This window comes from Manis javanica, chromosome 5, assembly GCF_040802235.1.
Source record: "Manis javanica isolate MJ-LG chromosome 5, MJ_LKY, whole genome shotgun sequence".
Lineage (NCBI taxonomy): Eukaryota > Metazoa > Chordata > Mammalia > Pholidota > Manidae > Manis > Manis javanica.
In genome coordinates, this window is record NC_133160.1 from 3,966,540 (window position 1) to 4,107,487 (window position 140,948).

The 140,948-nt window shown below is 51.1% G+C and overlaps 2 protein-coding genes and 3 long non-coding RNA genes across 15 annotated transcripts; 2 read left to right on the forward strand and 3 right to left on the reverse strand.

Annotated features, from left to right (window-relative positions):
• Positions 1-810: 810 nt before the first annotated feature.
• On the reverse strand, positions 811-9,936 carry LOC108406173 (uncharacterized). Of its 4 annotated transcripts, none has more exons than XR_012131235.1 (6): positions 8,921-9,936; positions 6,873-8,155; positions 6,482-6,626; positions 3,999-5,898; positions 3,241-3,892; positions 811-2,964 (listed from the first exon to the last, which is right to left on the reverse strand). It is a non-coding gene; the product is annotated as an uncharacterized lncRNA (long non-coding RNA). The 4 variants fall into 4 exon arrangements; XR_012131233.1 differs by having other exon boundaries at positions 812-3,892; positions 3,999-4,754; positions 5,238-5,898; XR_012131232.1 differs by having other exon boundaries at positions 811-3,892.
• Positions 9,937-13,821: 3,885 nt separating this feature from the next.
• LOC108406178 (uncharacterized) lies at positions 13,822-14,665 on the forward strand. The gene is made up of 2 exons (XR_012131236.1): positions 13,822-14,019; positions 14,180-14,665. It is a non-coding gene; the product is annotated as an uncharacterized lncRNA (long non-coding RNA).
• A 29,455-nt stretch (positions 14,666-44,120) lies between these two features.
• Positions 44,121-48,742, forward strand: LOC108408159 (uncharacterized). The gene is made up of 3 exons (XR_001855926.3): positions 44,121-44,206; positions 46,510-46,863; positions 47,262-48,742. It is a non-coding gene; the product is annotated as an uncharacterized lncRNA (long non-coding RNA).
• Positions 48,743-58,767: 10,025 nt separating this feature from the next.
• NPEPL1 (aminopeptidase like 1) lies at positions 58,768-81,506 on the reverse strand. 2 transcript variants are annotated; one of them, XM_037006357.2, is made up of 13 exons: positions 81,267-81,506; positions 80,588-80,773; positions 79,888-80,058; positions 76,357-76,446; positions 75,817-75,898; positions 74,001-74,143; positions 67,719-67,796; positions 63,832-63,932; positions 62,860-62,983; positions 62,460-62,636; positions 61,877-61,987; positions 61,136-61,386; positions 58,768-59,243 (listed from the first exon to the last, which is right to left on the reverse strand). In XM_037006357.2, exons 1-12 carry the CDS (start codon positions 81,414-81,416, stop codon positions 61,228-61,230), a joined length of 1,572 nt encoding a protein of 523 aa, XP_036862252.1. In that variant the 5' UTR covers positions 81,417-81,506; the 3' UTR covers positions 58,768-59,243; positions 61,136-61,227. The 2 variants fall into 2 exon arrangements, with proteins under 2 accessions (XP_036862252.1, XP_036862251.1); XM_037006356.2 differs by having other exon boundaries at positions 60,337-61,386.
• A 6,826-nt stretch (positions 81,507-88,332) lies between these two features.
• STX16 (syntaxin 16) lies at positions 88,333-116,301 on the reverse strand. 7 transcript variants are annotated; one of them, XR_012131238.1, is made up of 9 exons: positions 115,427-116,299; positions 101,142-101,249; positions 100,589-100,729; positions 99,507-99,672; positions 98,356-98,447; positions 97,637-97,780; positions 96,312-96,392; positions 93,587-93,878; positions 88,333-89,003 (listed from the first exon to the last, which is right to left on the reverse strand). XR_012131238.1 is itself a non-coding variant. In XM_073236400.1 (9 exons), exons 3-9 carry the CDS (start codon positions 101,232-101,234, stop codon positions 93,774-93,776), a joined length of 822 nt encoding a protein of 273 aa, XP_073092501.1. In that variant the 5' UTR covers positions 101,235-101,249; positions 108,010-111,770; positions 115,478-116,297; the 3' UTR covers positions 90,915-93,773. The 7 variants fall into 7 exon arrangements, 3 of the variants coding, with proteins under 3 accessions (XP_073092501.1, XP_017533449.1, XP_017533451.1); XM_073236400.1 differs by lacking the exon at positions 88,333-89,003 and adding an exon at positions 108,010-111,770 and having other exon boundaries at positions 90,915-93,878; positions 115,478-116,297; XR_012131242.1 differs by lacking the exon at positions 88,333-89,003 and adding an exon at positions 96,498-96,761 and having other exon boundaries at positions 93,842-93,878; positions 115,427-116,301.
• Positions 116,302-140,948: the final 24,647 nt, after the last annotated feature.

The window sequence follows — 140,948 nt, forward strand, 5'->3', positions numbered from 1 at the left end:
CTCCTCCCTAGTTGGAGGACTGAACTTAGGAGAGGCCTTGCTACGCCCACTGATACATTGCCCATCACATCTGTGCCGCCACCCCCCATTGGGAAGCCACACACACCCTCCCAGTACCCCCCTGGGGCCACCACAGCCAGGCCGACAGCAAGTGGCGCAGGAGCTAGACCAGAGCAAGTGAGCAGCCGCCTCAGGACCCGAGGGATAGGGAGGAGGCCCAAGGACTCTCCTATCTCCTCCTAAAAGCCACCACCAGATTGGGCACATCCCTGGTGCCCCAGCAGGTGCCAAGGCAGGGCCTGGCATCAGAGAGCTGCCGGGACCTCCCACACTCCTCTCCCAGGAAGCGCCAAGCACTTGCGCGAGCTGCATGGCGCACCGGCAGCCCCTTCCTCCTGCCTCAAGGGGCCCTCCCAGCAGGAAAGACCACTTCTGTGCTCGTCTCTGGCAGCTGTGAGGCAGGACACCCTGGGGCTGAGGGCCCAGCTGGACTGAATCATCAGAGAGATGACCACGCTGGTAGATGCCAGCCTTTATTCCTTCTCTGGCAACTGTCTTCTTAAAAATCCCCACCAGCGCAGGCTCCTTCCAAATTATTCATGTCTCGTGAGGACAGCAGTCAGGTCCTCCTCATTCTAAAGGAGGCCCCTGGCTGCAGCAGAAATGGGGAGGCGGTGCCTGGTGCAAGGAGGGGAGCCCACCAGGGAGCCCCCCGGGGCTTGAACCAGGGGTTGGTGCACTTCCGCCTGCCAGCTAAGAATGGTTTTCACACTTTTAAAAGGGAAAAATCAAAAGAAGAATATTTTTCTTGACATATGGAAATTATTTATGGGAACTGAAATTTGAATTTCTTGTAATGTTTTATTGGCACACACCCGTGCCCGTTTGTATATGTACCGTATATAGCCGCTTTTGCTGAAGATATTTGCCATCTGGCACCTTGCAGAAAAAGTTGGCTGGGTCCTGATCTAAACCCATGGGTGGACTTTCGGAGGGATCCGTCCCTGGGATTGTTTGCAGAGTGGGGCCTGGTCTCTCTTCCAGAAGAAGGCCCGCATTTCTCATCAAGCCCTCAAAAGGGCCCAGATCTTCAAAGCACAGGGCTGCCACCAGAGTTAGCAACGCAGATGCAGGACACCCAGTTACATCAGAATTTCGAATAAACAACAAATATGTTTTCAGTACAAGCGTGCCCCACCTTTCCACCTTGGTACATTAGATGTACCTCATTCTCTTTAACTGCTGCGTACTACTCACTGGTGGCTGCTCCAGCATTTAAAAATGACCCACAGATGAACCTGACATAATCCATTCCGATATCCCTGCCTCTCAGAGTCTGTTACTATGATTATTGAATTAAGGAAATCTAGTATTGTTCTAACTTTTTCTTTTTAACGAAGTAATGTATGTAAATTTAAGGCCACAGATTTCTGAATGCTCAGCCTGAAAAAGCTGTCCTTTGTCCTGCTCTCGGGTCCGTTTGCCCGACCCCTGGGCCCCCACCGTCTGCTCTTTGGTCCTTGCTTCATGCAGTGTAACACGCATGCTTCTGTGGCTCTGTCCGACTTTCCTGTCTGGGACACTATCCACTGAATTCCTGATGCGTCTGTGCTCACACCGCACCCCTCTCTCCCTCCCTCGGGGAATTCTCCCACCTCCTGGTCCTAGGGATTCAGCCTCAGGGCTGCCCCTGCACTCCTGTCCCCCCACCCGCCCCAGGCCGCACAGCCGGCAGCTGGCCCATCCGCCTGCTCCACGTCAGTAAAGCCACATAAATCCACCCGTTTGATATCACAACTGCCGTCGAGGTGAGGACAGTGCTGAAGGGACTCACAGGTAACACCCAGTCCATAAGGGGTGGTAGAGGGGGCTCCAGGATGCCCGCCTCTCGCCCACGTGCCACGTCACTTCACACAGAGCGTACATGTCACGCTGAACGGACTAGTGCTGGTAATGCGGATCCACCATGTAATTCTACCACCTGCAGGGGGCAGATTCTCCCCATTTGACAGGCAAGGAAACTGAGGCTCAGGGATGTCAGGATGTGAGGGGGCACCTAGGGCACGTAGAGCCTGTTGGCCCTTTGGGGAGAGGCGAGGTTGTGGAGGGTAGGGGGACGGCACCAGGCAGGTCACCCCTGCAGGTGGGCGCTGCTCTCCCCTCAGGTTCAGCGGTGAGGGCAGAAGGAATGTCATGCTCCTCCTGGCTCCAGATGTTGGGTGGGCCCCATGGGCTTTATCATCTTCAGGCTGAGCCACAAGCTGGTGAGGCCTCCTGCTACCACAGTGTTGTGGGCCTCGAGGAATGAGAAGGAGGGAGAGGTGGGGAGGGTGGAGGTGGGCCGGGCCCCAGGAGGCGTGTGGGACCCGAAATGTGCAATAGGCTGGGTGGCGTTCACAGGGTATGAGGGACAAGGAGAAGAGCTCAAGATTGAAAAGGGCAGATCCTGCAGGCCTGGTCCGAACCTCGGTAAGGCTGATCAGCCTCAGGACCCTACCTGGCAGGAGAATGTGGCTCCTGCAGACAGCAGTTTTATCTGTATGTGTTTGTGTCCCCAGCACCTAAACAATACCAAGCCTGTAATAGCTACTCAATAAATATAGTGGGAGAAAACTGTCTACTAAAATGCAGGGCTGGGCACGGGGTAGCGGGGGAGCTCTGGTGGCTCCCCATAGCTGGCAATGCCCTCTCCCAGGGACACGGTGGCTAGAGCTGGGGGCTGGGGAAGGACCCTCCTCTGGCTCCTGCAGCTGCCCACACACCCCCATGCCAGTACCTGAGTTTCCAACATTCATGTGTTCAGTGGAGATGTGCACAAGCACGCCCATTTCCCTGAGGCACCCAGGAAGGGATCTTTCAGGACTGATGATGGAAGGAAGACTTGCTCTCTCTGGGCACCAGCCTGTGCAGCGGCCGCCACCAGCTACATGCGGCTTTTGAGCACTTGAAACGTGGCTCACGTGACTGAGGAGCAGATGTTTCATTTTACTTAATTAAAATGAAAATTCAAAACTAACACTTGACTCAGTTATTGGAAAACTTTAAAGTTTGTTTGGAACAACTGGGATGCGTGGATCTGGTTTCCACTTCAATTTCATGAAGTCTAAATATAGACCCAAGTACTTCCAACAAAAATTTAGCATCCAATTTCCATATGCCATGAGAGGAAAACGCAGCCGATTTTGAAAACCTGCTATGGCCGATGGACAGACGCAGCTGCGACATGTTTTCATCTCTTACCTGTTGACGTAATGTGTGGGGTCTGACAAACAGACCAACCGCATCCCGAGTGTTGAGCAGAGCCAGGATTTGAGGAGGGGGTTCCCATCCAATGGTCCAGAGACATCAGAGGCAGGGTTTTCTGGGGCCAAGCCTCAGTTTGGAAGAGCCTGCCTGTGGCCTCTCTTCCTGGTCTCTTTTCTAGGAACCGAGTCATCCCGTAGGTGGGATTCTGTGGATGGCTGGGGATTTGCACGCCGTGTTTTCCTCCCAAAATGGGAAGAGATGGAGGCACCTCCCACGAGGTCACCAGGCACAAGTGAAGACCTGAAGCTGCACCTTGTGCAGCGGGCCTCAGGCAGCGATCAGGGCCAAGTCAGACACTCTCGGAGGTGTGCCACAGCGACCGTGCGCTTCCTTTTCAAAACAGCATCCTGATAATATTCGCCCCGAAAGAAGTGACCTTATTGAGGGCTTCCTGTGTCAGGGCTATTTGAAGGACTTTACACTGTCTCAGTCCTCATTCTATAGACCAGGCAACCGAGGCAGAGGGGAGTGCCCCTCACGCAGGTCATGCTCTCCTCAGGGGGGAGAAGCAGGGTTCCAGCCCGAGCAGTTGACATGGGAAGACAGCATGTTCTGTTGTCCCCTTAGCAGGAGGGAGGTGGGAAGCCTGCCATAAAAATGCGCCAGTGTGGAGTTAAACCACGAGGAAAATCCACTACAGCACCCTAGCCTGTCCACTCCTGGCACCCCACGAGCGCTGAGCCGACGCTCACTTGGTGGATGGGGCTTGTCCAGGGAAGCTGAGCCAGGGGCCAGCCCCTCTGCACAGGGCGAGGTCCGACGCCCTTGATCATCAATCGCTCTGTTGGGTCGGAGTATGGAAGTGCAGGCGTGGCAGATGCACCAGGGCCTGGGCAGCAGGCACTTCTCATCTGCAGATGGAGATGCAGCTCTCAGAAGCAAATGACTTACCCTAGGGCACATAGTGGCCTTCCCAGGGCCCTGCTGAGAAGCTGTGGGTCTTGGAAGAAATCGTCTGTGTGAGTAATTGCCCAGCCACTCTCCCCAGGGCAGTCATGCCCTCTCCTAGGCGACCAGCCCATCTTCTCTCCTGCGTGTTTCTCTGCACAGCCCCGTGCCAGCACCCGAGGTAAGCAGGGGATGGATTTGCAGTATGGGAGGAAGGAAATGCACACGCAGCCGTCTCTGCTGCCCCAAGAGAGGGCACGCTGCAGATGTGGCTCTCCCAGGGGTCCCCGGCTGCGCCCCGCTGCCTGCCGCCCCTCCACCCAGCACCTTCCTGAGTTCCTCTGCTCCGTGTAGAGACTGTCCCTTTGGACTCAGTGACACATAGCTCCGTAATGGCCTTGGAGTCCCCCTGCATCTGTTCGCAAGTCCAGGAGGAGCACCAGGACGGCCTCTTGGACTCTTTCCTCTTCCTGCAGTGGCTGACCTGGGGCTCCGGACATGGGGTGGATTTAATACCGGGTTGCTAAGAGTGCATCCCAGTTTTAATTCTGCTGATAGCTCTAGGAGGAGAGAGAACAGAGGATGTAATTAATATACTATAGACAAACTCAACCAGTTTTTTCCCACCAAGCCAAGCTAGGATGAAACTGCCTTAGACCTGTCTCGGAGTACCACCCGGGAAGGAAAAGTTCAAAGATAGAATCTGCTGGATTAGTTAAAAAGAAAAAAACAAGGAACAGTCACACCTGTTTGTCCATGACTTGAGGCAGCTTCGCAGAAGCTTCCTCTCTGCACAGGGGCCAGGAAGCTGAGCCCCACCTCCCCTGATGGACATGGGGCCCCTCTCCCTCCCACTGGGCCGCCCCTCACATCAGAACCACTGATGAACTGGGGGCTGCGCCTTCCTGTCCAACGGGCTCAGGAGCCTCCCGCCAGCGCATCCCGAAGGTGACATATGCCCACACTTTACTTCCTGGCAGACAGACAGAGCCCTTATTCCTCAGCCTGGTAACAAGCCGAGGTCGTTCATCACCCACTTGCACCTTTTTGAAATACACCAAGCAGCGGGTGTCTCTTTGAAGTCCTGCACGTAATGCATTTTAAAGAGCGTTTCTGCACAGATCCATTGGCTTGACCTCGGCTCTAAGCAAGAGATAGAAAGGTGTTTAGCAAGCACCTCCCGCTGCCTGTTTGGAATGCACACACTGAGATGCCCATGCAGCTCTGCTCCCCCAGGGCTGGCACGGGAGGCTGTCCTTAACACCTGGGCTGAGTGGTGGCTCCAGGCAAGGCCCCGGTGGGCATGGGGTGGGGGTGGCGGCGGTGGAGGCTACAGAGACCACAGGGCTGGTTTTCTGTCCTCCAGAAACTACCGTCTGGGGAGGGGGCTCAGGCATGGGTGTGTATGGCTGGTGTGCAGGGCGAGGGGAGGCAGAGTTGGAACCCCTTCCGGGGGCTCCTGCTGGCCTTCGTCTTGGAAGGCGGTGGCTGGGTGTCTCTGGGCTTCACTTCACTGCTTCAGTTAGGGAGGTGAGTGACAGCTGGATCATCCCACAAGGCTTCTTGGAGGAAGAGCTTTTGGAGGACAGGGCAGGTCTCTGTGGAGTGATGTGAGGTGGCGGCAGGTGCATTCCTGGCCGAGGAAGGGCCCGGGTGAAGCGTGTGTATTCACTGTGCAATGAGTCACCCTCGGCATGTCAGGAGCTGCAGTTAAGGGGGGAAAGGTGCTGCTGTGCTAAGGGCCCTCAGACCTCCCCTGCTCCTAACCGTGCCCCCCAACCCCGCCTTCCTGAGCGCCCTCTCTCCGTGAATGGGTCTCCATCCAACCGAACCCGGCAAGTACATTGTCTCCCTCCCCTAACGCCATACCTGACACACCATGTGGATCTTTTACATTGTCCTAAATTTCTCTGGAAACACCCATGCCCTCTTCACCTCACCACCCCGCAGCACACTGCCTGGCTCTCCCTGGACCTCTGTGATGATGCCCCTGCTCTGCCCACCCACCCAGTGCCCCGTCTACTTCCTGATTGGCATCTAGAGACATTCTTTCCAGTAAATCTGGCCTTCCCCTGTGGCAGCCTAGAACCTTCAGTGGCTCCCCATCATGCTTAGGACAAAAACCACCAGGCCGGCTCCAGGGCCATCCCTGACCTTCCTGTCTCTAGGCCCCAGCTTCCCTCCTCAGCCCCACAGAGAGCTGTCAGGCTCAGTTGCTCCCCTCGACCCAGGCCCCACTGCTCCGTCCTCCGGCCCAGCACCCGCCTCCTCCGGAAGCTGCCCTGACCTGGCCGGCTGCTGTGCTTCTCTGGGGAAGGCTCTGAACCCAGTGCACTTTCACATTGGCGTGTGTGTGGCCCTCTAACGATGCAGTGTGGATGCAGAACAGGGCGTGTTGTATTCACTGCAGCGTGCAAGCCACATCCTGGGTTCTGGAGTGACAGACACACGAGACTTTGAAGCAGCCAGGGAGTTTGAATACAGGGAGTTTAAATACGGTGTGCAGACCCTGGAGGTCCCCAAATGCTGCCGAGCCAGTGTGGAGGGGTGTGCTGCGGGGGAGGGGAATTATACTGCAGACACCCTAGGATTATTTTTCCAAAAGCCAGTGAGGAACAGGTGAGATAGGAGGCCAGACGGGGGAGGCAGCAAGGGCAGCCCAGAGGCCATGGCCATACCTGCAGGGAGGTGAAGTCCGGGGTGCTGGCAGGAGGGCCAGGGAAACACGGCAGGAGCACTTGGGGTCTGGAGCAGCCTCTTTAGGAACCAGGCCTCGGATTGGAGCACCACCCCCACCTCCCTTGGAGTTTCACACGGCTTCTGTGCCAGAACGTTCATGGAAAACACCCTCCACGCTGGTGTCCGCAGCCTCTGGGTCTCATCTCAGGCGCCCTGAGAGGGCCATGGAGCCTGTGGCTCTAGGCCTCCTGGACCCGAGCCTCTAAGTGGCCGCCGTCCTTTGCTAGGCCACAGCTTTCCCAGGTGGGAGCTGCCAGGCCTCCCCTCTGTGAGGTGAGGAGCATGGAGGGGGAAGTGGGCACCCCTCAAGCCTTTCAGCTCCTCTGCTTTGGAGAAGAGTAAGCATTCCCAGCCAGGAGCCCCCCACACCGGGGTGATGGCCTGCAAACCCCAAACTGGCCCAATCCTGAGAATTGTAGCATGAAACCTCTTAATTGCCAAGATAAAAATAGGAGCAGAAGGGCACACACGAGTCTGCCAGGGCGGAGGTCAGTGGGGCTGCTCTGAGCACCCACCACCCCAGGAGGGGGCCAGTCGTCCCAGTCAAAGGGTTTAGACTGTGGCTGGGTGCATGTGGGGAGGCCTGGCAGCTCCCCAGAGGAGCTATTACCCCCACGCTCTTGTGGAGAACGTGCTTTGGGCAAGAAAAATGTGGATGGGGAGTGTGAAGTTCATGGGCTTCTGTCGCTGTCCAGCCAGTTTTAGGTTCTGAATAACAGCGAGAATGATAATTTTTTTTATGTCCTGGAGCCTTTGAAATGTGCGCCATCTCATTCCATTGTGCCGAGAGTGAAACAAACCTCGTAAAGGGTAGGACCATGTGCTGCTGATTTTACTGAGGTGGGGATAGGAGATCCCAGCACGTAAGGCCCCGGCGTGTGGGCACCATGTCTGGCTGAGCGAGGTTTCTCTGCTTTCGCGTGATCGGTGTTTAGGGTGCGCTCCTCTTTGTTGGGAGCTGTATGCACGGCACGATGCTGAGCAGCATCTCTGTCCTCCCACTAGATGCCAGGGTCACCCCCACCTCTAGGTGTCACAGCCAGAAATGTCTCCAGACACTGCCAAAGGTCCCCTGGGGGCAAACCCCCTAGGCTGAGAATTGCTGAGCTAGACTTTTCTTTTTCCAAGAGAGGCTGTGCTGACCGGAAGATGCCAGGGTAGGTGGATAGGTGGGTGGGGGGCATCCACATTCCTGACCCTCCAACGCCATCCTCACCTCCTGCTGAGAAAGAGGCGTGAGATTCTGAATGGCACAGACATGCCCCATATCACTGGCTGTCTTACTGGGCTCTCCAGTGATTTCTGGGGACCACTGCTGTCTAAACTATGTTTTAACTCCTTGGAGGGCAGAGCTACATCCCGAGTGGTCCCCACGATGCCCAGCACAGGCTGGACATACAGAGGGCCCCTCCCGGTGTCTGCCTGAATGATGGAACAGCCCGGACAACTTAGAGGCAATTCCCAAAGCTGCCCTGGGCTCCTACTGCCGGGACTTCTGTCTCATCCATTTATTCTGGAAATCTACCAAGGACCTTCCAAAGGCCTCCGTGAGGCTCCAAGATTAGCCACTCACAGCTGCTTCTTGGCTCAAGAGTGTTGGCAGGAGGTGCCATGGGGGCCGCGGAGAGGCTCAGGGAAGACTCAAAGGATGCACTTCTTGTTCTGAGGGAAGGTGTGGGTGGGTGGCAGGGCAGAGGCCGCACACGCTTCTCTTTTCTGGGCCCCTGCTGCCTGGCCCTGCGTAGCTCACCCTGCCTGGCTGCCATGCCACCTCCTGGTCCTCCCCAAGTTTGCCATAGGCTCCACATGTCCCAGACTGGTTCCTCCCCAGCCAGGATCTCAAACCCTACCCACCGCTATGTCTCCACCTGGGTGCCCAGGTAGGGCCACATCTCTTCCTGTCTTGGGAGCCCATCAGGGGCCCAGGGGTAGGCCGCAGCTGAACCCCCTACTCTAGGGGGCCCTGTGTGCATTAGTCTTCACTCACCTTCAGATTCCTCTGCAGGATGGGGAGGGGTGGGCAGCATACCCCTCTGCTCTGGTACCCCATGAGCTCCGAGGGGCAGGTGCACCCTAGCACGGCGTGGATGCCCCTTGGCTGCCGCCCAATTCCCCTTCCACTGAGCTGCTGTGGCCTATGTGCCCAGGACGATGGGGCCTCAGAAAGAAACAGACACCTGTTTCCACTCCTGGCCCCAGTGACAGGATGGAAACTCATGATTCATGTCCTGGGGAGGCTGTGGGCAAGCAATAAGCGTATCATTTGTTTTCCACTGCAGAGTCTCTAAGCACTTCTATTTTGGTGGCTGCTCCAGCAGGTCCTGAAGAGGCAGATGTTGGCAGAGGTGAAGGAAGAGGCTTAGAAGGAAGAATTGGGGGAAGCGAGCTGTTGAGTTCCCTGGATGACCTGCCCGCTGCCCTAGTAGCTTCACGGGACGTTTATGTGTGGATTTTGAAGTTAACCATTCTTCTCAGAATCCTAGAGTCCCTGGGACCCTGCTCCTGGCTTGCCTCCATCCAGCCTCCCCGTAGCTCTCAAAGGACACACGGCAGTGGTTGCAGGTGCCCAGGTCACTGTCAGAAGCTCAGGGCAGGACCCAAAGACAGCGGATCATCCAGGGAGGCACCCAGTGCTGGGCTTTGGGTCTCGAGTTCCCTGGCTGTGGGCAGGATCCTAGCCGCAGCGCCCGTCCTGAGAAGAGACATTCCCCTGGGGGCGGGGCGAGCAGGTGACTTGGGGGAAGCCCTCTGAACCCTGGTGCTTCTGCGAGTCCAGTGTCCCACCCCTGGCTGTACCCCCTCCCTAGCCATTGGGCAGGGCCACAGGGTGGTGGGGTGTCTCCAGCTAGCCTTAGATGCCTGCAGGCCAGCTCCTTTGGCACCCACATCCCCTGCAGCCCCCTTCCTCCTGCCTGTGAGAGAAATCCAACCTGCTGGCCCTGCCAGCTCCTATGGAAAGAGAACATGGTAGAAACCAAAGAAGTGAGCACTGCGGCTGGTTGTCCCAAGAACTGGCAGTCTGTAGGTGCTAGGGGGAGTTAGGGAGGCAGCAGTCAGGAGAGCCAGGCAGGCGGCCCGGCCCGACCCCTCCCCAGCCCGCCCTTCCTCCGGCAGGGCCCAGCACCGTCCTGAGGGCCACTCTGGGCTCCTTCCGCAAGGCTCTCCTGGGGAAGCGCTGGGTCTACATCTGCAGCGCCAGGTTTCTAGTCAGCTTCAGTGGTAAGGTGGCAGCAGGCAAACTCATCCACGTCTTTCTCTTCCTGACAGCAGCACAGAGGGAAGGGGAGAGGGAGGCCGGGGGCAGCAACAAGCTGCAGGGCAACATGGGGCCGATCTGGGATCTTGGTCAACTTCACATAGCAGCGCCTGGGGACCAGAGGGAAGGCGAGGCCCAGGACCCTGGGGTCCTTCTCACCCTGGCAGCCTGGCTGCCTGAGCACCTGAGCCTTTGCATTCCAGCATTCCCGTCAGACAGGGCCTGGAAAAATGCAGACCTAGGCGGGCCCAGGGGACTGGACTTGCAGGGCCGGCCCCCACGCCTCCTCCACCCCTGTCTGCTTCCCAGGAGGCCTCTTGGTGGCAAGTACAGAGGCTGTCACAGCGACAGACGACTCTGGTGGCTAGACAGCCAGTCCCCAGGCCCACTTGCACTCACATAGCCTGACCCAGAACCAGGCGTATCAACACTTTGCTTCCGGTAACCCGGCAGTTCTGACCCACAGGTAAGGAGAGATGGTGGCCCAGTACCACCCACAGTGCTGAACAGTTGGAACCCCCATTCCAGCGGCTTCCAGCTCTCCAGGCGGTACACTTCCCACGCTCTGCAGGGCTCCCAGCGGAAGGCACGCACCCCTGACCACACTTGCTGTCTCATAAAAGCTTGCTCAGATCGTTGTATAAAATGACCATGGGCTCCAGCCAGCAAAGATTTCTGTTGGAAAAATGATTTTTCATGGGGAGTTCTTACTTACAAACTCTCTCCTGGCCTGTCCAGTGGCAGCCGGCTCCCACCCTGGCTGGCGCTGGTGCCAATCCATTCCTTGAATCAGGGATATGTCTGAGTTGTGGATCCAGATACCTTAATTCATGGAAAAGGATCCTGAAGTGTTTTCGGATGGTCACGGTCTCTCATTTATCCTGGTCCATGTCGCTCTCTACACGTAACCAGTTTCAAATCATTGCTGGATTTTTCTTTCCAAGCCTGGGCTGTCTGAAGATGGGCAAGAATTTGGCTTCTGAAGCTGGTGGCTGGTAGCTCCTGCAGTTCAATTTACTGAAAGGCCCAGTCCTGCCATAATTCCTGGCTTCTGGGATTGAGAGCAGACGTGGCATCAGGTGGGAAGCAGCTAGTGGCTTCCCGGGTGGAAACCTGCAGGGGAGACGGAGCCCTGGTTCCCCAGGACACGTTTGCTAAAGGAGCTGCGCACAGAGGCCCCGGCGGGGCCCTGAGAAGCTGGCTGGCTCAGGCCGTAGGCCAGAGAATGTTCAGGAAGCATCCTCTTCTGGTTGGTTCTGTGACCTCTGGGCACCTCTGCCAAGCCCCCTTCTCCTCCAGATCTGTGGAGATGTCCTGCTAGCTCCAGGCTTCAAGGTCAGAGCCCCAAGTCCAGGCAGAGGGAACTCATCCAGGCTCTTCTGCCAGACCACTTCTGCTCTCGGGAGGCTGAACCCATGGACTTGAAATCCCAGGCATCCTTACCTCCACCTTGGGAAGCACCAGGCTCTTGAAACGCTGTCTGCAGCCAGCTCCCCTCCATTTCAGCTGCGAGTCAGCGTTTATGCCAAGAGCACGTGTCTAGGTAGTTCCAAGCACTGGGCCTCTTCAGGTCGCATGAGCCCCCTGGGCCCCAGAGACTCCCTAGCCAGGCCGTTTGCTTTCAGAGGCCACTCTTAGGCCCCTCATAATCAATTGCCTTTTGGTGACCAGTAGAAAGGGCTGTGGGCCCTCTTAAGGAAGGTATCTTTGTCAGGTGGGGTCCGGGTAGGCACCTGCTCCTCACCCCCAAAGGTCTCTCCCCTCTCACCTGTTCCAGGTTAGGGGAGGTGGGCCTGGAGCTTCCAGCAACTTGGCGCTGTCTGCCAGGATTCTGCTGCCTGACTGGAGGCATGCCCTCTTCACCTTCATTACTTTAATGAGGACTTTCTGAAGACCACCAGCCTTCATAATATTCCCATTAAATGGAAGGGCACATCTGACAGGTCTTAATGTCCCCATGGTAGCATTTGGAAATACTGCTAATTGATGAGACCAGCTGAGATGGGCTCAGCTCAGGGCCTGGGAATCATTACTTCCCATCTGCTGAGTCATCCTTTTGTATGTGTTCTCTTGAAGTTGGTGGGGCAAGTTAGGCCCTGCGTGTCTTTGCAGGGTCAGCAGCCTGGATGGGGGGCCTCTCATTGCCCACCGGCTGCCTCAGGTTGCAGAAACATGCCAGTGCCCTGTGGAGCTGGCACTTCGTTTTTGCTGAGATTCCTTGAACGGGATCTGCGAGCTGCCCACGTGCAGAGCAGTTGCTTACAGGATGTTGTGTATGCCTAATGATTTGTCTTATTTTTGTTTTACCACTCTGTACTCTAAATTAAGATGCTGGCTTTGAAACTTGGCTTTTAAAGGTTTACTAATTTTTAGACTGAGTCACTCATATGTTAAAATATTTCGCAGAATTCTTATTTTAAAAGGTGGTATGTTGCCAAAGCAATTCATTTTCTTACTAAGAAAATGAAATGGGAGGCTGCGGTCTCCTTAAGGCCCAAATCGGTTTGGGGATCAAACTGTGCAACACGCCTCACATGTTTCATGAAAAAGTACACAGAGTGCCACAGCTCGGTTGTCTTGCTCCCCAGGGGTTGTATAATATTTTTTGTCAACATCATGTGGTTTGGTTTGGGTTTTTACTAAGCTTTGTTTGTATCCAAGGTGGGATCTGAAAGCCCTAAAGAAACAGGGAAGAGGGTGGTGAGCCCACAGGCCCCTCGGGAGCTGGGAAGCCACAGCCCGGAGCAGCTTTGGCTCTTTCCCCAGCTCTCCAGTCCCCAGAATGATGTGTTCAGAGACGAGGAGAACCAAATGCCTCCCTGCTGCAGGGGGGAGAGAAAACGTGAGGAGAATTGTTCTCTTCTGAGGCCACCGGGGCCCCACCCCCTGGGGTCAGCTCCTGGATTGGTGTGAAGGGGCGAAGGTTTCCAGAGACGCCTGGCGGTGTTTGGGGACTGGGTTACCATGGTAACACAACCTGAGCACCAGCCCCCACTGCACTTCCAACATCAGCGCCCTGAGATCCCTCTGTCTCCCCCGGCAACACGAAACCAACTCGCAGATGTGTGCATCTCTTCCTCAAAACGCCTCCCAGGAGGGGCTCTGCTCCGAGCGCCCCGGCCTTGTGCCAGGTGTACCAGCCAGGCCGCACCTTGCTCAGCCTCCGTGTTCCCTTGCATTCGAGTGTTAATCTCATTCTTTAGAAAATTCCAGCCAAGAACGAATGCCCATCGCTAGGGGCTGCCTGCACAAATGATGGGGTGTCTGAGCGGCCTGATGCACTGCACCCAGGGAGAAGGATGAGGCAGCTTCGTGCACACCGATATGGATGAGCCTCAAGACAGATTGCAGAGTAAGAAAGCCAGGTGCAGACACTGTGGATAGAATATTCCTCCATTAGTTTAAGAAGATACATGTATACACGTGCTCAGACATACAAAGCATATCTCTGGAAGAATGCAGAAGAAACCTGTAGCACTGCTTGTCGTCTCTGGGGAGGGAGACAGACGTACCCTTTCGTACCTTTGGAATTATTTTTTAACTAGATGCTTGTATTGCCCAGTCAGCTTAATAAATGGATAAACTATTAAAAATCAATTAGAGAGCTTGCTGTTTAAGTAAATGTAATGGAAAACAAATACTTTTATAAACAGAGGAGGCTCTCTCCCTCTCTCCTTCAGGCTCAAAGTCATACTTTGGAAACTTCAGAAGAGGTAAGAACCAAATAGTGAAGGAAAATGCATTCTTCCAGCCTGATTTCTGGAGTCACTTGTGCCCTGAGAATGTGAGGACAGCATAAATGTGATTCCCGACCGTGCAGAACGAATCAGGTCAGACAGATGCTTTTCCCGATGACTGAGTTCTTGACTCGGTCCCCTACCCACATTTCCTCGTGGCTCGGACCCATTTCACTTTTGGGCTTCGCTGCAGCAGGCCAGCAAGGTGGCACCTGACCCCTTACGTGCCGGGCACTCTTCCTTTTCTTTTCAGCTGAGAACCCAGTGGGGAGAAGGGGGCAGCTCGGAACTTCACGGACAAAGCGCGAAGTGCTGTGTCGGATGAACGGGAAGCTGGGGTGGAGGGCACCGACCGGGGGATGCCGCTTGCCGAAAGAAGTCCTGCACGACAGCGTGGGGGATTGCTCTCTGCTGTTGTCGAGGATCCTGGGCGTTCAGGCAAACAGTTGATTCCTTTAAAACAAATCCACCTGATTCCCTGACTCAACACAGCCTCCGCATGCTTTCCTTCATTTTATTTTGGGGGAAATGCAAAGTGTTGCAGGTGTCTTCCCCTACCCTCTACCTTGATCTGGCCTGGGCAGTTATGGCTTTATTCCCGTGCCAGACGGGGAGCCAGTTCATTGCAGTTGGATTTGCAGATCCAGAATTCCATGACAGCTCTGATAGCAGCCGGGTTCACAGTCGGGGTGCCCTTATACTTGCATAGTTTGTGAATTAAAACTGACAGTGGTTCGTGGAGTCTGTTCTGCTTCCTCGGGGAGCCAACTGCCTACAAGTCATTCAGGACTGCGCGGGGCATTGGTTCAGCCTGTGGTTGGGATCGAAATAAGAAATGTAGGACAGTACGCTGCCTGACATATTCCGAGTGCTTAATACAGGCTGATTTCTTTCATTTTAACAAATTATAATCTCTCTCAAGTATTTAGAACAGCAAATGTAGAAAGACTTCTTTTGGGCTGTACTTATTTGGGGAAAACAGTTTGTTTTTCATTCATTCATGCTCCCATTGTTGAGTATTTGATGAGTGCCTTTTACATGCCAGACATGGTACTAAGCATTGAGGAGATAAGGAGAAATTTTGGTGTCTCTTTCCTCAAAGAACTCACAGTCTAGAGTAGGGGTCAGCAAACCATGGGTCAAATCCAGTCCTCTAGTTTTTGTAGATAAATCTACACCTATCTACACACTGCCTGTTCATGCGTCAAGAGTAGAGTCATGTGGCAGGGATCATATGCTCTGCCAACTTTAACGTATTTACTATGCGGTCCTTTTGAGCAAGAGCCTGCCAACCCCTGGTCGAGAGAGGGAAACAGGAGTATTAACAGAGATTTTGAACTTGAGGAGAGCTCTGTTGGGACAGAGGACAATGCAGACAACTTTGGGAGCAGAGGAGGGGATGTGTGAACACAGGGACAGAGGGGTCTTGGTATGAGTAGTTAGTGTTATTGGAAAACTGCATTCTTAAAAAAGAAATCACCCTAGTTTTCTCTGCTGTGTTCTGGCTTCCTCTTAAACACAGAGGTCTTCACATGGCTTTAAAGAAGAAACTAGACCCTGTGGAGTCTCCAGGCACAGCCGGTTACACCCTGCGTTCCCCCCAGAAGAGGGAGCGAGTGACTGGGACCCAGCAGTTGACAAGCAAACCACTGGTTTTCTGTAGCTTCTAGAAATGGTTAATGGAACTCGAGTGTTCCGAGGCTATGTTCTGGAAATACATGTTTGTGTAAGCTTGTGTGCCCTGTAGTTGCAGGAAGGAGGTTGGTCTCTTCAGATGGACCAGGTGCTGCCATGTTTGGGAGACTCACAGGCAGGTGTTGAGACCTTTTTCTCTTTGCTCTGCACAGTGTTGACTTACTGAAGGCCCAATGGGTGTATTTTCAACACCCACTCCCCACCCAGTTTGAAATGCTCTGATCACAGGCAGGGAATGAAAGCAGGTGAAGGCACCCAGACTGCACTTTCCTTAGGCCTCTGCGCCGATTTCCCTGCTGCCCATTCGCTAGGTGGTGGCCCTGCCTGGTCCCACCCTGAGCCATTGCATCCTGCATTTCCGCTGTTGGGCCTGTGTGTCAGTGGCCCACAGAATGAGGGGCCAACTGAAGCACGCTGCGTCCTCCGCCTGCTGCAGAGCGCATGGAGGAGGGCTCTGTTCCAAGCTGGAGCTTCTCCCAGCCACACAGGAGCACCTGGCCAAAGGCACAGAGAGGTCTCTGTCTCCTCGCTTGTGGCCTCATGGAGAACTCCTCTAGGGAGAATTGTTGGCTGAACTATAAAGCACCACCATCAGGGAAAAACCATCTAGTGCAAAGCTCTGCCATTTCAAGGATGAGAAAGCTGTGGGCAGGTAGGGAGGGGCGTGAAGGGCTCGGCTTAGATCCCCATTTCATCCACATATTCACTCAACAAATGCTAACAGAGGGCCCGCTCTATGCCAGGTGGTGTGTTGGGGGTGGGCGCACAGGACACCCTGCTGATGAGATTCCAAGGGACAGACAGACAGACACGTGCCCATACATAGAGGCCCTGCAATCGGGAGGGGGCTGCCTCTGAGTGAGCGAGTGGAAACAGCCCGGCGGCGGGGAGCGGAGGGGCAGGGGATGGGCAGGGGCCTGGGGCTCCAGCAGGAGGGGGAATCGTGAGTGCATGGTTCCCTGCGGGCCAGGATCATGGAGGCCTGGCCCCTCTCTGGCTCCAGCCTGCATGTCCAGGTGGGACTGGCGGCCTGGGGGACCCCACGGGGTGAGGGAAGCAGAGGAAGCTTGAGGAGCCTGCCCTGCTCTCAGCAGGGAGAAAGACAGGCCGTGGGCCTCCAGGACTCACCAAGAGTAATCAAGTACTGCAAAGGTCCTTCTGTAAAAGACAGATGGGGAAACTGAGGTGCTGAGGCCTGCCTGGGGTCTCTCAGCCAGAGGAACCCTGCAGCCTGAGTCACGCCTGGGGTCCACAGGTGGGGCAGACACCCCCCCACGTACTCTGCAGTCTTTTCTGTCTCCACTAAAGGGGCAAGGAAATCAAACACACCTTCTGGCCAAGCTCGCCCAAAGGTCAGCCCTCCACCTGCACCTGTGGACCCAGCCGAGGGGCGAGAGCTTGGAGAAAACGATGGCAGGGTGCTGCTTGTCTCGCTGCGGCTGAAATAGTGGCCAGGATTAGTGGGCCCAGACGGATGGGAGTGTCAGAAAAAGGCCAGCCTCGAAACCCGAGTGCCAAGAGGACCCTCCAGGACGAGGGGCCCGGCCGGGGCCTGGCACACACAGACACCCACTCAGTGGGCTCAGCCTCCCCTTCCCTTCCCTGGGAACATTACATTAAGTAATTGCTTCAGTGGCCAAGTTATATATTACCGAGAATGAACCTGGCTCTGACTTATCATTCACTTTTACTGTTTTGCCTAGAGAGGTTTCCGTGGCAGCTTAGAAAGCCAGGAATGAATAAGGACAGAGGTGACATTAAAGGCAGGCTGTTAGCAGAAGTGAAAATTAAACAACTCAGCCCAAATCGAAGCCTGGGAGTGCCTTGCCTGTCTGAGGGGGCAGATTAATTGCCACCTTTCTGGAACTCCATCCAAAGAACTTGGAGTTTGTGGGGGATTCTCTCTCGTCGTCTTACACTTTTGGCTCAATCTTATGGCTTAAGTGTTGTAGTCCCATTTTCCAGAGGAGGCTACTGAGGCTCAGAGAGATGGAATAACTTGTCCAAGGTCATGTGGAGGAGGCATGGCAGGGCCAGAATGAGACCCCGTCTTGGAGTCACCACCAGGCTGGTGGAAAATTCATCTTCCAGGTCCCATCTGAGGAGCCCGATGCGGAGAGGATCCCACCCGAAGCCCAAGAGAAGGTAGCGAAGGCAGTGGCCACACATGCCACCCTCACTCCAGCAGCGTGTACGTGCCCAGGCCTTGGTCTAGGGGAAAGAGGAATTAAGCAGCAAATAAAAGGAGGCTCAAGTCCCTGGCTAAGCACGTAGGGAGCCGAAAACCTCTAGTGCGAGGAGTCAGGGTGGTGATGGCACAAAGCTGTTGATTTGTGTGTGCCCCGAACTCCTTCCCCTGGCGTCGTCCTGGGCTGATCCTGCATTGCTCGCTGAATTCTCCCTCTGGCCCTACAGTAAGGACACATCTCAGAGGGGTCTGTGAGACTGAGGGGCTCTGGTCACTCACCCCAGTCACGCAGGAAGAGGCTGACCAGACCGTGTCAGCCCTGTTCTAGAGGGTGTTCTCACGAGATTAAGTGGAACACGGGGCGGTGAGCTCCGTGACCGGTCGGACTGCCACCCAGCAGGCAAAGGAAGGCTGACCTCACTCATCAAGGAACAGCTACGTGTGTTCAATACACACTGTTAAGAAGGCAGGGAAGAGCAGGATCCTTTTTTTTTTCTTTTTAAACAAGTCACCCAAGGAGATTAGCAACAAGACTCCACAGGGCTCCAGGGGACAAATGGTCTCTCTTCTGAGTCACCGCGGGCAGCCCCATTCATTTCCTGGGAGTTCTGGAGAGCTGGGCTTTCATTGTAAGACATTTTATTTTAAGAAGAATCAGCCTCCATTTGTTACCACTCAACTCTAGACCTTACCCCCAGAAACTTATGGAAAAGGACTAGCCAGCCATCCAAATCTCAAACAGAAGTCCCATTTAGTCTCTATTTCCTGATTGGGTGAGAGGATGCACAGAAGGTCTCTGTGCAGCCCCGGGAGGCTGGGCTGAACAGAGAATCTCTGTGAGGCTCATGAAAAGCGGAGCAGCGTCCCACAGCATCTGCACTGAACAGGAACGGCCCACGGCTGTCCAGAGCGCCGAACACGCCTCGCTCTTCATCTCAGATACTTGGTTAGTCTCTTGCAAGTGCCCAGAGCTGAAGCACACAGGGTATGCTTATGGCTAAACATGATCTAATCAGGCAATCCTTTCATTTCAGTGCCATATAATCAATAGTGAAAATACAGCACATCTATAACCAACAATTTGGCCTTCACTGCATGTTTCCCCGTTGCTCAGCTAACACCCTCTGTAAACCTGTGTCCCGGATCCCAGCGGTTCTCACTTTATCCATCAAGTCTTCCTGGGTGCAGGAACTGTTGTGGAGCAGGGCTGTGGTGTTTAAAAAGAAACCATCCCACAAAGGATAATTTTTAGATTCCCACATCCTGCATCAAGATGGAGTTCAGCATCAACTGGCAGCATTAGCAAGAGCCGGCGGCTTAGAAGGGAGGCGCTCGTGAAAGGGTGTGTCGGTGTACATCGTGTGTTATAAAGTAATATAATCAAGGAAAGTAAGTGAACTCATTATGATTGGCTTTTTATTCCCAGTTTGTCAGGAGTCATAACTATATGAAGCATTCCCCACCTTGATCAATCGGAAAATCAATACCTCAGTGTTTGCGGAAAGCATCTCTGACAGGAAGAAATGAGAGGACATGTCCGGGAAACATGGGAGACACCATTCAGTCCTCCTGACGTCATGCTTCCTCCTAAAAGCTGGCGCTGAAACAAGCGTTTTCCCTTCAGAGAGGGCAGACTGGCAGAGGCAAAGGGTTTCGCCACCCAAACTGCAATATTCTTGGAGAGCAGAGGTGACAATTCATCAACGATGGGTTTTTAAAGTCTCGAGACTTGAGGTGACATCCTGCAAATGCTTCCACTTACTAGATTGTTGCTCTTTTTTTAACAGAGAAAATATCGAACGCATACAAAAGTAGAGAGAATGGGGTTATAAAGTACCAAGTATATCCCCCACCACCTTCTGCAACTGTCCACGTGGACAGTCTTGTGTTTACCCGCCCCCGCACTGCCTCCGCTGCCCATGGGTTATTTGGGAGAAAATACCCCACGTGAACATCTCCACATACGTCTCTAAAAGGCACTAATCCTTCCAACAGCTTAAAAAGGCTGTCATCATCGCACCTAAAAAATGAACTCCTCCTCAAAATCAAATCCCCAATCTCTCTCCAGATTTTCCTGATTGGCTCCTAACTTTAAAAGAAAATCTATTCAATTCAGTATTCAAATAAGGTCCATGTGTTGTAGCTGGTTGCTTGGCTGATACATCCTTTAAACTCTTAATCTGTAGATTTCTCTTTCTATCCCTGCAGTTCATTGGTTGCAGGGACCTGTTCAAATGCTGTGCAAGTTTTCCCAGTCTAGATTTTGCATCGCCTCCGTTTCTCTTTGAAGGGTGACTTTATAGGTGTAGCACGTTGCTTCCATTTATTAGCCTAACTTTTTGATGAGAAATAGTCCTTCATCAATGATTCAACTCCCCTGACCGTTCTTATTTAAACAAGGGTGGGGGAGGGGCGAAGAAAAATGCTTGATGTTTCAAAATAGGAAGGAGGCTTTGTAGGACCCTCCTGAGGTACCTGGTGAGTTTTCAGTGTTTCAATTCATTGCAGCCGTCATCTTAGTGATGCTCCAAGTGCCCCGCCTTTGGCTGGTGGGAACCTCTCGGTTTCTTTTAAAGTCTCTGGGCCGCAGAGATCCCCGTGGAGCCGCCGCGCTCGCCAGCGTCCCGGCCTCCTCGCCGCCCGGGGCCGACAGGCTCTGCTTTGTTTTCTCCCCGACAGACTTTAACAAGTTGGGTCTTGGGACTCATGCAGTTTGTTAACGCAGCAAATGGGTGCAATGAATTTCTGGGTATGAGGGTGCTTTGTAAAAGCAACAGGGTGAAAACAGACTAAAGAACACAACTCTGCCCACCCCAAACCCCAAGGCGCTGGTCCCAGGACCCAGACGGCATTCCCGCCCCACAGGGCTCACGCGCTGATGTTCACGGAGGTTCCTCCACCATCTTTCGTCCTGCATTTCGGCCATGTTGCGTGGCGCTTTTGACAGCCTTCGGTCCTTCAGGATATTTTCTGTGTCTCGGGCTGCCCCCTGCTTTCTGCCAGACCACCTGCCCGCCCACCGGACTCCCGGGGAGAAACGCTGAGGTGTGCCAAACGCTGGCTTTGCTCTAGACCTGTGGGGGCTGCAGGCAGGGGAGTGAGAGTTCCCGGGGCCTCATGGCTTTTTATAGGGGAATTGCAAGGCCTCGGAAGAGACATGGCTCGACGCCTGCGTATCGTGTCCTAGGGGACAGTCGGCTGCTACTGGTGCAGCCCGAGAACAGTCAGACCCCACCGGGCGAAGCCAGGCTCGCCTTGAGAGGAGGTCAGTCCAGCTCTGCCCTAAAAGCAGGTTAAAATGAGAAGAGCAGGAGATCGGGGCCCCTTCCCCTCGGCGCACCCCTCTGGCTTCTTTTCCTCGCGGCAGCGCTCTTCAGCTGAGCTACTGCTGCGGCCCCTGTGCAGATGGGGAAACGGGCTGGTGTGAAAGGCACGGCCGCTCCCAGGTGCGGCCCAGGCCCAAAGAGGGCGCGGTCTGCGGGCTGGGCCAGTGGTCTTTTCCTGGGATCTCTTGTCCCAGCACAGCAAAGACTCAGAAGTCTTGCCCCAGATCACATTTAAGACCTCTGTGCTCGGGTGCTGTGTCCCCAGCACACGTGAATTGTGCCCACTTAGGAGTTTCCCTCCGGACACAAGCGCTGCCCTCATCCTGTCTTCCCTGTGGTCTCCATGTCCCTCCTTCCCTGGATCCGGCCCCTTCCTTCTCTCGCTCTCTGCCCTGGGCCTTTCCTCTCTCCGTCTCTCCTTCCTTCCTCTGCGACTCCCCTCCTGCTGCCTGCCTTCTCCTCCTTGCATGCACTTCGACCCCCCAACTCCTGTCTCTGCTCCCCCTTTTCCTCCTGGGCTGATGCTGAGGCCTCCCCGCCTCCCACACTTCCCCCTGCCCACAGCCTTGCCAGCCCAGCCCCACCCGCCATCCCAGAGCAGAGAGTGCCCCTGGGCCTGCCACCCACCATCCCAGGGACCACCTGGCCCCTGTGCTGGAGGCAGGCTGGGCCGCTGCCTCTGCGAAGCCCCCCAGACTCTGCGGACCCGTCAGGCTTCCCCACACAGGTCAGCTCTCCCGGGCTGGGAGCAGTCCTGGTCATCATTCCCGCAAAAACAGCCTTCCCTTGCCACTGAAATCACATCCGACATCTCAGTCATTCATAGCGCATAGACTCAATGATCTTTAGGAAAATAATGGAGACAAAAAGAAAATCACTCCCTCCTTATGGATTACCCCGTGGAGAACCCCAGGCCCAGAAATACATTCCCGTCTCATTAGCGGTTTCTGTCCCAGACTTGGTCAAGACCTGGACGCAGATCCGCGGCTCTGTGAGTGCGGGTGTCTGAGCGCCTCTCCGCTTCGGGAGCCCCGAGTCAGGCAGGCGAGTGGGAAGCCAGGACATGCCAAGTGCTTATTTCGGGCGTCTTTCTTCCTGATGTGCTTTCTGATATTTCTCCATTTCATTTTCTCGTAATCACCCAGACACTACTCCGCGAAGAAATGCAGTCACCAGGTTCCATGGTCTCAGTCTAATTAAAAAATGCTTGCATGGGAGAGAAGAGAGAATTGGAATTCACGAGCATCACTGCTGGGGCGGCGGGTGTAGGACTTTGAATAGGTGATTTAAAATCTGGAGATTTAGTTAAATACTAAATTAAAAGTGGGTGGCTGATTTGCAAATAAGATTTCCAAATGTCTCAGATAAAGGCCTTTCAAAATTTGGATTACGTAAATTAGCACTTCCCATCCAGAGGTGAGTACTCTGTTCTTTGAGGGGCGGCCCTTCCCAGGTATAGACAGATAAAGATGTAGTTGTAGATACAGATAGAGAATATCCGTCTTCTTGAAAACAGGCTGAGTTGTATATGAGAAGATGCTAGTGTAAACTGGAAATGGTCAAATTTGTCATTACTTTCCTCCACCTCCTATCTTTTCCCTGAACTTTGTCCACGCAAAGGCCACGTTTTCAGTCATCCGTCCTCGCATCCAGTGCTGACATACTCACACTGCCGCCCTTCACCGTACAATCCGGAGTCCCACCAGGTCCCACGTGGAGCAACAAGCAGCTCTCCCTGCCTGTTGGTCTGGATGCTCACTGAGCGGGGCAGGGGCTGGAGGAAGCTCAGCCTGCTTGGTGACCTTGCAGGGTTCCTGGCGACTGCTGGAAACTCACAGGCCACCATTCTTGTCTGACCTCCCCACCGCACAGAGCTGGGGAAGCTCCCACGTGACGCGAGAGGATGAACGGGGCCCTGAGCACACAGCCTTGCTCCACCCAGGGCCCCCCGTGCCTGGGGGCTCCGTGTGGTGTGAATGCCCCTGAGATTAATGTTTAGGTGCCATGACCTCGGGCCAGGGCATCCACTGCCAGGAGTCACCACCCTTATGGTTATAGTTGATTCCCTGCCTCTCTTTTGGCCTTGAGGCCATGGCTAGTGTGCGGCCCGACAAGAGAGCATTGGTGGCAGGGTGGGCAGGGGATCGGCCTAGAGCGAAGGCCTGGCCCAGCACAGCCCTGTCCCCAGCTTCACGTGTAACCGGTCAGATCTGAGATCCTGGTCCAAAGCCCTCTCATAGGTTGGCAGCCTTCACTCCCTCTTGGTGTTGGGGCCCAAGCATTGCTTCCTTTGGAGAATAAATTACTGTGATTTCTTTTTTTGATTACAAATTTTAATTGACGTAGAGTTTACATGCAGTGAAACATTCAGATCTTGATTATCACATTCAGTTTTGTGGGTGCATATCAAGGCACGGAGCACTTCCATCTTCCCGGAAATCCCCCTCATTCCTTGTCCCAGTCAATCTCCCCGGCAACCATCTGCCTGATTTCTGCATCATAGATTAGATTCACCTATTCTAGAATTCCATCAAATGGAATTGTATGGTGTATACTTTCCTGTGTCTGGCTTCCTTTGTTCACAGTAATATTTTTTAAATCCACGCATTTTGTAGTATGTTTCAATAGACTGTTCCTTTTTATTGCAGAGTGTATTCCATGGTATGACTAATCCACATTTTATTATCCATTCATGAGTTGATAAATGACTAGGTTTTTCCCAGCTTGGAGCTAATATGAATAAAGCTTCCATCAACATTTTTACCCAGGTTTTCTTGATGGACATATGGTTTCATTTCTCTGGATAAATACCTAGGAGTGGAATTGCTGGTCATGGGGTAAATGCACATTTAGTGTTTTAAGAAACTACCAGTTTTCCAAAGTAGTTGTCCCACCTTCTATGACTTTTTGAATTCCTCCCTTCCTAGTCAGTCATGCTGACTGGGCCCCACCATATGCTTCCCACTCATTCTTGCATTAAAAAGTATTTATTATTATTATTTTGAACACCTGTTATGCACCAGGCATTGTATAAGCCATCAGGAATTGAACAGGCAAAAAGATTCCTGCCCTTATCCCAGCAGGCTCTTTTTTCTTTGTGTTATTTAAATAAATTGGCAGATTTAAGTGGACAAGCAAAGAACCTAGAATATCCAAAAACAATTTTGAAAAAAGAAGAACAGAATAGGAGGACGAATACTACGTGATTTCAAGACTTGCTGTTAAACTATCAGCGAGATTGTGTGTGTGCTATTGGTGAAAGTCTAGACGTCTAGATCAATGGACCAGGTAGTCCAGAAAGGACAGCCTTGTCACCAAATGGGGAACATTTTTGGATATGTCCCTAAAACCCTAAAGCACACAAAAAACTTTGTCCATACTTCATATCATACAAAAATTAACTTGCAATGTATCGTAGACCTAAATGTAAAATGTAGCAGACCAGAACTATAAGACTTGTATTAGAAAAATAGGAGAAATTCTTTGTGACCTTGGGCTGGAGAACGGTTTCTTAGATAGGACACAAAAAGTGTGAGCCATAATAGAAAAAAGTTGACAAACTGGACTTTATCAAAATATAAAAACTTCTGTTTTTCAAAAGACACTTAAAATCATTGAAAAGATAAGCCACAGACTGGGAGAAAAGAATTGCAAAACACACATCTGATAAAGGACTTGTATCCAGGATATATAAAGAACTTTTATAGCTCAATAAGAAGAAAACAATGCAGTTTTCAAAATGGGCAAAAGATCCGAACAATCAAAAAAGATAGGATTATAAGCATATTTTTAAGAGATGCTCAACATCATTAGTCATTAGGGAAATCCAAATTAAAGATTAAAATGAATTGCCATTCTACACTTATAGGCTAAGATTTAAAAAGCCAAAACATCGAACCCTTAACAATAACAAGTGTGGGAAAGAATGCAGAGCAGCAAGAACTCTTACCCATTCCTGGTGGGAATGCAGAATGGCATGCCACCCCGGAAGACAGTGTGGCGGTTTCTCACAGTGTTACAGGTACACTTACCATATGACCCAGCCATACTAGTATGTATCCAAGTAAAACAGAAACTTAGTTCCACACAAAAACCTGCACATGAAGGTTTATGGCAGCTCTCCTTATAATTGCTGAAAACTGGAAGCAACCCAAATGCCCATGAACTCATCGGTGGTACACCCATACAACAGGCTATCACCCAGCAGTGAAGAGGTGTCATCTCTTGACGTGTGTGAAACGTGGATGACTTTCAAAACCATTATGCCAGACATAAAAGGTGACACACTGGTGCCACTTACATGATGTTTTGGAAAAGACAAAACTATAGGGACAGAAAACAGATCCACAGGTCGGGGCAGGGACTGGCTACAAAGGGCACAGGGAGCTTTGAGGATGAAGGAAGTATTCTGTGTCTTGATTATGGTGGTGGTTACAGGACTATACGCATTTGTGAAAACTCAAAGGTGGAATTTTCCTGGATGCAAGTTGCACCTCGATAAGCCTGACTTTGCAAAAGACCCCAACCCCGTGGAGCTCCCAGCGCAGGGGCACGACACAAGGCTCTGAGGGTCCCTGCTCGTTTCTCTCCCCGCCCCTCTGTTATACGTGCCCTTCTTTTAGAGATGACCAGTGGGAGAGATGTGAGTGCCTCACTGACAAGTAGCATCATGTCTGCTTTTTAGTTACCTCTTCAGTGTAACGGGTCCTGGTGGGTGGAAGGTGTTTTGGTGTCATTTCTGGTCTGTGCTTTACCTGGTGTTTCTTGCGAGAATGACTCGAACTGATGTGCTGGGGGCCAGGTCCCGGGTGGCCTCTGGATATTCACGCTGCACAGAAGCCGCCTCCTCCTGGAGCCCATCGAGTTCATACTCCCTGTATTGGACCGCCAGGCACCTGCTCAGTGGTGGTGGCTGCTGTGAAGACTTTCCTGTTGGTATAGGATAGTCGTTCTTTCAAGGCTGTTCTTTGTTTTCCTGGCCTGACTGTCTTAATACCCTAAAAAAGGTACTGCCAAAACCAACACTTGTCTTAAAAGGCCTTTTTCAAAGATATGTTTACCAAAGGTGGAAAAATGTGAAATGCCCCTCCTTTGTCAGGCATGATGCTGTCTCTGCCCCTGGAGTAACTTTTGATGTTGCGGGGGGTCTGAACTTAGAGGAAGTCAGGAGTAAGAGGAAGGAGGCGCGGTAGAAAGCATCCTTCATGATCTGGCTGGCAACCGGAGGCGATACCCAGTGGGTCTGGCGCTTGTTCATGGCACTAGAACGTGCCCCATTAGCCCGGTGTATTTCAAAGTTACATTTGAATAATACAGAGCAAAGTGGATTGATCCAGCAATCGGAAGGCTAGGGAAGTCATGGTCTGAAAACTGGAGGGGCCTCAGGAGATTACCAGGTATTGGGAAGACCTAAGTTTTCCACATGAGAGACGGAGACAGGGAAGTAGGAGCCCAGCCAGTAGCATCCGCTCGTTCAGGAGACACTGGACCCACTTCCAGACTACTGGCTCTGGTTCTTTGATCTACTTTGCCCCTCCCACAACTTCCAGCTCAGCTACATGTTAGAACACCACTCAGCATGACGGAATCATTCGTCGGAGGTCTTAAAGCCTCACGTCATCATTCAGAATACTGGCCCTCATTGGCCTGAAACTTCTGGGAGATTGCCTGTCAAATAAACTAGCTTTTACTGTAATGGCAACATTCGTATTACCCATTTGTCTTATTCCATCTCTGTGGGTGGAGATACCACCGTGTCCTTTAGCAGTAATGCATCTTCCTCCTCCCAATGGCCAATAGGTCTTCTTTACAAAAATCCCAGCACATGAGAGAGGGGACGAGTCTTTAGAGCTGACCTGGTGGCTTTGCAGGTGGGCACTGAGGGCAGGAGAGAAGGCGATGACCTGCTCGTGGCCACACAGGTTCAGACCCTCAGCCCGTACTGACCTGGAAGATCCTTTCATGGCCTTGGGGTGAGGCTGTCCTGTCCTTGGGGAGGAACACGATATCTTTGGCTGAAGAGCCCAGGGCTGCGCTTCTTGGTGGCAGCACCCTTGAGTTTACAGCTATGGAGACAGATGGGAGCTGATGCCGGTTAGCGAGGCTGAGCTGGGGGGTGTCGCAGACACAGGGTGTGGTGAGTCTTTTCCATGCTCTCCTCCACGCAGGTCAGTGCGTGTGCTCCCTGGAGGCACTACTTGTCTCCCTCTGCCGGCTGGTCCATGGGTTCCGCATGCATGGCACATCATGAGGGTTCCAGAACATTCACCAGCTCAGCACAGACACGGACTGTGCCGATCTATGCAGAGCCGGTACATAGACCATATGTGTCATTAAGAAAATAAGTTCAAACGCACAGAAAAGTTGAAAGAATAGTACAGTTTTGTCTATATTGGTGTGTTTGCATGTATTTTTGTGAAATCTCTGGAAAGAAAGAGGCAGTCACTAAGACATTCTCCTACATACCATGTTATCTATCATTAGCACACCCTAAGGGAATTGACTGATTGCCCAGTATCATCTGATACAGTCTACATTCTAATGCCCGCAGTTGTTCCTAAATTGTTGATGGCAGCTTTATTGTTATTATTATTTGGACTCAGGAGCCAATCAAAGTTCGTGTGTTCATTTGTTTTCCCGCCCTGCTCTTCTCAGGGACATAGAGGAAAGCCCCAGCAGGAATTGGGAGACATCCATTCTCTCCAGGGAAGACCCGGAACCAGATGAAAAGGAGAGACAGAGAATGAGACATCAGACTTGGCCGGGAGACCCAGTGTCAGATCCAGGGCAGCGGTGCCCTCCAGCCATGGCCTCTGGGCCCTGGGCAGAGTCCCATCCTGTTCCAACAGCCCTTCCGTGGAGTTGGCGAAACTCCAGCCACACCACTAATCCCTGAGCTTCTGGCCTGTTTGGAGAGGGAGGAGCCCTGGCTTCTGCCTGACTGCGGCTCTAACTGCCTTCCTTTTATGAATGAAGGAAAAGGAGAAATGTGTTTATTTTAACTCTCATCTCTGAGTGACATCCTGGCTTAAGCTCTCACTCGGTTTGTGAAGAAAATAGGTGAGGACACACCTCTCATCTGCCATAGTCAAGTCCGGAGCTCTGGGGCTTAGTGCTATGGCTCCAGGGAACAAGTTTCTGAGCACCCCAGCCTGGGGCCGAGAGGAGACGGAAGGTTCTCCAGCCCCGTGGATTCCCTGCCCCGCCCCTGTCAGTCAGCTCCGGTGTTTACCCCAAGGGGAAGGCCAGGCGTTTTTCAGCATGAGTCACCTCCAGGAACCAGGAAAGGGGGTGAGCAAAGACTCCAGGGAGCAGCAGTCAGAGGCCTCATCTCCTTGTTCCTAGAAAACCACCATTTTGGCAAGAAGGGGAGCAAAGAACAGAAGAGCCCCAAAGGGTCCTGAGCGGGGTTTGCCCGAGTGACACCAGGCTCTTCCTGTCCCGAGAGGCGGCCTCGCAGGCGTTGACTTTGAGACCCCTGGTTTCTCCCACCTTCCATGTAGCCATCCCTGGGGACAAACCCTGTGTCCCCCAAAAAGGAAGCAGGGACCTTTAGGGACACCGTGTGTTTTGCTTTTCTGCTAATCCAGTGACGGATCTTCCTGAGACGTTGCCATCTTTATGTTGTAGCTGATCTGGAGGCCTCCACAGCCTCGCGCCCGGGTGCCCGGAAACCCAGGGTAAAGACATCCCATTAAGGGGCTCAGATGGACACGAAGGAAGCTTTTGTCAAAGGATCAGCGTCCTTTAGAAGTCACAGAAACCTCAGACCACCTCATCTCACCCCTATCCCACACGGAGGAAGAGCTGAGGCTCAGAGTGGGTCACCTGCCTCTTTTAAATGTCTGCTTAGCCAGTAATGTGCCTGACAGTCCCTGCTGGTGATCTTCATCTGATACTAAACTGGCCATTTAGTAGCCCTGGGTCTGTTTTCCTCCTTTGATGGAAGCAGCAGTCTAGAGGGGAATCTCATGCTGCATTCTAACGCCGTGCCAAAGGGAAGGGGCAGATTCCCTTTGAGCAAACCGTCCTAAATCTTAACAGCTTCTCACCCTGAAGCCGGACCCAAGCGCAGCCCGTGTTCAGGCACATTGTAAGCATCCAGTCCCATGTGACGTTCCCACGGTTCACTGAGTGTTCTGTCCTTGATACGTTGGAAGTTGGTCCTTATGCTCTGGAGATTTATTCTCTTTGGGAAGAAAGGACAAAAGGATTCCTTTTGATCAGTCAGCTAGACTTGTCTTGTTATACGAATGATTGATAGAATTCATCTTGAATTCAGGTGCAAAAACTGATAGTGACATTTTACCAACAGAAGCCACAAAGATATTGACCAAAACTAAGATCCCGAAGTTGATCTTATTTTGCACGCCCAGGGTTCTGAGTTGCTGGAACCATCTTTAAGCCAGGCATTGGCGTGCCGTGGCGCTGAGCGGGCCTGACCAGTCACCGTGGCACAGGCAGGCTTCTCCTTTTCCTCCTGGAAGCATGGTCCTTCCAAAGGGTCGGCCATCTTCGTATTGCTCGTTCCTTTCTTTGACAGAGACTTCCCCCTTTTCTTTCTTTCTCTTATTTTTGAATTTTACCCAGAGGAAGAGCCTGCATTAGACTGGAGATTAGCCCGTGTTAGGAGTGCAGTGCACTAATGAGCTCAAATGTGGGTCAATCAGTGGATGAAGATGGCAGCAATCGCAGACTGATTCTTCTAACTCAGAAAACAAAGGCAGGGCTCTTGAGTGTGATGGGAACATGAATTTCCCCTGGGACAGCCCATCACCTAATGCAGTCTTACATAAGGAGGTGATGCTTTGAGCCTTTAAAGGCCCAGACTCTGCTTTGGCTAAACTCTCTGTCCCCGCAAAGGCCATTGGCTTTCCTGGTCTGAGCCTCGGCTGAAGCTGTCCCTTGCTGGGAGGGGCTACCCACTGCTCCGCTTGGCCATGTCAGGCTCCTCCTTCACTGCTCTGTGATGCACACAGCCCAGTGGTACACAGTGTGTGGGGGCCGTCAGGCACACTGGCCAAAAACACATGAATATATTTTCCACTTAAAAGTCACACTATGTATCTTCATGCATTTTAGGGGGGAAGATGTTTAGTCCATCTAGTCAGTGACTTCAAGGATATTATGGCTTAGGATGAAGCTAAGTTTAAAAAGTGAATTGACTTTAACCAACTTTAAAAATTGAATAATAGTAGAGAAACCGTGGCACCCACAGGACTGCAGCTGGGGAGCCTTCTCTGGATTCCCAGACTTTCTAAAGCATGCCCCGTCCCCTGGAGCAGAGCAGGCTGGCCCTCCTATCCTCGGCGTCACCCCATGCCTGCCCTGCCCGCATGGGTGCACGAGATGTTGGCTGCTGGGCGCGTGGTGCTAATGCAGCCCCCTTACAGCTGAGGGAATCGGGAGTGGCAGCCTGCGCTCCTCGTCCTCTGCCTTGGGTTTAGGAAAAAAGGCAAACATGGAAACTAGCAAAATGGAGGGGCGCTTTGACAGGTGGAGGAGAAAATGACTTTCTCTGTCTTTCTGCCCAGAGTGTGAGCCGTGAGAAAGGCCTGCGCCAAAGGTGAGCTCAGGTCACACGGGCACATGGGTGTGACCTGCCCCCAGGGGCCTCGAAACAGGGACATTAAACGAATGCCCTCCCCCCAGCCCCTGCACCAGCCAACAGGAGGATGGATTTCTTCCTTCAGAACTGGGGTGTAATGGAAATGCTTTTTGTCTGAGGCGTCTGAAGAGGTGAGATTTGGAATTGTGCTTTGGAGGTGGTATTCTGAATCCAGCTGAAGTCAAAGAAAGGACCTCTCCTCGTTTACAAAATAACCCCCAGCGCCCCATGTCCAGAAGTGTTTTTTCTGATCAGCCCTTGGCTCTCTGGAAATCTGTGAATTACTTAAATAACATGTTCTGCCTTTTGGGGTTTTTTGAGATTTTTTTCAGAGAACATGATTTCCCCAAAGGGCCAGGTGGCTAAAGAAGAAAGGAGTTTCATTTTTTACTGGTCACGAAATAAATACAGTATCTTTCGAAAGTTGTTACTTTTAAATTGGACTGGGTTTTCTTTTTTCTTTCTGTTGCACAAGTTGAAGAAAATAATGTCATCCCTTGGCTACAAACCACTAAGATGATTCTGTTTTATCTGGCAATTTATATGCAGTGTGATATATGGTTTAACCTTCCTAATTGGGGGACACAGTTTCTGAATTAGTGACAAGACTGAATTATGGTGCTTTTAAGAGAAGATATTCCATTTTTAGTTCTCTCAAGTTCATGAAACCATAAGAACTGTTCTCCCCAAATACTGCCGGTGAAGCCTCCCTGGGAATTTCTTCAAAGCAGAGAAAAGTAGAGCTTGCTGGCTTACATGCCAGGCAGGCTTGCACACACTTGAAAACAGCGTATTAAGTTGTTTAAACATTTCCTTTTCAGGTTGTATTTGCATGAATTAGTTTGTCCAGATGAATAATTTTGCAGAGTGGGGGGTGGGGTGGGGCAGGTAGTAGATACATGTGTGGATTCTAGCTTCTTCAGCACAAAAGAACATTTTACTCCAGTCTTTTCTGCAGTGACCATAGCCTGGTCCAGGGTGTGAGAGCCAACCGATTCGGGGTTTTGTCTTCATTCTGATGATCTCAGTATGATGGAAAATGAAGAAGAGAAAAAAATGGAGGCACCCTTGGGGGAAGCATTCTCCCAGTAAACTGGGCAGCGTTGACGGCGGCCAGGAGCACAGCCCTTCACGAGACCAGCTACTGGGGGCTCGTCGGGCCAGGTGGCTCTCCTCAGGGCCAGAGCTCCCTACAGTGGGCCCATTCTCTAGAATATGCGTGTCATTTCACACAGGGATGTGGCGAAGAGGCAGGCAGACGGCTCACACTTGCCACCCCATCAGCAGCGTCAGAAACAAATGGCCGTGTGTGCACCCTTTGGGACAGTGGGGCAGCAGGGCCTCTCCGTCTACCAGGGGCAGCACGGGGCCCCACCTGGGTGACGTGTGCACAGCGGCTCTGAGCATCTGCAGCCGAGGCAGCCTGGGTTGGCGACTCTGTGGCTAACGAGGTAGATTGATGGTAAAGGGAATTGGAAACCCACAGGGGTCTAATGTGAAATATCAATACTGGTACATAATTTAAGTCCAGTTAGGGAAAAAGCTAAACCTGTCCTGACAGCACTCACTCCTGCTGCAGAATGTGCCAGAAAGGAGGAATCCTCATGCTTAAAATAACTAGCCTGCTGGGTCATCGAGACAGCAGACATGTGCCAGGTGGGGCAGGACTGGTGAGGTCAGGGGGGCAAAGCAGCAGGAGGACGTGTGCCCAAGGCTTCGTGTGACGTGTTTCCCAGTGAGCTGGGATGGCAGCGATAGCCTCTGACCGGCAGTGGGGACGCAGTGGGGCACAAGTAGGAGGCGGGGCGGAAACGAAGACACGGGGCCTGTGCCCACAGCAGCCTTCCAGGGAGCATTCTTTTTTTTTTTTTTTTTTTTTTAAGATAAGTATTTTTTATTGAAGGGTAGTTGACACACAGTATTACATTAGTTTCAGGTGTACAACACAGTGATTGAACATTTATATACATGATAATTCTAGGTACCAGCTATCACCATACCAAATTGTTACAATATTTTGACTATATTCCTTATGCTATACATTACATCCCGGTTACTTATTTATTTTACAATTGGAAGTGTGTACTTTTTTTTTTTTTTTTGTGAGGGCATTTCTCATATTTATTGAACGATGGTTGTTAACCACAATAAAATTCTGTATAGGGGGGTCAATGCTCAACGCACAATCATTAATCCACCCCAAGCCTAATTCTCGTCAGTCTCCAATCTTCTGAAGCATAATGAACAAGTTCTTAAATGGAGAACGAATTCTTACATAGTGAATAAGTTACATGGTGAACAGTACAAGGGCAGTCATCACAGAGGCTTTTGGTTTTGATCATGCATTATGAACTATAAACAGTCGGTTCAAATATGAATATTCATTTGATTTTTATACTTGATTTATATGTGGATACCACATTTCTCTCTTTATCATTATTATTTTTAATAAAATGCTGAAGTGGTAGGTAGATACAAGATAAAAGTAGAAAACATAGTTTAGTGCAGGTAACATTCTTTTGAACTGGACGGTAAAGTCAATGCCACAGACGCTGACTGTGGTATGCTCCACGCCAGCTGGGACACGTGTGCACTGTAGACATGAGTGGGTCCACACGCTGTAAGCCAGACTTCTCAGAACAAGAAGCAGAGAACTTAACTTCAGCAAGTTTAGTTGGGTTCCTCTGGGGAACTTCTAATTACAAAGAGGACTGTGGCTTCCAGGACCCATCAGCGGGTGCTCGGTGCTTGGGTATTTGTGGTCAGGGTTAGGGTTCTGAGGATGCCTTCCCTGCTAAGGGGGCGCCCTTCTGACTCTTCAGGAAAAGGGGTGGAATCGTGAGGAAGCAGGTCAACTAGTCTTTTTGGTATAAATTACTCCTAGTGTCATGGGTACATACCAAGCCCAGCGGAGAGCACAGGGGCGCTTGTCTGGAGATGTGACCATCTTTGGGAGTATTTCAGACAAAACGATACATTATTTTAAGAAGTGTTTTAATCCTATTTTCCACTACACCTATGTATGTGTGTCTCTGCTGCATTCTTATTTTTTAGGGTTTTTTTCTTAACTGTGCATTTTAGTTGAAAGTAATTACTCAGAAAAATATTGAAGGAAGGGAAAAAGAATCCCATCTTTTACTTATTCCTGGCTCCTGTCTGAAAGGATCCATTTTTCATGTTTTTTGTTCTATTTTGTTTTTTGTTTCTGGCAAAGCCAGAACTACTTAAATCAGACACAAGAAGGGCTGTCACCCCGATTCACCCCTTATACCAAACAGCACTGACTTTTCCAGGAATAAGGAGAGAGATCATCTAGCGAAATTCCATTCAGGGTTGACTTTGATGCTCCGATGTCTAGATGCAACTTTAAACATCTTTTAAATCACAAACCACTCCTAAGAACCTTTTCTCTTCTAAAAGGAAATGACTTGGAACAAATATGACATCGATTTTCCATCTCCCTTGATCAGTCTCATTTGGTATGATTTTTATTATTTAAGGTTTACCAACAAGGAGAATATACAGTTAGCAATGGTTCTAATTAGATTTTGTGACCTTTGAGGAAGAAAAGGTGGATCTGGGCCTGACGATGCCTGAAACTGGCAGAGAACAGACTGGGTTTATGGCTGTCTCCCTGTGACTCGCAGGTGATGCTGGGCCCCAAGTCTGCTCTCGGGATGAGGAGGCAGGGTGCAGGAGGGCTAGGGAGAGACATGCAGAAGGAGAAGGGGTCCCAGTCGTGCCACCGGGGAGGTGCTGTCATTGGCAAAGTGGGATTTGTGCCGTAACTTTGATCGACAGGTAGTCAACAACCAGGAAATACTGGCTTCAAACAGTTCTGGCTGTGACTGGGTCCACTGACAACAAGCGAACTGTGCAGGAAAGATGAGGTCATGGGTCCATAGAGGAAGCATAGGGGGTCTTTTATACATGCTGATGAAGCGGGGGGCATTATGGAGATGTCCACACCGCTTGGACAATGGGATGTCTGCTGAAGAGCCAACTTGTTAGTCTGCGATATTGGGGGAGAATATGAATTTTTCCAAGTTTTCTATAATGGCTTGAGCCTTGGAATATATTGACTAGACCCAGAGAGAGATAAATACATGGTCTGTCGAGGGCCCAATCTTTCCTCAGTAAGGCATTTGTTGGAGGTAAGCCCTGGACCCGGACAAATAGTAGACAGGAGCCAATACAAATCTGTGAGGTTTTACTCTTTAGATAGATCTGCTTTTCCTAGCATCTGTGACAAAATCAGGTGATTTGACATTAATGCCTGTAGTGTACCAGTGACCCCCAGAAAGTGCCCACAACATTATGTATGCTTAAGGTGGACCATAATTTCTATGGCCCCATCAACACAGACACCCCTACTGGGATGTTAACGAACATTTACAAAAATGTACATCGAGAACAGACAGGAATTTCCAGCGGTTGTCTATTTTGTTTTTCTCTGGTGTGATTTGGGAGGTGAGAGTCTGGCACCTCAGGAGGCCAAAGTTGAGCCCAGAGCAGAGAATTCAATGAACCTGTCCTGCCATGTCTGAAACAAAAAAACTGCAGAAGAGAAGACATGTTACTGAATCAGTACAGACATCTGACAAGCTCACTCCGGGATGAAACCAGGTAGCTGGAGCTCAGATGTGGAAACAAAGTAAAACCCGACCCTAATAAGAAGCTGCAGGACATGCCAAAGGCGTGGAGTTGTATGTCTGCAGCATTATCAGAGGAGCTGTAGGAAAGGGGCTCCAGCAGTTCCCAGCCGGACCAGAGGTAGATTTCAGAAGCTGGTTGGACGCTGAGCCCCTCAGGTGCTTCTCCCACCTGGAACTTGTGAGTGAGAGGGCTGAGCACACCTGGACCCATGTGCTTGGGCAGGATAGGAACACACTCAGCCCGGTAGCTGGTGCTCATTAAGCATTGCAGTGTGCCGGGCACAGTCCAGACTGGGCAGAGATGGTGATGGAGAGGCTGGGGAACTTGCTCAAGGCCCCTCAGCTGGAAGGGGCCAGGGCCAGGAACAGGGTCTACCTCGGCACAAAGCCGGTCCTCCCAACACACTGCCCTTCTTCTAGCTCTGACCTGTTCGTCTGCAGGGTCTTCCTCGGCTGTGATCTCGAAGGACCCTTCCTGCAGAGCAAGCTTGGGCAGCCTGGGGTCAGATCCATTTCCGCCCTCACTAGCTGGTGTAATCTTGGGCTTCCTACTTAACTCTCCGGGCCTCAGTGGCTCCGTCTGCAAAAGGAAGCTTGTAAGAGAACCTAAGTGACAGGACTGCTGTGAGATTAAAGGATCACCGCACAGGACACCCCAGCGCGTGGCGGAGTAAGTGCCCCATGCACAGGGGCCCTGCATAATGCAGCCGTCGGTGCCCACCCTCTCCCTGTGGGATGGAGGGCTGGCGGGTGCCTAAGGGCACTCAGTGACAGGAGGGTCTTGCTCACTCCCCTGCTGCCCGTCAGCTCACCCTGTAGTTCCGCTTGGGTGCGGACCCGTGACGTCTGGAGAAATGCTTCCCGGCACAGGGGCCTCCGGACAAATCTCGGTACTCAGTGACCTGGACGGATTTTATTTTTTTTGTCTCCAAGAGGCAAGTTAACAAAAAGAATTGATGGTCTTGGTGGGGTTTCATCAGTTATTTGTCACTGATTCACCCAGGCCAGTTGGCTCCACCTCCAGTGCTGGAAAGCCACCGAGGTGCTCCCTCGGATTGCTCCCCTGCCCTGGCAGAGAGCACGGCCCAGAGGCTGAACACCACGGCCCAGTTCTTGGGCTGCTGGGGAGTTACTAAGGCCCTGGGCGCGTGGAGCTGCGCATGCCAGTGTCACGGGGCCTTGCGGGTGGGGCCATGTGCGGTCGCAAGCTGTCAGCATGGTGGGCTTTGCAATGGAGACGTGGCTTTCTCTTTCAATATCAATTTCTTTTAATTATTCCATTCCAATGACTTTGAAAGTCACTCCTGAGGCTGATAGATGATTTATGCTTTACATTAGCTCCTGGGGATGACTGCCGAAGGCCTCCAGGGCTGCCCCCCAGGTGCCCCTGCTACATGCCCTCCGTGTGTGTTCAGACCGGAGCCTGTGGCCGCATTCCTGGAGGAGGATGCCAGCGGGGGATGGAGCCTGCGCCCCATCAGTTCCCTGTAAGGGCAAGTAGACTTTACTGGCTTCCCCCCTCCTTTTCTCATTTGTTTCTCTTCTTTTTTTTTCCCTTAGTATAATGAAGATCTGAAATTTCTCAGTAGGGTAAAAAGGCCACCACAGAGAACATTCTGAGATACTGCCATTCCCCTAGCGTGAGACCCCACAAGCAGCCCCATCCAGGAAGGAAGACGGGCAGGAGGGGCATCCGGGTAGCCAAGGGTTACGTGGGTCTCAGCAGCTGCTCTGGGAAGGCGTCCAGTTGTCTGGTGACCTGGAAAAAGAAAGGGCCACAGAAAACCAATGTAGAAACCCAGGCTGCGGCCCCTGGGGGGAGCTGCTGAAGGATCCCTGATGGTGGGAACAGGCTGCTCTCAGCCCCAAGGAGCCTCCCAGAGCCCTGGCCCCTCAGGAAGCACCGCAGGTGAAAAGGGCCCCTGTGAAATGTCTCTCTGAAGGTCAAGACTGTGTTTTGCGGCCGAAGGACATTTATAGAGCTGTAAAAGGGGTCATTTTTGTTAATGTCACAAAATTATACTCTGAGTCAAATAACAGTGGCCCACGCCAGGTACGGAAGTAATTTTCCTTAAATGCAAAATCTGGCTTTTAGTGGAGTTGGAGGCGGCTTTAGTTGATGTTGGTGGGGCCCCTTTTTTGTGCACTTTGAGAGGTCCAAACGGGAGTTGTGACTTTGTGAACATGCCCCTTTAAGAGTCACCGGGTGGGTGCCGAATGGAGGGGCAGCCTGCGGTGTGATGGGGGGATGGGCACGTGGAAGGTCATTCCAGTCAGGGGAGGAACAGTGGCCTTTTCAGAGCAGTCACCACCTGCTGGGCTGGTCCTCAGTATTTCTGCATAGACTAACTCCTTTCACCCCAAGAACCCTGGGGGGAAGGGAATCATATTATCCCCATTGGACACAAGAGGAAACCAAGGCTAGGCAGACTTGTGGCTTGCCCAAGGTCACACTATAATCTGCTGCCTCAATGCCACAGCAGGTGTGGATGTCCAGGGGCTGTGGACCCCATCCTGATCCACCCTGACCCCAAGCAGGCCGCCATCTGGGGCCGAGGACTGCTGGGAAGGTGCATATCCACTGGTGACTGCCACCGCTGTCCCTTTCAGGGCCCAGGGCTTCATCAGGACACCTTCTTGGCTGTCCAGGACACCTGCCCAGCCCAACCTGAGCCCTTACTCAGCCTCCAGCTGCCCCAGCTTCCCGGCAACGTGCCTCTTCTCTCCCATCCCATCCCTGCCCCAGGTCAGCCTCCAGACCCGTTCATCCCAGGAGCAGCGATTTCTATGCTGCAGCACAGCCCTCCCTCCTGGCTTGGCTTTGCTCGGTCCTGCCTGCTCCCTTTCCCGTCCCTCTTGGCTCTGCTTTCCTGTCCTCCAGTCCCTTTAGTGTCCAGCAGGCTGGGGTCACCCTGGGTCTCCAGAAGTCACACCCTCCGCCCCCTCTTCTCTCCACCACCAAACTTCTCGAAAGAGCAACTGGAGCCTCATGCTTCGCCCCTGCAAGGACCACTCCTGACCGTGCACCCCGGGCTTCTCACGGGGGCCCTCTGCCTGATTCAGACCCACTATGTGGCTGCTCCTCGCTGTGCCCCCTGGATCCCTGCACCCCTTCCTCTTGGGTCTTCCTGAGTGTCAGTCAGGCCAGGGTTTCTACCTGCTTAGGAACCACCCCTCACCTTGCAGAAATCGAGCTCATTATTTCTCTCTCCCTGTGAACTGGTTTCCTGTACTCCCAACATGGTCTCTGCTGGGAAAAGTCCTGTTCAAATGCGGAAACACTTCCCAGCACCCAGCACCTGGTGTCGAGTTCCTGAATAGTTGCCAGCTCCTCTCTTTTCCCACCCGTCATGCCTGAGGAGGGGAGCACACTGCACCCTGTGGACTCTGTTTTGGAAATGTCTCCAGATCCCACCTGCATCCCTCCCATCTGTGCCCACTGCCTTGAATCAGATCTTTCTTATCTCTCATGTGATCTACCAGCAGGCCCTCCCCGCTGCCAGTTCCTCATCTGATGTGCTCTCTGCATCAACCCCAACTCCTCCCCAGCCTTCCCTCAGCACCCCCTTTCTTAGCACTTCAACAGCTTTCCTCTCTCTTGTGAAATGAACTCCAAGCCCTCAGCCCAGCTTCCGTGCCTTTCATGATCTGACAGGCTATTTAGTCCCTGAGTTCAGTGTTCTCTGAATTGCATGTGATACATAACCTGTACCCAGAATGTCCATTGTCCAGGCCTCTCTGCCTGGAGGGCTTTCCATTCATCCTTCAAGACCAACGCAGACTCCCCTCTGGGAAGCCCTGCTTCCCCGTCATCTTCTGAAGCTCCGTGCCACCTCTGAAGGGGCTCCCATCCAGACCCCGGGCCCTACGCCTGTGCTTGTCATCGGGAGTCCTCTGCTCCTTGCAACCTGCGCCCTGAGGACGGGAGCCTGCTGTGTACATTTGATGCCTCTGCGGTGCAGTTCAAGGTCTAGAACACAGCAGCGTTTCAGTGCTGGCTGATAGACGTGTTAAACAAAGCAATGCAGTCTCCGTTGCTAATACAAGAATAAATCTCTGACCGTCCTAAGGGATCACAAATTCTGGGTGAGAGGAGTCTGGAATCATAATTCAGGAGGCTTTTAAAAAAATTTAGAATGCTCTTTGATGCAAATGTGATCGATTGGTCATCAAAGGTTTTTAAAAAATGATGTCTTTGGGGTCCAGAGAGATGGTAATGCACAGTTTCTGGGGGTCAGCTGGGAAGGGGGAAAGGCACCAGCAGGAAATGAGGAGGACCCTACCCTGCAGGATGTCCCTTGCAGACAGTGGGCCAGCAAGTCCGAGAGTGATCCCCCAGCCCCCGGTAGCTGACCACCTTCCTGTCATAACCCAACTTTCAGAGAACCAGAAAGACTAGAAGTTCCAGCAAAAAAAAAAAAACACCTTTCAGGATGTTACCAGCTAGTGATTTATAACTTAAAAGGCAAGAATTATCGGTCAGCTGAGTCAGGAACCAGCCCATTTTTCTTGTTGAATGCAGAGCCCAAACTGCTGTGCTTGGGTTAGCAACTTAAGCTAAAAGGTGTGATGCCAGATGTCTTAGGAGGCAAAGCAAGTGGTTCTTTCAACTTGATTACTTGTTTGAAAATACTTTACTCGATAGAGAAATTGGGAGCAATCGAGTTATTTTGCAAATCACATATATTTTTTAAATGCATCTGCAGAGTGCCTGTTAAATAGAAAATTCTGTGGCTGAGTGCTCTGGGAAAGTGAAAAACTGCTCCCCGGACAGAGCCGGGAAAATGGAGTTACATTCACCAATTGGTTTTCCTTATGATGGGGCCAGGCCTGCGCTGCAGGGGCTGTGAGCCTGTCTCCCCAGAGGCGTGCCAGGGTCTCTTCCTCCCTTCAGGACGCCCCAGAGCAGTGCGCTGGAGCAGTCAGACAGGTTTTCATAGGAGCCTGCCTCACCCGGGGAAGCTGATCTGCGCCCTGTCCCGGGCGGTGTGTCCAAGCCTGAGATGCCATGTTCCTGTGATGTTTCTGAACCACACGCTCTGGGCTTTGTCCTCCCGTGCTTCTCCCGACCTTGTCTGTCTTGTGGGCCACACTTCCAGTCCCAAGGCCCTCCACGCAGCTTCGGAAGGCAGTGATCTCTCACACACAGGTGTGTGCCAAGGGGAGGCCCTCCTCACAGACCCACCAAGCTCTTGCCGACAGATGAGGCACCCCACCAACTTCCACCCCAACTACGCCGCACACTCCTGCCGTAACCTGCCAGCAACACAGGCTAGAACCCAGGGGTGATGCGGTGGGGGCCAAAGACGAGAGCCTCTAATGTCCCCTCCTCCTGTACTCCCCTATGAGTGCATCTTTATATTTCAAGAACCACATGAAGTGATTAATGGGTGCTCCCACAGCACCTTGCACACAGTAGGTGCATGGTAAACATTTGTGGATTTATCCCAGTGGGTCCTGGCAATAAATGTTTCTATCATTTTAATTTAATTTTTTGGCATCTTGGACATAATTTGCCACTAGCTCTTACTCTCTGGTGCACTTTTTAACCCAGATGCAATGTTTGTACACTTGAAGACAACCTGTCCATGAAATTAATTAGACCCAAAGTTAAGTCTCAGTCCTTAGGTTGTTTCTCCTATTGCATTATTTTGATCAGCCCGTCTGAATGAATGATTGTTTCCTGACCCCTGAGAGTCCTGGGCAGGGAGAGAGGGGAGCCTCCGGGGTCTGGGTCCCCTTCCTCAGAGTCACTGAAACACCGTGTGGGAAGAGCAATGAGCCTTGGCTGTGCCCAGCCAGGCCCCTCAGGCTCCGGTGTCCTAGCCCTATGTGAGCAAGGAAGAAAGACTTGTGTTAAAAAGAAAATCAATACACACCATTAGAAAGAATATTTTAATCCACTGGAAGAAATAGGCTTTTAAAAGTCCATGCTGAGTATTTTTGTATCTAAGTAGATCCGCCTAATACAGATGAAACATCTGTTTTGATTCACTGCTTACAGCTAAGCCCAATAAAATTCAATTTCCCTAAAAGGATTCCTATGCTTTTGACTTTTAATTAATGCTGCCTCTCACTTGAAGGGCTTGGTCTGGATGACCTACCTGGTTCCATCTCCCTTCACACCCTTTGCCCCTTGAGGGTCTCTGAATAGGATGTTCAGAAGGTAAGCCAGGCCTTGTCCTCGGCCCTAGACAGGGGACACCAGGCCTAGAACAACATGCCCAAGGTCACTGATGGGCCCACATCTCCTACCTCCTTGATTACTGACATTTGCTCTGTACTGGAAAGGGCAGCAGGCCTCCACACGCCTGGTCCACCCAGGCCCTCTTCCCCACGAGGCCTCAGCACAGCCTCAGAGTCCCCCTCACCTCCACTAACCTGACGTGGTTCTCAGGGGAAATCCCCCCCCCATTCTTGCCCCAGGCCTTCGAAGCTCCAGCTACTACTTGCAGGACACCGCTTTCTACACCACCACATTTGGGGCACTTTATGAACACAGAATCACAGACACCAGCACCTAAACTTGCCCCTGTGATGCGCTGTCGGCTTTTCCTTGGCAGAGAGATGGCCGTGGCCACTGCATTAGTGCCCTCGCCGCGGCGCTGATTTCCTTCTCCAGTCAGAGTGACCGGCAAAACATGTTTCTCAGTTTAAAGAATCACAGAGGGTCACATTGGAAAGAGCCTCAGAGGCCATCCAGACCAACCCTGATATTTCACAGAGAAGGGAGCACAGCACATACATTTGGTTATTGGTGACATACAGGGAATCCCATGGATGCACAGAGGGTGGCAGGCAGGGGGATGGGTGGGTGGGTGGATGAGAAGAAGGAAGATGGCAGGAGGGTGGCTGGGAAAATGCAGAGATGCTTAGATGGATGAATGACTGGACAGACGGACAGGAGAAACCAAAGTAGGAATTGACAAAGGCTTTGACAGAAGCAAGGAAAACCACTGCATCTCCTGAAGTTTTGTAGAGGACCAGTGTGAGGGGAAGGCTGGGTGCCTCAGAACCGTGGACACGAGTCTGTGCTCTGACTCCCACGGCATGGCCTTCCCACAGCCGGCGTCTAGCTCCCCCTGCAGGCTCTGGTCTCCCACCGAAGGACAGTGGCCCCCAGGAACTACGGGCCCTGCTTTTCATGCCAGTCTGCCTGGGCTCACGGGATTTGTGGGTGAGGAAGGGCGAACGGCCCACCCGGTCAGCTTCCTCTAGGACTCTGCCCCCGGCTGCTCCTGAATGAACTCCTCTAATCATCTTTTAGCGACCAGCTTCCTAGTGGTCGGTGCCGCTGCTCCCACCGTGGTCCCCAGTCACCTTCTAAGGACCAGCTTCCCGGCTCCCTCCGCAGCTCCTCCAGGGCCCTCCTGCTGAGTTGCTTTTGTCTGAATGGGAACTTCCTGAGGAGGCTCCATCTCTTCCTGGATCCTGGGTCTTGGGGACCCCCTGGCAGGATACAATGATACAGGCCTCCCCCTTGACTTGTTCTTCCAGAAGCTATTTTAGCTGGGACCACCCTGCCCCCAACCCCCAGGCTGGGAGGGAGGGAACTGGCACCATGTGGCTTCTGCCAGTGTCTGGCCTCAGGCCAGGACCTTGCTCTGTTGTGACCCCTGATCCCAAGGGGCCAGGTCTGGACCCCAGGCGGGAGAGAGGAAAGCTTGGTGGGGTGGGGAAGTGTCAGGGAGGCTTGGGTGCTGGGTGAGAAGGAAGTGTGTGGTGGGCCTGGGAACAGTGACCAACAGACACTCTCCCACTAGGGGTGCAGGGACCCCAGTGGCCGGCACTTTCCCAGCCTCTGCAGCTAGGTTGAAATTATTGAGGGTTCCTCCTTGGGCCAGACTTCGGTGGGTGGGGCCCAGGGCCAGGGGGTGCCTCCTACCTCTGCTTCCCACTGCCGACCACTCCCTCCAGTGGCCCAACAGGCTGCCTATCTCTGGGGGCGCCACCCCCTGGGTTTTCCCCTCTTCCTCCTGCTACTCTCCTTCCCGTTGCAATGAGCCTGGTCAGAGAGCAGCTGGTCCCACAGCCCCAGGTTCTGGAAGGATGAGGCAGGCAGGGGGGGAGTTCCGACCCACTCCACCACCACCCCTGCCACCGTGGCTGCCCACAACCCCCAGCTGCCCAAAAGCCACTGGAGGCTGGGGGGCGGGAGGGGCACAGGGGCATGGGCAGAGGGAATGGGGGAAGGGCCAGGAAAGAGTGGGCCTGCCTCTCTTCCAGCTGTGGGTGGGGGTGAGGTGCAGCCCCAAGGCCCTGACTCCCTGGCTGAGGCAGAACTCGCATGAGCGGGCCCAGCGCGCAGTCCTGGGCCCAGCAGCTGCCTCTGCTCTGGCCACCCACTGGGCCAACGATGGCTTAGTCTCATGGTCAGCCAAGGCACCAGCAGCCCACAGTGGGCCACAGGAGGGTCACTGGGATGTGAAAGGGGCCTGGGACAAGCAGGGCCACCCTCCACTCCTGCCTTCGAGATTGGCCACCCAGCCCTGGGACCTGACACCGGGATTCCTGCAGCCGGGAGCAGAGGCTTAGCCGTGCCGGGGCTGTGGTCCCTTCGCGCAGAGGGGCTGGCAAGGGGGGCCTGGGGAGAGCAAGATGACAAGACGGAGGGGGATCCCGTGGGGAGGGGACACATCTCCCACTGCTTCCAAAAAGGAGGATGCACAGCTTTCTGTGGAACCGGCTGGTCTCTGAGTCCTGTCCACTCAGTGTCCGGCAGCCTTCCATGCGGAGGAAGCAGCCAAGGAGAACGAAGGAAGTCCGGGGCGGGAAGATGGAGGAGAGGCTTCCAGGAAGGGCAGGAAAGGTGAGGGGGCGATGGCTGTGCCGCGTGGGACAGAGGGAAGAGCCCGGGAAGGAAGTGAGGGGCTCTGAGGCCAGCAGGGGCAGGGGCCGGGGTGGGAGACGGCTGCGCGGGCAAGGACACTTCAGGGGCTGGGCTCCACGCAAGTGAGCTGCTTCGGGATGCAGCCGGCTCAGCCCTGGGGGTTTACCAGGGAGCAGGAGCGGCCCAGACCAGGGGATTCAAACCTTCGCTGAAAAGCAAACATACTCCAGCAGGGGACAAGCTGCAGAGCCACAGGGCCTGGACAGCGCATCCGGCTCTCTCTCTGCTTCTGGGCTGATCCCCAGGGCAGGGAACAGCTCCAGCAGCACCAAGCCTCAGTTTCCCCATCTGCGGTGCCTTCAGTTACTAGCAAACCATGACTCGTGGAGAGTGAAGCGAAGGGTCACAGCCCCTTCTCTGCAGTGGGCGTACCCCACGGGGCGGAGGGGGAGCAGAACCAGCCTCTGCGGTGGTGGGGGGGGGCGCGGCACAGGACCCCACTGCCCTTCCTTTCAAGCCCAGCTGTGTTTGGCAGAGTAAATGGCTTTTCCCAGCTATGCCAGCATGTCATTTTGTAGCCCAGGAAAGTGATCCAACCTGCAGAGAATATTTGCCAACAACGGTGGCCTAAAATAGGCAGGAGAAAGAGAGAGACCAAGTCATTGCAAATGGCCTAACGAAAATGCACACGCATCCCCCTAAAGCAAGTGAAAGAATGGAAAGAAACTCGGTATATGCCGGCAGGCCTCGCAGATGTAGGGCCTCTCCTGGTCATCAGCAGAGAGGCCAGAGATTAAAAGGAGATAAAAGCACAGAACCCACCGTGAATGTATGAGGGGGATGCATGTGACATCACTGAAGGCTGGTCAACCTAGTTTAGTTTCTTGGGGCTATTCTTTCCTTTCCAACTTCTCCTGACATTTGCTGCCTGCTATGTCAAGCTGATGCATGGCAGGCATATTAAGAAGGCTCTCCCAGCCTGTCCCCACTCCCTGGCAAGTTGTGGGTTAGGGATTTTAAGATATTGTCTTTTTATGCTAGAAATGCTCAAAAATGGCTTTGCTTCCTTTAGTGAGAGGAAAAGGTCACCTGCAGCTGCCATCCTTTTAAGGCTGCTAGATTTTCAAGCCTCAGGGAGAGAAGCAGGTGCCCCCAGCCAGGAACATGAGTGGCATACATGTGATGTCACACAGCTTCTTTAATGCTTCTGCTCCACAAACTTCTAAAAGAACAAATTCTTCGTAAACAGCCTAGTACCTAGAGGAGGAAATGGAGAGGCACCCCAGTGCCCTGGGAGTAGGCAGAGGGCAGCCACCACATATCTATCCTCAATGATCACTGGCAGCCAGGAGCAGAACTGCAGATGGAGATCCCCAATCTGATGGGCTCTCATCTTAAATTCTGCCTTGGACCCAATGCCCTGTGGATCCATTGCCCAGGAAACACACGCTCTGCGTCATCCTAGGTCTCTGCCCCACTTCCGACCCTTCTTCCTGCAGGGTGTCAGCACGAGGTATCTTTGCTGTCCTGTCAGCCTGCCTTATTCCCTTGTCCCCCAAAAGAAAGAAAAAATCCACCTGCCAGGGAAGCATCTTACGATCCCAGGGAGCTGAGGAGACAGGCCCAGTGGCTGGTGTGTCTGCGCAGCCCCTCAGCAGCCTGGTCGATAAGGCCAAAGAATGTTTCTCAGGCCTCGTGCATTTCCCGGGGCCAGGATTCCCCAGGGCCACCAAGCCAAGGCCGAGCTGCACTTTCGCTTTGTCCCTACAAAACAGGCCTGGCGGGGAGACTGCGAGGTGTTGGGGTCCCGGCTGAGAAACCGTGGGGGTATGCAAGGTGGCATTGACCTGCCGCCCCCACACTGGGACTCCGAGCCCAGGTTTAGAATGGCAGCAACACAAAACCTCCCTGGTGGGTGTATCGCAGGGCCTCACCCCAAACTTCTCTCCGGGAAGAGAGATTTGCAGCAACTTTGCTGGGGGCTCATTTCGCCCTGGTCTGCCCGGAAGGGTGTCGGGAGCTTCCTGCGGCCCGTCTGGAGGTCTCCATGGGCCCAGAGAAGGTAAGGCTCACGGCGCTCATCCATCAGCCTGCAGCTGCAAGGGGCAGGCCCTCAGCACCTGCAGCTGTGGCTTTGGCCTCCTTTGTCAGAATAGAAGAGGGAGAGGAAAACCCTCCCTCCCCGGGCGAGCAGAGGGAGTGCAGGTGTCTCCAGAGGCCACCCGCAAGTCAAATCGCTTGGGGAAAGGCAGCACGGTTTGCGCTCTTCCTTTCTCCCCCAGCTGACGATTGTTCTGGAGATCGAAGCCGCTGTTTCCCCTCGGCTTCCGGGAGCCCACGGGGCTGGCGAGCTCCTGAAAGGCCCGACACAGCTGAGCTCAGAGCCCCTCTCCCGTGTCCCGGGGGAGGCCCAGTGATGGCGGCGAGTACCAGCTTCCTGGGCATTGGCAGCAGGTTTCATCTCAGCCACGCGGCCCAGCCCTGGGACCTGGTGGACCGCATCTCTCTCCGCCTGCCCACCTCCAGCCAGACTGGGTCCTTGGCAATACCCTGGAGCCTGAACTTCAGCCTCGTCAGCCGCAGCTTGTTCGCAGGGTGAACGGACCGCTTCAGATGCATCTGGCTGGGGTCGGTGGGTAAGGCCGGGCCACGGCGGGAGGGGACGGGTCCGCTTCTGATCCCCTCCCCCACCGCATTCCAACTCGCCCCCACGGGACTCCTTTTTCTCTGCCTCCAAATGCTTTGGTTCCCCAAGTAGGGGCAGATGCTGAACCGGGGTGCAGAGCACGCTGGGGCGGAGGTGGGGGCGTGCGTGAGGTCAGCAGCGAGGATGCTTTGGGAAATGGGAGGGGACTGGAGTGCACAGGCCCTCAGCTCTCGCCCCACCTGCTGCCATCCTGCCCTTCGCCCCTCTCTGCCTGGCGCCTGCTGTCTGGGAGTGTCTCCAGCCGCCCTGGCCCCTCCACAGAGCTGTCCAGCCTTGGCCTGCCTGCCCTCTTCTGCAGAAATTCCCTTTCTCTCATTATGCCCCCAGCCACCATGCAGTCCCTGGCAAACTACAGGCCAGAAAACATTGTTTTTGCCAAGATCAAAAGTCATGCCAGTCTGCTTCGGCGTGTCAGCTCCACCAGCTGAGAGACATGGTCAAGGAACTAGCCCATGCCACCTCCATCTACATGCCATCTTCTGGACCATTTGGAAGTAATCTGGCATCATCTAAACCCACAGCCCAGCCCTAACTCCCCAGCTGTTTGTGGGATCTACAGGTAAACCTTAGGGAGTTCTGAGCCCATGTTTCAAAAATAATCATTAACGACTGGCCTTGACTGAGGACCATGCAGGGGACAGGCCCTGTGTCTGCCTGCCCTTCCCTCCCTGCTTCTCTTCTCCTCTCTGTCTTCATTTCTCTGTGTCTTTTGAAAAGTTATTTCTATTTTGGATTTATCCACCATTTGCCAACATTTTACTATAGCTAAAATTTTAGAGTTGTTTTTAATTCTATACAAGTATAGTAAGAAAGATTGCGTGCATGTATATCCATGCTTATATAACATAAGGGCAAAGTCTGATGAATTTTCACAAACCATACACACATGTGAATTCCTTAAAAACACAGCGCCCAGATCAAGAACACCTTCCCCGTCCCTTCCGAAGCCCCCGACGCTCTCCTGTTGCTACCGCTGGGGAAGGAAGGCTAGTGCTACCTTGACTTCTAACAGCACACAGAGGTTTGCCTGTGGTTGTTTTTTTAAATATGTCACTGTGTTTTGCTTTATTTTGTGAGAGACACCAGAACCAAATAAATACCATTTGTTTTATTTCTAATTATATGGTTAGGAAGAACGTATTTTTAAAATGGACTTTCTGAGGGACAAACAATATGTTACTTGTCCCCAAAATATTTTGGCATTATGTTAGTAGACTTTTTGTTTATTATTTTTTTGGTTCATGATCTATTTTGTGTTCTCTTGTGGATTTTTTGAGGGATGAATGTGGAACACTAAATGGGGTATATGAAGGCATAATGGTGCCTAAGGTTGGACACTGATATGTATATGTGATGACATTTTTATTGAGGCAAAATTTACATAAAATAAATTCACAGATAAGTGTACAATTCGATGAGTTCTGAGGAATGCAAATACTCATGTAATCAACCACCCCAGTCAAGACCAAATGGTTCCAGAAAGTTCCCTCATGTCCCTTCCAGTTAGTTCATGCCCACTGCAACCACGGTTCTAATTTTGATCACCACAGACCAATTCTCCCTGCTTCATGAGCTTCGCATATGTGTAATGATAGAATATGTGCTCATTTCTACAACAAAAAGCTTTTGAGAGTCATCTTTATTGTTGCATGTATCAGTTTTTATTCTTTTCTATACTGAGTTTATATCATTGTATGACTATAGATAACAATTTATTCATTCTATTAATAAATGTATGGGTTGTGCCCATTTTTTTTGCCATACATTCTCTTTTCTCTTGAGTAAACACCTCGGAGTGGAATTGTTTCTTAGTGGGGTGGTTGTCTAAAGTTTTAAGAAACTTAGAACCAGTTTCCAAGTATGTGTACCATCTTGCATTCCCACCAGCAATGTGTAAGAAGTTCCAGTTACTCCACATCTTTACAATAGGCAACATCCATCTGGGGCAGTTTGACCATTCTGATGGGTGTGAGTGGTCACTGTGCTTTTAATTTGTGTTTCCCTGATGACTAATGATAGTGAGTAACTTTACACCTGCTTATTGTCCATTTGTCCATTTTCTTTTGTGAAGTGTCTATTCAGGTCTTGTTCTGTTTGGGTTTATTATTGAATTGTAGGGATTCTTTCAATATTCTAGATATAAGTACTTTGTTGGATATATGTATTGCAAATATTTTCTCCCAATCTGTGACCTGCCTTTCCATATTCTCAGTGTTGATTTTTGATGAGCAGAGTTTTTTAATTTGTAAGAACTGCAGTTTGTCGATGTTTCTTCTGTGGTTAGTATTTTTTGGGACTCTCCTGGATACGCAGGTGTTTACATCACAGGTAAACATAAGATTCCATTTCTCTGGATGAATGCCCAAGAACGCAATTGCTGGGTCATGCTACATGTGTAATTTCACAAGACACTGCCAAATTATTGTCTATATTGGCTGAAGCATTTTACATTCCCACTATCAATGTATGAGTGATATAGTTTCTCTATATTCTTGCCAGCATTTGATAGTATCACTCTTTTTCATTTTAGTCATTCTGATAGATGTACGGTGATAGTTCATTGTGGTTTTAATTTGCTTTTCCCTCCCAGCTGATAATGCTGAACAACTTTTCATGTGCTTATTCACTATATGTATATCCTTTCCAGTGAAATATCTGTTCATGTCTTTTGCCCATATACTAATTGGATGGTTCGGGGATTGCTTTCTAATTGTTGGTTTTGAGAATTCCTTATGCATTCTAGATCTAGGTCTTTGGTTTGCTATGTGATTTGCAAATATTTTCTCAGAGTTTGTAGCTTATGTTTTCATCCTCTTAACATGGTCTTTTGTTGAGGAAAGTTTAAACAATTTGTCAGTTGTTCCTTTTATGGATCACGCTTTTGGTATCAAATCTAAGAACTCGGCCTAGCTCTAGACCCTTAAGTTTATCCCTGATTTATTTTTCTAAATATTTCTAGTTTTAGGTTAGTTCCATAATTTGTTTGAGTTAATTTTTGCAGATAGTATAGTATTTAGCTTAATGTTTATTTTTTTGGCCTATGGATATCTAATCGTTCCTCCGGAACAGTTTGTTGAAAAGGTTGTACTTCCTCTGTTGAGTGGCTTTTTCACCTTTGTTAAAAACCAGTTGGACAAATTTCTATGGGTCTATTTCTGGGTTCTCTATTCTACCCCTTTGTTTATCCATTCACCAGCACCACACTGTCTTGATTACTGTCACTAAATAGTAAGCCTCAGTATCAAGTTAAGTAATTCCTCACACTTCACTTTTCTTCACTATTTTAACTCACTTTTCTAGGGTTGATGTCTTTCTATAAATTTTAGAATATGGTTGTTTATGTCTATTTAAAAAAACTTGCTTGGATTTTGATAGGAATTGCATTAAGCCTATAGATCAATTTAGGGTGAGTTGACATCTTTATTATATATTGAATCTTCCAATCCATGAATATGGCATGTCTCTTCATTTAGTTAGGGCTTTGATTTATTTCCTCAGCACTTTACAGTTCTCAGCATACAGGTCCTACACGTGTTAAGTTTTTATTAAGTATTTTGTTTTGCTTGGAACAAATTGAAGAGACTATTGTATCATTTTTTTCTTGATAGACTTAATTTTTTTTTAGAGCAGCTTTAAGTTCACAGCAAAATGGAACGGTTGGTACAAAGATGTCCCATCTAACTCCTGGCCACATAACCTCCCCCATTATCAACATGCCCCACAAAAATGGCACATTTCTTATGACTGATAAACCTACGTGGCCATGTCATCATCACCCAGAGTCCGTAGCTCACATCAGGGCTCACTCTTTGCATTGTACAATCTATGGGTTTAGACAAACGGAGAATGACATGCATCCACCATTAAAGTGTCATACAGAATATTTTCACTGCCCTAAAAATGCCCTGTGCCCTGCCTGTTCACCCTCCCGTCCCCTCTAACCCCTAGCGAATACTGATCTTTTTAACTGTCTCTATAGTTTCGCCTTTTCTGGAATTTCATATAGTTGGAATCATGTAGTTGGATGTAGCCAGTTTTCAAACTGGCTTCTTTCACCTCATGATATGCACGTAAGTTTCTTCCATATCTCTTCACGGTTTAATAGCTCATGTCCTCTTAGTGCTGAATAATATTTCAGTGTCTTGATGTGCCACCATTTCTTTATCCATTTGTCTGCTGAAAGACATCTTGGTTGCTTCCAAGTTTGGGCAGTTATGATAAAACTGCTGCAAATATCCATGGGCAAGCTTTGTGTGGACATAAGCTTTCAGCTCTTTTGGGTGTATACCAAGGAATGTGATTGCTGGATCATACAATTAAGAGTGTGTTTGGTTTTATAAGAAACTGCCGCATGGCCTGAGCATTTGATGTCGTTAGTATTCTGGATTTTGGCTGTTCTAAAAAGTGCGTTGTGGTGTCTTGTTGTTTTAATTTGCATTTCCCAGATGACATGATTTGGAGTTTATTTTCATGGGGCATAGATTACGGCACTTAGGGGTCACTGCCTTATCTGTTGCATGTTCTTTGTTTCATTGGTTTCTGCCTTTATCTTTATTATTTCCTTTATTCTCTTACTTGAGCTTAATTTTCTCTTTTTTCCCTAGCTTCTTAATGGTAATTTATATCATTGATCTTTAAACATTTCTTGCTTTTCTAATACAAATTAGAATCTATAAAGGTCCCTGTAAGCACTGCTTCAAGTGCATCTGACAAACTTTGATAGGTTGAGTTTTCATTATCATTCAGTTTGAGGTATTTAAGAATTTTCTTTGTGATTTCATCTTTGATCCAGGGGTTCTTTAAACATGTGTTTCTTAACTGCCAAATATTCGGGAGCTTCTCTGTATTTCTTTTTAATTGATTTCTAATTTAATTCCATTGTGCTCATAGAAAGAAAAACCTCTAAGTTTTCAATCTTCTGAAATTTATTGAGACATTTTATGGCTCCCATATGGTCTGCCTTGATGCATATCCCATGTTTATGCAAAAGACTGTATATTCTGGCATTGCTGGGCATGGTGTTTTATAAATGTCAGTAAGGAAAGGTGGTTGATAATGTTGGAATCTTTTATATGTTTATTGATATTTTTTTTTGGTCAATTTAACTATTAAATTTAGAGAGAAAACATAAAAGTCCATCTAGGATTGTGGATTTTTCTACCCCTTTGGTTCTATCGAGTTTTTATTCCACACTTTTTAAAACTTTGGTATTAGATGCATATACATTTATGGCTATGTTTTCCTGATGGATTGTGAAATGTTTACATTATCATTATGAAATGTTCCCTTTTCATCTCTGGTAATATTTCTCTTCTTATACTCTGTGTGATATTCATGTAACAATACCAATTGTGCTTACCATTTTCATAATGTATTTTTTTAAATATTTAAACCAATTCAATTGTGCTTACCATTTTCATAATGTCTATTTTTTCTATATTTACTTTTAACCCATGTCTTTGTTTCTTATAGGGTACATGTAGTTGCATCTTGCATTTAAAAATCTAACTGGACAATATTTGCCTTTTAATTGGAGTGTTTAATCCAATTAAATATATATATGTATTTTAATATAGTGATCAATAAGGTCGAGGTTAAGCCTTACCATTGAGCTGTTTGCTTTTAATATGTCTTTTTTTTTCTTTCTCAGTTCAACAGAAAATTTTTAGTATTTTTAATATTCCATTTTAATTCCTTGTTTTCTTTTAAAATATACATCTTTATGATTTGTTTTTAATGTTTGTTCCAAGGATTACAATATACATCTTTTCCCTCAATTTTTTTATTGTGGTAAAATACACAAACATAAAGTTTACAACCTAGTCATTTTTAAGCGTACGGTTCAGTGGTATTAAATCCCCTCATAGTGCACTGCCACACCACCGTCCATCTCCAGAGCTCTTCATCTCGTAAAACTGAAACTCTGTCCCCATTAAACATTACCCACCATTTCCCCTTTATCCCCCACCCCTGGTACCCACTACTCTACTTTCTATATGATTTTGACAGAGTACCTCATATATAACTGAAATCATACAGTATATCTTTTTGTGACTAGCTTATTTCATTCGGCATGACGTCAAGATCCATCCATATTGTAGCATGTGTCAGAATTCCCTTCTTTTTTAAAGCAGAATAATATTCCATCCTATGTATATATCACATTTTGCTTATCTGTTCATCTATCAATGGACACTTGATTTGCTTCCACATTTTGTGAATGCTGCTGCTATGAACATGGGTTTGCAAATATTTCTTTGAGACCCTGTTTTCAATTTATTTTGGGAAGTGGAATTGCTATATCACATGGTTATCCTGTTTTAAACTTCTTTAGGAGCTGCCACACTGTTCTCCGCAGAGGCTCCACCATTTTCCATGGTCACCAGCAGTGCATGAAAGTTGTAATTTCTCTGCATTTGTACCAACAGTTTGACTTTCTGTTCTTCCTGGTAGAAGCCATCCTAATGGGCGTGAGGTGGTGTCCCACTGTGGTTTTGATTTGCATTTCCCAAATGACTAAGAATGTTATTAAGCATTTTTTATGTGCTTATTAACTATTTGTGTATCGTCTTTGGAGAAATATCTGTGCAAGTCCTTTGCTCATTTGGGGGTCAGATTGTTTGTTTCTTTTGTTGTCGAGCTCGCTCACCGCTGGTGGAGTGGTTTGTAAGTGTCAGCTGGGTCAAGGTGACAGTGTCTGTCAGGTCTCCCATATCCTTGCTGACTTTCTGCCTACTTATTCCATTGCTCAGAGAAAGAAGTGGGGAGGTCAAGGAGCGTAATTGTGGGCGTGTCAGTCTCCTTCCAGCTCCACCAGTCATGGCTCCTGTAGTTTGTGCTCTGTCAGTGGGGAAATCCGTGTTTGGGATTGTTATGTCTTCTCGGTGAATTGATTATTTTATCATTATGTAATGGTATTGCTTACACCTAGTAGTTTTCTCTGATCTGAAGAAAATTTGTCTGATAGTAATGGGGCCTCTCCTTGCTTTATTTTGATCACTGTTAATTTGGTATATCTTTTCCATATTTGTCTTTGTAATCTGCCAATATGATGAACCAGCAAACTTTTTCTACAAAAAGGGCCAGTGAGTAAATATTCTAGGTTTTGTGGCCACATACGGTCTCTGCCTCTTTCCCTTCTTCTTTTCCTCTTCCTCACAACCCTTACAAATTGTAAAGACCATTCTTTAGAACAGGTCATGGGCTGGGCTGGGCCTGTGGGCCACCTTGCTGGTCCCTGAACAATTACATTTTAGGTACATTTCTGATGGACGGCACACCTAACTGGGCCCTTTTCTTTTCCTTTTATCCATTGGGGTTAATATCTGTTTTTAATTGCTGTTTTTAGACCATTTAGATTTAATGCCGTTATTGCTGTAATTGAATGTAGGTCTACACTCTTATTGTTTTTCTGTCTTTCTCAGTTTTTTCCTCTGTTCCTTTTCTGCCTTCTTTTGAATTATTTGAATATTGTTAGTATTCCATTGATTTTTGTCTATTGGCTTTTTGGCTTTATTTCTTGGTTGCTTTTTAGTTGTTGATGGTGAGGGTGTCATGGTGTCACTTCACGCCAAACATATCAATTACCCATAATCTACAAGTTAAATTGTAATTGTTTAAATAATTTACTGTGATAGATTATAAATCTGTAATTTAATGCATTGAATATCCGTAGCTTTTTGTATGCCAATCGTGCCTCAATAAAGAAGTTTAAAATATTTTTCTGCACCGATCTCTCCCCTTAGGGATTTCCAGGACCGGAGTGGCAGGCCTGTCAATGTTGTCTAACAAGTTTCTGAGGCGCCCATTTTCCTGAGATCCGTTCTTCAGATTAGATCATTCCCATTGACCTATTCTCTAGTTGACTGACCTTTCCTCTGTCATCTTCATTCTGCTGTTGGCCCATCCAGTGAAGTTTTGATATCATATACTTTCTCAGATTTTGGATTTTGATTTGATTCTAAGAGAAGTTTTTCTTTTATAAAATTTTATATTAACAGAAAGGCTGCCAAGATCACATGGGGTGTTTCCTCCAAATACCCCTCACACAGTCATCCCTGATGGTAACCTCCCACCCAGACCGGTTGCTGGCAGTGAGACAACGCTGCGAGCCCGAACCCCGACTGCATTCAGGTCTCCCCCGTGTTTACGCAGACGTCCTTTTTGTCTGAGGATTCCATCCAGGGTACCACATCGCGTTAAGCGCCTTTTGTTAGGTTTCTCTTTCTTTGCCCAAACTTCTATTTTTCCATTCATTTCCAATTGTTCAGCTTTACCTAGTGAAAGATGATTAGAACAGCTGCTTTGGAATCTTTGAGTGACAATTCCAACATCTGGGGTCCTCTCGGGTTGTCTGATTGCCTCCCCTGGAGATGCGGCCGACGTCCCTGGTTCTGGGTATGCCTTATGATGGTGGATTTTTATCCTGCACGTTCGGTTTGTTTTTGTTGTGTGAGAAGACTGGACCCTGTTAAAAGCCCTCTGCAGAACGGCGGTTTTCTTCTGCTCACCCTGGCCCTTGTCCTGTCTCGCCAGAGGCCTGTCCCACTGGGTACAGCCCACCAGCTCCTTCTCCGCCTCCGTGGGCAGTGGCTCCAGCCAAGCTGCTAGTGCCCGGCCAGAGCACGTCCCGCTCCAGGGCCCATGGGCTGCTTGGGTGCACGCGGTGGCTCAGCCCTCAGCCTGTCCGTGCCTGCCCTCTGCTCACCGCGGTGTGCCCACTGTGCCCTCTGCTCCTGCTCACCCGCGTGTGCTCAGCCGGACACAGCGGAAGAGCCGCAGGGGGCCTCTGCAGAGCTCTGGACTGCTCGCACGCCAGGCAGCTCTCCTGCCAACTCTGTGCCTGGCCTCCCCGAATCCCCAGCACTGCCCCTCCAGCTCAGGAAGACCACTGGCCCTGATGGGCCCTCCTCCCTGGGTGCACTCAGCTGTGGCCTCCGCTTCCTCGCGCTCAGGCCTAACTCTCCAGTGCCTTGTGCACGTCTGCCTGGTTTTCCCACTTGGTTAAGGCACTAGGGCCATCCGCCCCCTGCCCGACTGCCATCACGGCTGGGAACAGAGCTCGGTGGGACCAAGGCTGACAGGGTGTGAGCCACGTGCTGCCTGCCCTCTCCCTGCCCTCCCCCTGCACTCCCCCATCTCCACGACCTTCAGCCCCTCGGCAGCCCTGAATTCCGCCCTCTCACATTCAGGCGGGGAGCACCGAGGCTTCCTGTTGGGGGCCCAGCTCCCTGGTGCTCAGGACTGGGGGCGTCCTCAGGGACAAAGTCGTGTACATGCAGACCTGTCTTGGGGTGTCCCTTCCTTCAAGGCTTGCTGCTTGTCAGTTGCTGGTATCTTCACATAGCTGTTTTCTGTATTTCTTAAGAGCTTATCCTTTTCCCAGGACCACTGCCGCTCTGCTTGCTGGCCCTCACAGCCTCCTGGGAGAGGGACACTAGCGCCGTGTTTTTACTCCTCTTTACTGATGAGGTGGAGTGATCAGGTCACACGCCAGGCAAGGCCGGGCTCAGGCCAGAAGGCAGAGCCATGCCTCCCCTGCGCCCTGGGAGGGGACTGAGTCTACTACCACAGGCATGGGGCTCGGCTGTCAGGCCCAGGCTCCTGGAAATCGTCGTCCCTAAGGTATTTGCTCGCACTGGCCCTCTTTGGAACCTTGGGCCTTCCCTGGAACTGGAATTTATTCCAGCTGCAACCAAGTGCTGGCGTGGGCTCCCGCAGGTTGGTGACAGAGGGGGCGGCTTTTGGTGAACTGCAATCAGGGGCTGTCTTCAAGGTGTGAGTTCAGCCTGCCTCGTGTCTGCTTAAAATTTCCCCAATGGCTCCCATTGCTTAGACTAAAAACTCACCTCCCTCCTATGGCCTGTAAGGCTTTATGCCCTGGGCCTGTCCATCACACCCACCTCCCCTCACCCACCTCTCTTCTTTCCAGACACACTGGCCTCCTGTCTACTCCTTTAGCTTATCATGGCCTCTCCCACCCCAGGGCCTTTGCACAAGGGGTTCCCTCTTTCTGAAATTATTTCTTCTGTCCTCTGCACCACTTACTATTCCCTCATCCTTGGAATCTCAGCTCAGATACCATCCCCTTGAAGGATCTTTCCCCACTGGCTCTCTCCCCAGGCCCTCTCTGGCTGCGCTGGCCCCTCTGCTACAACTGCTGTGGGCTGTTTATTTACAGCACGTTTTCTTACCAGAGCCGGGGAGGAAATGGAACCGCCTTGTCTTCTGTCCACAGGAGGAAACAGCGCCTTCCTCTGGGGGGTGGGGAGGCCCAGCAGGCTGTGCTCACCAGACCCTTCCCACCCCAGGCGCACTACCCTCAGGGCATCTGCTTGGTCTCTGAAAATCTCAACAGAAAACAAACCAAACCCCAAAGCAAAAGCACCTTCTCAGGTGAAGGAGGGGTGGCAGAGCCCTTGTCGGCCCTCAGAACCTTCCCAAGGTTCGCCAGGAGGCTGGCGGCTGGAGAGTATAGGGCTCATGGTGCTTGTCTTCCCGCCCTGGGAGTGAGAGGTGGGCAGCCTGTGGCTCATCAGAGTCCTGCCTCTGTGCTCGGCTGGGCTCCGTGGAAAGTGGCCACATCCTGCCAGCAGAACCCCACGTTTCCAAACGCCTGCTGTGCCTCTGCCTGGGCTGTGGACCACGTGTCAGCCTCGCCCTTCCCCTGGCACAGCGGACCTGGCAGGTGTGTGCAGGCCTCCCACCCAGGCCGGGGGCCCAGGCCACTGTCCCTCCTCCATGCTGGGCACCCTGTGCCAGGTGCAGCCCCTCGGCCGGTGTGCCACTTCCAGGACTCTGGGCTGAGGAAGCTGGAGCCAAGCACAGTGTGCGTGTTCCTGGGTGGAAACAATTGGCCCTGCAGGAGGCAGGCTGCTCATGGAATGTCAGCTATTCTAGGGGTTGCTAATCACATCCCCACAATTGGCACAAGAAAGTAAGCATTTGAGGTGGGCCTGGGGGTACCCTCTGGCATATGTGTCTCACTCAGCCCAACTCCCCTGGGCACTTCCAGATTCCCTCAGGGCAGCTCTGGCTCCCCCTTCAAGGCCTCTGGAAACCTCCTGGACCAGAGCCTGGGTTCCAAACGCTGTAGTATGCCAGAGCAGTCATATAAAGTGGCATCTAATAAATGCTACTGGCTGAAGAAGCTGCCTTCAGGCCATCACGCCCTTGATTAAGCATGCTTGTGGATGCCACTGAAACCCACCCAGCTGAGAGGTCGCAGTTACGGAGCAGGCGGAAGCTTCTAGCACTGCAGGGAGGTCCGGCTGCATGCAGTCTCCCACATAGACCGTCAGGGTCCAGTTTCAGCTGAAGGCTGCCTTGTGTTCCACTTACGTTGATGATGAATGTAAACCAGGCCTCAGAGCTTTACAGTTTGGGTCTTTTAAATTTATTTTGTGTCGTGATTGAAGAATACTCCCTGGACCATGGTGGGGAGCAAGAACAGCCCAGCAGTTGGAAGTCAGCAAGGACCTGTGTCACCCTTTGAGCTTGCTTCCTGGGTGCCCCACCTGTACATCTCTGCCCTCTGGCCCCCAAACAGTGCTGCCAGAGACCAGAAACCTCAGGCTTTACAGGGGGGCAGGCCTAAGCTTTGGGGGCCCAGCTGGCAGGAGGAGGGCCTGAAGGCAGCCCTCTCCCTTGGCCCTGTGCAAGGGCCCCCACCTAGGCCAGGGTTCTCCGGGAGCTGAACCCGGCTCAGGGTGCGGTGTTGAGCAAGCTTGCGTGACGACGGTGGATCACATGTGAGGGGGGCCCGGTACTTTTCCAAGGGCTTTTAAATGCATTATCTTTTTGGAGGCTCATTTGAGGCAAGGACTCAAAGCAGACTAGAAAACAACTAATTTACTGAATCCTGAATGCAGAGGAAGCTGAATGCAGTGCATGTTTTTGCTGAATCTCAAACCAAAACAACCTTCTGTTAAAGAACAAACAAGTAAACAAAAATGCTGAACATCAATTCACCGGGGAACATGGTCTGAATGGAAGCTCTAGACAGAGACTCACTCAGCAAAGTCAAAGTCAACAAGCATGTGTTGGGCTAGAGGTTGCTGGGGGTCGCATATGTGATCGGGAGGGGCCCCCAGCCTTTAGAGGTCATGCACCAGGGGACAAGTTTCATTCTAGGCAGTCCCCACAATATCATCCGGCATCAACCTGGCTGTGGCCAAGTTCGTCCCCAAGCACTCCGTCCGAGCTGCCTGCTCCATCACATACACGCTGCACGAGGCGGACGATGCGCTCCGACATCTTCGTGGGCCGCGAGCTGGAGCAGCAGCTCGCTGCCAACTTCATCTTCCTTCCCTGCTCATCGGAAACCATGGTCAAGTAGACCCATCCGTGCCTACCTGCCCCCACCGCCGGCCACCCCCCAACCCTGCTGCCAGGGCTCCAGCGGGGCCAGGGGATGCAGCCCTTGCCTCCAAAAGCCCTCTGGCCCTCAGGAAAGCAAGGCCTTTGGCTCACCCCCATGGTCCCTTTGATGCTGGGCATGCAGGCCAGGCCCTGAGCCTGCAGCTGGTCCCCAGCTGGGTCCCTGGCCCTGAGGCTGCTTTTGTGCCCGCACAAGGGAGACTCAGTTCGTCCCCTGCTCCTTGACCCTGCATTCTGCAGGCCCCTGGGAGGGGGAAATGGACAGTGCCAGCTGCCCAGAGAAGGCGCTAGCCCACCTCAGTGACCTCTGCCTCCTCAGGGCATCTCAGAGGGAAGCTGGAGCAAGCTCTTTATTGCAAGGCCATTAAGCAAGCTAATGACCCATGAAGGCTCCGGGGCCCCTCCGGCCACCTGCTGTGCCTCCCCTCAGCTCACAGAACCTGCTGCCCACCCACTGCCTTGTGACAGCTATTAGTGTTACTTAACATGTCGGGCCACGGTTTTCCCAGACGGGCCCAGGGCCTCAGAGCTGCCACTCGCCTTTTCTGGGCCCAGCTAGGGCTGTGCACACAGCAGGCAGTTAATAAGTATTTGCTTGGGATTAAGCTCAGAAAGAGTCACCTTGATGTCCAGGCTGGGGAAGGGACCTGGAGTCTGGGGACCCCCAGGCAGGCGTGAGGTAGTCACCAGGGCAGGGCACCACCTGAGGTGTGTGCTCTGCAGCTATGTCCCCACCCCTCTGTCCCCAGCAGAGGCGGGTGCGGCAGCCACACCTGGGCTCCGTGGGGCTGAGTGCCCATCTCCTCCTCTAGGCCCAGCTGCCTGCTGGGACGGAGCCTGGGAGCGGGCAGGCCTGCCTACATTTACCTGAACTGCCAGAGCCGGCTCCCGGGCATGGGGGGCCTGCCTCAGCTGCCCCTCTGCCCCTCCAGGGCCTGTGCCGGGGGCTCCCTGGATCCTGGGCAGGCCCTGCCCTCAGCATCCAGGACTGTGCCCAAGGGCCCTGAGGGCTTAGGGGACATACCTGCCCAGGTACAGCGTCCACCTCGTCACATGCTCAGAGTCCGGATAGCCTTCCCGGCAGGCTGCAGGGTCGTTGGCGGGCCCAGAAAGCCCAGGGCGCCCCCCTGGTGTCTGCACTGTGAGCCCTCAGGAAACCAGGGCAGCCCTCGTCCCACTGCCCAGGCCCAGGCGCGCATCTACAGAGACGATGCTCACGAGCTGCGGCTGGTCTGGGAGAAGGTGGCAGCAGCCCGGAGCCTCTGGCCTGCAGGCAGGCCCCTGGGTTGGTTTCTCAGGCAGGGCAGGAGAAATGAGAGGAGGCGCAGGGGCGAGTGTGGCGCAGCCATATTTAATGTGACCTCTGGTAAATTCCAAGGGGTCAGAGGAGACTCTTCTTGCTCCATAAAATTGGGTCCCTGAAGCAGGTCACCTCCATTTTTTCAAAGGGATGGGCTGCCTGGAGGCGGTGGCAGCTCTGGCTGGAGCACAGGCCTGGGCTCTGTAATGTGGGTGCCATGCGGGGGCCTGGGGCCAGAGATAGGCACTCACTGTGGTCACTGAGCCGGGGGCAGGAGCCCCAGGGGCCAAGGGTGTCAGGGCCGCCATGCATCCTGGGGCCCAGAGGTCGTGCAGAGGCCCCAGCGGGGAGCACAGTCTGCGGAAGCTGGCGGGGAGGCTGGCAGGCAACCCCAAGAGACACAGCCACCGAGCTTCCCAACCTGCCCCGGGGCCCCTGCCAGCCCTCAGCTGTCTTCTAAGACAGGAGAAGGAGCTGTTACCGTCACCAAGACAACTCAAAACAAAAACAAACCAAAGCCCACCTTAAGGTATAATCTTCCAGCTGCTTAGAATTAATCAGTGCAAAGTAGGTAAAGAGCCCTGTGCTGCGCCAGTGGCCAGGGGGCGGCCGGCCTCACACCAGCCTGCGCCTTTTGGAGTCCCTCTCCTCATCCCCCTCCTGGGCGTCCACCTCACAGCCGAGCGGGGACACCAGGTTCAGCAGAGGGTCCTCAGAGGCCCGGCCGAAGAGCGCCAGCAGGAGGGCCACACCGAAGCCCGTGGCACGCTCACCCTGTGGGCAAAGGGGGTGGAAACTCGCTGCTGGCTGAACCAGGCCTGCTGAGCAAGCCCACCTCTGCAGGAAGGGGCAGAGCCCCAACCCCGGCCTTACTGCCCCCCTTCTGCTGTCCAGACACACTCAGGGCTGAGTAGGGGATGGGGCGCTCTGGCCCTACCCCCAGGTCCCTGGGCTGGGAAAGGGGGACCCTGGGGACTCTGGGTCTCCTGTGAGGATGGGCTGGCTGGGGAAGGCCTGCACACAGCAATCACTGCTCCCAGGGGTGAGGAGGCCGGAGGTCTGTGGGACCACAGCTGGCCAGAGTCTGGGCCACAGGCAGTGTGACCCTCAACTCAGGATGTTTCTCATGAGCTCAGCCTGTAGCTTTGGAGCCAGAGGGGCTCTAGATGCAGGAGAGCGTGGAAGCGGCGGGGCCAGTGGGGACGGGCAGGCGGGGAAAGGTCCGAGCAGGGCAAGGGTCAGCGATGGCGAGGCCTGGACTCACAGCGTGCACAGGTGCCGCGATGTCCAGGTGCACCCAGACTCCGGGCCAGTCGAAGCCGATATGTGAGGCGATGAACAGGCCAGCACAGGAGCTGGGGCTATTGTCCCGGTCCTAGGGGGCAGGAGGCAGCCAGTGAGCCTCCTGCTCCCAGAAGTGGGGGTGGGGGGGAGGGGCTCTGCCAAAAGTACCTTCGGGGCTGCTGTTGTTTGAGCCCCATGTGGATGCCCCTGACCCAGATCTCTGCCCCATGCACCCAGTCTCCCCTGGTGTCTCGGGGAAGGGGCCTAGTACCGGGAGACAGCAGGGGGGAGCCCGAGTGCCATGCACATGGGCTAAGGGGTCTGCCTTCAGCCCTGGGCAACTGCACACTCAGTGAAGAAGCCGATGGGGGCCACTGAGCAAACCCCAGAGTGGGGAGGAAGCCCCCGGCGCCTGCCCGGGGGCCGTGCTGGCAGGGAGACCAGCAAGAGGCAAGTCAGTCCTCCTTTGAATGCTTCCCCAAGTGGGTCTGAGGTCTGGGGGTCCCCTGACTGCACGTCCCTGGGTGCTCTGCCTTCCTGAGGGCCAGGCTGCCCACACCTACCGCCACTGAGTTCTTCATGTCGGCCACGGCCGAGGTGAACTCGCTGAAGTGCAGCTCAGGGCAGTAGACCAGCGGGTGCACCAGGTCCCCGCACTTCCTCCCGGCCTTCACACAGGCTGCTTCCCACTCGGCGCTGTTGGTGAGCACCGCGGCATGGTACTTGCCTGTGGCGATGCTCTGCAAGGGCACAGCGGGCGCATGGAAGCAGCAGGCACCCGGGAGGGCAGGAGAAGCAAAGCAGGAAGCAGGCTGTGAGCCTGGGGCTCCCCAGGATGGGGACGCCCCACGGCTGGCCACAGACCAGCCCCGCAGCCGGGTCACCAAGGTTCCGTGCCCGCAGCCCCTCCCCCCACAGAGTCAAGGCGGGCTCAGGCTCGTGGGCTGCAGCTGAGGGGCCCACCTGAGCTCCGGTCAGCGTGGCCATGTCCAGGATGATGTCGGCCGCCAGGTCCTTGCAGGCGTAGGACACACCATCCGCCAGCACCAGCCTGCCCTCCGCGTCAGTGTTGTTGATTTCCACGGTCCTGGGGCAAGGCAGAGACCCCAGCTCAGGGGGGCATTCCCTGGGGCACTGCGGGGAGTCCCTTTGGACCTGGGAGGACACCATTTAGCACCCCTTTCCTATACTCGCCCTCTCGGAGGCAGGAGCGAAGGGCGTCTGGGTCAGCCCCACCCAGCTCCCTGTGCCTCAGTTTTCTCGTCTTTAAGATGGGAGAACAGGGTTGTTGGCGGGGGGGAACATGAACTGGGCCGGCCACCCCTTCGCATACAGTGCAGGTAAATGCAGAGGAGAACATGCCCCTTGGGGTCACCTGGGGACAGGCACTGTGTGTGTGTGTGTGCGTGTGCAGGGGGCAGGTGGTGAGTGGTCTCTTCTATTCTGCATCCCAGGCCACCTGCTCTTCCAGCTGCTACTTGCTGTGACCTTCAAGTGTGTCCCTCTGGAGCTGAGAAGCAGCAGTCCAAGGGCTGAACTCAAGTGGAAGACGCAGGGAAGGCCCGCAGGCAGGTGATCTGACGGGGGTGGGGGCTGCCTCCAGACACCCAGAGGACACGAAGCCTAAAGGTTGGGAAGGGCTCATCCCCTAAGGCAGGGTGGGCCCTGTGAGCTTGTGCCAGGACCCCAAACTGAGCCCAACACCTCAACCTGGGGCACAGTCCACCCCCTGGGCACCCCTGGAGGGTGGCCCACTGTTTAGGAACTGTCCAGCACCTTCTGGCTGGGGTGGGCAAGGTGAAACCTGCCCGACAGGGAGTGCTCAGGTGAGCAGCTTGGCCCTGGGAAGGAGGGGGCCCTGAGTTCCAGCAACAGGGACAGCATGGCCAGAGGGGAACTGGTGCCTGACGCAGGTGCCCGAGGGGGAAGCCTTACTTTCCTGAGTACAGCAAGTGGATGTCATCAGGCCTCGTGGCATTGGGCCCCACGGAGTTCTCAGCCAAGCAGAACACGGCGTGGAGGTTGTCTTTGAAACCCTGGAGGGGATGTGAGCAGAGGTTCCAGTGACAGGTTGGCAGTGCACGAAGGAGGAAGGGCCAGCTGGAGCTTTCTGACCCCCACAGACAGCAGACAGACAGACAGAGCTACAGGGAGCAGAGCACAGCACCTGTGCCACTCCCAGAAGCCCTGGCAGTGGGCTCTAAGGGCAAGACTCTTCCGTCTGGGAAGCTCCCACCAGAGTCCGTGCAATGCACGGAGGAGCCGGAGGCAGGGCTGGGCTGCCAGGTTTCAGTCCTGGTACTGCCAATTAGGCTCAGCCTCACGCAGCCCCTGCCGCCCACCCATAAAATACGGCCAGCAGACAGTGTCCCTCACAGCACCAATCTGCTGAGCTCTATGTCACCGCAAGAAAGCAAGCTACACACATACATATGGGTGGGGGTCAGGGGGAGTGTGGCTTCTCAGAAACTTAGGCGTGAAGTTAGTTTTCTGATGCCCAGACGACATTTGTAAGAGAAATGTGCAGGCCAAGGTGGTTTCTGTCCTAAGCAGGCTCTGAATGCGACCCTGAGAATTCCAGCAGGACTGCCCGGGCAGAGCAGAGCTCCCAGAGCACCATCTCTGCCCTTCACTGAGACCCATCTCCTCTTGGCTTGGAGCATACCCACCCACCCCACTGCTCAAGGGCCCTTGCGAACAGCCCTATCATATCCAAAGTTCTCAGCTCCTGGAACAGTCAGTGATTTAACCAAAGGTCAACACGGGCCTTCGGCAGGTGGGCACCAGCACTGTGGGCTGGAGCAGCTTGGAGCCGTGAGACCCCCTGCAGCACAGTCCCGGCTCCAGGTCCACACACCCTGCCCCAGCCTCAGAGACGGCCCCAAACCCCAGCACACAGCACGGGGGAAGCACCCTGCTGGCTTCCTGGGGGCCATCACATGGGGCCACCTGTCAGCTCCCAAAGGCCAGAGGCAGTTGCTGCCACGCTCGCAGCCAGCCTGCGTGAGGATGAGGGAGAGGGGATTGTGGACCCTGAGCCTTGCCCACCCAAAGCTCTCCTCTCTAAGACCCTAACCACTGACATTCATTCAGTCAGCTCACAGCCTGGCCCATTCTGGGGCCTCCAGCCATTCCCGTCCAGGTGGGAGTGGGTGGCTGGGAACAAATGGATGATGACCATGTGACCTGAGGCCACAGGACAAGGGAACCTCGCTGAAAAAGGAGGGGAACACTGACATCTTCCCAGAGAAATGGGCACTGGGCCTGGGATCCGACGGGAGAGGAGTTTGCAGAATGAGAAAGTGACGTGTCGAGTCAGTACAGGGGGTGTGGGGAGAGACCATGGCCCCTGACTTAACTTAACCCCGTCAGACCCCCAGGCTACGGAAAGCAGATGACAGCCTCACCGCCTAATTCTGGATGAGGAACGCTTGGGACAGAGCCAGAATCTGGGTGTCAGAGAGGCTCTCAGGTGCGGCCGCTAAGGGGGATGGGAAGTCCTGGGAAGGCTGGCCCCCAGGGGTACTGGGGCCACGCGCAGGTGGCCAAGGCTCCCGGTGCTGGGTGTCAGCTACAGGTCTTGGGGTCCCCAGGGGGGACTGGAAACCTGCAGGCTGCCAGGTAGATAAGGCTTGGAAGGTCAGCACTGCCCCAGAACTGTACCACCCTGCTCCCAGCATATCCTGGGATGCATATCCTTCCCTTTTGAAAATGTTAAAACATTTCATTTTGAAAAATTTCAAACTTAAAATGTTTTGCAGAAATGGTACAATTTCCAGATAGTGTTGACCGAGATTCTCCCAGTGTAAATACCTGGTGTTGCTGTAGTGGCCTGGTCTACACCGGGAGGTTACCACTGACTCGGGTACCAGGGCCAGTCTGGCGGGTGTGCCCTGTGCCTGGCTGTCACCTCAGTGTCCTTGGTCTGGAGCCTCTGAGGTCTGCCTTTTGTCTTTGGTGACCCTGCTGCTTCTCGGCTCTCTGTGCCTGCACTCGGGGCGTGAAGCCCAGAGAGACTCCGTTCCTCCTAGTGCCCCTCTCAGAGGCACACTACGTCCTCCATCCAGGGATGTCCACAGGGCACAGCGACACCCACCAGGCGCCCCTGCGGTACGAGCACCGCACGTACTGGATGGCTGCGTGCTGAGGCCTCAGCCACCCTGCGGCTCACCACACTCCCACGCTCTGACTTCAGCATCTGTCGCTCATTCTCACCTGAAACAATCACCAGTGTTTTTTGCCAAATGGAGATTTTCTGTTTCCATCACACCTTATACAGTTGGCAACTGGAACTCCACTGTAACAAACAGTTCTCTCCTTCCCTGTTTACTTATTCATTCAACAGTTTATTCCTACCAGTATGGATGTGTGGATTCCTGTTTTATTCTGTGGGTTCTAATCCATTAACCATCATTGTTTGTTTTGTGGTTCCGTTTGAGGCACATTCCCTTTCAAGAGGCTGACAGAAGTTAGAATTAAGAGTGGAGGCTCCAGGCTGTGGCCCTGGTTGGGGTGGGAGGCTCCTCAGCACCCTGCTGCAGCACCCCCGGAGGGGGGCCCAGGGAGTCCTGAGGCCACTCATGGCCACCAACTGATGCCTCAGCGTTAACTGCAAGTGGCACCCTGCAGGCAGGGAGCGCAAGCGCAGAAGTGCCTAACCGCTGGAGTGCTTCTGCGGGGCAGGAACCGGATGTCCAGCAAGATGACCAGAGTGCCAGCCACAGGAGCCTTCCAAACCTCTTCCCTGGGGGCCAAGGAGCCACAGCTGCTCCCTTTAGAGAGCCACCCAGGCACCCCACAGCTGGGGCCCGTCTCCCATGCGCCCTCTGACAAGCTCATCTACAAGCCAGCAGGGCCCTGGGAGTCGGGGCTGGGCACCGGGAGCAAGGCACCTTATCAAATGCAGGCCGTGGCTCCTTACTGGTCTCCGGTGAGCAAGGGGACAAGGGCTCCTCCGGCAGCTCCCCCCGGGGCTCCACAGAGGACTGGCCCGAGCTCTCGGAAGGCCTGTGGCCGGTGGCTCTGCTTGCGAGGCCCTGGGAAGGAGCCTTCCCCGCGGCCGTGCGGGGCAAAAGCAAGAACTGCCTGGCTGCCCGCTGGCCCTGCCCGGCCCCTGCCAGTCAGAACACCCCAGCGAGGTCAGGAACTCCCCAGCACCCTGCAGACCGACTCTGACCTTCCTCCTGGTGTTTCTGCTTCTCTTTCAGGGAATCCTGAGCACATGAATTAGAAACTATTTGCCAAGACCTTCCTGGCCTTATTTTCACATGGTTTTCTCGGGAACCAGGCTGCCCAGGGAGCCTCTGGGGAAACAGGTCTGTAGTGACTGACAGGAGGGCTGAGCCTAGGAGGGGGCCCCCCACCACAGGCCCAGAACACGTTTCTTATGGACTTTGGGCTCCAAAGTCAGGTCACCAAGGCTCCGGGGCAGAGAGGGGACTCCCTGGAGTCCCTGCTTCCCCCATTTTAAGAGCCTTTGGGCTCCGGTGGGCGTGGAGCCCCAGGCGAAGGCACTGCACTTTCTGACAAAACGTGGCTGCATACCTGGGGACGAGGCCTCAGTGCCTTAAGGATGGTGCGGGCCACACGCTCCCCTGGCCTGCCTCCTGGACACCAGAGCCTCAGCGAGCCAGCACCTGCCCCCTCCCGGGGCAAACCGGGGGGCCAGTCACCACCAGCTGGTCCCTTCACTGAGCGTGGGGAGGAAGGCCCTGCACCGCGGAGACTTGGGAGGTGCCGGGTGGGGGCCTGGGGAGAAGGGCAGCAGAGCCCCCCCGCCCAGGGAGCCCCTCCGCGGGGCTAGAGGGTGGGGCCACACTCACCTGCCTGATGGCGGCTCTGAAGGCCCCCAGGATGGCCGCCGCTCCCCCACAGTCCCGCTTCATCCCCGGCATGGTGGTCTGCAGGCAGCACAAAGATTGGGAGAGGGGTGAGCGGCTGCTGACCCGGCCAGCAAAAGCAAGTGTCCCCACCCACTCGCACACTGGGCCCCCGAGAGGCTACCCCAGGCCTCAGGACTCCCAGCCTGGTGGGGGTCCTCCAGGAGCGCCGGAAGGAATGGCCCAAGCTGAGGGACCTCTCAGCCGGAGAGGAGCTTTGGGGTCCACCCCACAGAGCCGCTTGGGGCAGCGGGGCAGAGGGGCAGGCTGGAGCTGCCGGAGGCCCGTCTGGAGGCTGCCACGCAGCACCGCCGGGGGCTTCAGGAGGGCACAGAGCTGTGGGTCCCCTTGGGCCTGGGATGGGGACAGGTTTGCCCACAGTTACCTTGCCCCTGAGTTCCACTTGTCACAGTCCTGCTGTGTTTATGTGGGGCCTGGGGCTGAGGTCGGTGCCGGAAGCCCTGCAGCCTCCGACCCTCCTGTCTCGGGGCTGGGGCTGGTCCCCCCACCCTGCAGCTGCCACATGCCTCTATCCCTCACTGCAGCTGGTGTCCAGGAGGCAGGCCAGGAGAGCACAGGGCCCTCACCATCCTGGAGGCAACCGCACGACAACGGGGTGATGACTTCCGGCCGCAGCCAGAGGCCCTGCACTTCAGAGCACCCCATCCACTTGCCCTGGGTGACCGAGCAGCACACCCCACTCCCTCCCTGGCCTTGCTGATCTTCCTTCTGGTTTCTGTCCCCATCTGTCCCCAGTCGTCTCTGGCTCAGAACTCAACCTGCCTCCTGCTTCAACAGCAGTGGAGTCCTGGCCCTTGTACCTTCCCCTGCGTGGTCCCCCGACTCCCCCTTCCTTCAGCTGCTGCTGGGTGGGCCAGCCCTGGGTCCCTCCGACTGCACCAACCTTTCCCTTTCCCGATTCCCACCCCTCAGACCTCAGCCAACAAGCACACTCAGACCCTCACCCTGACATGGCCACAGGGCCCCCCATCCCGAGCTCTCCGGACACCTCAACTGCCCACTTGTCCACCTGCCACCTGCTGCCCCGGCTCTCGGTCCCTATGATCCCAGCTCGCCACTGGGCATGCGGGAGGGTCTCTCCTTGCTTCTGAAGCTCCCTGCTCCCCACCTGCAGGCATGGGTGTGCAGGCCGCCTGCCTGGGGCCGAGGGGAACAGCTCTGCTCTGGATTCCATGACAGCCTCCCTCAGACACCCCTCCCCCCTGGGCCAGACCACTCTCTCCCCATCTTCTTCCACAAGTCCCATATAAGGAGAGACCCCTGAGCTTTATTCCAGGCCTGTCCCCCTCATACTGCCCCCGAGGTCTCCCCTTGCCCCGACACATCCACACTCAGATCCCTGGGGTGTCCTGCAGCTGCCACGCCACAGCTTAAAGCCAGGCCTGGCTGTCCTCCCCACCCAGTCCCCCTTCCTTTGGGACCAGGCCCCCACAGGTCTCCTGCGCCCACAGCCTGGTGCCCTCTGGAAGTCCGGCTCACCCAGCCTCCTCTGGGCACTCTGTATCCTTGCTACAGCACACGACTCCCCCCCAACCCCCGGGCCTTCTACCCTCACTCAAGACCACCCTGTGACCGCCTTTCTTCAGACCACCTCGCCCTGGCCACCAGCTTTGCAGGGAACATGCCCCATGTCCTCACACTGTCACCACCCGGCCTCATTAATACTGGCTGTGCTCTCACTGACCCCCCAGGTCGCTGCCTTGAACGATCTGCTCCAGTTAGTGTGAACTCTTCCCAACCACCACAGTCACACCGTGCATCCCACCCCCATCAGCAAGGTGCCCCCCCCGCCCCCCGCCACCTGGCCTTGCCTTCTGCGTCTCCCGGGTTCCTGGGCCTAATGAGGGAACCACTAGAAACAGAGGCACCCTCCTGCCACAGAGGCAAATGAGCTTTTCTATAAACTAGTTGAGAGCAGTTACACATTTTTACATTTTACAGCCTCCCAACTCTAATTGACAAGTTCATATTTTAAATTAACAACAGGTCATCAGATGTAAGGATTTGGATTTGAAATGTACTGCGTGATTTTTTAAAAATCCTTATCGGATTACATGAGCCTCGAGTTTTAATGGGAAGTATTTTTAGATATAAACGGCACTGCTTTTACAATTAAGTCAAGTGAAAATGACCCGGCCGGTCGCACTGAAAATAAGCTGCTGCTTTTGCCCTTTTCTGCAGGAAAGCCCAGGATTGTTTAAATGAAAACCGGGGCCTCAGATCTGGAATCAAACCCCCTGTAAATTGGCCCATATAGAAAATGGCTCGAGCTGGCCACCAGCGGCAGCCTCCCAGCCACCAGCGGAACAGATGCCCACTGCAGGTGCAGCTCAGCTGACCGCGTCAGTTTTGCAGGCCCCCATAATGTTGTTCCTATTTTCACAAAAGAGACAATTTCCATAGTCTAAGATTCCACTTGTCTTTTTCACTAGGCTGATGCTCACATCGGTGGAGCAAAATGCTGGTGGCAGCCACGCGGTGACCGGGGCGCGCCGAGGGAGCCAGCAGTCGCCAGTCCGTTCCAGCCTGCCAGGGAAACCAGGCCTTGCCAGCTGTACTTGAGTTTGCTTGCTGAACCAGTACAATCGTTAACTTTTCAAATTCCCGACCGCTGAGTACAGGCGTTTACCATCGCCTGTGTCACACACGGCTGGTCCTGGCAGAGAGCTCCCGCTCTCCCAGGACACCGGCTGGTAGGTCAGAGTGGAAGCAGGTGCGTGTATGGTGGAGTTCTTCCAAACACCATTTTTACTTGAAAGAGCTGCTCCATGATGGTTATTGAGACTTAGGTGCCCGGCAGGCGTTTTCTCAAAAAATGAACAACGTGACCCTCTCACTTCCAGGGGACCAGCTGACAGCATGGTTGACAATGGTAAAATAGGAGCTGTCAAGCCAAAGTCAGAACTTTGGAACAGTTTACCTGCCTCCATGACAGTTTCCTAATACTCTGAGACTTTTAAAATGAGCTGAATGGTGATAGTAATGAATAAGATCTTTTAAAAATAATACATAGTGAAATGTGTCAAAGTTTGGAGGGTCTGCATAACTGTTCATACAGTCAGTCTTACTGACTTACATGCATGTAAGACCATGTATGATCTTATAAGATCGTGCAAAGTTCAAGACAGACCAGTAGACTTTAATGTAACAAAACATGGAAGTTCACTGATATGGTCTCAGAGTCCACATTACAATCAACCTTTCAGAAACTACCACTTGTTGAGTTTTGGTGTAATAGCAAAGAATGTCCTTAGTTATCTGAAAAGGGTTCTGAAATACTTCTCTCTTTTCTAATTACAAAATGAGGCCAAGTTTTCTTGTACTTCAAGAAAAACAACATACAGGCTAAATGCAGAAGCAGATGTGTGATCACAATGGTTTTCTATTCAGGTTGACGCTAAAGAGATGTGCAAAAATGTAAAACAATGCCACTCCTGAGTTTTTTTTTAATTTTGAAGAATATAGTTATCTTTATAAAATTGTATTATCTAAGTTAACATGCAATGGGTTTATACCATTATTTTTAAGTGAATTAATAAATATCTTTTGTTATTTAAAAATAGTAATATAAATCCATTGCATGTTAACATAACAAATATCTTTAAAAGTTCCCAGTTTTAATTTCTAGTAGGGTAAGTATCAACAGACATCACCCTCATAAACAAAATCTCTTCGGAGTCAATACTTTTTCAGAATGCAAGGGGTCCGGAGACTAACACATTTGAGACCTGCTGGTTCACACTGACCCAGATTTGCCTTTGCAATATTTGGAAATGGAGCTGTGAATGTTTCTGCAAAATTAGGATCTGGTGCCACCAGTAAAATGACTGATTCCCAGAAAGCCCTGATTCTCACTCTGGCCCTCCAATGAGCCAATGAACAAAATGAGCATCTGATCCCAGGAGAAATGAGCCCACGATGCTACCAGCAAGAGCTCCGCTGCCTCCAGGGAGAGAGCCAGTATCAAGGGTGGGGGCGAGGGGGTGGCCAGCGTCAGGTGCAGCTAGATGGGACACATCTTATGCGGAGAATTTAAAAACAATAAACCAACTAAAGTCAGTTTGCCTGTTGTCGTCAGTGGTAAGATATTCCTCCCCCAAAAATCTGTAGTTGGTTGAAGTGAGTCCTAATATAAATAAAAGCTTCAAATCTGCCTATTTCATTATTTATTTGGTTAGAAACATTCTACACAGATGCTCATAATGGCCAGTTACACAGCTGGCCCGATGGGGGGCAGACTCACGGAGGACTTAGAATGGTTCCTAGCTGTTGTGCGGAAATGGCGCGGGCGGCTGACCCTAGCCCGTGTCTGCGCCCCTGTAAAGCCACGCGTCCCTACAGTCACACGGCAGACTCGAGTGAACCCGAGGACGCGGGGCGCTCAGCGTGCTCTGGGCTTCCCAGGCCTGTGTGAACAGCTAGAGGTGTTGTGTTTAAACTGTTCTTACTTCCAAGACATTTGAAAGCTGCTAGCCTTGATCTCCAAGAACTGAAGACATGGAAAGTTTCACAATCCCTGGAATTTCTTGAGAAAAAGGATTTGTAGCCATTTCTGCCACGGGATTATGTTAAAGACTTTTCCTGAGTATTCAGGTGTTGGCTGCTTCATGTGACAGAAACTCTTCAAAATTAAAATACTGTTTTTGGAGCAATTATGCATGAAGACAGGCTGACAAATCTGGAACCTTGTCTTCTACCCCATGGGCATAAAGATGTGAAGATCATTTGAATCAAGTCACTGACAAACCTGCTGCAGCAAAGGCCTGAAAACAGTAACTAAGGCTAACATCCTTTACCACAACAGACCAAAATGGATGCCTAAGTTTTTTCTATTAAAAAATTATATTAATGCTATTTTAAAGTGTTAATCCATACTGTTTTCTTTATTTGTACCATGTTTGTTTTAATCTTTTATGGCATGATAATATGTGTAGAATTCAGTGAAAGAATTCACTGTCAGTGAATTCACTATGGTGTTTGTTTCTTAAATCTTTATTATTTTAGTTTCATTTCCTAGTTAGTCCTGAAAATAATCTTGTTGATTAGAGGAGGACGGATGTTAAAAAAAAAAAAGGTGATTATCCACTCTAGGTCCAAAAACACTAGACAGGTGAGAAGTTAAAACAGTAGCAGCACAACTGCACCGCTAAATAGCAACTGGTTTGGGATTCAAGGCCAGAGAGGCAGCGGCCACACAGCATCAGCAGAATGACACCAAGTGAGAATGAGTGCCAGGGCATCTGAGCTTATAAAAGGTTAGAAATCCAGTCTTTTGTGAGAATCCTTCCTGTTTTTAAATGTTGCTAACTCACTCAAATTGCAAAACACCATTTGAGCCAATAGGACACATCTGTGAGCTGTGTGAGCTGCCAGTTTTCAGTGTCTACTCTGATGAGCTTATCTTGTCCTGTCCCTTCCAAAGCCTTCTCTCTGGGATGGTTGATTCTGTTCCTCCAGAGCTCCCGGGGCACAAATGTCCCATGTCTGCTCTTTCCTTCCCAGTCCTTCCAGGGCTCTGCCCCATACAGCCCAGCCCAGGTATGGTGCACGGCAGGAGCTCAACACGAGTGTGTGTGATGCAAAGCTGGTGACGTCTCCCTCCTCCTCCTGGAGCCGTCACAGCCCCTCCTGGGTAAGGTGGAGGGCAGCCGCTCAGAGGCGGGCAGACACAGTATTGCTGGCACTCCTTAAGTACCTTCCTCCTGAGCTCTCTGGACTTCAAAGGCCGCCATGGGACACTTCTGGGACTTATGGCCTCACAGCAACACTCTCAGCTGGCTTGCTTCCAGGTCCAAACTCCCCTTGTTTTAACCAGCCCCCCCCCCCCGGGAAACCTCAGACAGTCCTGGAGGCAGTGGGCATCACTCCACACCCTTCTCTTCTTCAGACAGAACTGCCCGATTCCTTGAACCTTTCCTCCCTGGGTTCCATTTTCCAGTTCTTACATCACTTCTGCAGCTTCCCTCTGGATCCTGTCTAGGTTCTTCACTCCCAAACTCCTGTTTGAAGTATGGGCATGAAATGGTCTCCCTCTGGAGGGGAATCAGCCCACTGCCTCTCTCCCCGAACCCCACTTCCCAGAGGCACGCCCCAACCACAAGGTGCCGGGAAACTTGCTGCCTTCCTCCAAGCAGCTGAGAGCTGATGATGCATCCAGAGCCCACCCAACCCCGGGCCCCGCCCAGGGTGGCCCCTGCACCTCACCTTCCCTTTGATGCTGAGACCCCCGGTGTCATAGACGATCCCTTTGCCCACCCATGCAATGGTCTGTGTGGCTCCATCTGGGGTGTGGCTGAGGATGGCCAGAGCTGGGGGGTGGAGGGCGGCCTTGCCAACACCATAGATTCCTGTGGGAAGCACAGAGAGTGGGTCCATTAGGTTCAGGCTGAACAGAGCAGAGGACTCCCAGCAGCCCCCAGAAGCGCCGGCTCTCCCCCTGGAAATACCTGCCAGCTTGTGGGCATTTTCTCGCAGGGCTGTGCTATCCACAGCTGGGCTCCCTTCCCCTCTCCTGCCCGCCCGGTGTGGAATCAGGGAATCAATTAGTTCCAGGGCTTTGGGGATGCAAACGAATTCTATGTGAAGTATTTTTAGGCAAGAAAATCCTCTGAGAAAAAAATACTGTATTGTTCCCAGAAAGAAACAAACAGGATCGCAGAATGAAGAAATTTTTCGATAACACCTCAAGGCCACTCCCCCCCCACTTGTGCTCCTTTCCTTGAACCCTCTGCACGCTCAGAACTGCACCATCTTTTCCAACCTTGCTCCCCCATGGCCTCTCCGTTCCACTGGTCATGGCCCACTGTCCTCAAGTTCCCCACCCGTAGGCGAACTGACAGCCATAGCAGCCAGGAGCCGATACCGACTGCCTGACACACTCCTACTCATCCTGCAAGACCCACTACAAATGTCACCTCTTTGAAGCTTTTCCTGACAAGAGCAGCCACCTCCTGTACCTGTGACTGGTTTATGTGTCTGTGGTAGGCACCTGCAAGGTGGCCACCGCTGTCCCCACTTCTGGCATTCGTGAGTGTGCGAGTCCTCTCCCCCAAGGGTGAGCAGGACCTCACGTCTCACTTCTGGATGTGGGTGAAGTAATGAGATACCACTTCCAAGTTTAGGTTACAAAAAAAGGGCTTCCGCTGTTCTGCTCGCGTGCTCTCTCCTGCTCACTCAGAGGCCTGTCCGACCAGAGCAGCTGCCACACTCTGAGCAGCTCGGGGACAGGCCACGTGACAAGGAACAGCCAGGGGGTGGCCGAGGCCAGCTGGCAGTGCCGCCCGTGAACCTTGCCGGGGGCACATCTCCCACCCCCATCGAGCCTTCAGATGACCGCAGCCTGGGAGAGACCCTGGCCCCGGGCCCCAGCGGAGCCATGCCACACGCCCCATGTGCCCCACCCCACGCTGCACATGCCCCGCCCCATGCCCCATGTGCCCCGCCCCACCTTCACCCACAGAGCAGAGATAACGGTGTGTTGTTTTCAGCCGCTACCTTCTGGGCTAATTTCCTCTGTAGCCACAGATAACAAATAGTGACCCTCCCGGGCCAGTTGGAAAGCACGTTGCCCCAGTTGTCCCCACACCCCCAATGCCTGGGGAGTGGAAGGATGGGCCGGCCACTGGGGCAGGCTCTCTGAAGAGGTGGCTCCGAGCTGAAATGCGCAGGGCCTGCCGGCCCCCACTGTGGGGCTGTCTTGGGGGAAGGGCTCCAGATGGAGCCCTGAGCACAGGCCCTGCCGTGGACGTGGACCTGTGCATTCAAGGCACAGGAGGGCTCTGCAGAGCCGGCCCAGGACACCACACAGCAGCGGGCAGGGCTGGACTTGGACCCTGCGGGCGCCGGCACCTAAAGCACTGCCTTCTTTCTACCCCCCGAGATGGCTGCTTCCTGGGGTTGGACCCTGGGGTGGGACAAAGGCTGGTTTCTTTTGGGTTGAAGCCTGGGACAGCATGTCAGGGGCCCAGTGCCACCCTGCCACCTGAGGTACCCTGGCCCCACAGGGTCAGCCCCCACCCACCTCCAAATCCTCTTGTCTTCAGCTCCTCATCCCGGATGATAGTTGGGGTGATCCCCAGCTCTTTTCCAACTTTCTTAATCTCCTGGATATGTTCATGGAAAAACAACACAAAGATACATGAAGATGGCTTAACTGAAGGCGAGGCCGAGGTCCCAGGCCAGGGACGATGCCTGCGTGGCAGGAGAGGAGGCGGGCCTGGAACTGGTGGCCTGGGCGCTCTTGGCTTCGAGCATGACTAAACCCAGGAGAGGAGGCTCACCCCCCAGCCTCTGCGACTCCCTGCAGCATGGCTGCAGCCCTACCGAGGGGCCTTGAGGGGAGGCTCCATCCCCCGCTGCCCTTGGCTGGGGGCTGCTGGCCTCTTGGAGCTGGGTGGACTGCAAGACTCCGTTCACAGAGCCTCAGGCTCCCCCGGGCAAGGTTCAGAGACTGCAGACACAGTTCCCCTCCTGCCCCAGATTCACCTGACTCTGCTTGGGGTCTGTGGACATTCATCCCATCCTGGTCCCACCCCCCGGCACAACTCCTGGGGCCATTAACCTCAAGGAAGTTGTCTGTGTTCATCTCATTACAGGGCGTGTCCACGATGCGGGCTGCCAGGCGCACACCTTCTGTGGCCCTTGTTAAGCACTAGGAAAAAAAAAAGGGCTGTCACTGGGGCCCTGGGGCCAGGTGGGAGGGACCCCATCCTTTTCCCCGGGGACCCAAAGTCGTCATTTGCACACACAACTTGGGGGAGGTCTCCAGGCTGCTGACAGGGCAGTGAGGGCCAGGGGGTAGAGGGGCGACTCCCACTGCCTGTGACCCACCCAGCCATCTCCAGGAGGTTGACCATGGCTCTGCACCCCACATCCAGAAGGACACAGCACCCCTTCAGCCTGGCGTGCTGACTGGGCATAAGTGCAGCCCCCTCTCCTGGCCCTGAACGCACACAGGGCTTTTCTACCTCTGGCTTCTGCCCACGCCACAGCTGCAGAGGGAGGTGTGCCCTCTGTTAGGGATGGCATGTCTGAGTGCCCCAGCTCAGTCGCTGAAGCCCTAACCCCGGTGTGGCAATGGGAGACCTTGGGAGGTGACGGGGTGTAGATGAGTCTTGATCATGGACCTGATCTTACAGGATCAGTGTCCTCGGGAGGAGAGGAGGAGCCCTCAGAGCTGCTCTCCTCTCTTGTGCAGAGGAAAGGCCACGTGGGACGCAGAGAGGTCGCTGTCTGCAAGGTCTCACCAGAACTCCCCTGATCCTGGCCTTCCAGCCTTGGGAACCATGGGAAAGAAACGCCTGTTGGCTCTGCTGCCTGCCTGTGGCACTGTGGCGTGAGTTACGTGGGTTATGGTGTCCCAGCAGACCCAACACTCTCCCTCCTAAGATCCCAGCCACACTTTGAGGCATTCCTCAAAGCCAGGGCCCCCAGATCGTCCCACCGGAGGAAGCACTCGGCTTCCCAGGCTCTGGACACGCCAGCCCAGCAGTGCTGTGGCCTGTCAGGCACGGTCCCACGGGGACCTGTGAGTGCCCCAGCTGCCCTGCCATTTCCTGCTTACCCTGGGTGCACACGGCCCTAGGCACACAGAGGGAGCCCTGAGCGAGCTGCCTCGGGCAGCCCACGTGCTGACCAGCACTGACCACAACACAAGAGGCCCTCCCGACAGGCAGAGACCTGCCACCGAAGTTCTCTGCCTTCTTATCTGCGGCTGCCTCACCTCTGCCCTGGCACCTCCTGGCCCCGCACCCTGACAGCAAGCAGCCAGGCTGCCTTTGCTGCACAGTGAGGGGACAACATGAAACAAGTGGAGCTGCGCCGGGTGGCGGGGTGCAGGCGGCACCACACTTACTCACCTCTCCAGCCCTGCAGTCAGGGAGGGTGGGCCCCGGTCAACAGCGTGGCCCAGCCACCTCCAAGGCCTGCTGAACTGCTGCCCGGGCCTCTGCCTGTCCCCAGGTGATCAGACCCGAATGAAGTCTGAGCAGAGACGCAGAACTTGACAGATCAGAAATGACATGTGCCTGTGTGGCCCCACCACCTGCCAGCATGCTCTCCTCCGGGAGTGGGTGTCGCAGACCCACTGTCATCTCCAGCATAGCCCAGGGCCGCTGCCTGGGAGGTGCAGCAATGCCCTTTGACCTGTCCTGGAGGAGCCCAGCGCAGGCCTGGCAGACTTCCTGGAACTCGGGGCTTCCCTGTGCAGTGCAGCAGCTCAGTGACGGGGTGGACGTCACCTCAGGGGAGGCTCCCAGGACCCCCCAGCACTGCAGGGCCAACTGGCCTTGGGGGAGAGCTGGTGCCTCACCATGCCTCAGCTTCCTCATCACAAAAGCAGGGTCATATGCCCATTCGTTCATTCCATCTATGTTGATGTGAGCACCTACTATGTGCCAGGCTCCGTGCTAGACTCTGAGAAGCCAAACCTGTCCAGGGGCTTCAATCCGCAGAGAAACACCATACATCACTCCATTAAACGCTACAGAGGAGGAGGGCATGGGAGGCCACAGGGATCTGAGGGGACCAGGACCTCCATGGGGACTGAAAAGGCCAACACAGGGTGTTCATGTGCTCATGATCTAAGACGGATGGGAAAGGAGGGCTGACAGACAGCGGCTGCAGTGGAAACCTGGTTCCGCCCCTTGCTGGTGCGGCCCCAGTAGGTCACTCAGTCTCCGAGTCTGTGTTCGCTCAGCTCTACACTGGGAGCAATGACAACACCGTCTTGGGAGTGCGGTGAACCAGCCCATGTGCGCACACGCATGCTCAGACGGCGTCTGACACCTGACGAGCACTCGGGAAACACAGCACTCCCGTGGCCAGGCGGGCCTGTGTCAGGCAGCAGGGGGGCATCTGGAGGCAGCAAGGCCAGTTAGGGGGTGGCTGTGCTCCAGGGGAGCAGCGGGGTGTGGGTGGGGCGGCCCAGCAGTGGCGGTGGGCAGTGTGGGAGAGATGGGACATAGGTACCAAGGAGACGCACCAACCCGCTGGCCCTCGGCACTTTTAGGGCCAGTGCTGGGATTATGCACAAGACCACGCCCCTGTCCTCCAAGAGCCCCCATTCCAGCTCGGGGCTTGGGAACTAAACAAAGGGATGCGCTGTCGGGTGGGGATGGCATTCAGCTGGCAGAGGGCCTGACAGTGAGGGAGAGACCACATTAGCCAGCACGGCCAGGCCACCCCCGGGAGACGATGTGGGCAGAAGCCGGGCTGAGATTAGGCAGGCCTGGAACAGGCAGGAGCCTGGAGAGGGGAACCTGAGTGGGACTGAGAAGGCCCAGGGACAGCAGCAAGTCAGTCCACTGTGGCTGGCAGGGAGAGCTGGGGAGGGGCTTGGAACAGGTGGGGAATCAAGGGTGAACCTGGGGTCTGGTGGGTGGTGGGTCTGGAATTCAGAGGAACCCCTGGGAGCTAGAGAGAACGAATGTCTGGTGTCCATATCTGGGGTGCAGCCCGGAGGCTGAAAGCACCCAGAGAGGAGGGAGTGAGATGGGAATGAGGGAATGGTTGGGAAAGGGGTGCAAAGGCAGAAACCAGGCGGAGTGGAGCTGTTGCAGGCCGGGCAGGGGTGCTGGCAGAGGTGAAGGGTGGGGAGGGGCACAGGCTCCGGCTGCTGGAGGAGGGCTGGAGTGGGGAGGGGGAGGCCACAGCGCCAGGTCTGGGACAATGGCCGTGGGGAATGAGGCACAACACTCCGCTCACGTGAGGACTTCTAAGTGGCAAATCCCCTCCAGCCTTGCCTTGCCTCAAAAGGATTATACTGAGGATCAAATGAAATAACATATGTAAAAGTGCCCCATAACGGGCAACATGATATATACCTGGGCAGGATTATTAGCATTAACACATGACAGCGCCTGGCACTGTTAGGTGCTCAATAAACACTGGCTGAACAGAGCCATATCCTAAAGACAAAAACCACCCTGAGGGAGACGGAGACCACCGCCTGCGTCTGGAGAGGCCCCCAGGGCCTTCTCGGGAGCCCCCCCGGCCTCCCTGGGGGAAGTGGGAGAGACCTTTCCCAACACCCCTTCTGGCTGCCTGAGCTCGTGGGGGCCTGGGGACACCGTATGAACTTCCAGACACCCACTTGCAAAGTGGATACTTCCACCGGCCCGTTGTCCTGTCCCACCAGGAAAAACTCCACCGTGACCGTCTTCTTCTCTGTGCGCCGGGAAGCACCAGAGCGATGGGTGAACAGCGGGAAAGCTCGGGCCAGGGCACAGGCGGAGGCGAAGGCATCGGATCGCTCGCAAACCATCTGCAGCAGAGAGGCAGCGCCATGAAGGGGGCGAAAGGGCGCACGGGACCCAGAGGCAGACCTGCGGGGCTGTGATCAGGAGGTGCTGGGGTGCCACAGCGGGGTCGGAGGCCACCGAGGATAATCTGCACAGAGGTGCCCCAACAAAGCCATGGTCCTGGGGCCCTCCTGGAACTACTGCCTTGCTCCGTGAGTGAGAAAGAAAACCTGGGCCATCGGGTGTCATCCACTGCCTTCTGAGGAAGGAAAGTAGGACAGAGAGGGACTAACTAGGTGGGATGGAAATCTGGGTCTGACTCTCAGATTTGTCACCAAACAGATCTGGGGTAAATGGCTTAGTCTCTCTGACCTCAGTTTCTCTGCTCGTAGGGCAAGTTACACTGTAGGGCATGGTCCTCTGAGATACTGTGAGCCACAGCGCACTGCAGTCACAAGGGCTGAGTTAGGGAGGCATGTGCTCCCTGCCAGCACACTAGGATGGCTTTAGCACGAAGCCCACGAGGTGCCACCTTCTCTCGGAAGCACTCACCAGAATGCATCGATGGGTTCCCGGAGGCAGGCAGGTCCGCACAAGCCGGGTGACGAAGTGGGCGGCCGAGGGGCTGTTGTGCCGGCTCACCTTGGAGGGCAGGGCGGCCACGGTGGCATGGTTCAGGTAGAGCGGACAGCTGTCGGTGGGGTTGGGGTTGAGGGAGCTTAGGGCTGCCTGCCAGAGCTGGAGCACAAGGGGAGAGACAAGAGACAGACACCGGGCTGCAGACCATACGCACGCCGGAGGCCTCCCTGCGAGTGGCCGCGCGCACTGCGGAAGGGGCGCACTCGCAGCCTGCCCGTGGCTCCAATTAAGATGTGTCGCTCCTCGCCAGAGCCAAGTGTGTGTCTGCGGGCACAATTCCACCCTCGGGGGATTGGTGGGGATTTAAAAAGCCAGGTGGGGGCCTGTTTCGCTTCAAATGCTGGAAACCTGCACTGGGGTGGGGCCCTGCCAGGTGCCACCGAGGCGGGCAGGTGGGCACTGCCCCGGGGACTCTGGAGGGCAGGGCCGGAACTCCAGGGCCGCCCTAGCAGCGCGGCCCACGCGCGCGGCCTGGGCGGCCTCCCGGGCGGCGGCCGGAGCGCTCCGCGGCGGGGGCGACAGCTGGGGCCTCGGGCGGCCGTGGGGCGCGGGCGGGGGGTCGGGGCCCCGGCGGCCGGCGCGGCCCGCTCACCTCCTCGGTGACCCGGGGCTGCAGCTTCCCGCGGACGTGGCTCCAGGGCACGCGGTGCAGGTGGTGCAGCTGCCCGAGCAGCAGCAGCGGCCGGCTCTGCGGGTCCGCGTCCCCGGCGCTCGCCTGGAACTGCAGCCCCACGTTCGCCATCTTCCGGCCCGCGCCCCGCGCCCGCTCCGCTCCGGCGCCGCTCCGGCCCGGCCCCGGCGCCGCCCCGGCCTGCCCGGCCGCCGGCCCCGCCTCCCCCCCAGCCCCGGGCAGCTCGCGAGACGTGCAGGGCCCGCCCGGGGCGCGAGGGGGCGCCGGGCCGGCGGGGGGCGGGGGGCAGGGCAGAGCGAGCGGGCGGCCCGACCCTGCAGGCCGCAGGCTGGCAGGCCCCACACTCCCGCAGGCCCGGCCCGGGTGGGGGGGGAGAGGGCCTCCATCCCGCGGCAGGCCCGGTCTGCGTCCTGCGCCCCAAGTGAGGAAGCCGCTTTCCAGACAGGCCTTCCCGGAAGCGGCCCTGACCCCTGACACCGCGGGCGGCCCTGAGACCCCTGGGGGCCTCCAGCCGTGGGGTGTGCCGTGGAACAGACCCTGGCCAGACCTCAACTCCTCCCCCGGCAGTTCCCGCCAGACCAGAGTCTCCACGCACCCTAAGCAGCAGGACCCCCACCCCACACCCCCACACGTGCGTCCGGACTAGCTTGGCGACTCCTGGAATCGTGCCAGCTCCTGGGGTGCACGAGGCCCCGTTGCCCCGCGTGCTCCACCCTGTCAGCAGTCTCCTCCTCACTTAAGGGTTCCTTGACATTTATCCAGACCCCTACTATTTTCAAGGACCTGTCCTGGGTATGAGTGGGTATCAGGGAAGTGGGTTTCCATCTGGACTGTGCTTCTGGGATGGCCAATTATAAATCGAAGCATCACCTTGTCGAGTGGGGGAGGTTCCCAGCCCACCCTCTGCAGGGTCAGCTGGCGAGGGGCTGAGAGCTGGGCCTGAAGCCTCTGCTTGCCCCCTGCCGCCCCCTCAGGGACAGTGGAGACGTGGGCAAGGGGCAGCGGGCGGCTCACAGACAGCACCTGAGCCACCTCGCACTGAGGCGAGAAGGCTGGTTGGCGGGGGCGGGCAACCCGGCAGGGTGTCGGCAGCATGTGGTGGGTGGTGGAGGGGCCCTGGCTGAGGGTTGCGGGGCACCTGGTGGGTGGTGCATGTACCACTGGCAATGGTCTTGGCTCCTGCTGCAGCTCAGGTACAAGGTTCAGGGGGTGATGGCCCAGCTAAGGAAGCTCTACCCAGGAGCTACTTATAATTAAAAATCTCTTACCCCATCCTGCCCACATCCTGATTGCTCAAGGGCATTCGGTTGGCACCTCTCTGTTACCGCCAGCTAGTTCCACACAGGCACCACTCCTCTGGAGTTTCCTCTTCATTATCAACCTTAAAATAATCACAAAGCCAGCTCCCCAGCGTGTTGTCCGCGGCTTTTGGCCCTGACCTCCCAGCGGGTCTCCGCACCCTGACCTGCAGCCCACCCATTAGCCACACTTTCGTCTTCCCTGTCCACTCCCTCCCCTTGGCATCGAGCTGCATCCCCCAGAGATTAGAGCTTCAGCTTTCTGAAGGCAGGTCTTTGTGTCTGCTTTTCCCCCAGCACCTGGCACAGAGCAGGCACTCAAAAATAGTTGAATGAATGAAAGGAATTCCTTCAAAACCCCCAGCTTCCCAGACAAAAGTCAACACTAACAGGATCTTATTTTCCTCAAAAATATTTTACAGCAGCTGAATGTTTTCACACATTTGTAAAGGATACAAAGAGCATGTATGAAGATCTATCACCCTTTTTTCTGTTTGCAAATACATTGCCAACAGGCTCAAGGCACCCTAGCAGAGGGTGAGGGACATGAGCTCCGCCCTGATGGATGAAATAGGACATCCGAAGGCGAAAAGGACAGGGGAAGGCCTTCAGGTGTGGATAACCTGAGGGCACAGACGGGCAGTGTCCACGGGCTGTGAAACCAGTAGGAAAGAGGCTTCCCAGAGAGCAGGGAGGGAGCAGATGATGGGCTGGACTGGGGAGTCTGATTCACGCCCTAGACTTTTGCAGACTGAGGAAGCATCCATTAAGCACGTTAGAAAACCTGATCTGACAGTTCTGTGTACAAGGACTTGGAAGGGTGGAGACTGCTGGCAGTGAGATTGTTTTGGAGATTCTTTCCTATTTTAGAATACTTCCGTATTTAAGAACTGCCCCAAGAAAGGATGAACAAGATGATTCAATTCAACTAACATGTATTGGATACTTACTGTACACAAAGCAAGAGAAAAATGTTAGATGCTTGTTAGAAGCACATATTCCTGATTCTGGTTTGAAGCCACCCCTGAATCGAAGAAATCCAAACTAAACAGAGCACTAAGGGATTATTCCACTTAAAATGCCTGCCAATTTCCTCAAGATGCAGCTTGTGACAGATACAAATATATTCCAGGAAAGTACTTTCCTCTCTGCATTGAAGACTTTGTAGACTTCAACATAAATGTGATAGCCAGTGCTTTGTTTAGGTAAAGCTTTATGAAGGTATTAATCCACAGCTTGGTAAATATTTCACCGTCAATGAAAAATTCACCTCGATTCAATTTGCTTTAGAAAAGGAAAGTTTAAAACAACTTATCAGATCTTTAATGCAACCCAAGAAGTAACTTAATGTCTTTGATGACTTAAGACTTAATCTAAACTCAACTGGGTGTTCAGACGTAATTTAGGAGTTCAGGAAAAGACTAAAAGCTGCTGGAAGAAATCAAAAGAAAGTTCTCAGCACTTACCAGGATGCTTTTTTGTAGTTTGCATTCTAGAACACATTTCTAAACTCCTATCATGTAAGATGGCCCTAGTGTATGAAATGTGCATCTCCGTATTTATTTCTTGCCAGGATTTACCTGTTCCTGAGTGCCTGCTTAGCCCCAACCTATAGCCAAGGAGTTCCCGGATTCCATTGTGCCTGATGTGAGAAAACACTCATCCCTCAAGCCCTGGCTTCACCTTTCTGGTGTATAGATTCCTTCCTTCATTATTCATTATTGAATATCAGCTCTGGAGAGCTCCAGGTGGGGCAGGCTTTGGGGACACAATGGGGTTCGTGTGTGTGTGTGTGTGTGTGTGTGTGTGTGTGTGTGTGTGTGTGCATATGTACACCAAGGTCTGGGGAAGCCAACAGAGCCATAAACCCCAGAAATCCAGTCACTGGGTGAAGACTGGGTTTGGGTGAACTGTTCCAGCTGGGCCATGAGGACAGGTGGAGGTCTGCCAGGCAGTCTGATCCCAGACCAGGAACTCATTTATGCAAAGGTCCCAAGTACTACAGGGTAGGGTCCGTTCTGGAACCCTCCAAAGCTTGTGGGGCTGTACGTAAAGTGAGCAGGGGATGTACACTGAGCCTCCAGGTCTGGACCTGAGCTTGTGGGTACCTCAAAGCCAGTGTAGGTAGCTGCCTCCCAGGAGCTGCCCACGCTGTGCATGTCCACCCCTCCCCTCACTGGGCCCCAAGTGCCGGCACATCAAAGTGCCTCAGTTACATTTTACAAGTACCTCAGCAGGCATGCCACCTAGATTTGTGCTAAACATCTCCTGAGGATCGAAAATCCTCTAATTGGCATGAAACCACATTTCTCTATATGAAACTTCTTTGAAAAATGCATTAACTTACGAAAAAGGTGAAAAACCAGTACAATGAACACTTGGATTCCCTTTACTTAGATTCGTGCATATGTGTATATATACATATGAGCACATTTTTTTCTGTACCATTTAAAGTTAGTTCCAACACTCAACCCTCAACACTTGTGTGTATCTTTGAACAAGGACACTAGCTCCCTTAATCAAGTAGTGTACTGATTGTACCCATGGGAATGTAACACTGAAACAATACTATTATCCAATAGACAATCCACATGAAAATCTGTTTAATTGTCCCCAAAATGTCCTTTCTGGCTTTTTCTTTTCAAATCCAGCAACCAGACAAGGACCAGGCATTTTGCTTGGCTGTCATCTCTTTGGCTTCCTTTAATCCAAACAATCGCTGCCTTTCTTTCCTGACACTGACATGTCTCCTAGAAGGTCCCACAGTCTGGATTCCTCTATTTTTCCTTTGGATTAGATTCAGGTTAAACGTTTTTGGCAAACAAAGCACATTGTGTTTACCACCGCACCATGTCAGGAGCCACATGACTTTCATGTCTCCAGTTACTAGCCAAGGCTGGCTTCCTGGTTTGAGTGGGCTTGGCCAGGTGTCTTCATGAAAAAGGTATGTTTCCCCCTTTATAACTAGTGGAATGAGAATCCATTTCCTCTTTGTAAAGCATGGAGTGACTCTGAGACTCTTAGTATGTTCTCGTTTTTGCCCACCTTTCCACCGTGGCTTTCATAACCAATGGACGATCTCTGCGTGAATCAAGTTCTGGATGCAACAGGGTGATTTTCTAGCTGTATCAGCTCTTCTCCACTTATTACTCGGTATTCTTGAGTAAAGAACACCTCCCTGTTTCCCCCTGCCCCAAGACTGGCTACATAATCTGGGGGGTCCTGTGCAAAGCCTCTTTTTCAAAAAGAATTTCAAGATGGCCACAGCAAAGCATGAAACCAAATATGGGCCAGTGTGACTGCAGTGGCTGCATGCCCACCATCCAGCCTTACCCCCCTCTGTACGTGATGGCAGGCCTTCCGGTGGCCCTGCTTCCAGCGCCCCGTGCAGGCAGCAAGAGCCCCACCAGCCAGGTCCTGTCTTTGTCACAGGTTCCCCCCAGTTTCTGAGGACATCTGCCCTTTCTGAAACAGTAAGAGGATCCCCAGGCTGACTCCACTCCTTTGTCCCAGAATCAGGGCCAGCCATTTGTCCAAGGAGTCCCGACTCCTTTGGTGGGGGGAATGGTTGTTTAGAGAGGAAGAGCTCCCTATTTAGAAACCCAGCTGTGCACGCCAGCTGTGCCCACAGCTCCTGGGGTGTCCTTGTTTCTGATCCTTTTAGAGGACAGAAGGAGGAGTCACTCTTTTTAATAGGGTGAGTTCACCCTGATTCCTCCAACTGAAATCCCACGTGACAGGGCCCTTCCTCGCCTGCCCCCATTCCACACTCGCAGCTCCTTCTACAGCCGCCCTCAACCCGATCCTCCGATCATCAGCTGTTCCTTCCGGACACGCCCCAGGTAGCCTCCACTGCGGACAACAGACCCACCAGGGAAAGTTAGAGACTTTTTGCTGTTGTCCTTACAATGTATCCTACGGATATATTAAAAATGTACTTGATTGTTATACATTCTGTCTATCTGACGTACATCTAGACTCCTATGTTTCTGACTCCTTATGTAGAATACAATATTCTACATAAGGGTTTGCTGTTTTCATTTTTTTTACATTTTCCCTTTTGAATCTGTACAATATTTATATGGTTCAAAAGTCAAAACTGTGGAAGGAATGTCGAAAGGGATGCAATGCCCCTTTTCCACTCATCCTCATGTAGGTAACCATTGTTACTAGTTTTTGGTTTATCTTGACTGTTCCTTTTTGAAAAAAATACATTATATATATTCAGGGATTTTACACCTAAGAAGGCACATTGCATGTCATCTTTTGCACTTTGCTTAAAAGAGCCCATTCTGTAATCTCCTCTCAAGCACTGTGCTTTTACCTTCCGAGATGAGTGGGATGAGGGAATGTGTTCATGAAAACATATTACAGGAGCTGTTTAAAACAACAAAAAGTGTTCCTCCTAACATCAGTTTTTAGGACTTCTCAATAAAACGAGCGGGCTGAACTAGCTGCTCTTGGAGGTCCCTTGCCATTCTAACAGCCTAAATTATTCTCCCAGGTAGGGGCGCAGTGTCCGGTGGTAATAACCCTCGTGTCTTGGGAACTAAATTCCTATTTACTTCTGAACACCAACAAAATTATCGTTGCAGTTGTGGAAGTTTTCAAGGGCATATTGAAGCCTGGAGTCATGGGATGGGGTGGCTGCAGGATGGAGAAGAGAAATAATTAACAGACCCACTGTGGCTCTGCATTCCTTGAAGCAAGCTCAGCACATAAAAATGAAAATGTATAGAAAAACAAAGAGGGGGTAAATGTTTATTTGATCAAGAAAGCCTTTCTTTAGGGAAACCTTTACTTACAGGATCCTGGTAAGTAATATGTTTCCCTAGAACTTTGAAAATGGTTCAGTCTTCAAAAACCTGAGTCACATTTTTTCCAGAAACACCCTGTGTAAAGCAACACATCTCTGTCATATCTAAATGAGGATCTTTTTAAAAAGTCAAAAAGAATCATAAATCTGTAGCTGAGGATTTTGGCTGCTGCAGTATGAGGAAAGTCTGGAGAGGGGAGGGGGAAGGAAAACCCAGCCAAAAATTATTAGGTTTCTTCAGGGCCAGGAGAAGGAAATTCAGTCCTTTTTTTCCCCCTAAATCTGGAAGGTTCCAAATTTCAGGCTGGTTCATAGTTACGAATGGAAAGCACTGAATTGCAGCAACCTTACTTACATCACAATACAGGTTAAACGCTAGGTGTGAAATCACGTGACTTACCCCTTCTCAGTGATTTATGAAACTTGAGTGACATGCTAACCCAGACAGAGCAAAAAGCATTCCAATCAGGTTTGTGGTTCTCCTAACATCTTCATAAATTCAGTGACACTTCGACATTACCTATGAGAGCCCTAAAAAGACATTTCAAAGTCTTTTTCTTAGCATATTGGGAGCACATGGTAAATATGCACTATGAAGTTATACTTTTAAAATGCGTGGGGCCCCAGCACGTCCAGGCTCCTGACCCACTGGCGTGGTAACCGCCGCTGGGCCTTCCGCTGCACATTGTCATGCAAAAGCATGCGACATACGGCTCCACGAGGCATGATGTAAATGCTGAAGTTCTGTGTGAATTTAATTATTAGCATGAACAGAAGGTACTGTCATTGTTTAACTCAGTCGACCTTTTAAATGGATAACCAACCTTGAGGCTTAATTGGATTTAAAAAAAATCAATTTCTAGTCATTGCATAGTGTGGAAATGAAGTGCTACATTCTCAGGCGATTATTAAATCAGTTTTGCTCAAGACTATTTTTTATTATTTACCACGTTTAAAATGGCATTATCCATCTTGGTAAGCATTTTACACAGACATATACCTTTCATAAACAACCACGATATACACATATGCATACCTAGTCATGTCACAAAAGAATCATTTTCTGTCCAGCAGCCGGTTTAGTCATCAGCTGCAATCTCTTCGCACCAATTACATGAAAAACTGAACTAGGGATAATGACATACCACTGTTTGCAAATCTCTCTTAGCCTCAGTCTGGTCTAATCTTCGTAATAATAAAAAAAAAAAAATCCTTGAGGAAGCTTTTACCAAATCACATCTTGACCATTAAATCTTTCTTGAAGAAGGTCGTTTAATTTTATGGAAAGAAATTAACAAGTAAAATGGTATCAGCAGAAGTAGTCCTGGCCTGGAAATGAGAAAGCTGGAGATTCTCGTCCCAGCCCCGGGTGAGCCTCGTGCAACCGCAGAGCTCAGCATCCCGTCTGGAAAAGGGGGAGCTTTCGCGAGGTGGAAGATCTCTTTCACAGCTGATGGCAACACAGGTCTACTATGGGTCTCAAGTCACAACACCAAGTTAAAAAGCATGTGATGCCCTTGGCACTTCCTCTGAGAAAGAGACCAAGTGATGAAAACCAGAGTCCTTTGGCCTCCATTAGGCCATCTAAAAAATGAGAGAAATAGTGATTATCAATGGCGGAATTTGGATGACTAGCTAAACGCAATTTTAGAATAATAGCTGACAAACAAAATGCTAAACCCAGGGGTCTATTTTAACTAAGTCCGATTTAAATGCACATTGTGTTGAATGCAGTCTCATTGAAATGCTCCGTTTTAGCCAGATTGCGGAGCTGAGGCAGAAGCCCACACAAGTCTTCTGAACAGTCCAGAGAGCTAATCTGGACAACTGAACAAATGATTATTTTCTTTTGCCTCAAATGACCAGATAATTGTGCACAAGGCTCTGCCATTTGACTCTGGAATGTCCCTTTGAGTTGTGAGAAGACCCAGCTGTGAACTGGTAGAAAGACGTCGTGGGGTCAGGGACAGGAGGCGTGCTGCCCGCTGTCTGATGGCCAGGTCCTCAGTGGGCCTGCCTCCAGAAGAGCGGACGGCCTCTTGGCGGGCCCACCCGGAGTGCTCATTAGTTCACTCTAATACCCACAGTTCTGAAGGTTTTTCTCCCCCTCCATTTCAAAACAAAACTAAACAAGATTAGAGTTGGCATCTGGGTTGTCATGGGAATCTGGGGAGAAAACAAGGAGTTTTTAAGGGCTAACACACAGAGAGACATGTAAGTCAAGGTCCACATTTCTATGTATGCACAGGGCTAAGTTCCAAAACGTAGCTAACATCAAATGATGTTCTTTAGTGTGCCTCCTAAATCTTAGAAGAAATGGAAACTTGTGACTAACCAATGAATTACCACCACCTGAGCAGTCCCACCCTTGCTACCCCAGCTAGTGTGCATCCCTGCAGGGAAGACATTAGCAGGTCTCTCCATACGGTTCTCAAGTGTTTTGACTAGAATAGGGGATCCCAATGATCAAAATTAAGCCAGCACGCAGAAGAACATGCTGTCCTATCAAACTGAGATACAAATTATGCTAGGCTACGGAAATTGTTTTGCTGGCTGCACGACAGACAGACCAAGAAGGATTCTAGGTTACTCCACTTTGGGGTTTTGCTCAGTTCTAAAGAAGGCTCACTTAGATTTAGCAGGGTACATCTACATACACCCTGTTCTACAGTCAACGTGGGCATTCAAAAGACGCCACCCAAGGTCCCCACTCCCTCGCCTCCAGGCAAGTCACACCTTCAGGGCCAGGAGCCCAGCCTTCCCAGCTCTCTGCTCAACAGGCAGTTTTTGCTTGTAGGTGCACACACTTGTAGCACTCTTTCAAGATTGGGCCACCAAACCTGTCAGTGACGTGACCCATGAGGCTACCGGGCCTTGCAGAGCCTACATGTTGACGTCGCCACTTCCACAGCTGTCTCATCAGGGTGGAGGATTTCTCCAGTGTCATTATTGCTGAGCAGAATGTTTCTGAAGCCTATTGCAAATGTCTGTGCTTTGACAGTGGATTTGATTCTCGGACAGAGTGAATGGCTGAGAGCAAGTCGTGGGGGGAATCTAACTTCTAGTCAAAAACCAAGGAAAGCACACAGTAAGAGGGTGCTTCTCTTGTGCGGTTCATCAACAGACTCGAAGTTGATTGTCATCAACAGCAGCCGCCTGGCGGGCCTGATGCCCACCTTGCCAAGGTGACTATCTGTAAAGACAGGATTGTATGGGGATCCACTCTGGTGTAGACCTAGAGCCCCATCATGCCTTGAGGACACCTCCCCTGGAGCAGAGATGGGTGAGAGTTGCTGCTTTGCACCACAGAAACATCCCAGCCTTTGAGGAGAAGCTGACACAGACCAACTCAAGGGGAAATACAGCCCTGGCTTCTGAGTTCAACTGGCAAACACTATCCCTGAGGTTCTCAGTATGACAGGCTAGGAGATACTCAGTCGTTTAGAAACCCAGGTCTGCTGGAGCCTGTGGCGTGAGAATTACTGCTCAACGAGGTACACATACTACAATTTTATTTGACGATCTCCAAATGTTTCTTGGTTCATATATAAGTATACATTTCATAAGAGAAATAACTGTCTGCGTTTTCCTTTTTGTGTACTGGGAATCAAATAGATTGGTCCCTTTGAAGGTGTCCATTAGGTAGATAGATGGACTTTTCAGACACGGAGGCAAAGGCCTCAGACACAAAACAGTCATTGCAGGCCAGGCCAGGCCCTCCCGGACCACGGACGCATTTGAAGAAAACACTGGCCCCGTCGTGAAAATCAATACTAGGGTTGCAGCTGTTCTGGAATCAGCATGACTGCTTTATTGTACAAAAAGGTTCCAGTAACAGTAAATTCGTTTCAAAAAAGGACCAAAAAAGTCACATTGGATAGAAGCGTTTCGCTAATTGCTTTATTTAAGCACACAAGAAAAAAGTCTTATCTGACCAATTAGGTTGGAAGGGTTTTATTACCTTTAAGAAGCCATTAGCTAGGATAAACCACTGAAAACACTAGTGTCAGAACAAATAAATAATGCTCTCTCAATTAGCAGAGAAAGCGGTAGATCCGTTCAATTAGACATACATGCTTCACGCCCATGGCGAGCCAGCACCCCCAGCCCTCAACAACAAAAGACAGCAGATTTCAGTTTTAACTGGGAAAGATCAGGAGCTTTGGAGCCCTGATAGTAAACATTTACTTTTCTCCTCTCCCGCCTGTTGGGCGGAGCCACCGCAGGCCACATTACAGGGGGCAGGGGTGCCCGAGGAGCCTTCCCTGCTGGTCCTCTTCTCAGGGTGCATCCCAGGCGAGGGGAGGGTCTGCACACCATTACTAGTGTTCTTTACGTGCCCCAATGCTTCTGATCTTCCCCCCAGTAAAGGCTCAACAGTAAAGCACAGTGGTGGGGGGGGCTCAGCCAGTCAGCGTGCAGGCTTAGAGGACGCCTCCTAAAGGGGCCAGGAAGGCGCAGGGTTTCAGCAGCTTTAACACCAGCCCGGCATCACCACGGCAGGTGATCCGGGAGGCACACCGTGCGCCCAGTCCGAGGAGCCCCACTCCAAGCAATCCCTGGTCAGACAGAACATCTCGGCTCCACCACTGGGTTAAAAGCCACTGGGACCAAAGGACACCTCTAGCTCCTATTAAGATCAGTAGAAACCTCACATTTCAGGGGTGACCAAGGAGGTGCTAGATTCTTATGCCCTGACCTTTGAATAATAGGTCTTTGTAATAAATAATTGTCAGAGAATACCGTATTTCCTGAAATGCCAGAAATCCCTTTAGATCATTCTACAGCCACATTAGCAGTAAGAAAATCAGGGGCTGCCAGGCGGGCATGAGCAACCAGAGAAGGGAAGGCTAAGGCAGGGGTTTGGGTATTAAGTCCATGATCTGTTTAGACAACTTGAATCTCTGGACATGAGTTTAAATTTTGGAAACAACTTCAAAGCCAATTCTAGAGAGACATTTTATGTGACTGGTCCAAATAAAATGGAGCACATTTAATGAGATCATGCTCTTCTTAAACTTTTTAAGAGAAGTAAAAACAATGGAAAAGCTACCAAAAACTATACAGACCATTAAAACCATACTGATGTCTCAAGAACAATTAAAACAAGATAAAGTTCAGTTTTCAAAGTTATCATCACTTTCCACATTATTCTACAGTTCCTGGAATATATTCGAGCACCATATTGACAACATAGGTAAGTAAACAGCAAAGTCCGACTCCGGTGGACACGAACCAGGGATTTCCCGGCCAAGATGCTCACCAGCTGCAGGAATATGCCTACTTTCTGGGCATGTTAAGTGGCAATGGAAGAGCCAATAAATCAAACCAGTGATGGAATATTTTACTCTGAAATGGAGCGATGTTTGGTTAATAATTTGAGATCCACTAATCCTAAATGGGGTGACACATTTAGAATGGCCTCTGTGTAAATTCACAGTTCATTAAATGGTGTCTGGTCTGAACAGGTTATTATGTAGTTAGCATATAAGTAATGGATCGAGCAAGGATGGCTGGGGACGGTCACAGGACACACTGGCCAACGCTGGTGACTTTCATGATGCTGCCAAGAGTCCTCTTAATGTGAGGTTAGTTCAAATCACCAATTTTTAAATTTAGGTGGTTTTGCTTAGTAACCCCTTTGGTTTACAATAGAAAATGCAGTGCACACATTTTAGTTGAGGAATACTCCATTCACAATTAATTTAAACTTATGAAGCTGTTTTAACTGGCCCATCTAAATGTGTTAATTAACATCAGTGATGGTTTCTTATTTTTCACACTTTGTTACTCTGATGATTAACAGTGATGGAAAAGCTAAATTAAGTTAATGGGGGATGGATTATAAATTCTTAAGGGACTTCTCAGATTGTTTTCAACTGGAAAATATATAGGAAAGATGAAGAGGTATTTTTACCTCTACTCATAAATTTTTGGTACCAAATTTCTTAAAAACCAGATGGTCTAAAAAAAATTTTTCCAAAAATTATTTTAACATGCTGCTCAGAGATGACTGCTAAAAAAATAGCATATACACATATAATATTGAACAGCTTGTGGAGTGCCTGTAAACATTCAACTCATTTTCTCTTTCTAAAAAAAATATATATTATAACTGATGATACAGAACCCAATCTCTATTCTGCAGCAATGTCAAAGGTCCTTACATTCTTAGCAATGAAGGAAATACGGAAGCCCATGCCCCTTGCCGGAGCACGAGGGTGACGCGGAGTCCACGGAGACGCACCCTGCCCCGGCGCAGGGCTGCAGGCCCACCTCTGCCGCAGCCTGCGGGGCGCAGCCGAGCCCCGAGCCCTGGGAATCCACGCATGTGGCACACAGACCCGACGCCGCTTAGTGAGATTTCACGGCCACGAGGACGACAATGAGGACAATGATGATGACAAATAATATTAAAATCACAAGCATCTTCCGATTCTTCTTTTGATACTGCTCTGCCTGTAAAAAGAGGGAAAAAGGTAGTCATTTTCCCAAATATCCAAAATCAAGCCTTACTTGTTTCCAATTCCAGGCATGTGGTCTCTTCTGCATAACTGACATCACTGCTATGCTCAGGTCACATGATTACAAGCCCCTCCGTCCATTCAATATATTCAATCAATGCCAGTAGGAGAGTTCCTAGGCCCCGCAGCCCCCCTATTCACCCTGGGTCCACTATACTACGCTTGGGATCCTCCATTAAGGTGAAGGTCAGCAGAAGCCAAAAATTCTGCCTTTGGGTCCAGAGGGACCCACTCTCCTTTCTTCTACTCCCATTGGCCGCGATAGCCCACTTTTCAATGGAAGTCACTCTGGACACCGTCCTCGGGATGAATGCCCTCTTCCCTCACGGTGAAAGCCAACACGGGGTAAGGCTACACAGCCACGTTGCAGGGAACTGATGGCCCCCAAGGAGCTTGTTTTCTTCCTCCTCCGTATTTGGAAAGAAGCACACATTTCTCCTTTAAATGAAAATGGGGACATGTGCCCTTGGGTATCATGTGCAGAAAGAATCCACCTGAGATAAGTTCTCCCTGTGCTTCTGATGACACAACAGAGAGAAGTTTCCAGAAGTTCAACATCCCTATATCCTTCGCCTGCACAGAGCGGCCTGGAAGCCCAGTGGCCGCGTCTGAGTCACAGCATGCCTACTGTGCAAAGAGGCGAAAATGCCCCAACTCCTGAGGACTGAACCAGAGAAAGGAGAACAGGGAAGAGCTGTGAGGGGCCCCTGCCCATGTCAGGGGCAAGCACCTCCTGAAGGACAAAGGGAGACAGCTCGATGGACACACCCAAGATACCCAATCTCTTTTGTTCTTACTTCCATGTTCCCCATCAACCTTCTGACTGGTAGCTGTGCCCCCTAAGTGAGCCTATATACCCACTGGGAACCGCTCACCAACAGGGAGGAAACATCAGGACAGCTAGGCTGACCTGTCTTCAGAGTCTGGCCTGTGTGAAGCAACTCCCAAGGCCCCACCACCCTTAGATGAGCTGAGTGCCCAGGAACGGCCAGCTGGGCCACAGACAGCAACGTGACTGGAGAGGTGAGACGCAGCACACTTACTTTCTAGTAAGTGATCCAGAATACCAGGGGAGCCGGTACTAAATGACATACTTTGAAATCTACCAAAATGATTTATAAACTAGAACCTAAAACAAAATTTTTAGTTCCACTAGACTTGTACATTCCAAGAAAGCTTTTCCTTTTATCTCTGTTATATTACAAAACATGTTTCACTAGTTTTTATTCAAGAAACTTCTCAGCCAATGCATAATTCAACAGCATATCAAAATGTGGGGATTATAGAGTGAGAAACTATAGTTTTCACTCTTTTAATACACAAGGCTTGATAACCAAATGAATCTAAATGCTAAAGAAGCCCTCTGCACATACAAGGTGAGCCTGCCCTTTGTCACCATATGCTGGGGTCTCATTCTCACCCCACACATGGCACCGGGCACACAGAAGAGAAAGTGAGGGGTTTCCAGGCAGACCTGTGCAAGGGCTCCCTTTTTGTTGACCCGACACCACTATTAGACGGGGCCGCCTCTGCCAGTGACGGCAGCTATCGTCAGATAAATGATACAGAATATCAGTGAGTCAGAAAAATGCTTATTATATGGTTAGAAACACCACTGGGTCTCAAAGATACAAGGAAATGGACAGAATTTATATTATTTGTGAAGTCTAAATATTCCTTAAAAAAATGCACCCATATGAGAGCCACTCATCAGTGTATGTATGTTTCTCATAACTGATTGTTAAGATTTCCAACATGCTTTCCTCTGATTTTTAACAAGTATCACAAAAATATTCCTGATACAGCCACCTCATCAGCAAAGACTAAGAGGGCGAACACTGTCGCCTCAGCAAACGACTCTTTTCTCAAGGTGGTACACAGATAAACTGTGGTGATTAAAAGCGCGAATTACATCTTTATCTTCACCAGAATGATTCCCCACCAGCAATTCATCAGAAACGCGTCACAACGAGAGGCCTGAGTCGGCAGCAGCAAGCAGACGGCGCTCCACACACATGCGGCAAGTACCCCTCCAACTGCCTTCCCAAAGCGAGGGGACTCAAGAGAATGGAACATCCTTTAGGGGAGGAAACCCCTATTCTTTCAGAATTCACTGTCACAAACGGGAGTTCTCAGCAATTTCAGATCCAAGTGCCAGGTGCACCTGGAATCACTAACTGCCGTAAAATGACCACAGTGCACATGGCTGGCTTGCGAATAAAACGATTTTGCGCATTTTCATGCCACTATGTTGAAAGCTGACAGCAGATCAATGCTGAAGGCAGTGACGGTGAGAGTGCCCTCCCACCAACTCTTGCTGTTTGGTAGCAGTCCCTCCAGCTCTCCACTGCTGGAAGGTGGACATTACCTTGTGAAGCTGCTTCAGGCCGTCTTCAGTTTTGATACAGGACTGCTCAACATTATAGTCAATTCTATCAAGGACAGTACCCTGAGCAATAAACAAAAGTTACAATCAACAACCACACCTAGAAAAACTGAACTTCAAAAATGAGATAGGCAAATTGCAGCCGTCCTTCCCTAGAGGATTACCTGCCTTACTTCACTGTGCTGCAGGGCAGGCTGCAGGCTCCAGGACCCGGCCTCCAGCAACAGGGGGCCCTCAATGGCAGAGGATGGCCAGGTGCAATCGGGTCCAGTTCATGAGGAGGACTGGCAAACCAAGGTTTCTTTTTTGGATTTAGCCACTACAGGATATGCCATATTCAGACTTATTGGGGCTTTAAAAATACATGGTTCAGTGGAAAAAGGCTCTGAATGGCGAAGGACTAGCTTCTGTGCCCATTTGCTGCTTAAATACCTGGTTCAAGTAAGCAGAGAATGCCAGTTTAGCCAGACCCAGTTATGATTAAGCCTGGAAACTGACTATCATGTCTATAAATGTCAACACAGGTCTCCAGGGTCAGAGCAAAGATGGTAGGCGCCAACCCACCATGTAAAATTACATATTTGCCTCGAGGAGAATTTTAATTGTTTAATCTGTTGGTTCAAATAGGAAGACGGGAACACTGGGCAATATGGAAGAACAGGGCTCTTAATGGAAACATGCTGTATTAAAAGAGATAGCGAGAGCAGCTCCTTGGGAGCTGCGGGAGTAATTAATGTAACCAGATCTTCCACAGCCTCAGCTCCATTCTACAGCTGGTTTCAGGGGGGATCAGGACCTAAATCCCTGCTGGCAAGATAATAAAATACCCTAATCAGATTTTAACAGTGAACAAACAATCTAATTCTACTTGAAAGCTAGTGGTTGCAGTCGCTATTACACAATAACCTGCCAAAATTAGAAGGGAAACCTTATCTATTACCAGAATCACTGCTGAGCATGGGCAGAATCAGCCAGACCCCCCAAGTAGGCAGGTCTCATGAGCACCCTTGGGGTGTGGGCAGAGAATATGAGAACTTCTACTGACATTTATTTTTTTTATTTGAAAAAAGGCTTATTAGTATTTTTATAGGAAAGGATGGATGTTTTATAAGAAAGGATTATGTATTATATAATACAATGTGTATACATACAAATCTATGTAAATGTGTGTAACCCCCATACACACACACACGTTAGGGGAATAGGTTCAAGTTTTTTTCCTGATAGCAGTGCATAATCAAAAGTTTGGAGAAAGACCAGCTTTTCTGGGAGGAAACCCCATGGATGAGGCAGGTGACCTCACATACCTGTTCTACAATCATTGCTCCTAAGTCCCTAAATATTTCATTGAGGTCGGAAATAGACTGTACGATACGGCGAATCTCCCGCTCCCTCTCCTCCACCATCAGTGTATTCTGCTCCACCAGCACTAACTGGTCATCTGTAAAACTCTAGCAAAACAAAAGAGTACAGAATTTGTATGTTAGATTTTTTTTTTTCAGTCACAAAAGGTATGGTGTATTGTTTTAGATACAATTTAAAGAAAATGAAGTCTGAAAATATTTCTATGAAGTGCGTAAACAACATATAAGTGCTTGTTTTTCCCTAGCAGGAAAGATCCAAGCTCCCCAAACAAGCGAGATCTAAAGCACAGCTGGAGCTGGGGGCACAGCAGGAGCCCCACCTCTGCAGCTAAGCGGGGTAGGGGGGGTGGGGGGGGTGGCGGCAAAACTACAGGGGCCACTCGGCATTCCTCTGGGTTCTCCCCAACAATGGGGTGTGCAGACTGGTCTTCAGAAGATTCTGGAAGGCAGATTACAAGGTCTCCCTTGGCCTCTGGAAAGGAAGAAACAGTACAGCCTCCATGACTGTTCTTCCACCTGCTGCAAAAGCGACCTGATGGGATGATGTTCGAGTCAGGCCGCTCTGATCCATTTGCACTGCACAGAACCTAAAGGTGTATGAAGAGAAGGAAACAGAATGGAGGCAAATGCACAGCAGCCAGTTTTGCAGTCCCTTCACGTACCCGGTCATAAAGAGCATTATCGTCTCCATCATCCATTAGTGGTACTGATGTATCAAAAAAATGCTGGGATCTTTCCTCTCGATTCTTCATGCCTATCATAGATAGGAATTCACTTTACTCGAGTATGTAAACCATCCTGGTCACTGTTCCACTATTGAAAAGGGGAACCTAGAGTAAAACTCAACAGTCAAATGGAGATATTCTTAGCAGGTTTAAAAGAAGCCTATCTCCACCAGAGGTAGGGGGAAAGGAAAGGATTATAAACATACAATAATACGCAAGCAATTAGGTTTATTCAAGACAAAAATCACACTGTAAATGTGTACAATTCACTTGATGACAAGTGAGTGACAAAACAAAAATGACACTTAAAACCATCTGAGAATCCCTAAGCGAAGCAGAAATATTTAATCTAACTGCTGCTATAAAACATTTTTTAAAAAATCAATATTTCTCTCTAGAAGCATCTCTAGTAAGAATTCCAAATGGCTCTCATCAATTTTTAGAAGTAATAAAACTAACATATAAATACACCAGTTGTCAGAGGGAAGGAGAACCAGGTCTTGTGGACATGGTGGGGAGATCATCGATTACAGTGGCAATAAAGGAAACCCCGGTTCATAGGGCAGCTGGGCGAGACTGTGGCTGAAACCTGACTTTATACTGTTGAGGAAGAAAAAGCCAGGCTGAGGAGACCACGGCTGCCAGCACAGGAAGTACTTAACCTACTCCCAGAAAATTCTTTCCAGGCCTCCCCAAATACTTCAGTTGCTGTGTAAATATGGAGCCTTAACGTGATTACAAGTATTTTTTTTACTTAGCAGCTTTCCTTACCCCAACACCTCGATTTTAAAAATGCGCTTGATGTTATTTTCAAGTTCCTTCAGCTAAGCGCGCAGTTAAGTTTTGTTTTCTTAGATGCAAACCATTCTGATACCCCACCTTCAGCCTCAACTGGGGCACTTTTCCCAGAGGGGAGCCTTCCTTTTGTTGTACAGGGAAGGCGTGAATGTGCTCAAAAGCCAGCAATGAAAGGAACAGGACGAAATGGAAGGCTAGAAGCAAAAAAGGAGGGTGAAAACAAGAAGTAGTCTGTGCTCCTGGCACTGTAAGTCTTACCCCAAATTCCTTAAAGCGCTGGCAACACTCACGTTTGAGGTAGCCTGACTGTGCGTGCCGGAAGCCAGTGGAGAGCTCCTGCAGGGACTGTGCCAGGGAGGCCACCACGTTGCCAAGGAGCCGCTCCTCCTGCGTGGAGCAGGTCCTGCGGGCCCGGCTGGGGAGAGCCTGCACGGCCCGCTGGCACCTGTGGAAGAGCTGGGAGAGCAAGCCCGGGGCTGAGCCAGGAAAGAAGGCCGCGAGTGCTACTGCCCCGGGTGAGACGCAAAGTGCTCTGTGCACAGTCCAGCGTGGAGAAAGTTGGGTAGATACTAGCAATCTGAGGCTTACTTTACACCCACAGAAAGATGGAAGCCGATCTGAACAAATGCTGCACACGTGTGTGCTGTGCGCTGGCCACTGAGCACAGACTGTCACACTCCCGTATCGGGAATCCCTCCATTACTGCGTTTCTTCTGGTTTAACCCCTACTACTGCCCTAGGAGGCAGGCATTACTACTATTGTTCCCATTGTATAGGCAAGAACACTGGAGTTGGAGGGATTAAATGAGAATCGTGCCACTTTTACATGGCTAAGAGTCAGGACTCAGACATTACAACACCCTTCCCACATGCCTGCTCTGTGGTCATTAGCACCCAGGAGATTTAAACAAATAAAAAATGTATAAAGTTTAAACACAAGTCACATTATTTAAAAATTACTCAAATTTAGCATTTTACAAGGAACTTTTTTTAGGATACTAAGATACTCAGTCTAGGGCAATTGCGCCACATCTTTTCAATTATAAAGATCATTTTTTAACATGAACAAATTTTAAGACCTAGTATGTATCAGCAGTTAATGTATTTAAAATCAAATGATTGAACACAGTAATTCTGAGTTTAATTTGTCAATCAATCACAGTCCTATCTACCAAAACTGAAGAACAGTCCCGCTTCAAAACACTGTGGGCACACACTGAGGAGAGTGCAGGGCCCCTCTGCCCCTCTGTGAGCTTAAGGTGGGAATGGCAGCTCTAGGAAACTGGCTTGCAATCTCATTTAGGATGCACCACATTCTGGAGAAGGCCGGGAAAGATGCCTTTCCCGCCCGGGGACCCACCGCCACCCTCACCTGGGTGACCTCTTGGGTGGTGATCTCGATGGCATGCTCTTGCTCACTGCTGTCGTCCAGGGTGGGTCTGTTTAAATGCTGGTCGTGAAGGCTGGCTAACTCCTTCATCTTCTGTTTGATCCGGCCAACATCGTAGTGTATCTAAACAGATGGAATGACCAGAACTCCACTGATGCCGGCCAGGTATCTCTCTGCCTCCAAGACAGTAAGCTACGCTCGGAGTGCAGAATTCAGACTCCAGCCAACCTGCAGGCTCACTGATGCATGAGCCACTTTTAATTCAAATCACCAGAAATTCAGATTCCACTCCTCGTTGTTATGTAGGTCTTCTATTTTTTTCTATAGTTCAGGTAGCTACAATCAAAGCCAAAATCATAACACACACACACACAACCTTGTTGTGGTGTGAAAATGGAATAAATCTAAATAAAGCTAAAATATTTCCAGGGACATGCATTCAAGTGTAGCCAAATCCATTTTTACGGCAGATAGCTTAAAATATGTTAATGTCATAATTAAAAATAAGATAGCGTGAAACTAACATTCAACTTACTTCATCCACTCCATCCACCCATTTAGGAGGTGACCGTTTTGTCACGCCAATTGCTGCTTCTGGATCTAAGCTTATGCCTGACACCAGAGCCATACGGTCGTCAGCAAGCTACAGGGAAATAAAGGGACATCAAAAAGATCATTCCAGTCCGATTTGGGTAAGCACACTCTTATTCCCGCTTAAGTGCTGCACCCTAAGGAGATACAGACATGAAGGAGCGAGTGCGCCTGCCGGCACCATCGGCCTGCTTTGGTGCTGCTGAGATCTGCAATGGCTTTCCTATCTTTTCATGCACCAGGTCCTACCTTCCTCAGACATAACTTGTGATCGTGAATTTGACTTGATCTGAAGTGTAATAAAAAAGGCAAGAAAGACCCTTAAAAGAAAGACCTCTCAGTACTAGTGCTATGATACATGGTCATGAACCTCAACAATTACTGTGATTAGACACAGTCTGAAAAAATAGACCAGGCTGTAAATGGAACTAACATAAAATTTTCAATAGTAGGAAAGTATACTACATACATTTAACTTATTTTGGAAATAGGGCTGATCTAGCTATCTTGGTCGCAAGATCATTAACTACGTGTTAAAATGTGTGAAAGAATTGCCTAAAATGGTTAGCAAATTATCCACCATTTGGCAAAAGCAATCCTTAAAATCTCAGTGCAATCTTATACTGTTGTTTCCCTTCTTCTGTTAAAAATGCCCATAAGGCAACATTTTCACTTTCTTTGAAATGATATCGATGGTTCTTGTTTATTTTACCTATATAATAGGCTGCCTTAAAAAGCCTTCAAGAATGGGAGGGAAATCATGGGTTTGGCTCAGTTAAGCTGTTCTCTTGCCTGGAGGCAGCGAACAGGTTGAAAGGATTGCAAAGTGCTTGGAATTTATAAATGCCAGCTTCCAAAGATCCAGATGATGATCAAAAAATAATGGAAAACAGCATATAAAACTCTGTAACACTCTGTAAATTTTGTAAATCACACTGCAGAATGGGGTGAAGAATTTATATTGCTTTTCTTCCCTCTTCCCTGAATTTATCTAAATTTATTTTTTCATTCATTCAGCAAATACTCGTTTGCTTTTCTAACAATAAAGGAACAAGATAAATTTAAAAATCCACAGATGAAGGGGAAAAACATAACATAAGGAAAAACCTACATAAAACAATTCTTCAAGTAATAAGCTCTAAATCCCGATCAGAGTTTACAGCAAAATTCCTAGCAGCAAATGAGCATCTTGCACCTGCCGCCCGTTCACTCCCGGTGGAGTCCTGCACCCGCTTGCTTAGGGCGCTCTGAGTGTTCAGAAAGCCCATCTTATGCAACGGCCACACTGAGGGGACCAGAATCCCAGTAACTGCCCCCAGAGTGTCTGTGAGTCATGACTAAGCCCACCAGCGTCTGCTGCCGGGGACCCTGCAGGCCCAGGGAGTCATTTCAGGTCTTAAACAAATGGTGTGTCATCCAACCTGCACTCTCTTGGGGCTCTGAGTCCATGATGTGGTATTTCTCAACCACTGCCACCTTGTTTGTTTTTAAGAGTTCACTAATAGGAATTCTACATTCTTTTTATTATTTTAATCCTCACAAAAACTGGGTGAGCTAGGAACTGTTTATTCCAATCTATAAATGAGGAAATTGAAACTCAGCAAAGTTAAGTAGCTTGCCCAAGGTCATAAAGCTATTAAGTGACAGATTAAAAACCTAGGCCTGCTGACTTCAGAAGCCCCATCTACTCCACAAGCTGCCAATCACTTTGGCAGGCCCATGAAATATAACTGCAATTTGCTAAGAAAACGATCCAGGACAACAAGTCTTCAGATTAAAACAACCAAAATGCAGTCCCAACTCCCCACCAACTGCACCGGGACAGACTCTGGGGCCGCAAATAAAGCAATGCAAAGTGGCCCCTCTCACCGACCACCTGTGGCTGCCGGGACCGGTGCAGACCGGATCTTACACAGAGCAGGCACACACAGTGAGAGACAGAGCTGTCATTCCTTAAATTCCTGCTCCAAAGTCACCAAAAAAGTGTGCAACTTTGTGGAGGGCACATAGACCGAGACAGAAGCACAAACCATGCAGCCAGGGACTGCCCGTCTCTGCCCTTCTAGAGCAGAGCCTGAACTTAAACCTCTGTTTACACAAAGCAAAACCCCAAATTCTAAGGCACCTCTTCACGGGTCACAGATTTTCCACTATGCCAGCTTATTATCTAATCCACTATTATTATCATACCATATTTCAATAGAGTAATAATAATTTGTTTATAGTTTTTAAACTCATGATCTTATTTTATACTGTTTTACTGTTTACAGATATACATTAAACTAAAACAGATATAGAGATGGTATTTATCTAAACTTATCTACATAGAAATTAGTATCAATTTATCTGAAAAAAAGAGAAATTATAAATCATGTGTGCTCACTTAAAGTTGATTCAACTCTTCTAAGCAATACTTGATTTTATACAATAGATGTATTCTCACCCAAAATGCATGTACACCAAAATGGGGTCAAACACACTCACTCTCCTTAAGTGTCTTAAGGCAGCTTGCTAATTAGGAGATCCCTATATAGAGGGAGCAGACAGCAGCCCACTGAGCTGGCCTCTGCTGCCCCACACACTGTATCAGGACTTTGCCAGTGAACAGCTGATTCCTGGGGACTGCAAACTTTAAATATGGAATAATTTGTCCCCTTTTTGGTACACTATAGCAATAGTTCATCATGATAAAGAAATGCAGCCCTACTCGGAAGAAATGTGGCATTTATTTTACTGGTATGGATTTGTAATTTTTAAAAAAGACAATGTTTGGGGAAAGAAAAACATAATTGAAGATAAATGTCAGTTATCTGAAATGGAAATAAATATGAACATAAGAAATACATTGTAAGTGCAAAACAAAATTACCCTTGCAACTTCAGAACCCTCACTTCCCATTTGAAAACATGTTTTTTTATTTTTTTCAAGATCCAGGATATATCAGTTTTCGAATTGTCTTCTCAGTCAATGCAGATCTTAAAAAACTGCAGATTTGTAATTCTCTTTACTAATCCTTGCTGAATTTCAACTTAGCACCCCTTCCAAATACATGATGTTGGTCATTAAAGCTTGTCTTAAATGAACTCGTTCTTCTGAAGTAAAAAATCTTTCCATATTTTTTAAGTAAAAATTATTCTTAGAATTCTTGTCTCTCTGATTTGTAGCCCTGTCCTCCAAGAACTATGGGGGTGCTATCCTAATCCAGAGTCATCTAACTCAACTTCATCAGTGCAGGAAAGTTCTAGGGGCTGCTCAAAGCAGCACACCCAAGCGTCTTCCTGCTAGTCCAGTCCCACTGAAGGTATCTGCTGTCCTTGATTCACCTGAGACATTGACATGTGTAAAGAGTACCAGCCAGTACGGACAAGTTCTTCATCTATGAAAGAAACATACACACGCACTCATACAAATCTTGCTGTACCAAATATACAGCCTTCCTACTCCTATAGAACTGCCTTTACAAGAAGGCTGATGTGATGCACTGTTAAGCCTCCATAGAGATTAGAAAAGTCTGGCAAACGTCTCCCTCCACCCCACCTAAAAAAAATAATAAACTAAGTTCAGCCATAATGCATTGGTCATAAGAAACAATACTGACTGTTGCCTACAGTAACGAACATTTAAAAAGTCCAGAAGCGATGCTAAAAATTATAGCCTAGCAACTCTCGCTTCTATGAGATGATCTGGGAACATGCATGATGAAGTCAGACCACAAGCATAACTCCCTGGGCTCAGGGGCTTGATGATTTCGCTAACAGTCATTAGGCTCAAGAAATCTCGGTTCTTTGAGGACGGGAGTAAGCACGTGAGTAAGAGAATCAGAGATGCCAGACTACAGCTTTTTGTCAAACCTGCAATAGCTCTAAAACAGTGATTACTGTTTGCGATCACAAGAAATGTTCAGAATACACTTTTTTAAATGTACAAAAAAAAGAGAAATAAAAGATCTGCGAATCATACTACTCGGATATAAATATTGCTAGTTTCATTTATTTTTCTGTTTCTCAACTGTTATACACACCCTTAAAAAACCGTAAGTGGAGAGCAGCAACTCTGCACCCTGTCAGTGCTGCGCCTCTGCTGACGTGCCCTTTTCGGTCCCAACAGCAACCCTGTAAGGGAGCTGCCCCCGTTTGCAACTACCCAGCCAGTTCAGAGACTTTCTCAAAAGTACCCTCATGTCCCTACTGCATCACCTTGCCCTCCCCAGGCTATGTGGTTTGGGAGCTTGACATTTATATTTTGTAATTTTTAAATACATCCTATTATGAATTTTAAGACCCAAGTATTTGGGAGGTGACTTTTGTTACAGAAGGGAAAGTAGATTAGAGAAGAGAACAGAGGACGGCCAGACACTCCTCTGGACAAGAGAGTGAATGGTAGGTAGGCTTCCTTCTCAGGAGACACCTTAGTTAACCTTAATTAGTATTCTGGAGAAGAAAGAAGAGTGGTTTGTATCCTGCGGTGGGCGGGGTGGGTGGGGGGGCAGATTGTCCAGCTAGTCTAAGCAAGAGTATGGGTAGACTGCAGGAAGCCCCTCAGTGGCTTGACTCTGGGAGGCCCAAGTGATGCAGTCAGGGAAGTGTGCTCAGGCCTCATCTACAAAGAGGTGGGCTTCCATTTAACTCCACACAAAGAGTTGGGGGTCACTTTTACTATTCCCAGAACACAGTGACTTGAAGCCCTACCACAGCCTTGGTGAAGCAAGGGTCTGGACACTATTCCCGATGCAGCCCCAGCTCGGCACCTGGCACTTAGTAATAATAAGTATACTTAGTAGTAATAAATGTAGCTGAATGAGTCAGCAGTAAGTGGATGGAATGAATGAAGTAAATAAAGTATGTGTCATGTACAATTCTGGAAGCTACTCTTCATAAAAGATACAACGATTCTGGACAAAGGACAAGGGCCAAGTGAAATGCTCATGGGATGAGGTGGCCATGAGTACCCATAACAGAAAGACCAGGCTTTGAGTTCAAAGAATTCTAACAGCACATGAGGGTTGTGTGTAGAGAGAGTGGCTCCCCATTCAGGGTCCCTGGTCACAGACTGTGGAGACCCCCGTTAAGCACAGAATCTAAGAGTAAGAAATGTAAAAGGGCTGTGTGGTTCCTACACTGGGTGGCCAGTTTCTGGAACTTGTAGGAAAGACTGGAAATCAGTTCAGATGGCAGACCCCTAAGTCCATACGACCACTGATGTGCCCTTCATGGAAAAGTGCTCAAATGCTTCTTCAACCGAAGTTGTTAATAATTGTTTGCTATCATATATTTCCTTTTCGGAGTCCCAAGTCCCATACTTACAAACTGCTCGGTAAGGGGTAACAATCTATTCTGAAAGGCCTGCTCTCTAAGCCCCCAAACCGTAAGGCAGTAGAGGCTGCCCAACAAATCCTCCCGCGTCTACTGGGCCCCAGAGGGGCTTACATGTTGTCTGCGAGCTTAAGTAGAGCCCAGGACCCAGGCCAGCTGCTGGCGAGAGGTTCCTGAGGTGGGCACAGCTCAAGGGACCACCATCTAAAAGTAGCTGTTTTTAAATACCAAGTTTTTTAAGTGACAAAAAGGAACACATACACATGGTCTAAAAACCAATGTCCAACCTAAGAAAAGGGTTTGCAATAGAAAGGATGCTTCTCTTCCATCCCAGACTTCTCCTGGAAGGCATCCACTATTTACAGTTTGTGTCTCTTTTCAGAAATTTTCTAAGTATACACAAGCATAAATGTGAGTTATTTTTCTTAAAAAAAAAAAAAAGGCAGGAATCGCATTGTTCACATGGTTTTGCATTAGACTCCTTCCCACTTAGCTGTGTGTCTGGGGGCTCACTCTGCTGCCGCCCTCACTGAGAGACTGCATTCTTCAAAAGGTATGGAGAATTAGAGACACTATGTAATCTACCCAGTTCTCAGTGGAAGATGTTCAGGTTGTTCCCCATCTGTTATTATCAACCAGTTAAGGTTTTTAGAATTTACAGATGGGTCTTAACCCACTGGTCAGGAACCCTACTGGTTTTGAAGACATTCACTCTAATCCCACCTCTCTGATCATACTTATAAATTACAACAAACAAAAAGAAAAAACATTCCCCACAATTACTTTTTAAAAGATCTACCCTCAGGAAAAATATTTTTACCCCTTTACCATTGAAACAGATAATAGAAACACAAAATTAACAATCAGTTCAATCTCCCTTTCCCTCAACCCTTTATTAGCGCTACTAGAACAAGAGCTATGAATATGCACTCTCTCCATCTCAGGGTGAATTGCTAAGTAGTGAAAAGGCCAGAAGTGCGCTGCTAGACGGGGCAGAGGGGGGCCATGCAATGATTAGCTCAGGCAGCACACACACAAGTTCACCGGCATCATCCCCACACAGTGACCTGAAGACCCCTAAGCCAATCAGTGGCTGTAAGTCCTACTTCCTTAGGGTTCCCACCATACATCCTGTCCTCCTAAACTACACCTGAGTATCTCACTACACATTTTTCAGAAATCTAGGGAGTCACACACATAATTCTAAAAACAGTCTAGCTTAAGTTCAAGGAAATGTTCAACCTTTACTGCTTTCAAAGTTGGGACATTTTCTCAAGAACAGGAAATAATGTGCCTAAACCATTCTCTAAATATCGATTTACCTGGTATGAAGATATATCAAATAAATCCTAAGTATTAAATTGTTAAACACAACTATAAGTAATCAAAACAAATGCTAAGATATGTGTAAGCTGTTAGCACTTTAAGTATGACCAAAGACTTCAAATAAGCAAGCATAATTTTATTAACTAACATACAAAAATATTCAAAATACGATACCTCATCCAGCTCCTGAAGAGATATGTTGTTCCCATCAGCCCCATCCAGATTTAGGGACAGCAGGAAGAAAGGAGGATGGGGACAGACAGACAGATATGGTATGGTCAGTTGAGGAAACACTGAGATTTCAAGCAACTCTGAAGTCAACTAAAAACAGAGATCCACTTGACCAAGGCATTTAAAAAAATCTCCCCCTCCCAATTCTTCCTTTTTTTAAAAAAAGAGACAAGATATATTTTTTATTTGTATTTACTGTGATTGTTGTTTTGGTAAATGAAAGAGGAAACAAACAAACAATCATTGTAAAAATTAAAATACAATAGAAACAAAACACATTTGCTTTAGTTTCGCTAAAATATAATGCTCATCAGTTCATAAATATCAAATTACCACATACGATATTCTAAATTTCCCTTAGGAAGATAAAATACACAGCAAAGCCAAGATGTAATTTTACCATGTCAAATAAGTGCATATTTTTACATGTAAGCCAGCCCTGCAAATGCAGCAAAATTAGAAAATGAACAACCCACAAAATCGTCTACGGTTTTATTCAGGTAATGTTTGAGTGACCACATATGTAAGATCTCTGCAAATTCACCTCTGCAGACACGGCTTTATCCGTGGTAATGAGCAAGCCGAGAGACCACTCTCCCCGGAGAGAGACACAGGCGGTAAAAGAAAAGAAAAGAAAAGCTCTTCCCATTTGCTTGGCATATATTATTATTAGTCTAGAAAGCAAATTGTTATTTAAAAGCTATTATAAAAGCAAGTAACAAAACAAAAAGATAAAGAGATGTTTTCAAAGGGGGAGTAGGAAGGAAGCAGCAGCAGCAGGCGGAGGATTAAGTTTCAAATTTAAAATTAAAGGTTCTTTTTAGGGCGAATACGGAACTCTTTCTCAACAGACATTCGCTGATGATAGATGATCTAAACAACTAGGTCATTTTTTTTTTTTTTACCATATCGATCACTGAAGTAATTAGCGGTGAATTTCAATTATCAGCTGTGTTGATTTTTTTTATGCTTAGTAGTAAATTTAGAAAACCAAACATAATTTCATTATTTAAAAATTAATAGTGCAAATGAAACTGGTTTATCAGGGCCAAAATATTATTAAACAATGACAGCAATAAAAATGTAATCAAACAACACTCCTCCGTGTAAAAATTCAATGAGCTGACATTATAGGAAGCTACAAGTCCTCCTCAGCCCCACAACTGGCTCTGAGAGCAGAGAGACTACATCTACACACATACCCTGCCACAAGAGTAGTAGTAGAAGATATTAATAGAGAAGAGAGTGTCAAATGGAACTCTGACTTACTTTTTACTTTAAGAAAAAGGAAAATTTTTATTTTTAAAAGCTTAACGTTTTCAGCAAGAAAGCACTGAAGTGTTTTTATGACTAAAACAAGCCAAGGCAGAACACGTAATTTCAGTATCTTAGTCTGCACATCTGGCTGTTTCATGGCAGCTCCTCAGCTTCTTATCTTTGAACAAAGTATTGCTGCAAACCATGGCTAAGATCTCTGCTGCACATGGTCCTGTCTTTGTGATTATTAACCAAGCACACACCCTGACCTTTTGATTTCTACAGTTATTAGTTGATAAGAGGTGAAATCAGAATTAGGGACTACATACGGCTCTCTTTTTACAAATAAGAAAACCAGGCTTCAGAATGTGTAAGTGTATTTTCCCCTCCCTCCCCATTTTGCTATTTAAAAATGGAAGGCTTTGAAAACTCCTGCCACCAAATCACCAGAAGACCTGAATTAAAACATTTAGAACTACCATCAGGAAAAATCAAAACACAGCCAGATGAAGATATGTTACTACATATCAGCACCTTCTAGATCTCTATAATGTCTAAATCCAGGCTTTTGACCTGCCAAGGGCACACAATCAAGCAAATACTGAAAACTCCAAGTAGCATGTGGAATAGTCTAAAAACTTTCTACATAAAACTGAAAAACAAGTGGAAACCCATCTGTGTTTACTCAGGAAGTCTGGAAAAGTTGAGCAAAATGAGTTGGAAATTCAGGTCTATACTATAGTGATATTTACTTTATTTCCGTTACTGCCAAAATAGAAGTTTGCTTCACTTTTATCCAACAAAGTTCCCTTATTCTCAAGTAGACCTCACTGCTCAAACGGAATCCTTCAAAGCAGAAAAGCAAATAGATCTAAAGAGAAATATACAATGATTTCATACTTGGATTGTAAAGACAGAGAACTAATTTTCCAACAGATTCAGTGTGGACTAAAACTTAGAACCTTCAATATGCAAGTTCAAATTGACTCTGTATGGTTGTAAAGTGTGATAAAGAAAGACACCATCTTATTGTAGGGAAAAAAATTTTAAGCAGTGGGTCCTTCTTTTTTCCAGGACCCACAGCACGAATACAGGTGAAAGAAGCCAGCCGCTGGTGGCCCAGTAGGTGAGCGCAGGGCTCTGCAGCCAGGTCTGCCAGCATTCCCATTCCCAGCTTGCAGACTCTTCAGGTGGGCAACACGGAGCAAGTTTTCTACCTTCTCTAAGCTTTAGTTTTCTCATCGGTATCATGAGAAAACCAACAGCATCTATTTGGCAGAGTTCTGTGAGGATAAAAGGAGGTTGCATATAGAAATGGCTTAGCCCAGTGCCAGGCACATAGTAAGCTCTCAATAAGTCTTAGCTAATAATTACAGTCAAGACTGGAGAAGGACCGCAGGCTTCCTACAGCCATAGTTAATTAATCCTTAGTTTCTTTTTTCCCCCCAAAGCACACCATATTTTATTAAAAATAATGCGCTAGTTTCAAACTAATCTAAGACCAATTAACTCTAGCTTCCATTTATAGATTATGCATTATTTTAAAGCAGAGAGTAGATTAAGCAGTAAACACTAGCAAAGTAGCCCCAATCCCTCTGTTAGATCCATTCCTGGAGACCAAAGGCAATTACTCAAGTCATACAGCACCTCATCAGATCAGAACAGCAACTCAACACCTACTTTTCAGTCATTCATTTAAAACTTCATACATTTTTTTAAATGAATGTTTAACTTTGTGAATTCATTCCAGTTTCTTAAAGCCAAGATGCCTGTAACTGCTTGAATGCGGTGCTGCCTTAAAATCTGCACTTGGCGTCAGTAACGTCCAAGTTACTCTGTACAGTACTGGAGCCACTTCTAAGGATATCTGCTGGTAGCACTGGAGTAACAAACCCTGTAACGTTGTTAACTGTCTCTCTCCTCTTCAAACCAAAGCTAAGGCTGTATGGTGGAGAGAAACTGTGTATTAAAACAGAACTTGAGAGAGCATTGTTGAATCCATAGGGCCACAGGAAATCACCTAACTCAAAACCCTCCATTTACAAATAAGGCAGAAGATGTCCGAAGAGATTAATTAAAAGCTTGTCGAAAGACATTCGGAGTCGGCCGCAGTGAGACTTAGCCCTAAATTCCCATACGTTGCTGCCCTGAGGCACTACATGACAGGGCACATCCGAAACAGGCCGGAACAGAATGAATGAGAAAGGGCAACAACTGCACTTTGCCGACAGCCTAAAAATCAAACCCTAGCCTGTTTCTAACTTTTAGGTTTGCTATTATCAATACAAACAAGAACACAATTGAGTAGAATTTTGTTTAGTTCTGGGTGCTGAACTTTAAAAAGGATACAGAAAAACTAGAGCTGATTCATAGGCAAACCACACTGCCTGAGCCGGGACTGCTGAGCAGGAGAAAGCTCCAGGGATCAAGGCGGCTGCAGGGTTATCCTGCAGGAGCAGCAAGAGGTTTCCGGTGTCAGAGACCCTGAGGGCCAGAACCAGGGCTAGGGCCACAGGACGTGAGATTCAGACACAACTGGGTTAATATTAATATAGGCAAAGACTTTTTGGTGGCGTGAGCAGCTGCTGGAATTTCCTATCGCCATCACAGAACACGGTCAAGGGAGGCAGGCACAGGGGTTATCACAGAAGGGGATGCTGGGTGACCTATAGGTCCCCTCTGGTCCTTGGGACTTGGGTTTGTTTTGTCACTGCACATCCTCCCTAAATTCCTGCTTAGCTGTGACATGTCTGCCTGAATGCAGCACAACCTCTTTGTATGCATAGACAGGTACACAACAACCCCACTGTCACCACCAACCAATTTCCCGTTTTCCCTCAAACTAGGATGCAAAAAAAGGCATGGTTATGTTTTTTGATAAAACAGTTTTAGGTGTGCTTAGTTTAGAGGTGTGTGAGATGCACACACAAAACCCTAGTTTCTAATTAATTTCCACAGCCTTTTCCTTACATAAGGATATGAAAATTCAGGTTAGAACTAAAACAAAAACCCAAAACCCAAAACTATTACTTGAGATGTGATTTATTTCGAGTTGTGTGTGAGATAACAAATACACACACCAAAATCAACTTCTACAGATTTTTTTTCTAACTAGGAACTAGAAATTTCAAGTTTAAGATTTTAAAAATTAAGTTAAAATCTAGAGCTTAGTTACTTCTTTTCTAATTACCTGAGTTTACAATTACCTATTTACAAATTGTCTCCTTTTGTTTCACTCATGTTTTTAATGTGACTGGTATATACTTTTAAAGTTTTTATTTATAATTTTTCAAACACACAGAAGAGTGTGTAAAATGGTATAAAGTCCCCCCACATATTCATCAACAGATTTAACAATTAGTAACATTTTGCCTAATTTGTTCCCTTTATTGGGGGAGGGGGTTAAGTACATGAAATAAGTGATATTTTGAAATTTCATTACTCATCATTTCAATAAGCCTCTAATTAGCAATTAACTATAATTAGTTTAATTAACTAATAATTTCTTGATATCACCTACAACCCAGTCCATATTCAAATTTGACAGCTATAATTTTGTTTGATTTGTTACATGGTTTTGAAGTTTAGATGTCAGAACTGAGGTTTTAAATTTTTTATGAGCTAGATATGTAGTGAAAAACACTCGTTATTCAATGAAATTCTTAAACAGTGTGCTTGTTATACATGGCCTCTCCCAAAAAATGTTTGTTTCCAATTTACAGAAAAGTTGAAAAAAGAGTATCATCTATTTAGTCATGTTAACATTATGTCGTATTCGATTTTGTGTGTAGCATCAATTGTGAGCAACTTGATATAAAACTTCACCCCTAAATACAGCAGAAATGTATGACATGTCATGTTTCTTAGTGTACACAATTAATATATATAAATATGTTTTCTTTTAAAATTCTACCTTAAGCAAACCATTTTTAATTGCAAAGTATTTTTTAGATAAGTCTGAGTTGACTACAAGGATATTTAAAATGATCTGATTGCCTATAATCTGAGATAGATTTAAAATAGACTAATATGTAACATTTTAAATGGGATTACAGAAAATATTTTTGAATGTTCTGATTTAGACATATATTAGACATGTGATTTAGAAATCTATTTTCAAGCAATTGCCTAAGTTAGCTAAATATATTTGTACATTTTTTGACATATCTATTTTTCCAAATTGTATACTTATCCATTTTTTAATTATTTGACTTAGTTTATGTATATTTTTTAATTGCTTAACTTAGAAAACCATTTTATAAATCAGTTTGACTTAGAGATGAACTTTTAAAAAGCTACCTGTCTCAGACCCAGGTTTTTAAAACTGACTTAATGATTAATACTACTAATAAAAAAAAGTCTCATGTTACCCAACAGGTCAGAGTGTTTTGAACCTTATACAATTAAAAACTTAGAACCAAACAATGTTTTTCAATCACTTAAAACTGATAACCTTAGAAACATTAACGGGAGTTTTAGTTTTGTCTTTTTTCTCCCCCACCAGGCTGCATAAAAATCAAGCCATTTAAGGACCATGCAATTTTTACATCTTAACTTAATGAAAAATAAGGTTCCATTGAGAAATTTTATTCACTCAATTTCTATTCTCTAGTTCTTAGTTTATTTCAGAACATTCTTTTCAAAATTAGCACTGGAATTAGCCAGTTTCCATTTTACATTTATTTCTGTATCATTTCTTTTAGTTTACAGATGCAAAAGAACTTTAAATTCTCAAGTAAATGAAAACCTAAACACACTCTATCCCTGTTTTCTATGCTTTTTGGCCTGAGTTTACGCGATTTTATTCCTGAAACTGTTCACTGGGGTTAAATAGCTTTTCTATAGCAGCAATACGGCCAAAGACATTTTCCACTTAGGATTTACAAAAAAGAAAAGTGTCTTTCCAGCTGCTGCCAACGATCTAGACTCATGGCATTACCTTTCTTAAGTATTTAGATAAAGTCAAAGAAAAAAAGATTAAAAGGCAATACAGTCCCTAAGAGATGAAATAAGTGTGACATTCCCAAAGCTGTGTATTTCAAGTATAATCCCCAAGAATCTGACTTTGGGATAACTATTCCCCCATCTTTCAATGCTGCTTCTATTCAAGCCTAGCCAGTCTATATAGCAAGGAGCCCCCCAATAAAACTAGTTTCATAATTTCACTTTTCAACTGAAGATATTAAAACGCGAATCATCACTGTCTTGTAGAGATCAGCCAGACCCACCGCTTATCTAACAGCAGAAAATTGAGGCTCAAAACGGGAAAGGAGCCCTCATTACAAACAAAAAACAGTAATCCTTCCAGGCCCTCCCTATAAAATATTCTACTGCTGGGCTGAAGAAAGGTTCAGATTAATTAAATTACAAATATGTGCTATTTGGGGGGGTTAGTTTTCACATACGCAATTTTTTTTTTTTTTTTGTGGAAGTTCGAATGGAGGGAAAAGCTTATTTCCTCTTTGGGAAATGGAAAACGAAGAACCTAAGCACCTTACAATCTCACAAACAAGCCCTGGGAAAAACAGTCAAGCAATTATTCATGGGGACACAGTCACAGAGAAGGCTACGAGGCCATTAAAAGAAAACGGGCAAAAAAAAAAAAAAGCCCCCACAAAAACCCCGACTCCTTCCATAGTTGGGGGAGGATGTCGTTCATTTGCAAGGATTTGGGTCTGCGATCCTGCATCCCGGTTACTAGAACCAAAGTGAGGCTCAGAATGGGGCGGGGGGGTTGGGGGGGCGGAGGCATAAAACAAACGAAACAAAAAGGCTTCAGAAAGGCCGGACGCTTCCAAATCTTAGTGTTAAAACATATGTAAATTGGAGGCGGCCGGTCGTGCAGTGACGCCAAGGGGGGTGAGGAAGGAACGGGGAGGGTTGCGGAAGTGAGGAGAGGAAGGCAGAGGTGGGAGCAGCGGGGGCCTGAGAGTTTTTTTTCCCCCCATCCAGGGTTATAGATGCCCCCGGACCTAGCCGAGAGGCCGTGCATTTCCGTATTATTCTGATCTTTTTTTAAACAGAGAGACAGACAGAGACAGACAGACAGGCAGAGCCGCAGTGCACACAGTGCGTGTGTCGGAGAGGCCGCCGGGAGACTCACCGCAGCAATGCTACGTGAATGCAGAGGGCTGGAGGTGGTGTGACTACTCACTTGCTCGGCTAACAGCTGCCGGTTTTGGATGGAATTATTCCGCAACAACAAGAAAGCGTCCGTTAAACGCCTGGTGGCCATGTCTCACCCTTTGTGACCCCCCTCTCAGGGGACCCCCGCCCACTTATATTCCTGGTTTATTCACTTTCTTTCTTAGTCTGGCCTAGCCGGCCCACCCTTCACAAAAGCCTCTCTTGACAAGGCCTCAAGCCAAAGAGATGCGGCTTTGCGCTTCGCCAGCGAGCGAAGACCCCTCCTCAAATAACAGCTAGGCTTTCCAATTGTCTGATTCCCCCTACCCAAGACCTGCCTTCGATCTCTAAGCACTTAGATCCCCCCAATCCTTGCGTAGCTAGCCAACCTCCCAGGGACCCCACCCCAATCCAAGCTTGGATCTACAAGCGTCCAACTCGCCAATCCGGCTCTGGACTGGGAGGCCCTGAAGCCCCTAACCCCTTAGTCTCTGAGACCCCCAAGGATCTTGGCCCTCGACTCCTAACTTGGCTCACAGGCTAGGCCGTGCCCTGAGGCCTGGCTCTAACTCAGTTTCCTCACTAGAGGCCTGGTCTAGTCTAGGCCCCTTTGGACAACCTGGGCCAGGCCTGGGCCCTGAACTCCAGGGCGCCTGGTGCTCCCTTCTTGGGCCTTGTCTGAGCCTGCTAAGGCCCGGGCCCGACCTCCTGACCCCTTCCCTTTATGGGTGGCCTGATCTTCCACTGCTACGGCAGCCTGCCAGCCTCCGAGGAGGGCAGCAGGGCATGCCTCCCAGGCCACCTCACTCCTCTTCTCCGGCTCCCTCCATCCCCGGATCTGACTGCAGCTCAGCCCCGGGCCGTTTCCGTGCTGTGGTCCCGGGTTCTGGCGTCCCCCTTGGCCCTCTTCCTGTCCGTCTCTCGCGAGTGCCCCCCTGCGACATTCGCAAGCCTAGCTCTCAACGTTCCGGGCGCGGGAGCTCCCTGCCCCACTGCCCCGGGGCGCAGGAGAGCTCCGCCCTCTCTCTCGGGGTGCTCCCAGGCACCCGGTGTCTCCTGTCCCAACTGGGCCCAGGCCCGGGGAGCGGGCAGGCCTGAGCTTCGGGAGCGTGGCCCCAAGCTGCAAACAGTTGCCAGAGGCTTTGGGGTGCACATTAGAGTGGAGTTGCGCGGCAGGCAAATTTGGGCTCCCGCAGAGCCGAAGTTCGAGGCGCGCGGAGTTGGGGCGGCAGAGGAAAAGTTGGAGACGACTGCCTCTGGAGGCCGAGCACGCTCCACTGCAGGCGGCGGCTCACGCTCGCTTTTTTTTTTCCCCCTCAGTTCTGCAAAAAAAAAAAAAAAAAGTATCCGAAAAACAGCCAGTATTAAAGAAAAAAAAAAAAAAAAAACAGCAAAAGCTAGCGCTCCAGGCCGCCGCCGCCAGTCGGGGGTCGCGGGGGCACCCGCCCTCGCGGCTGCCGCTTTCTGTAGGGGGCACTGCAGGGTTGTGGAATCTCAAGTGGAAAAGTTGCCCGGAACTTTGACAGCCCCCGCGACCACGACTTCTTCGTCGTGGACCCGGCGGCGAGTGACCCCCACACGCTGTCCGGGCCGGGTCGGCGGGGCTCGGGCAGGGCTCTGCGGGGACGCCTTGGGCTGGAGCCGCCCGGGCCCGCGAGGCAGGACCGGTTCCCTTCCCCGGGCGGGCCGGGATCACCGCGGGGCCCCCGCCAAGGCTCGGCAGTGGGGTCCTAACCCGGGGGCAGCGCCCCGGAACTGGCGCGGGCTCTCGTCCCTGCACTTGTTCCTGCATTAAGCAAACTCCGTACACACGTGCGTGTGTTCCGCGCGTTCGCCGCGTCCTAGGCGCTGGGCCGGCGGAGAGGACGCAGCCCGAGCGGCACGACGCCAGCCGGCCGGCCGGCGCCCGCGGAAGGCAGCCCGGCGGCGCGAGGCCCAGCGCCGCTCACACCGCCGCCGGCGGGCGGCCTGGTCTGGCTTCATTTTTGTGAAGGAGACTTTCTGTGCATCGATGTGTAACCAAAGATTAATGTTAAAGATATCTTTGGGGGGAAATATGAAAATGCATTAAATAAAAGAAAAGGAGTAGAGAGCGCCAGAGAGCCGGATTGGCGCGTTGGTTCCAAGGAAGGGGCCGCGGCTTCCAGAGCCGGGCGGTGGGCGCGGCGGCGCGCGGGGAAGGGGCGCTCTCGCCCGACGGGGCGTCGCGCGATGCCCGGCCAGCAAACCCCCGCCGCCGGCGGGCCGCTGCCCTCCCCAGCCGGCGGCCGCGGCGCGTGAGCGCCCTGACTCGGCTCGTGGAGGGAAATTCGGGGGTCTGGGCCCCCGCGCTTGGTTGGGCACCCCGGGAAACGTTTGCCTTTGCCCAAAGAGGGCGAGTAACGTCCCCACGCCGTGTCCGACCCCCGCAGCGATCCGACCCCCCAAGCCCATGGCTAAGCCCTCCGCCCCCTTCGTAGGGCAGATACTGTAAAAAACAACTGGGGCTCTGCGGGGAGAACAGATAAGAAATGTCGCCCGCACTCTGCTCCTTTCATCACCTTGCATAGCCCGGACTTGTTTACTTCGCTTGGCTTTTTCTTCCCCCGGCTGGAACGTGATCTGCCTCCTCCTCGGGGACTGTGTTTTATTCATCTTTGTACCCACTGCCATCTCATCGCTTGGAATAGACTCTGGCTAAATGTTTTTTGAATAAGTGCATGAATGAATGGGAGACCCGCGATTTAGTCCCCAAACTCTCCGATCTCCCTCAAGCGACTTTAAGCCTTTGGAACCTTTATCTGTTAAGAAAGAAGAACATGTGGGGTTTTAATAATCCCCGCAATTCGTGCCCTGTCTATCTCTCTGGGGCTATTGTGAAGATCAAATAAGATAACTGAAACCTTTGTAAACTATCAGATGCCGAGCAAATATTATAGAGGATGGTTATTCATTCATTCTCCTTGGCTGGGAAAGCTGAACAAAGTAATTCCTGGGTTTGCGTTTCAGCAGATGGTGGTCGCCCTTCCTAGTCAGTCTTAAATATTTATTGTGAGTCAATCTCGTTCTTACATTTAGGAAATCAATCAAGCTTCCGTTTCTTTGAATGAAATGAAAAGTGCCTGCACACATAAATAGCGGGAAAAAATCCTCCTAGTCCCCAAACTGCCACCCCAAGCAACCCAAGAGCAGGGAAATCATGAAGAATCCATGAGATTGGCATCGCAGCCCTAAGGCAGCACCAGGCAGCTGTAACCCTGCCGCGTCCAGGCACAGGATTGTGTGCGTGAAATAGTGTTAAGTGAGAAGAAGGACCCCTGGAGAGGACATGCAGGCTGGGTGGAGACGTATCCATGTTCACTCTGACCCATATTGGAAGTTGGGGGGCAGGGGAGAGAAGAGGATGTAAATCATTACATTTGAATGTTCCTTGGCTGTTTTATTTTCCTGTCAAGTGGCTTAAGCCTGATTTTTTTTTTTAAAGCATTCCCTCATGGCCAAGTATGTGTTTCCTTGGAATTGAAATCTAGGTTGATGGTTTTATATTTTAAAAGCTTTCATTGTGACTCATTCTTGGCCTGGGCCGGGATTCTGTAATACTCCCCAAGCTCAAGGAGCCCCGGTGTCCTGTTTCTTCAGCTTTGTTCATACCTACTTTCTAACATTTTGCCAATGGATCCAAGAAGTCACTTTTGGAGACAAATGTTTCTTTGTGTTCTTGTCATCCTAATCAGGGCAGAAGGGAACATAAACAGAGAATTTCCCGGGCTAAAGCCAGACAAGGCAGGGGCAGGAGACAGTTTTCAAGCGCTGACAGGTTAGTGGTTAGGCAAAATGGGTTGGGAGTGTGAGACTCACACGCTCTGGTGACAAGCCCTCATTCGGGTCCAGCACATAGTAAGTGCTCCACAAATGGGCATCGCGGTCTACCACGGCAGCTGTCTTGCTGACACAAAGCTCACCAGGCTCAACTCTTCCTGGAAGGCATCAGAGCAAACTCCATAGAGCATGACACGGTGGTGGGAACTGGGTACTCTCCAAGCACATTTTCAAGATTTTTGTTCTGTGGCTTGGGAATCCAGATGTGTCTGCAGTGCACTCTCGTGTGGAAGAGGGATTTAAACAGTCTCAAACGGATACCTTTTAACTTGGGCTTTTCTAGCGCCTGTTGAAAGACAGATGGTAGTTCTTTTATTAAGATGAGCAGCAAAAGGCCCTAAGTGTAACAAACACCTCATTTGCACAGATGTGACATAACAGGCAGATTCTAGCTAGATTTAGGAAACAGGGGCCTTGTACTCTGTCTCTCCAAATAGCTCCTCAAAACCTTGAGTGCTTCCAAACTCAGAAAACCCCCTACCTCTGTCTGTCTTCTACCATGGTGTCTCTCCCAAGCAGAGAGAGACCAGAGAGAGGCCCCCATTTTGTTCTGTCCCGACTCCTGTTGGGCCAGATAATTCCATTCAGTGGGCATTTCTAAACACCCTAGCAGTGGCTGTGCCTAGCTCTTGCCAGGCATGGCTAAAAGGCCCAAAACACAATGGAACTCTTGCCTTCAAGGAATTCGCAGTTTCCATGGCTTCTGCCCTCATCCTGTGCGTTTCTCCAGCAGCCTCCTAACAGCCGCCCCTTCCCCTCCATTCATTCTCCACCTGCAGACACGGTGACCTTTCCAAAGTGTAAATCCCATCATGTCACTGCCTGATTGAGGCCCTGGAACAGCTCCCTCTAGCCCGCACCAGCAACCCTCAGCAGAAAACAGGCACTTTCTAAGCCAGGCCATCACTGGCCATCACTAATGGTAACTAATGGTGGTTTTTCCTTGGTTAGCAGGAAAAAAAAAAAGCTAATTGATGGACTAGTCCCCATTTTAAGTGTTTCTCCCCTCACTTTTCTTAAGCCTTTGGTCCCTGCTACCACTTGGCTGTATTAGAAAATACAGCTGACCCTTGAAGAACTCAGTTTGAACTACACGGGTCTATTTATACATAGATTTTTTTTTTTTGGAAAAATTTTTGGAAATTTGTAACAATTTGAAAGACCTTTTCCTTTTCCCTAGCTTACTTGAATGTAAGAAAAATAACACATATAGAACAGATGTGTTCATCGACTATTTTTATTTTTTTAAGACTTCCAGTCAACGGTAGGCTATTAGTAGTTAAGTTTTAAGGGAGTCAAAACTTATATGTGGATTTTTCAGCTGCACAGGGGGTCAGCACCCCTGACCCCCACGTTGTTCAAGGGTCAACTGTAGTATAAGACTATATCTGATTTATCCCAGAAGCATGAATTTCATCAAACTTTTTTTTCATGTCTCAACGTTTCCTGGTGTTCTGCATGTATATAGTCTGCTCTCTAAAAATGGGGGAGAGCCCCCTGGGCTGGAAGCCTGGCATCCAAGGTCCTGCCCAGCAGGCCCCACCCACGTGGTTCACTTCCCCTTTCCAGGCCTTGGCTGGTGCGGTTTCTCTGCCTAGAAGGCAGGTCTTCCCCTTCTGCCCAGTGGAGTCTTCCTTTGAGACTTAATGCCACCTATTATCTGGTGTAATAAAAGTTTGTGGAATGGATGAGCAGATGCACAGACGGAAAGATGAGATTAAAAATGTGAAGTTGCCAAGACCCCCAGACGGCCAGGACCCCCCACGGGGGAGGCACAGCGCAAGTGTGGTGACCCTCCGCCCCTTCACTTGCTGGGCTTCAGCCACTTGGGCTTCTTACTAGTCTCAAACTGTCCCGTCCTACCCAGGCTCTTCATGTGACTGGCGTCTCCTCATGATGCAGGTCTCAGACCACAACCAGTACCCCCATACCGCTCTGTCCATACCACTGGAAAAGCGCTGACCTCTCCACAACCGAACGCCCATCATACCATGTGCCCCACTCAGTCAGCTTCAAAACTCACACATCTAACCTCACGGCTTTTAGCCAGGAAGGAGACCTCTTAGGAACAGCTCATGCCAGCAAAGCATATCTTCTGCATTCTATTTTTTTTTCTTTTTTTTCAGGATGGTGTTGACACATGTGTACGCAAATAAACCAACCTTTCCATCTTAACCATCTCCCTTGGCAGGAACAATTAGCTGATGTGCCAAACCAGGGCTGACTGGTATGACTCACCGCTTGAAAAACATAAAGGAAATCATTGTGTTTTCACACTAACAGGTATTGAAGCACAGCCAGTTCATCCGTTTCTAGGTTCTTCCCATGGTCATAACCACCGACCTGTTTGTGGTCTTCCGTGTAATGGGCAAGTTCAGAGCTGGGCTCTAGTCTTCTCCAGATGCCAGTCTTGTGGCCAGCAGCCTCTCATTAGCCATGTGGTCATGTATGGGTCAAGACTCCTGTGGCTGCGAGGGACAGGTCCCAAAGCAGATCGGCTTAAGCTTGACCACCATAGTGTTGGCCCGAATACTAAAAAAAAAAAAATTCTGGGCATGGCTGGATCCGGAGGGTGCATGATACCAAAAAGAGTCTCATTTCTCAGGTCTCCTTCCACTGCACTGGTTTCACGCTCAGGCTGGCCCCCTAGGAGGGAGCAGACTGCTATCTGGAAGCTTTGCTCTGCCCTGGTGTCTCACAGCATCGCACCCACAACAGGAAGGGCACCCCTCTGCCCCAGTGGTTTCAAGAAAAGTCCTAGAATTGACTCTCATTGGCCTGCCTTGAGTCACATCTTTATCTCTATACCCTGAACTTCAACTGTGGCCAGAAAGTAGTGGTCACTGGGCTGCTCAGGCCTGGGTCATGTGACTACTTCTGGACTCAGGAAGGTGAGGGTGGCAGGGTAGAGCCTCTCAAAAAAATGCATTGCAAGTTTGCTTTTTTTTTTTTTCAATGTGTGTCCTATCCCAGAAAGGAGATGCTGGGTGCTCAAATGCAACAGATTCCTGCCTCAGGCCTGTTTGCAATCCTTACTCTGTCCCCTTTGCACATTGCCATTGGTGGCTCCTGGAAACTCAGTGCCCTGGCTTCTGGAGCTTTGGTTGTGGCTGGTTCTCAGCCTTTAAGACCTCTCTGTGGCCCAGCCCCCAAATGTTGATTTGCACCCACTGTTCTCTCCTTGCTTTTCTAGTCCTACCCTTCATGCACCTGTGGTTTCAGGTACCACCTAGGCGTCAGTTATCTCCACAAACTCTGCCCCTACATCTCCTCTCATTCTGAGCACTCCTTGTAGATTTCCAACTTGCAGTGCACAGAGCTGCCTGGACCTCCCGCACATCCCACAGTAAGAGCCGCTGGGTATGTTCCTCCCCCTCCTGCTCCATCCCTGATCTTTATCGACAGCCCGCCGATCATCCAGTCCCCCTAAAGAGAGCCTATGGCATCCTCTGCCCTCCCAGCTCCTCTTTGCCTGAGCCAGTATACCATTTACAACCAGAATGCCACAGGTCCTGCCTCCTAAATATCAGCAGTCCTTCCTCCTTCCCATCCCCCGTGCCACTCCACTGGCCATGTCTCTTTTGTCTGGAAAATCACAACAGCAGGCCTACCTGGTCTCCATGCTTCCAATGCTGGTCCCCGGTGCAGGCTGTTCTCTAAACCGTCACCTTGCTAAAAATATCAGTCTGTTCATGTTCCTCTCCTGATTAGACGCTTGCTTTCTCATCCTGCTGCCGACGGGAAAAAATTAACTTCTTAACTTGGCCTCCTAAAATCCAGAAGTGCCCAAGGCCTCTCTGGGCCACACCCATCTCAAATCCTATGCCTTGTGGAAGTTTCTCTGCACACTCCATGCTTATCATTTCTGTCTCTTTCGACATTCGATATCCTCTGCCTTGAATAGTTTCCTCCTCTCCCATCCTTGTCTCCTGGGAAATTCTCACCTTTCAAGATTAACCTCAAATGTCACCTGTGAGCCCTTCCTATTCCCTCAGGTAACATCTGTCACTTTTGCTTCTTGGAGCTGCAATGTAGGATTGCCACCCTGTCTTGTGTGGGTTTTTCTCCTTCCCTTGATGGGGAATATGAGCAGGGCAGGTGCTGGCCCCCTCATCTCTGAAGCTCCAGTGCCTGCCAGGGGATGCATTGCTCATGTAGATGAATGAATGAAAGACACTTGAGCATCCCTGGGCAAGTTGGTGAGGTAGCCCACCAGGGTCAGAAAGGGCGGGGCAGGCATCTTACAGCCTGCCTATCACAGTAGGAAGATTGATCCTTGCCTTAAAACCAAAGCCCAGGTGTCAGGGTGTGAGGTTGTGAGGCTGGGCCAGGCCAAGTGAGTCCAGGGTAGATGTTTTTAGGGCCTATTGCTGTAATTAGGAGCGTCATGAGCTCAAGTGCCTCCGGGGGTATTTAGGCTAATGGGAAGGTTGTATAAATCACGGACAGAGACAAAAATCCTGCTGAATTTTCCATCTCCGGTTGTCACATCTCCTTCCTTTGAAAGGCCAGCTCACCCTCAGCCAGCAGTCTAAATCGATTTGAGCCTCAAGGTTGGATTGTCAGGGATAAACACATGTCTCTGGTATCCTCTTTCTCTTTTTTTCTCTGCAAAGTTCAGTTGCAAACCTAGTTAACTGTTTCCTTTGGCTCTGTTAGATGTGACTTAACTATTCCACCCTGATGGGATTGACAGCCTGCTCCATGTCTTTTTGATGGAAATAAAGGCTGAGTGAGTTGGACTTGTGTCCAATTATCTCCGGAAATATGATTGGACATGTGGTCTCGGTGCTCCATTTTTCCCAAGATGCTGCAGAAGCAGCATGTGTTTTACACGCAACTTCCAAATGCAAGGTGTTGTCAGGTTCATGGGGACTGCGGAGTGATAAAATGTGATGTCTCTGGGCGTCACTCTTGCAGAAGGTCCAGTCTAAATAGGGTCTGGAGAAATGCCAAGCTCGCACAGACTCCTCTCCATGGGTCTGTCTCCTACTATGGAGCTTGTCAGGACCACGGTGTTTGTGCCTCCTTGTTGTCCTGAGGACCATTTCTGGCAATCCACATTAAGACCTGAGTCAATCAATGGAAGAACCGATGGCTTTACCAATACGGAAGTATTGAACAGCTACCACGAGCCCAGCACTGTGGAAGACGCTAGAGTTGTGTAAGACACTCTGCTCTCAAAGAACTCGCAGTCTAGCTGGGGACACAAGACCAACAGATGGGCAACAATTAGTGAGCAATGGAGCTTGAAAAAATATGCCAAAGTGACTATAAATACAGCAGCGGTTCGTAAAAGACAGAGATTGGTATTTCAGCAAAAGCTTCCTCCGTGGAGGAGGGAGACCCATGCCTTGAAGGATGAGAAAGGGTTAGAAAGGGGAGGGTGTCCCAGGGAGGGGAACACAGCGTGAGCAAGGCTGAAGGCACCAGGCTCAGAATAAGGCAGGTGAAAGACAAGGAGGGGGCCAGGCTGGAGGCAGGTGTCATCAAGGCAGAGCAAAAGCTGGAGTCCCCTGAAAGTCGGGGGTTTAATTTTGATGTGCATTCAACTCACAAACACTTACTGTGTGCCAGCCCCTTGTGAATTGATCGTGCTGGTGATTCAGGGAAGAACGAGACATAAGAAAAGTTGGCCACATGAATATCTGATAGTAAGTGTTACAGTGGAGGTATACACTAGACGCCTGACAGCCAAAAAGGGACAGCCAGCCTCACTTAATAAAGATCTAGGTGGGCTTCCTGGAGGAGGCACTAGATATTGGTCAGGGGTCAAAGGGCAGCAGCACGAGCTGGCATGTACACAGATGTTCACGGCAATGTTGTTTATCAGAGCAGAAAAAATGGAAACGATCTGAATTTCCACTTAAATAGGTTATGATCCATCCATGTGGAATTCCATGGAGCAGCAGTTAAAAAGAATAAAGCAGCTCAGCATATGTTGACTTGCAAAGGCCTTTAAGAGACAATGCTACAGAAAAAAATGCAAGATCCAGAAAAAAATATATATTGTATGCTGTCTTTTGTATGAGAAAAAAAAATTTTGTTGGTAAGTGACTAGATTATCTCTGGAAAGAGACACAAGAAATTGGACTAATGGTTGCTTCCAGGGAGGGGGAGGAGGGGGACTCAGGGGAAGGCCGTGACTCAGGCTGGGCCCGAAGTGAACCCAAGGGCCGTTGCTTGAAGCTTCGATCTTCAGAGGTGCTGGAAGTCAGCCAGGTGGATGGTCAGGGCTAATATTCTGGCAGAAGGGACAGCCCAAGTGAGCCTGGGGTGTTTATAGACCTTGAGGAGGGTTGGGAGGAAGGTGGATTTGGGAAAGGTGGCTGCGGAGCAGGCAGAGGCTGACCCCCACGGAAGAAGACGAGCTGTGCTGAAGATCTCTCACTTAGTCTGACCTCCCCACTCACGCCATCAGTCATTGCCAGCGCTGCTATGATGGCTTTTGAATATGGTAACATGCAATCTCAGTCTGGCTGTGCTACTATAGCAAAATACCAGGGACCGGGTGGCTTCTAAATAACAGACATTTATTTCCCTCAGTTCTTGAGGCTGGGAAATTCAAAATCAAGGTGCCAACACAGCTGTGTTCTATGAGAGCCCTCTTCTGGGTTCATAGCTATGTCTCCCCCCTTCCCCCCTGCTGATGGAAGCAGCGGGGGATCCCTGTGGGGCCTCTTTTATGAAACACTAATCCCATTCCTGAGGCCCCACCTTCATGACCTAAGCACCTCCCAGACGCTGCACCTCCTAACACCACCAGAGTTGGGGTGGTGAAGGGGCAGGATTTCCATGTGGTAATTTTGGGGGACACAAGCAGCCAGACACTAGAACTTGGCCAGGCTGAACTGTATTTCCTGGAATTCTCCTCCTTATACATTTACAGCTAGGATGGGCCACAAGGAGATTCTTGAGAGATTTGGAAGGCACTGCTCCCAACTTGGGGCACATGGTGAACAAGCCAGTGTGATGCTGCGTCAGTTCACGTTCTAGGAGGAGAAATCAGAGAGCAGGTAACGCGATTGCTGAGACTGAGAAGCCTCAGAAGGGCACCGACAAGGAGCCTGCAGGTAACGCTGATCTGAGCCCTGGAGGGCTGCAGGGACTCAAAGGAACTCAGAGGTCAAGGTGAGAGGAGGCCAGAGTCCCCACAGAACAGGAAGGAGCCTGTCGGGCTGGCAGGTTACAAAGGGGGTGGGAGCTCGCGGGGCCACGTCAGAGCCCGAGCCTTGCTGGCTTGGAAGCTAAAGTCTGGACTTTGGATTTTATTCTAAGAGTGTCTGGAGTCAAGGCTTGACTGTACAGTAGGGGTTTCTTTCAAAGCTGGCCAAGTGAAAGCCCAACGTAGCTTCTCCTTTGAAAAGTGGGGATGAAACCTGGTCTGTGTGCGCCCGCGTGCCGGTCTTTGCCTCAGGCTGACTTGCAGACTTTCTGTCCTGTATCTGTGCTAAGAGGGTCCAGCTCCCTGCTGGTCTCACCAGAATTCCATCTTTCCATCAATCCCATCTTCCTCCCACTAAGGAGTTCTTTCCAAGGTCCTGGTAAAGTGTTCTGTGAGGCTGAGTAACTCGTGTGGCTTTGTGCTTCATTTCCCTGGGATGCTCTTAGCAACCTCACTTATTCGACAGACTTCCTACCCTGTTCTGCCTGGAACAGAAGAAAAACACAAGGGGAGAAATGGAATTGGGAAGTTAGTTTGGGAGCAGTAGAGTCCGGCAGAGGGAAACCCCTCAAAACATGATAGATGGCAGCCGTCTTCCCAAGGGGTCACTGGGCAGCCCCGCGTTCTCTGGCTCCTGATCCAAGCCTCCTGGCCTCAGCGTTTCTAGCTAATTGATTCAGAAATGACAAATTTATTGGATAGACGCCCAGAGACCATGTAGGCCAGAGAAGGAAGTCATTTGTCCAAGGTCACACAGCTGCCCAGTGCCAGGATTTGGCCTTGAATCCAGCTTGATGCCCAGAGCCACCCTCCAGCACGGCACAGAGTCCCTCAGAGGAGAATTACTACCTTGCCAAAGGCTCGCATGTGCTTCTCCTGTGTGTGCTTCCAGGGGACACTCCGTGTCACTTGTCTTAGACGGCGATCAGGTTCACAAGCAGGGCCTGGGATGCGGTGTGCCCGTCAGAGGGACCCAGTCCTCTGCTGGTGAAAGGACTCAGACCCTTGGTCAAGACACACGTGAGCATTTTCTTGAAACCACCTGGTACATAGTATGTCTTCAACTGATGTTGAGTAGATGGTCAGTAGGTAGCTGACTGTCTCATGGGAGTGCTGGCTGTACTCACTTCTCTTCCGTCATTAGAAAACCCAATGTTCCACCTTCAGGAAGCCTTCCCAGATTGATGGAAGAATGAATGGGTTCTTTGGTCTTGACCAGTGTTTCCGGACTCATTGGTCCAAGAAAGGTCCCAGAACCGAGTCTCATTGGCCTGACTTCAGTCACATGCCCCTCACCCCTGACCCAATTAATCATCATAACTGGGGGACTGAGGCTCGATCTGGCCCAGCTTGGTTCACCTGCTCATGAGAACATCAGAGCTGGGGCCAGGCCCACCACCACGCGGATGGAGGTGGCAGGGGGGTGCTTTCTTGAGGAAAATCGGGGTGTTGCTACCAAAAGAAGGAAAAGTAGCTGCTGGGGAGGCAAAAAGAGCATCAAGCCCCTCAGACCGAAACCAGGGATGTTCTTACCTTTCTTACAGAACTACAAAGAGCTGTGGGGCCATTATCTCTGACTTGTTGCCATATTATACTCATGCAGAGTGAGGGCTTTGGAAATATTTTTTGAATGAATGAAAGAATAAAGGAATAGTGAATGAATGAATGAAATTTCTGAGAGCACAAGGCAGTCTTCACCATGGGAATAAAGTTGGGCGTGGCCCTGCCCCACGCTCGGCAGGGTGGGCGCCCAGGCAGTGTGGAGCCTGCAGGGCTACAGTGGGCAGGATGCCCCCTGCCACAGGCACTGGGGCTTAAGGTCAAGCAGGTGGTCGTGTGAGCTGGCACACTGCTGGCAGGCTGTGGGCTTGGGTGCAGTTCGGTGTGAAATGAGGGGCTGCTCTCTCAAACGTGCCAGCCTTGGCCAGTGGCCCTGGTCCTGGGAGGAACTTTCGAGGAGACAGAGGGATCCAGAGTGATCGGAGAGAGCCCCCAAGGGTGATCATTTCCTTGCTCCTGGGAAGCTGAGCCACCACCATCTCAGAATGGAGGATTATTGATGGGCATTTTTCTTGACTTGGGGGGTGGATTGTGCAACATCCAGGAGAGCTGGTGGGCAGCGTCCTCCTCCCGAGGCCGGCCTGGCTGGTGTGGGGCTCCCTGGGTCCTTGACAGTGACGCTGGGCAGATATAACAGCGTCTAAGCTTATCACACTTTTGTCTGCGGTGAATAAAGCTCTGACAGGTGATTGTCAACATTTGGGAAAGGGGAGCAGATGGAGTCTTGCCTGTCTGAAGGCTGCTTTGGGATGCTTTTCATGCAAATCCCATGATTGAATTTCCCATGTGCAAGGAGTGGCTTCCTCACAGCTTCTTGGTCTTTTGAAATGAGAAACACATGGAGGGTGGAAAAATGTGGTGGCCACCAAAGCACCTACTGGGAAAGAAGCATCTCCAAGCTCTCAGCCCATGAAGAAAAAGCATCTCATATTTCAAGAAACTCTGCTTAGCCGTGCTTCTCCTTTGGGGAGGAGGGGTGTAGCTGCAGCTGTGTTCAGCACCTGAAGCCAGTCGCCTCATACTGCTCTCCAAACAGCCCTAGGGACCAGGGCTTCACCCTCCCTTTGACAGACAATGATGCAGTCGCACATGACTGACCCCAGGTCACAGAAAGGCAGAGCCGAGGTGGAACTCAGGTCTGGATGGCTCCAGAGTCACACTCAGCCCCTCAATCATGGGAGTTATGGGTAATCTTCCAGTGTCACCCACGTTGATGTTAGTTAAGCCTCCCTGCCCGAGAGCACCTGGTAAGCACATTTTCTTAGGGCAAAACTCGTAGAAGCCCCAGGAATGAGAACCAGCCGATCACCCGCAGACATGGATGCAGCTGCTGCTATGGGCCAGACGTGGAGCTCGCTCCAGGGGATGCCAGAGCCAGCAGACAGCAGGCTGGTCAGGGAAGGCCTCCAGGAGGAGGGGATGCTAGAGCAGAGAAACTGTCTGAGCAGAGTGTTGCAGGCAGAGGGAATTGCAGGGCAAGACTTGGAGGTAGGAGCATGCCTGGAATATTCGTGGAACAGCAGGAGACGGTGAGGCATGAGGCAAGATCATGGTGGGGCCGGAGGATAGGGCCTCTGAAGGGTGCTGGGTTCTGCTGACTGTGTCAGGCTATTGCAGGGCCTGGTGTCTGTAGACAAGACCCACCTCAGCTGGGCCCAGCCTTGCTCTGAAATGCGCAGCCGCCCCGAGGGCTGGGGTTCCCAGAGCGGCAGTTGCTTCAGGCTGGATTCAACCAGGCCTTCTGAGCTACAGCCACAGAGAAGGTTCTGTCTGGTCCAGGCTTTGTTCTCAGCACCAGGTCTGTGGGCTCCCACCAGCTGGGTGGTCTCCCTCCCTGTGCTCGCCTGCCCTTGCCACCCCCTGGGGCGGAAGGATTCCGAGGCCTTCTTACAGAACACCTCCTTGTGACATGCACAGAGGGCTGGCCGGTGCCCCCTTCTCTACGCTCCAGGGAGATTTGCCATTAAGAAAATGTCTTTCTTTCTGGTATTTTTCATCTCTCAAAAGCCATGCCTCTCCAGTTGGCTTTACTCCCTTTCCTCTGGTGGCAACGGGTGCGGGTATGTTTTTGGCACTGCCACTCACTCATTTTTAAAGGTGCAATAGGCCACCTATCCAAGAACAGAGCCGGAAACAGGAGGAAGGAGGGGAGTTGGGGGGAACAGCCATCAGGTGGCTTCCTGGCCCCCACTTGATTCCCTGGTTTGCTCACTCCTCAAAAGGGCACACCCCAGGGGAGTCCTCAGGGGTGGACAGAGGGGTGGTCAGAGCAGCAGCCGGGGGCCAAACGGATGGGGGCAGGAGGAAGAGGCCTCTAGACCAGCACCCCCTGCCGGCTCTCAGGGGCCGGGCAGCGCTCATTGTGGGGGCTGTCCTCAGAGTCATAGGGTGTTCAGCCGCACGCATGAGATGCCAGTGGCAAACCCTCCACCAGGACTGTGGCAACCCAGAATGTCTCCAGACCCTGCCAGACGTCTGCTGGGGACAAATCCACAGACTCAACCCGGTTGAGGCCCCCTGCTTCCACACCCCAAGGTGCTGGATGGTGGCCTCGCGGCTGGTAACTGCTTGGACTTGGCACCCTTCAGAGAGGCTCCCGCTGACTCCAGAGCTGGGGCACGCTCACACCTGGGGGCCCTCACCTGGAGCCGGTGCGCAGTGGCCCTCACCTGGCCCGTGGGCGTCATCAACCAGGAGGCCCCTTCCTGGTGGTTAGGAGGGGTGTCACCCCTCGGTAGGCTCAGAAAGGCAACAGGGACATAGAGAGGCCTTCACACCCCCACAGCCCTGCCACTCTGTGCCCTCCAGGCTATAGTGAGTGTGCATGAGTGCCAGGGCTCTGGGGGCAGAGGGGAGTCTGAATATTTATGCACATCAGGTCTGGGAGCGTGTAGCCTGTGTTAGGGCCTGGTGGGTCTTGGAGAAAGCTCCCCAATCTGTGGGAGGTATGATCTGACCTTGACTTTTCTTACATTTTCACTTAAAATTTTTTTTTTAGGTTCTCACCTCAACAAAAAGTGGAAAAACATACAGTGACCGTACTGTTGATGTCTTGGTCAGAGTGGAGGAAAGAGTTCACAGGTACAAAGAGAAAACACCAGCTGACATGTGGACTAATAAATCATGCCCACATTTATGCATTTGTGGATGTGGGTCTCTATGGCATATTTTTCCTCTCTCAAAAAGAATTTGAGCTCTAGACTCTCTGACAAGGCCCCCTTAAATAGGGCCTTTCTCCCACCTGCTGAGGCTGCTTTCATAAGAGTGTTTATCAAACAGAACCTGAATCCCCGGCTCCCCCTTCCACTGGGAGGCAGGAGCCTTGCACACCAGGACAAGCATCTCAGCTCCGGAGACTCCCCTGGGGGAGGCAAGCAGGACTTCCTTGCATAAATAAAGTTCATGAAATTAGAGATGGGAAAGATGCCTCCCTAAGCAGGGCCCCCAGTGCCCCCAGTGTCGAGGACAACAACAAGCATGTCATAGGTACTCGGAAGGCATAGGAAGAATGAATTCTTGTGCCCAGATTGCGTAGTTGGTTGACCCTTGTCTGCAGCACATTTCCCATCTCCTGTCCTGCAACCAGATTCTTCTACCCTCTCCCTCTCTTTATTCCTTCTCTCTTAATCTGGCTTGTAGTCACTAGGCTATAAAATGACTCCTGAATAAACTATCAATCAAATAACAAATATTTTTAACATCTATCATGTATGTGCCACTGGGTAAGACCTAGAAAATGTATGGAGCTTTTGGGCATGGGAATGAAGAAGTTCTCAGTTATGAAGGACGGCAGGTACGTGGCATGCCCGCCCCACTCTTCCCTCCCCTGCTCCTAGCAGACCTTGTTAATCAATCACCGCACATGTAGCTTCAGATTTCTGTTTGACACAGAGCTCTGTGTTGCTGCTCCTTGGGAAGGCCTATCGGTATGCGGCTCTGGGAGATAAGGGGCCACCCACTCGACCAGCCAGATGTGTCACATCAATCCTGGGGAGCTGCGGAGTCACAGACATCATTCTGCCTTATTCTGCATATCTTGGGAGGATTAGAAATCCAGCCCTCATAACACAAAGAGCCTTAAGAGGCAAAGCCACAGGTGGTGACAGCTGGATGAGGCCATGGGAAGAGGCCTAGGCTTTCTGTGCTGCTGCCACCCACCTCCAGCAGGACCACCCTGGAGAACTTCCTGGAGGAGGTGATGTGCTAGTGTGTTAGTTGTCTAACATCTCCAAGGGCATTTGTCTTTGACCAAAGGTGCCCCTGCACCCCCGCTCCTCACTGGGAACCGCTGCTGTCCAGCTGCAATGGCCACAGGCACATTCCTAGAACCAGCCAAACCTCCAACTCCTTAGGCCCTTTGTGTCTGCTGTTCCCTCTGCCTGAAATGCTCTTGCTTTAACTCAGCCTGTGGCTGGCTCCTTCCCATCCTCCAATCCCAGCTTGAGCGGCTCCTCCTCAGGAGAGGTCCTCGTCAGCCCCCTGTGTCTTCCCCTAGATGTGGGCTGGGCTGCCTGCTCACCACTGTGACCCCGACCCCAACGGTCAGGCATATTGTAGGTACTCAATATCTGTCCAAAAAATGAAGAAGGAATGTTTTCACAGAAGGCACTGGAGGCTCTCCTGCTGCAGAGACCTGGGTCAGAACGTGTGTCCCCCTGCAGTGACTCCCTGGTCCTCTGTGAAGTCAGCTTCCGCAAGCACCCCCAGCCTGATGGGGCAGGGGTTCAGCTTTCACCAGGCGAGCACCGTAAACAGGCACTGGTATGGCCAGTCCACTACTGACAGAAAACGGCTGGGAAATCAGGAACCCTGAGCATGGGGTGATGTGGACAACAGCTGCTCCACGCACACTCCCATGGCCCCAGCCGGCACTAAGGGTTCCATGGGCAACATCTCTGTATGCGCACAGCAGCCTGGTGAGGTGGGCACTACCATCATCTCCACTTTACAGATGGGGAAACTGAGGCTAGGGAAGCTTAGCCATCATTTTACAGAGGAGCAAAAGGGCACTTAGAGAAGTGACATCAAGTTCAAGGCTGCACAGCTAGTAAGCAAGAGAGCCAGGACTCAACCCCAGACTGCATGGCCCTTAGGGCCTGAAACTGTTCGTTCCAAGTGCCTCCAGCAGAGGGTCTCACAAGGGGAGGCAGGCAGGAGCTGGCCAGAGTCGAGGGGTCAGCGGCAGGCACAGGCTCAGGGCCAAGAGTCTCTCCGTTGGCCAGGAGGACTGTCTGAGATGGTCAGCAGCTGTTCCTCAGGGACACTCTGGCCACCTCCCTTGCCAGGCCTCTGGTGCTAAAAACGAAAGTCGGACACACACTAGGAGCCCAGGCCACATGCAGGCGGCTCTGGGGCCAGCACCGTCATCCTGGGCATTCTCTCGCCACCCACTTCCTCGCCACCAGAGCCCCACACGGCCCAGAACAGCCCCTCCGGAGCCCAGCCCACCTCCCTGTGCGGCCTCCCACCAGGGCCCGGAGCCAGATTCCAGAGGCTTTGATTTCTACAACTGCCTCCCCACTAGGCTCAAACTCAAACTCCTCTGGGTCACAGGACATCCTGGGGCTGCCACAACAACGCACCACAGGCCGGGTGGCTCACAGCAGCAGGATAACGACCTCTCACAGTCTGGGGCCGGACGTCTGAAATGGGGCGTGGAGGGGGCTGCGGGCTGGAGAGGGGATCCCTCCTGGTCTCTCCAGCTCCTGAGGGCTCCTAGTGCCCCTCGGCTTGTGGCCACATCACTGCAGTCCCTGCCCCCATCTTCATGTGGCCCTGTGTCCTCTCCTCTCCTTCTAAGGACACCAGTCACTGGATTAGGTCCCACGCTAAATCCAGGATAATTCCATCTCAAGATCCTTAACTAAGGACATCTGCAAAGACCCTATTTCCAAATAGGGTCAGGGAGTTGGATGTGGAATTCTGGGAGACATGCTCAGTCCACTACAAGGGCTGTCAGGGCAGGGCTGGCTGTGGGCAGACGGCCCTGGGTGTGCAGGGCTGCCCTCCCAGACAGACCCCGGAGGAGGAGGCGACATCAGCAGCCGGAGCTGCGCTTGCCGTCCCAGGGGGTGGGTGGGGCTGTGCCTCGACGCTCTTGCCCAGTGGGGTCTGTGCACACCCTGCTCTCCAGCTGGCTTTGGGCAGGGCCTGTGTTGCCTTCTTTCCTTTAGGGGTTGGATAGAGGTAAAGTCACCACCGATTTTTACCTTGTTTTTGTTCTGTGTGTGTGTGTGACTTGCTTTGTTTCTTAAAAGGCACAGCGGCCAAGGAAGAGTCTTTAGGTCCTTGGCATGTTCACCCCAGGCTGACAGACGATCTACTGTTCATGGGGCCAGAGCCCTCGGGGGGATGTGGTCACTGTCCTTCCAGGGCCTGGGGCTGGTGTCAGCTGTCCCTGAGTCTGGCTTTTGCTGGGAAGTGGGCTGCTGAATGGACCCCATGAGAGTTATAAACCCCAGGCAGGAATGAAGATGAGTTAAAATGCTGGATTTGAATGGAAATAATGTAGAGCCTGGAAGCTAAGCCTCCCTTTACCCCCGGCCTGGACGGCGGTGACAAAGCCCACAGATGGGACGACAGCAAGGCACTGAAGCAGGAAAGAGACATGATGACCTGCGTGCCTGCCTGCCCTCCCCCAGTGCTCAGGGAGCAGAGGCCACCAAGTCAGAGCCTCTGGCCTTGTGGACCCCCCAGTTCTCAGGGGGCGCCAATAAGCAGACAGGAAGTCCCATACAGGCTGCTGGGGGTGGGGTGTGTAGGGAGCCGGTAAGGGGGGCAGGGCACCCAGGTGTGGGGGATCCGGAAAGAAGGCTCTGGAAGACACCAGCTGCTCCATCTCCCCCAGCCTGGCCCCCTCCCTGGGCTCCCGACTTCCCCCCCTGGGCTCCCAAACTTTCTCCACAGACCAACCGGAGGAGCTTTTAAAAATCAGGCGAGGGAGTTGCCAGTTGGAGCTCCGCCAGGTGGGCTGGTGATAACCGTCTACTGGAAATGACAAGGACGTTATATACACAGTTGCTGTAACATGATGAAAATCCCCTGGTACAGTGACCACGGGCCTCGCGGAGCTCCCCCAGCCCAGCTGCCCCTGGAGCACTTCCCCCCTTCTGGCCAGTTCTGGACTTCTTTGGGGCCCACAAACCCTCTCTTCTCTGAAAGGCACACAGAGCTCCCAAGACCAAAACAACCAACTTGGCCCAGCCTTACTCGAAGGGTCCTTGACACTGACCAAGGGCCTCTGAAGAAAGACAACTTCTTGCCCAGGAGATAAATAAATACATCCCTTCAAGCAGGCAAGAGTGCTAGAGTTCCCAGGTGGATGCCAGCACCAGATGCCCGGGCACCGCCTGCAGGTGGCTGCCGAAGCACCTGGTACAGTGTCGGGCACAACAAAGGTGCTGGCTGAACGCTGAGGAAGTCAGGTAGCCATCCGATTCTAGGGGCCCTTCTGGGGCCCTTTGGAGGAGCCAGCCTCCGTGCCACTGGGCACTTCATTTGCGACAGTGAGCCGCAGCCCTTCCCTGATGGCGACAAGACCAGGCACTCTGGGGCTGTGGGCCTGGGGAGAGAGGTGTGTAGATGTCTGCTCAGCCCTCTGGAAGCTCATGCCTAGTTAGAAAGACAAGATATTGAGAACTTCACCACTGATAAGGGTTAAACAGCCGGTTCGATACAATAATAGAAGAGATTTCAAGGCAGCCCATGATTAATTGCCCGGTGAATCGTAGGAATGATAAATGTTTTAGGAACTTAGGGGAGGGAGTCATTTCTCCAAGCCAGGCAGAACATGCAGGGTGGCGATGGGCCCTTTCAAAGGGACCCTTGGGGCTGCAGTCTGAGGGGTCACTGCCTCTGGGGGAGCCCGTGATGATGAGAGTTGGAGGAAGAGGCTTTCTTTTCCCTCTAAGGAGTAGGTCTGACAGGCAGTTGCCCACTTGCTACAGTCCATCCATGCTGAGGTCTTTAGGAAGCATGCTAATTCAAGGAAATGACAAGCCAGTAAAAGCTTGATATTTATTCCCCTTCCAGCTGTTTAAACTTCTCCAAGACAAGTCATCCATATGAAATCTCCCCTCTAGAAGAGGGGAGATTTGGTGTTTGCATTATGTGGGGAAAATAAAAGTGAAGACACTGGCTTTGAGCCCCCAGAGCAGCCGGGCCATCTCTCCCCTGGCAAATGGGTTCCACACACTATTACAAAAACACATTTTCATGGTAGTGATAAGATGGACAAGTGTTTCATTTTGCCAGAAATTTCAATAGGCTGGAGCTGAGAAGTTCCTCTGAAGCTCCGCAAGCTCTGGGTTGTGTCCAGCTTGGGTATCTAGTAAGGAAGAAGGCATTTCATTGTGGCTAGTATGGTCAGCTGGTGTGTGGGTGCCCAAGCTTCATCTCATTAAATCGTGTCACTGTCTACAAATGGCATTCAGGCAGCTTCTCTGGGAGCAAGGTCTTCTGACTGTTTAGAAACTCCAAGCTGGACTGGGGAGAGGCCGCTGTCTTCAGACCTGGGTGACACAACCGACACTTCCCAAATGCCAACAGTCCAGAAACGCCTGCCACCCTTGCTGGGTCCAGCCCAGTGGGCCCTGCTCTGGGCTGTGGCTACCACAGCAGGGAGAAGGCAGATGGCGGACAATGAATCACAGGCCGTCTCCTGTCAGGGCTGGCTGGTGACCTTGTAGCTGGGGAGGGGGCTTCTGGAGCCAGAAGAGGCCCAGAGAGGAACGTGCTGGCCCCCAGTTAGCCACAGCGCCCCACCATCTCTCTCTTTCTCTCTCTTTCCCCTCAAACCTGACTGGAATCCCTCATGAGAAAACTAATATCTGCAAAAACATATCTTTGTCACGGACGTCAAGTTATGGGAGCGCCCTCCCGCAGCTGACTTACGTGGTGGCCGGGATGGGCTGTGATGGGGGCAGCTCCAGGGAGGAGGGACGAAGCAGGCTCCAGGGCAGGACTGGGCTCGGGACCCCCTGAACCACTCCGCCCTCGGCAGGCCACTCAGCGTGAGTCACAGCATTTCAGGGAGGCTGAAATCAGATGACACATTTGCACAGTTGGAAAGCCTGGGGCCTGCCAGCCATGGGGGGTGATGCTGGCAGCGTGAGCCTTTAGCGCCACAGGGGGCTCCGGCCTTGCTGCACAGGGCTTGTCACCATGAGACTGGGTCACTTGGGCTTCTGTCCGAATCCTTCAAAGGTCCAGGCCTCTGTTCTCCCTGTCCTCGGACTCTCCCCAGGGTGGGAAGTGGGGAGATGCTTGGAGCGGGAGCAATATAGCTCATTCGCCCAGAAGTCAGACAGGGAAGGAAAGAGGAGAGAAGACTGGCCAAGCGTGTCTGCAGGGCTTCCCTGGTCCTGCCAGGGCCTTGGCGCGGCCCCCGAAGCATGGGAAAGTTCGACCAAGCCGAGATGGGGGAGAAGATCTTCCAGGCTGGACACAGTAACAAAGCCCCAGAGGTAGCGACAGCCCCGTGTTTACAGGACAGCCAGGAGCAGGGGCAGGAGGCAGGGGGAGGGACAGTAAGGGGGAGGCTGCTGTTCTCTTAAATTAAAAATAAGTTCTATATGTTGATTGTCCCCAAGGACGGTGGCCTCTGCACCAAAGGCCCTGCCAGTCATCTGCAGACAGGGTTTCTGCAGGGGAGGCCTATGGAGAGCAGGGCACCAGGTATTTCACCAGTTGTTAGAGCTCCTGGAGGAGAACAATATTCTGTGGGCACCCCTGGCACATTAAACTGGTAGCAAGCAGGAGGAGGAGAGCCTTCCAGAGGCCCTGGACCAGATGCTCCCCAGCAACGAGGCTGGCAAGAAAGAAATTCCCAGAAACAGTAACAATAGCGGCCGCTCTGCCACCCCTGTGGTGCCCCAGTGAGGACACTGCCCCTTGCCCAGCACAGACACTTCCAGGGGCTGCCATCCCTCCCCCGTCCAACCAGGGAGAGTCCAAGCCCGTGGCCTGGCCTCTGAAGCCCCTCGATAGGGAGGCAGGAAACACGGCGGGAAGACTGTGGCTCTGGAGCCCAGAGGCCCAGATCCGCGGCCCAGGCGGCGCCGGCCCTTCCCCCCGACCAGCTGCCTCTTCATCCGCCGCGTGGGAGCCCCGGTGGAGAATGCCTCCGTGTCGCCCTCGTCATGAGGACTGGATGGCACAGCACATGGCACGTGCCAGGCACTCAATAAATGTCTCACATCATTCCCTTGTAAGGGAGGCTCTGGGTCCCTTTAACTAGTCAGGAAACAGGATTCAAGAGGGGAAAGGACACGACCGAGGCCACACAGCCGGAAAGCCCAGGGGCTAAGATCTGAACCCAGGCCTGCCTCTCGTTTCCCACTGCACTTGGTGGTCTCCTCCTAAACTGCCTCTCACAGCCCACGTCTTGCCACGGCCACCTTACCCCCCCAAAGTCCTGGCCCACTCTGGAGCCACTTCCTCCCAGCGCCATCTCAGCTCTCCCCCTGGGCCTGGGCTCCCCCCTCAGGTCCCCACTGGCCTTGCTGCCCTGCGCCTTGCACCAGGCCCGCTGGGACTGCGTCTGGCTTCCTCCTGAGAAAGCGAGCCCAGCAGGGAGTCGGCCCTCTGCCCACCTCTGACAGGTGGACTTGGAATTGCATTAGCCCCGTGACTTCAGGTGAGCACCACCATGCAGTCATCCACGTGTATTCCACAGACTCTTCCAGAAAAGCAGCTTCAGCAAAGCAACAGGCCTTTGGAAGGAGCCCCATTCCCAGTGTGAGACGGGGTGGTGAGGCAAGACCCACCCGCACCCATTCTTGTCATGACTTTAGGGCTTCCTTGGAGAACGCAAAAGGGGAACGGAGAAGATGTAAGGAGAAGGCCAAAGAGTGAGAGAGAGAAAGATGAGGAAAGGGGAGGAGATGGGGAGAGGAGAAAGCACGGCCGACGGACCGGAGGAGGGGGCGAGGACAAGGCCCCGGGAAGGAAACGTCTGAGACAGGGAAGAGGCGGGCGGCCCTGCAACAGCTTGGGCTCCATCTTGTAGGTTCCACCAAGAGACCTGTATCGAATCTCACCTGTGGGCCACCCTGAGCTGGGCGCTTGGCAGGCCTCGGGCTGGCTACAGAGGAGATCGGCGAGGCTCGCGATCAAGTGCGGTGCCAGCCAAAGGGAAGGGCACGTGGCGGGAAGGCCCAAGACAGCCAACGTGTGGCCTCAGCACCCGTCCCACGAGGACAGCCCTGGCATTTGTCCCTGGCATGCATTCCAACCAGGACACCCAAAGCCTGAACCTTTTAAAGCTCCTGCCACTAATAGCATGATTCCTCTCTCTGTCATCAGCGATAACAGACTGATCTGTAAAAGGTTTTAAAAGTGTGAAAAATAGCAACTCCAGTACCCCTGAAGTCCAGCTCAGTGGGGAACATCTGATTGTATTACTTCCTGCAAATTTGGGTGCTTGGACATGGTTGGTAGACAGCGCTCACCTTGATGACGTCCGGGGCAGGGTGGGCACCCCAGGACTGGGTTGCACTGAGAGCCCGGGTTGGGGATGGTTCCTTGGGGCCTGTGCCTGGCTGGCCTGGCCAGCCTGCCACCCCTCACTCTGCCCCCACCCCCGCTCCCTGCCTCCTCCCCACCTGGGGCCCCGTGAGGGTAAAGCAGGGCAGGCATGAAAGGTAAGGCTCCTGCAGGCACGGGCTGGCCCTGACCAGGGGGGCTTTGGGTCCCAAGTCATGTATAAATGTGGACAGTGTTTCAGGGGGTCCTAACAGCTATGGAGGAACAGAGAGTGCCTCTCACCATCCGGTCTGTTTCTGGTTATTTTTCTGTCTTTCTGTCTGTCTGTCTGTGTGTCATCCAGCCCTCTCACTGGACCAGCCAAGTCCTCCCCTTGCCCCGCTGCCCGCGCGTGGGAAGGCCCCACAGGGCTCCTGAGGACGGCAGTCTGATCAGCACATTGCTTGCCCTCTGCCCTCTGGCATCTGGGGAGACGTCCACCGCCTCTCCGAGCCCGTCACTCTCCCATCCCACCTCAAGAAGTGGCATTTTCAACACAACGGGCGCAGGAGTGGGCGTGGGCGAATCGGTGGGGGCTCCGGCTGAGAAGGCGGCCAGAGGGGATTTGGTGCACAGCACGGCCCCCACTGCTGCGGCTCAGCCAGCGAATGACTCACCCGGCAAGTGGCATGAGTCAGCTCGGCCAGCCGCTGCGGACGCCCTCTGCACACCGATGAGCCCCAGCATTACAAATGCACATTGATAATGGGTGAGCTGGCAGACAGCACCGGCGGATGCCACACACACACACACATGTGTGCGTGCACAGTCTCAAAGTGCACACACGTATTCACAGACCCATCCACCTGTACACACTCACATAAACAGAGCCAGCCCCATACATGCATTATATGCACTCACATTCACACACACGCACAGCCCCCAGCCCCTTCTTTCCCTCCTTCTTTTTATTCTGAGCTCCCCCTTTTCCCCCTCCCTTCCTCTCTGCTAAAAACATGGGGTTTGGAACCAGGCACACGTCCCCAGCCCCACACATACCAGCTGTAGCAGCCATGGACCCATTACTCCATACAACAGTCCCTAGGTCCCCATATATGGACGTGGGGGCTACTGGTGACACCTCCTCAGACAGAGAACTCCATGCAAAGTGCTCAGAATGAGGCCTGGCATCATGGGGACTCTGAGCTGGTTTGGGCCCTGTGGATCGATCTTTCATTGATCTGAGTGTCCAACAGCATCCACTGGGTGCCCAGTCTGTGCCCACGGTCTGGGGGCAGAGATGGCAGGCAAACAACCAAAGCACTTGCATGGCAGTGAGTGCCATACCGAGCTGGGGACCAAGTGGGGTGGGGCGGGACCTGGCAGCCTGGGATTTTATGAAGGAAGCTGTGGCAGTGACTTGGAGGGCAGACTGAAGACAGGGAGACGATGC

What these genes read in the sequence shown, in the direction of transcription:
- NPEPL1 (XM_037006357.2), bottom strand. Translation starts at nt 81,416, where the DNA reads ATGGCGAACGTGGGGCTGCAGTTCCAGGCGAGCGCCGGGGACGCGGAC. An exon ending in GAAGACAAGAGGATTTGGAG is followed by an intron (nt 74,144 to 75,816) that starts GTGGGTGGGGGC and finishes TGCTTCCCACAG; the next exon opens with GAATCTATGGTGTTGGCAAG. An exon ending in CACTTGCTGTACTCAGGAAA is followed by an intron (nt 62,984 to 63,831) that starts GTAAGGCTTCCC and finishes GCCTTGCCCCAG; the next exon opens with GACCGTGGAAATCAACAACA.
- STX16 (XM_017677960.3), bottom strand. Translation starts at nt 115,558, where the DNA reads ATGGCCACCAGGCGTTTAACGGACGCTTTCTTGTTGTTGCGGAATAAT. An exon ending in CCACCCAAGAGGTCACCCAG is followed by an intron (nt 99,673 to 100,588) that starts GTGAGGGTGGCG and finishes TTGCTCTCCCAG; the next exon opens with CTCTTCCACAGGTGCCAGCG. An exon ending in ACAGTCAGGCTACCTCAAAC is followed by an intron (nt 98,448 to 99,506) that starts GTGAGTGTTGCC and finishes TATCTATGATAG; the next exon opens with GCATGAAGAATCGAGAGGAA.